Consider the following 141,915-nt stretch of genomic DNA (forward strand, 5'->3'; position numbering starts at 1 on the left):
CGGGGAGCTGATGGCTCCACGTGTTCCCGGGAGGCGAGATCGCTCAGCGCCGGCGCACAGCCGCGTGACTGACCACTGATGGATGCTGGAGAGAGGCGCCGAGCGAGACATGTGGAGGGACAATGGACGAGGGAATGGGAGAGGTGGTGGACAGTTGTCCGGGGGTGGAGAGAGAGAAGGGGAACATAGATATGGAGTAGGGAGAGAGGGGGTAGAGAGAGAGGGGGGGGGTAGAGAGAGGCGGTAGAGAGAGAGGGAAGGTGTAAGAAGAGCAGAGCGTGAAATCTATCGTGAAATCTTTCATTTTTACATCAAGCAAAGCATTAAAAACTAAATGATGAACGAAGCAAAGTGCCGACTACACCGAGCATCTTCTTGTTTCCTCTGATCGTCAAAAAAAAGAGGGAAAGAAAACCATGCGGACAGACACGGAGAACTCGAGACATGACGATGATGTATCTATGTAGCCAACCGTGCTAATCGAATATTTGATTCCAGAATATTTATTTATACTGGAGGAATCCGATGAGCTATAAAGCTCTTTTTCGCAAGTTGAATAATTTGCGGGTATTTTGTTGTTGTTCATTTGGAGTCAGATAGGGAGGAGAGATGGCTGTGACGGAAACGTCATTCACATAGACAGACGGGCAGACGGGGATGTGAGCGGGACAGCTCTAGAGAACTCGACACAGACGGAGGGGAGCGAACAATGAACGGCAATACGAGATGAGCGAAGGCAAGGTTAGAACGTGGGAGAAAAAAATATGATGCGTAGAGAGAGTGTGAGGCCTAGAGGCGATACAGAGAGACACACACAAAGACCCAGAGAGAGAGACACACGTAGATAGTCATCGGGAGACACAGAGAAAAGGGCAGATACACAGAGACAGAGAGAGAGACATACAGAGCGACGAAGATCGATAGATTGATCCGCGGGGACACACATAGCAACACAGGGAGACACAAAGTGACACATACAGCGATAGAGACACACAAAGAGACACGGATAGTAGTGACACAAAGAGACATAGAGAGAGACACACAGAGGCACACATGGCGACACACAGAGAGACACACAATGGGACACGCGCACAAGAGAGAAAGAGAGAGAGAGCTAGACAGACAGAGAGGAATTATGCCCAAAGCGACCAGCTGCAATCTCAGCGCGTCCAGCAAAGCCGCCAATAAAATCGATGGATCGGTCTCTGGCCTCTCCGCACGAGCAGGAGATCGGAAACACGAGTGGGGGGGGGGGGGGGAAGCGGAGAGAGAGAGAGAGGGAAGGGGTAAGAAGGAGGAGAGCAGAGCGTGAAATCTTTTGTGAAATCTTTCATTTAAACGGGGGCGGGGGGGGGGGGCACATAAAGCAAAGCATTGAAAAAAAACCGATATGATGAACGAAGCAAAGTGGCGACTACACCGAACATCTTCTTGTTTCCTCTGATCGTAAAAACACAAAGAGAGGCAGGGGGCCGGGGGAGGTGGGGGGCGGAGTTGGGGGGGGGGGTTTGGGGGCTCGGCCACCCAACCGGTGGAGTGCGAGAGACACGTGGCGCTGTTGCAAACAGGTCAACCCCCACGTTACCATCGATTTATCAAATCATTTATTTGCTCTCGTATATTCTCCCAATTACGCGGTGACTGTGTCATCGGCGTTCTGTCCCTGAGATGTTGGCGACGTTGGTTGCCATTGGGGGGAACTGTCGCGGCTAGCAGTGCACCACCCCGTGGCTCGCGACTGTAATTACACTGAATGAGAATCGGTTTTCACCTTTTTTTCTGGCAACAAAACAGTTGTGTTAAGATGTTAAAACACCAAACTGAAACCTTTTACGATAAATCATGTCCGCATTAACCACAATACTTGTGGTCAGAATGCAAACAAAAAACATACTCTGATAATGTATGCATTGTCTTTGTAAGTGATTGGTGCACACCAGAGACTAGGAAAACCTATTCTCATATTTTGGTACTGGCAAAGGAGGTCCCATGATGTAATTACACTACGTAACACATTTTCTTGTTCCTAGGTACTAAGTGTTATTTTTTAATTGCTTATGCCTAAAAAGTATAGAAAATGGCTATCATTCCCCACAAACTTTGCTTTTGTGACCAGGACTTAATGTGAACGAAAGACACAAATGCACACCACGTTTTCTCATTGAAAATAAGTAAATTTCAGAATATCACCGTCCTGGTCACAAAAGCAAAGTTTGTGGGGAAAAATAGTCCGTTTTCTGTACTTTTGAGGCATAAGCAATACCTACTATAATGAGCCAAGAATGTTTGCGTCCCGTGCGTGACGTCACTCCACATGAGGCCCACCCCCCGCGTGACGTCACTCACATGAGCCCCCCCCCCCCACAATTAATATTCATGAGTGGATGGATTTTTACACTAACGCAGAGGAAGGTCGAGCTTAATCAAATAATTTATTACGCAAAGTCGCTTCAAATATGACGCTTCTTTACAGAAAGTAACGCACACGATGTTGTGAAATTCCCTTCCTGCGAGCGTCGAGGGAGTGGCCATATACCCTGGCTCGCCAGGACAAAACAGCACATCAAGTAGACGAATCGCCATCCGTTTTCATCCGTAGGGGGGAGGGATACAGTGTTGCCCCCTTACGCGCGTGGGTTTTCTCTGGGTGCTCCGGTTTCCTCCCACTTGCATACACAATCATGCATTAGTTCAAAAGATATTAACAATATAGAGGGCGGCAATTATTGGTAACGTCGGCTCACCGCCTGGTTGCCTTCCAGCTCGTGTCTGTGGTTCCTGCTCAGCGATTGTGAGATAGAATTGTCACGAACGACGACGTCATATATAAAAAAAACTAAACGTTATATATGTTGTCGTTATCAGCCATGGCCAATCCGCTGCTGGATGAAGGCACCGCGATGTCTCACGAGCCTGTGATATAATTACTATTATAATCTACCTGGACCCAGCACACGCACTGATTCCCTTAGGTAGACATCCCTTCGGACGGGTTTCACCAGTCCTTGGCTGTCGCTCCGTCGTTTAACTCTGTTACACTCTGGTACACGGTGGAGAGATGTTAGCTAAGCAGCGACCTCCTGCATAACTCGCCTGGTATACAGGAGGTTGTGGCTTCGATCCCGACTCCGATGCCTGTATATTTGGAGTTCGCGTGTTCTCGCCGTGGTCGCGTGGATTTTTCCTCCGGTTTTGCCCTCCACTTTTATAAACATGCGTTTCGTATAATTCGGCTGCTGTATCCCCACGTATGATGATGTAAGCCAATTCGATGGGCTGTCGTGAGTGGCCAGGTCGCTTCTGAAAAAAATAATAATAGCTCAGTGGGCTTTTACGTGGCCAAATAAAATAGTTTCGTTCATAGTTTTGCCGCTGATGATGATAATGCACCTGACCCTGCTGAGAATGTTGATGATATTGACGCTGCTGATGTCCACGCTCCTAACAATGATTATACTGCTGACGCTGCTGCTGCTGATGCTGATAATGAACCTGGCCCTGCCGAGAATGTTGATGACACTGACGCTGCTGATGTTTAGGCTCTTGACAATAATTATACTGCTGACGCTGCTGTTGCTGATGATAATGCTGATGATGTTGTTTGTGCTGCATTAGGGGATGCGGAGAGGGAGGGCCCCGTGGTCCCGCTGCCATTAAGTCCCTGCCAGGTGAGGCGACGTGTGCGTCACTGGAGCCTGGAGACTCGACAGACATCCGTGGCAGTGGCAGCAGTGGCAAGGGCAGCGAAGCTCATTGTTGTACTGTACTTTATACTGCTCTCGCCCTCTGTGTTTTCCCGCCTTCGCCAAACAGCGCTGACCAGCGTGGCGAAGTATGGTCAAACAAACTCCGTAGCAGCGTGGGGAAGCCCTCATCCAGCAGTGGAATCACAAGCCTCGATTTGGGCTGGTGATGACGCCGATATTGTGAATGGCGATGTATATTTTCACCATTGTTATCATGGACAATGATCAGTCCACCGCTGGATGAAAGGCCTCTGCAATCCATTGCCATCTGTCACGTCGGTTCTGTATGTACGGCATGTTGAACTTCTTTCGCACCGTACGTAGCCAACCCTGCTAATCAGAAGTGCAGGACAGGGGAAGGGCAAACAAAAACTAATCATAAAGAAGTTTTAAATCTAGATGATTTGAAAGTGAATAGTTCCAGTGGCTTCCTAATATCGGAAGGAAGAGCGTTCCAGACGGCCGCAGATGCGCATCTGAAAGCGCGCGATGCGGTGACCACCGTCTTTGTTCGACGGCCAGTCAGAAGAGGCAACAATCCATCCAGCCTGCACCTGCACCCGAGCTGATTTCATCGCTCTATCTCCCGCGGTGGACGTCCTCTCTCTCTCTCGGGCGGGCTTCGCACCTTTAGCTGTCACTCCGTCGTTCGTCTCGACCGCCCGCCATCATCATCAACGTGATGCTTCTGCTGCTAATAACGATGTGGATGACATTGATGATGATTTTTTATAAATATTCTTGTACGTAAATGTATAATTCAGTGGCAATGCTACTCGCTGTTGATACTACTGATGCTGCAGATAATGACGTCGTAAAAATGCATCATTCCGCACGCAACGATTAATCGATTAACTCGCAAATTCCGGTGACATTCACACATTTTCAGCTCAATTTATGGACGGAACTTCCGAGAATGTCTAGCGGCTTACGGGAGTCACGTGGGAAAGGTCGGCTCTGAATGACGTCATAACCCAATAATCCCAGACCACCTGTCGTGTGCGTTATAGGCCCACGGGTGAGAGAGCCGCAGGTACAGAGATATGTCCTATTACGTAAGCACGGTTCATTTCACACGTAGAGCTTTCACAACCGAGATTACGATTTCACAATTTAGTTTATTCGGGTGTCAAATCGTTCCAATGTCAATTACTGCAATAACCCTCCACCACCCGACACAGCCTAACGAATCAAGTTGTCACGTTCGCAAATGTGCCGATTTGATTTCGGTTTTTTGTAGCAAATCGTTTTTTTTGTTATACGAGTGACATTTAAACGATCTGGTACTAAGTTGCAGACTGAACGGGGAGGAGGGGGGGGGGGGGTATATCAGGGTTATGAAAAAATCTAAGAATACCGGTGTGGTAAGATGTCCAAACACCAAATAAACAACTGCCACGAGCATGATGATGTGTGGTTAATGCAGACTTGGCGCCTCGCGATGAAAGTACCAGTTTGGTGTTTGAACATCTTCAACACCTCTCGTATTCTTGCCGGAAAGGGGAACAACGCATCTTCTCTTTTCATCATCTTGATGTCGGGGTGGGGGTGGGGGGAGAGTCCCATGGACAAATCAGGGTTGCTGAGCCACAGGGCCATTGAACGCCAAACGGCCAGCAATAAACAGCACCTGGGTGAATAACGGAGACGTTTAGGGGCTCTACCGATTGGACAAACGTGGCAGCAGGGTCGTGTTCATGAGTTCATAGCACAACTCGTAAAGAGCACCAAAAAGCCGTTTTAGTGATGATAAAATACACCTCCCATAATAGAGGTTTTTTGAGGGGGTTATATCGCGTAAATATAAATGTGTCGCTGAACCCGGCCACCACCCGACACAGCAAATTAGTGAGGTTTGTCACGTAAAACAAAGCACGCCAATTCGTGACTAGTACAGCACAACGGTGTGTTGGAGAGTAAAACCTACAACATTAAAAATTCGAGTACGACGTTTCGCCAGTAATTACAACCAGCATTATCAGGCGACGGCCAGATTAGTGGAGAAATAACACGCGCGTTGTCGCCTTGTGAATGCAGTGTGCGGCATGACTTAGCCGCTCACGGTTGAACAAATTCCCCACGAGACCCACGTCTAACAGCGGTCTTCTCCGCCTAAACTAACGTTTCAATAAACCTTTCCACTAACACGCTGCACGCACCGGATGGTTTGGTATGAACACATCCCACATGGCGTGGAGAGCATTCGAATCAAGCATGCGCATCTCTATGTAACGTGGAAGCCGCGTGAACGAAGACAAAGATCCCCCGTATAGCCTGACCAGGCTGTTGGGGCGAGTGCTGTTAGCGAGCGGCACCTATGAAGGTCGGCACACGAACACACGTGCGCGCATAAACAAACGAACGAAATGTGCCTTAAATAGATGATTTGGTGATGCTACTGCATTGGCAGTGCCGTATAAGCACAATTCACAATACAAGAAAACTCAACACACTCGTCAATAACACCGTGACCTTAAAGGGAAAAATATATAATAGGCCGAAAGGTCGCCTACTATATATTTTTTCCCCTTTAAGGCCACGGTATTATTGACAAATGTGTTGAGTTTTTGTTGTCTTAAATAGAGAGTCAGCAGCACTCTTCACGTCAAGCCACGTGTAGTTCACCAATCATCAGGCTCGTACGGCGCGTGACGACTTCGAGTTGCATTTTGACGGTGAAGAGTTGGTCACTGTGGGGACATGCTTGTCTACACGCACGCGGTAACATGACATGGAAAGTGTTTACCAATCATCGGGTGCATGCAGCGCGTAATTACTTAACGGAAATGGTCATTGTTGAGACCCACACTGTACGCTAACCCACACGGCTTCTTATTTGGTGATAGTACAGTGCTGGCAGTGTGCCATGAAGAAGGACCACTGCACGAAACGTCGCTTATTAAATACAGTATTGTGCTTTCCCTTTTAAGACGGCAGCGTTATTGACGAAAATGTTTAAGGATTTGTTGTTGTTCGTTAATTGTGCCTGTACACCACTGCCAACGCAGTAGCAACAGCGGCATAACCGAATAACGAGTTTAGTGGTTCAGTAAAATCAGAGCGAGGAAGCGTTTACCAATCATCGGGCTCGTGCGGTGCGTACCGTGAACTCATTTGTATTCGAAGTGAGAACACTGGGAGGGGGTGGCGAGTCGTATGGCCGTCGTGGTGCATGGGGGGGGGTCACACGAGAGGCGAAGTTCGGAATGCGTCGCGCGCTCAACGAACAGCGCTTGCTCTGATAGATCAAACAACGGAGTATACCACCGCGACAAAAAATGCACTTGGCGTCGTTAAAAGGAAAAGAGACTCGTCCGTCTAAATTAACCCCGAAACGTTGTTGCCGACTTACTGCCAACGCTGTTGCGATCGGCTACCGCGGGCCGCGCTGTCCGGAGTGAAAGGGGCCGCCCAGCGGCTGCTGGGGGAGGCCCCCGGGGCCGCCCAGCGGCTGCTGGGGGAGGCCCCCGGGGCCGCCCAGCGGCTGCTGGGGGAGGCCTCCGGGGCCGCCCAGCGGCTGCTGGGGGAGGCCCCGGGGACCGTTGTGGAGATGGAGGGGGCGGGGGGGGCTCTTTTAAAGCGAGGCGGCCCCGGGCTCTAAATTGGGGCCTTTGGCATCTATCCCCACAAACCCCTTTGGGGGTCCCCCGTGGCATGGAGTTCGTCGACAGTCGCGTTTACCGTACGCTACAGCCTACGATATGTAAGAGAGGTGGGGTTGCTTTTGGGGTTAGATCACGACAGCCAGAACTGTGGCTGTTGCCTGACGAGGTTAGTTGTAATTACCAACGAAACGTCACAGTTCTTGAATTGTAAATGTTTCAGGTTTACTCTCCAACACTCAACCGGTGTGCTGAACTAGTAACTAATTGGCACGTTCTGTTTACGTGAAAAACTTTGCTAATCAGCTGTGTCATGTTTTGGGCGGGTTTAACCACACGTTTATATTCTGCGCGATCTAACCCAAAAAAATACCCTCTAATTATGGATATTGGGTCGCGAAAACCTACGACGTGTTAAAGCCTACCACACATGACATGCAGACAGCTATTAGCTCAGTTCCTTGAGGTGACCAGTTCAATTCGTGGCCGATGTCCACTCGTCATTGTCATCGTAATCATCATTATCACTCAGATCACATTGCCTTAAATATGGAGTGTGCAGGCGGTGCAGCTGCACTGAGGCCCAAGGGACAGGAGGGGGCCACAGGTAGCATCGTGTTCGGAAGAGGCGGGGAAATTGGGCAGTGGCGAGTCCCATCACAATTTATTTCACCAGGGCCCATGCTCACCACGTGACACCACTGAAACCGAGGGTCGTAAACATGTGCTGTGCTGCTCGGTCCAAGGAAGTTAGACTGCAGCCCATTTAGCGTGAGTTCTGTGTGTGTGTGTGTTTAGACTGGTCCAGGCGTGGTTGCAGGCCACACACCCTGTCGCGTGCCATGCCGGCCTTCATAGGTGCTCGCCTACAGCACTTGCCCTCTATGCTATACGGGGGATCTGAGTTGTGTGTGTGTGTTTAGACTGGTCCAGGCGTGGTTGCAGGCCACACACCCTATCCCATGCCGAGCCGGCCTTCATAGGTGCTCGCCTACAGCACTTTCCCCTATCCTATACGAGGGATCTTTGTCTTTGTTCAATTTCCATCAACGGCCAGTAACGTAGACGCCTGTACATTTTTAGTTGGGTAAGCCGGGTGGCTCTGTAAGTGGGATGCATTCACTCAAATCTCGGTGGATGGTCGAATCAGTCAATCATCGTCCATCATCATCTCAGGTAGATAAAAGAAGTACCACTTTGTGTAAAGTCAGCCAGTGCGGTCATCCTATGCCTCCTGCCATGGCGATGTGGATGTTGCCACGATTGGATCAGAGTTGCCAACAGAATGTTGATGGCGAATGTTTGAATCACGCATTGTCAGTGAGCGTTCCTCCTTTTTGGTCTCATGCTGGAGAATGCTCAATCCCCGCCAATGAGTGATATGGAAAACCGACGAAAGAAGGTGCTTTTCCGTTGTGCCGTCAAGGTATGAATCTCCTCAGATCTTAAGCTAAGCGGGAATAAGCCTGGTTAGTACTCGGATGGAAGACTCCATGGGTGGGTGCTTCCTGGGGCTGCGGAGTGGCCAATCAGATGGTAGCACAGCGATGAATAATTGAATCCATCCGTGCAGAGCTTTCACTGTTTCCCAACATGTATTTGTGGTGGAGTTTCTCTGCTATACTCCTGCCACGATGCCAAACACTCACTCGTGGAAATCGGCCAAACATATCAACCCTGCAGGAGCCTCCTGAAAACGAGTCTTGAGACTTGGCGAGACTCAGCGAGGCTCTGCCATGTAAATGTAGGGGCAATGTTACGACTGACACGGTATGGGAGAGAGGCTCTCATCCAGCAGTGGGTTGACAACAAAGGGGCTGTAAATGACCATTGTGAGATCTTATCGCAAACATTGCCCGAACGCTTCACACAGAAGGCACGGGGATCTGCCCCGCTTCTCCGGCCAACCCTCCCGCCACAAAGTCCGACAGCTTCGCCACGTTATGCTGCTGCTGCTGATTCTGCTGCTGCTGCTCCTGATACTGCTGGTACCGATGCCGCTGCTGCTCCTGCTGCTGACGTTGCGAATTGGCTGAAAATGTGGACAGCGCCCCGAGTCGGGAACGCGTCCGGCTGGAACGGAAGAGGCTGCCTCCGTTGCATTCGTCGTCGTCGTCGTCTTCGTCGTCGTCTCTGTAGGGGAGGTGGACGAAGCCGCCGTCACTGCTGGCCTCCTGCTGCGAGGGGCTGCTGCTGCCGCCGCCGCTGCCGCCGTAGGGCTCGACGCGCGTGTTGAGCGAGCTGCTGGTGACGCCGCCGGTGCCACTGCCGCCGCTGCGGTGCACGTACGGGTGGCAGCCGGACACGAGCACGCCGCACGGGCCCGGCTCCACCGTCGCCGTGTCCGTGTCCGTGGCGCGGCCGCCGCCCCGTCCGCCGCCCATGACGACGTCCTTGCTGGGAAACGTCCTCTCTCCCCTGCAGGACGAGCTGGGGCCGCACGCCTGGTCCACCAGTTGGCGGCGCGGAGCCCTCGGCGAGAGGATGTACGCCGAGTTGGTGTCACGGTGCGACGACCTCCGCACGCCGATTCTGCCGCCTCCGCCGGCGCCGCCGCGGCCGCGGCCACCGCCGCCGACCGCGACTCCGACGGCGCGGCCCTGCAGCCGGGCCTTGGGGCGGCAGCAGCAGCAGAGGCAGCCGAGGGCCACGACGAGACGCAGGCAGCAGGAGACCCTCCTGCGCAGGCCGGGCCCGCTGCGCGAGTACAAGAAGGGGTTGAGCGCCGACTTGAAGAGGGCGAGGGCGGCGCCGCACAGCTCGAGGCGGCGGCGCCGCGAACTCTGCGGCACGGCCGCCTCCTCCTCACCGAGCGCGAGCGTCGCGCTCAGCGGAGCGCAGCAAACCAGCGCCGAGACGACGATGAGCACGCACGTGACGAGGGCGCGCGAGTCCTTGGAGGAGGAGAGGTTGAGATGCGCGGGGGCGGCGGCGGCGGCAGCGGGGGGCCTGGCGTGGCGAGCGTGAGTCGCGACCTGGAGCCGAATGAAGGCGCAAGTTGAAAAGGGAGCGGCCACATCCGGCATTCGCTCGCCACTCAAGCACTCACATTCACGCAAAATGTGAGTTGATTGCGAGCACCCCAAGCTGCATTGTTTTTATTCAAATTTACCGATTTTATCATCATCATCATCATCCATTGTCACCGGAGTGGATGATGGGAGCCTTCATGCGGCCCACTCTGTTCAGTGAGAAATTGCGACGAACGCCGTCGTCGATCCGGCGAGCGATGCATCGAAACGGGTTGCGCTGTGGTGAGCAGCAGCTCGAGTGCGAGCGATAGAAAATGCTCGCGTTGTAAAATGCTCGCTCAGCAGGTGAGAGAGAGCGAGAGAGCCCGCAACTGAGATTAACCAATCGCTCTCAGGTAAAAATCGTCTGGCAGGCCACCAGCACCAGTTTGAGAAGTACCGGGGAAGGGTGGGAGGGGTGCATTATGGGTTTGGCAGCAGGGGTACTGAGCCGAACTCCCCCCCCCCCTCCCCACAACTCCCCACCACCATCCTCCTGCCCCGCATTTCCCAGTGAGATTACCTTTAAAAACACATTATGTGTCCTAGGAGTTGTAGCCGAGGGGACCGATGATAATAATAATAATTTACGTTTGAAAGGCACATTTAATCCGTTAATCCCAATGATAATAACGACGGTCGCTGAGTTTAACTCACGAGGGGTGCGCGTTCCAATCCCCGGTTCGTCTTTAGCCGGCTCTCGCTCACTCTTTCTCGCTTTAGCCGATCCTCTTTGGCTACGGCGTCTCTCTCCAGCGAGCGACACATTGCTCACCATACCTGGCAGTAAGCGTCTATTGTACTCGGTGCCGATTCCGTTTTCGTCAGGACGGAACACGCGGTGACAAAAGTTTACCAAATGTTTGAGCGCACGCTCTTGCCCAGTTGCCCGCTGTGAAATGGCAGTGGAACTTAAGGGGGTCACGCAACACGCGTGTTCAGAAAAGTAGATCGCCGTGCGTGGGCTTCACTGCCCAACAAACTAATATTTCGAAGCTGACCAATATACTGCCATTATCCCAATAGGCCAGTATTATTCCAATAGGCCAGCATCATCCCAATCTACCATCATTGTCTCAATAGGCCATCATTGTCCCAATAGACCAGCATTGTCCCAATAGACCAGCATTGTCCCAATAGACCAGCATTATCCCAATAGACCAGCATTGTCCCAATAGGCCATCATTGTCCCAATAGACCAGCATTGTCCCAATAGTCCATCATTGTCCCAATAGGTCAGCATTGTCCCAATAGACCAGCATTGTCCCAATAGACCAGCATTGTCCCAATAGACCAGCATTGTCCCAATAGACCAGCATTGTCCCAATAGGCCAGCATTGTCCCAATAGGCCATCATTGTCCCAATAGACCAGCATTGTCCCAATAGGCCAGCATTGTCCCAATAGGCCAGCATTGTCCCAATAGGCCATCATTGTCCCAATAGGCCAGCATTGTCCCAATAGACCGGCATTGTCCCAATAGACCAGCATTGTCACAATAGGCCAGCATTGTCCCAATAGACCAGCATTGTCTCAATAGGCCAGCATTGTCCCAATAGACCAGCATTGTCCCAATAGACCAGCATTGTCCCAATAGACCAGCATTGTCCCAATAGGCCAGCATTGTCCCAATAGACCAGCATTGTCCCAATAGGCCAGCATTGTCCCAATAGACCAGCATTGTCCCAACAGACCGGCATTGTCCCAATAGACCAGCATTGTCCCAATAGACCAGCATTGTCCCAATAGGCCAGCATTGTCCCAATAGACCATCATTGTCCCAATAGACCAGCATTATCCCAATAGGCCATCATTGTCCCAATAGACCAGTATTGTCCCAATAGACCAGCATTGTCCCAATAGACCAGCATTGTCCCAATAGACCATCATTGTCCCAATAGGCCAGCATTGTCCCAATAGACCGACATTGTTCCAATAGACCAGTATTGTCCCAATAGACCAGCATTATCCCAATAGACCAGCATTGTCCCAATAGGCCAGCATTGTCCCAATAGGCCAGCATTGTCCCAATAGGCCAGCATTGTCCTAATAGACCAGCATTGTCCCAATAGACCAGTATTGTCCCAATAGACCAGCCTTGTCCCAATAGACCAGCATTGTCTCAATAGGCCAGCATTGTCCCAATAGACCAGTATTGTCCCAATAGACCAGCATTATCCCAATAGACCAGCATTGTCCCAATAGGCCAGCATTGTCCCAATAGGCCAGCATTGTCCCAATAGACCAGCATTGTCTCAATAGGTCAGCATTGTCCCAATAGACCAGTATTGTCCCAATAGACCAGCCTTGTCCCAATAGACCAGCATTGTCCCAATAGACCAGCATTGTCCCAATAGACCATCATTGTCCCAATAGGCCAGCATTGTCCCAATAGACCAGTATTGTCCCAATAGACCAGCATTGTCCCAATAGACCGACATTGTCCCAATAGACCAGTATTGTCCCAATAGACCAGCATTATCCCAATAGACCAGCATTGTCCCAATAGGCCAGCATTGTCCCAATAGGCCAGCATTGTCCCAATAGGCCAGCATTGTCCTAATAGACCAGCATTGTCCCAATAGACCAGTATTGTCCCAATAGACCAGCCTTGTCCCAATAGACCAGCATTGTCTCAATAGGCCAGCATTGTCCCAATAGACCAGTATTGTCCCAATAGACCAGCATTATCCCAATAGACCAGCATTGTCCCAATAGGCCAGCATTGTCCCAATAGGCCAGCATTGTCCCAATAGACCAGCATTGTCGCAATAGGTCAGCATTGTCCCAATAGACCAGTATTGTCCCAATAGACCAGCCTTGTCCCAATAGACCAGCATTGTCTCAATAGGCCAGCATTGTCCCAATAGACCAGTATTGTCCCAATAGACCAGCATTGTCCCAATAGACCAGCATTGTCCCAATAGGCCAGCATTGTCCCAATAGGCCATCATTGTCCCAATAGACCAACATTGTCTCAATAGACTAGCATTGTCTCAATAGGTCAGCATTGTCCCAATAGGCCAGCATTGTCCTAATACACCAGCATTGTCCCAATAGGCCAGCATTGTCCCAATAGACCAGCATTGTCCCAATAGAACAGCATTGTCCCAATAGCCCAGCATTGTCCCAATAGACCATCATTTTCCCAATAGACCAGCATTGTCTTAATAGACCATCATTGTCTCAATAGGTCAGCATTGTCTCAATAGGCCATCATTGTCTCAATAGGCCAGCATTGTCCCAATAGGCCGACATTATCCCAATAGGTCAGCATTGTCCCAATAGCCCAGCATTGTCCCAATAGACCATCATTGTCTCAATAGGTCAGCATTGTCCCAATAGGCCAGCATTGTCCTAATAGACCATCATTGTCCCAATAGGCCAGCATTGTCCCAATTGGCCAGCATTGTCCCAATAGACCAGCATTGTCCCAATAGACCAGCATTGTCCCAATAGGCCAGCATTGTCCCAATAGACCATCGTTGTCCCAATAGACCAGCATTGTCTTAATAGGCCATCATTGTCCCAATAGGCCAGCATTGTTCCAATAGACCAGCATTGTCCCAATAGACCAGCATTGTCCCAATAGACCAGCATTGTCCCAATAGACCAGCATTGTCCCAATAGACCAGCATTGTCCCAATAGGCCATCATTGTCCCAATAGACCAGTATTGTCCCAATAGACCAGCATTGTCCCAATAGACCAGCATTGTCCCAATAGACCATCATTGTCCCAATAGGCCAGCATTGTCCCAATTGACCAGTATTGTCCCAATAGACCAGCATTGTCCCAATAGACCGGCATTGTCCCAATAAACCGGCATTATCCCAATAGACCAGCATTGTCCCAATAGGCCAGCATTGTCCCAATAGGCCAGCATTGTCCTAATAGACCATCATTGTCCCAATAGGCCAGCATTGTCCCAATAGACTAGCATTGTCTCAATAGGTCAGCATTGTCCCAATAGACCAGTATTGTCCCAATAGACCAGCCTTTTCCCAATAGACCAGCATTGTCTCAATAGGCCAGCATTGTCCCAATAGACCAGTATTGTCCCAATAGACCAGCATTGTCCCAATAGACCGGCATTGTCCCAATAGAACGGCATTGTCCCAATAGACCAGCATTGTCCCAATAGGCCAGCATTGTCCCAATAGGCCATCATTGTCCCAATAGACCAACATTGTCTCAATAGACCAGCATTGTCTCAATAGGTCAGCATTGTCCCAATAGGCCAGCATTGTCCTAATAGACCATCATTGTCCCAATAGGCCAGCATTGTCCCAATTGGTCAGCATTGTCCCAATAGGCCAGCATTGTCCCAATAGACCGGCATTGTCCCAATAGGCCATCATTGTCCCAATAGACCAGTATTGTCCCAATAGACCAGCATTGTCCCAATAGACCAGCATTGTCCCAATAGACCATCATTGTCCCAATAGGCCAGCATTGTCCCAATTGACCAGTATTGTCCCAATAGACCGGCATTGTCCCAATAGACCGGCATTATCCCAATAGACCAGCATTGTCCCAATAGGCCAGCATTGTCCCCAATAGGCCAGCATTGTCCTAATAGACCATCGTTGTCCCAATAGGCCAGCATTGTCCCAATAGACTAGCATTGTCTCAATAGGTCAGCATTGTCCCAATAGACCAGTATTGTCCCAATAGACCAGCCTTGTCCCAATAGACCAGCATTGTCTCAATAGGCCTGCATTGTCCCAATAGACCAGTATTGTCCCAATAGACCAGCATTGTCCTAATAGACCGGCATTGTCCCAATAGACCGGCATTGTCCCAATAGACCAGCATTGTCCCAATAGGCCAGCATTGTCCCAATAGACCAGCATTGTCTCAATAGGTCAGCATTGTCCCAATAGACCAGTATTGTCCCAATAGACCAGCCTTGTCCCAATAGACCAGCATTGTCTCAATAGGCCTGCATTGTCCCAATAGACCAGTATTGTCCCAATAGACCAGCATTGTCCTAATAGACCGGCATTGTCCCAATAGACCGGCATTGTCCCAATAGACCAGCATTGTCCCAATAGGCCAGCATTGTCCCAATAGGCCATCATTGTCCCAATAGACCAGCCTTGTCCCAATAGACCAGCATTGTCTCAATAGGCCTGCATTGTCCCAATAGACCAGTATTGTCCCAATAGACCAGCATTGTCCTAATAGACCGGCATTGTCCCAATAGACCGGCATTGTCCCAATAGACCAGCATTATCCCAATAGGTCAGCATTGTCCCAATAGACCAGCATTGTCCCAATAGACCATCATTGTCTCAATAGGTCAGCATTGTCCCAATAGGCCAGCATTGTCCTAATAGACCATCATTGTCCCAATAGGCCAGCATTGTCCCAATTGGCCAGCATTGTCCCAATAGACCAGTATTGTCCCAATAGACCAGCATTGTCCCAATAGACCAGCATTGTCCCAATAGACCATCATTGTCCCAATAGGCCAGCATTGTCCCAATAGACCAGCATTGTCCTAATAGACCATCATTGTTCCAATAGGCCAGCATTGTCCCAATAGACTAGCATTGTCTCAATAGGTCAGCATTGTCCCAATAGACCAGTATTGTCCCAATAGACCAGCCTTGTCCCAATAGACCAGCATTGTCTCAATAGGCCTGCATTGTCCCAATAGACCAGTATTGTCCCAATAGACCAGCATTGTCCTAATAGACCGGCATTGTCCCAATAGACCGGCATTGTCCCAATAGACCAGCATTGTCCCAATAGGCCAGCATTGTCCCAATAGGCCATCATTGTCTCAATAGGCCAGCATTGTCCCAATAGACCAGCATTGTCCCAATAGTCCAGCATTGTCCCAATAGCCCACCATTGTCCCAATAGACCAACATTGTCTCAATAGGTCAGCATTGTCTCAATAGGCCATCATTGTCTCAATAGGCCAGCATTGTCCAATAGGCCGACATTATCCCAATAGGTCAGCATTGTCCCAATAGACCAGCATTGTCCCAATAGACCAGCTTTTTCCCCCAGTTGATGGTGCTGCAGCACTTCACCTGGTTGTTGCTTATGACAAGAGCGTTGGCCTGTGGCTGATGCTGAGAGTGCTGCTGCGGATGTTGAGGCTCCTGCTGATGATGACTCTGTTGCTGCTGCTGCTGATGTTGAGACTGATCCTCCGACCGTTGCTGCTGTTGATTCCCCTGCTGGTGCTGTTGGGACTGCTGCTGCTGATGTTGAGATTGATGCTCCGACCGCTGTGGCTGCTGCTGTTTATTCCGCTGCTGGTGCTGTTGGGACTGCTGCTGTTGCTGCTCCTGTTGAGATTGCTGCTGCTCAGACTGATGACGTTGAATCACTTGCTGCCGATGGTCATCGTGAAGCTCCTGCTGGTGTTCAAGTTGAGACTGCTGCTGCTGGTGAATCTGAAGCTGCTGCTGCTGGTGGTGACCAGATGGCGCCAGCCCCCGTGGCTGCACGCGTTGCCTGGGCACGTCCACCGTGATGATGGCGCATCGCCGAATCTTGGCCTTGCGCCGCAGCGCGTGCGCAATGAGGCTGTAGGACGCGACCACCAGGGCCAGACAGCCCCCGAACCCCACTGCGTACACCTGCGGCGCCACCTGCGTCCACGCGGCCGACACCGACGCCGTCTCTGCCGCCATCCAGTAGTGGCCCGGGATCGGTTTCGGGGTCGCGGCAGGGGCAGCCGGGGTCACGGTCGGGATGACGGTCGGCGTCGAGGCGGCCGCCAACGAGGAGGAGGCGCACAGGCGGACGCGCACGGCCGGTGAGCCGGCCATGGTGGAGAGCGCGGCCACCGTCAGCGCCAGCGTCCACAGGCCGAGCGAGAGGCAGAGGGCGGTGGGGAGGGACGGCGATGAGCGGCCCGGCTGGAGGCGGCCCAGCACCAGCCGCAGCCTCTGCACGGCGATGATGGCCACCGTCTGCAGGCTGAGCAGGGGGAGCGCCGAGCCCGCGACCGCGAAAGCCAAGCAAAGGGCCGCGGGGCCCTGGGCGGCCGCGCCTGCGGCGGCGGTGGCGGCGGCGATGGTGGTCGCCACGGCGGCGGCGGCGACGGCGGCGGCGGCGTCTTTGTTGTTCACGTTCACGATGATGTTGATGTCCTCGTCGTCGCTGGTCTTGTCACGACCGCCGCTGCTGTTGCCGCCGCTGTGGAGGCCACTGCCGTTGCTGCCACCGCCGCTGCCGTCGCCGTGGTTGTAGTTGTTGTAGCCGTTGGTTGTGGTGGTGGCCACGGTGACGGCGGTGGCCGTGGCGACGGAGGAGGATTCGTGCTCCTGCAGGAAAAGCACGAAAGCGAAGGTGGGCGCCAGCGCGCACGACACGAGCAGGTCGCAGAGCGCCAGGTTCACCAGCATCAGGTCCAGGCTGGAGCGCGCCTTGCGCAAGGCCGGGTCCAGGAAGGAAGCCAGCACAGCCACGTTGCCGTAGGTGCCCGCGCAGAACAACAGCGCCAGCAGCACGGAGCACACGCACAGTGTGGCCAGGCACTCCACCTCCACGGCTGTCAGTGGCTCGGCCACGGACGGCCTGGCGCCAGCAGTGGCGGTGGTGGTGTTGGCGCGCATGGTGCTACTGTCTTCGGTGGTGGTGTTGGACCAGGCCGTGGTGGTGGTGGTGGTGGTGCTGTCTTCGTCCATTTATGTAGAGGGGAAGATGGGCCCTGGTGTCGAGTGAAAGGTGGTTGGCGGTGGTGCTGGTGAAACGACGGAGCCTGAGTGGAAATCACAACAATAACATTGGGTAAAGATTCCGCCATGAAATGAACTAACTACTACTAGTTCAGCTATTTTTTTTTTACCAGATAAGGCCCACTGAGCTCTATAGATCTTCTTTGGTTCTTTCGGTAAAGTCACGTAGAATGAGAATAAAATAATAATATAATATAATAAAATAACACAATTAAATTCGCACGACGTTTCGGCCACAACACAAGTGGCCTTCTTCAGGTAAAAGGAACAAACCTGTCGGGACGACAGAGCTTTGAAGCTCTGTCGACCCGACAGGTTTGTTCCTTTATTTTATTATTTTATTATTTTATTCTCATTCTACGTGACTTTACCGAAAGAACCAAAGAAGATGAATCCTTGCAGTCACGAAAGCTTTAAATCTCTATAGCTCTTTTTCACAAATGGTAGCTCAACGAAGTGGCTTATCGCGTGGAAATTTACAGCCGCCAAATACTCTAAACGTATGGAAAATTACAGCCGCCAAATACTCTAAACGTATGTTGATTCTGAACGTGGAGAGAAAAACCGGAGCACCCGGAGAAAAATCCACACGACCACCATGGCGAGAACAAGCAAACTCCAAATATACAGGCGTCAGGGTCGAGATCGAACCCATGACCTCCTGGACACCAGGCGAGGTAAATAACATCTTGCCACCAAGAAATGTCTTCCTCAAGCCACTGCTAGCGGAAGGGCTTCCACGAGAGAGAGAGAGAGCCCTAGAGACTCCCTCGAAGAAGGTATTTGGTCTACTCTTCCACACTGGCCAAAAGGAGAAAACAATTGTAAGAGACGGGAATACCCACACTCAACCACATGCGACCTTGCCTGCCGATCGACTAGCTGTGGTTGTAGACATTTAGAAATGTGCAGCATTGTTTCAACTGCCGCGCCGGGAAACCGAACAGGGTGATCTCTGGATTTAAAGTCCAGTATTACTGACCATTACACCAAGACAGCATCCCCATTAATATAATCACGATAATAACAATAGTATTGTTGTTTGTAAATCGCGGAAATACAAAAAAACACGGTAAGATTCATCACCTACCCACTTACACCTACACCCAATGATGATTCGATCAATTATCACAATCCAGGGGTCGCCTTTCGATTCAATTAATAATCGATTATTTGTTTTGAGGTGTGGGGGGGGGTCTCGAATTTGCCAGCCTACTGCTTTATCTTACTGTGTAACGTATCGGGCACTGGTTTGTGAGCCACGCCCGGGAATCTAACTTAGGTAGTCAGGTTCATAGCACAGTGCGTAGACCCACCTTTGTTAAGTAAATGCACGGGTGCGTACGATGCCGGAGCAGATTGCGAAGCGGTTGTACAATTTGGACTACAATAGAGGTGGTGTGAATTCCGGGAAAGGAGAGAGAAATAATGTTAATGATCATCATCACCAACATCGAAATCAAAGTCATCATCAGCACTCATTCATTGGTTGTACACTGCCAGAAGGCCTCCCCACGTCTTTGCTATTAATCAACGAAATCATCAATGTAATCATCTTCAAGAACACCATCAGCAGCAGCAGCCACTGCCTCTCCACTGCTGGATGAATACCTTCACAGACCGTTGCCACCACCCCCCCTCCAATACAGGACCCGTTCAGATATTTCTCGTCACTGATGTTAACCATGCCAATGAATCGAACTCGTAGTCGCCGGGTTCGTAGCGCAATGCGTTAACCACTGCACCACCGCTCCCCACTTTTGTTCTGTTCGCGAGCACACGAAGCCCGGCAGGTCACACGACGGGGTGCGTGGCGAACGCTACGCCCGGCCGCCTTTGTCTCCCCAGTGCTGATATTTACACACCGCATCATTGATGGTCGAGTGGACCTCAGTCGTTAACGGTTATCGAACTCGGGTCGACGGGTTCGTAGTGCAGTGCCCTAACCACTAAACTACCGCTCCCCCTACATATCGGGGACACGTACCCACCCACGTACACGCACGTATCCGCGCGCAAAGAGGCACGGGGCGATACGCGCAGGAACAGCATTGACAGACGGAGGAGCACATGGATTAGAGGACATACGCCGGGCTAAAGACATCATTCAAACTGTCGCTAGAAGGGATGGTGGGCGGCTGATGGTCAAGAACGATGACGGAGGAGCAGCCAATGGCTGGAACGCGACGGAGAGGATCTCCGCCGAAGCGAGGATGGAGCCAGCAAAGCGGCGCGTTATGCCGACGCTGGGTGCATTTCTACATCGCGGGGGAGATGGTGGCGGCTTGGGAGGGAGGGTGGGGGTGGGGAGGTCTTCATCCAGCAGTGGATCCACCGTGGCTGACGATAAAGACGACGACACACAGACGCACGTACACACGTACACACGCATACGTACGGGCGGCCGTTCCCTCCGATTGTGCTCCTCATTACCCCAGGGTCGATCGGTTTGCTGGAGACCCGAGAGCCGAGAGGCTGTGAGCTGGGATGCCAGGGACTGGAAGCTGGCACCCACGAGCAAGGGGAGTTGAGAGCTGGGGCACTGCGAGCTGGGAGACGGAGCTGAGATCTGTAAGGGGGCGGCGGGGGGGTGGGGGGTGAGATGGGGAGACCCTGGCCCCAGCAGCTGGCCGTATCCTCCGCGCTGCGTTTTCTGTCTCCGCATCCGCTCCCGGTGTCTTCTTCACCCGTGCGTCGCGGCGTCTCCCTCCGGATGCGCGTGCATTGACGCCATAGTGATGTATGCGCGTGCGTGCGCGCGCGTGCGCGCGCGTCTGTGTAGGGGGTGTGTGTTGAGTGTGTGTCTGCGCGTGCGTGTGGGTGTTTGTAGGTCGACTCAGCCTCAAATGAGTACCTGGTGCGGTGCGTAAAAAAACATCGCCACTAGGGAGACAAAGGCGGCCGGGCGTGGTGCTGGCCACCCAGCCTCTCGTGTGCCGTTCCGGCCTTCGTAGGTGCTCGCTAACAGCACTTGCCCCAACAGTCTGCTCAGGCTATACGGGGGATCTTTGTCTTTGTGTGCGTGTTTGTAGGGGAGCGACAGCGTAGCGGTTGGCGCGCTGCGCTACGAACCCGGCAAACCCCAGTTCGATTCCGGCCCACGGCCAACACCGGTGACGATTATCTGAACCTGTCCTTGGCCTCCCCTAGGTCGACTCAGCCTCAAATGAGTACCTGGTGTGGTGTGTAAACATCGCCACTGGGGAGACAAAGGCGGTGTGGTGTTGGCCACCCACCCCCTCGTGTGCCGTGCCGGCCTTCGTAGGTGCTCGCTAAGTGCACTTGCCCCAACATCTTATAGAGGCTACGTGGGGGATCACCTCATGTCTTCCCTATCACGATAACAACAACAACAATATTAACAAAATAATGATCACCTCATCTCGTATATATAAAAAAAAATCATTGCCATCCTTAAACCGCTCTACCCTCCTCCCTGACTTACACCTTCTGAGCACTCCTTTAAACCAAAACTCTCCCCATCACCACCGCAACCATCACCATCGCACCACACAATCACTAACATTACCACCACCATCATCATCACCTTCACACACCCATCATCACCACCATCACACCATCATTACCATCACATCCATCACCATAATCACGCCGTCGCACCACCATTACCCATCACTACCACACGATCATAGAAGACAAAGATGTCCCCTACAGCCTACAGAGGCTGTTGGGGTAACTGCTATGAGCGAGCACCTATGAAGGCCGGTACGGTGCACGAGGGGGTTGGTGGCCAGCACCACGTCCGGCCGCCTTTGTCTCCCTAGTGGCGATGTTTACACAACGCACCAGGTACTCATTTGAAGGTGAGTCGACCTAGGGGTGGTCCAAGACCGGTTCAGATAATCGTCACAGCATCACCACCACCACTACCATCACACACGTTACCACCACCATCACACCAATCCACCACCACCATTACCATCACACCATCATCACCATCACCGCCACCATCATCACCACAACCATCACACACGTTACCACCACCATCACACCAATCCACCACCATTACCATCACACCACCATCACCAACACCATTCCCACCATCACACCATCATCACCACAACCATCACACCAGTTACCACCATCATCACCACCACCACACCATCACCATCATCACACCATCATCACCACAACCATCACACCAGTTACCACCATCATCACCACCACACCATCATCACACCATCATCACCACAACCATCACACCAGTTACCACCATCATCACCACCACACCATCACCATCATCACCACATCCATCACACCCGTTACCACCACCATTACACCCATCCACCACTACCATTACCATCACCACCATCACCGCCACCATCCTCACCATCACCACCATCATCATCACCATGACCATCACACCCATTAGCACCAACACCACCCCTCCACGCGCACAACCTCACCCTGGCCGTTGCCAAGGCGACCGTTGCCATGGACACGCAGGTTGCGTCACCCATCAGAGAGCAGCGGTGGTGATGACAGTGGCAAGAATGCACGCTATTTCGTAATGGCAATTATATCATTGTAAATAATAACGCTCATTATTTGATGCGAGAGAAATAATGAATCCTGTAATTATCACTTTAGTGTGAGGGAAAAAAAGGCTGGGCCAAATATTTATCTGCGATCCTTGCGAGGATTCGGTGAGAAGCGGTTTGCGGACGGGGGATGCTTTCATCCAGCAGTGGATTGACCATGGCTGTTGCTGATATTCACGTCGCGCAAACTGGTTGTGTATCCTGTATATGTGTGTGCGTGTGTCTATAGGGGCCGTCCATGAATGACGTCACGCACGGGGGGGGGGGTCAGACATTTGTGACGATGTGTGACGATGGGGGGGGGGTTTGAGAAATGTGACGTCACATCAAAAATGCGCAACTTTAAATAAATATAGACAACACGTTCTATTTAATTAAGTAGACTTTTTAATACATGTTTTCTCCCGCAACATCAGAGTGCAGCGCCACATTAAATACGCACTACAATGACAATAGTTTAAAGCGATTTGAAGCATGTTTTATATATTTTTTTGGAGGGGGGAGGGGGGGTAGAGCTTTGTGACGTCATATTTGAGGGGGGGGTGTGACTTTGTGTGACGCCGTGTGACGAAGGGGGGGGGGTCAAAAATTGTCCAAAATCGCGTGACGTCATTTATGGACGACCCCATATGTGTGCGTGTGTGTATGTGGAGAGCGGTAGTGTAGTGGTTAACCCGCTTCGCTAGGAACCTTGAGTTCGATTCCCGCTCATGGCCAACACCAGTGTGACGATTATCTGAACCTGTCCTGGGCATCCCCTAGGTCGACTCAGCCTCAAATGGGTACCTGGTGCGGTGTGTAGTAAACATCGCCACTGGGGAGACAAAGGCGACCGGACGTGTTGTTGGCCACCCACCCCCTCGTGTGCCGTTCCGGTCTTCATAGGTGCTCGCTAACAGCACTTGCCCCCAATAGACTGTTCAGGCTATACGGGGGATCTTTGTCTTTTGTTTGTAAGCATGTGGGGAGCGGTGGCGCCGTCGTTAGCGCTGCGCAGCGCTACGAACCCAGAGTTCTACGGGTTTGATTCCCGCTCACGACCAATAACAGTGACAAATATTTGAACCAGTTCTGGGCCTTTCCTAGGTCGACTCAGCCTCAAATGAGTGCTTGGTGCGGAGTGTAAACATCAGCACTGGCCCGGGCGTGGAGTTGGCCACCCACCCCTTCTTGAGCCGTTCCGACCTTAATAGGTGCTCGCTAACAGCACCGAGCGGTGGTGCTGTGGTTAACGCATTGCACTACGAACCCGGTGGCTACGAGTTCGATTCCTTAGGACGGCTAACATTAGTGGCGATAAATATATGAACGGGTCGTGTATTGGAGGGGGAGGGGGGGGCAACGGCCTGTGAAGGTATTCATCCAGCAGTGTAGAGGCAGTGGCTGCTGCTGCTGTTGCTACTGCTGATGATATTCTTGAAGATGATTTCGTTGATTAATAGCATAGGAGAGACGTCTATTGTTAATGAACAGAGGTGGGAGCCAAGAAGGACCACAGCCAGAAACGTTGGGCTATCCGACATTGGTACGTCTTAAGGCGGTGTTAATAACCGATGCGGGGAGGTTTCAATTGTTATTTTTTAAAATATTTCTTCTTGTGAATAACTTACGGTTCCTAATATCAGTGTAGAGTACTGTAATGATATCCTCAATGCGTTTGTGTCCATGAATGAGGTATGTGCACTCGGTGCTGTATGTGTATGAAAGAATAACTAAGTCAATTAAATTCTACTGCTGGACGAAAGCCTTCCGACGTTGTGTCAGTTTGTGGGGGGGGAGGGGGGTGTTTGACCATACTTCACCACGCCGGTCAGTGCGGCCTGGTAAAGAGAAAGTGGAGGGTACGCCGGGACAGGACCGCTTCAGATGATGCTAACCGTAGCGCCACCGCTCCGCCTATACTGCAGCGTGCAGTATACAAACCATCATTGCCGTCAATTCAATCCACCAACACTGGACGAGAAGTGGTCCGTGCACATTACACTCAGGCAGACGTGGGAGGACGGGATGAGATACAGCGATGGATATTATCAGGTCGCACTCATTTCCACGCCAAGTGCTTGGCCACAAATGAACCACAATACCGCTCCGATCTCGTGAAGGGGGCGGAGGGGGCATAAGCCATCATCGCGCGAACCCCGGTGGTCACCCCTCGCAGCAGCGACTTTTGGTTCGCCATCGAACGCAGACGGCGATCAACGCATCGCACGCTTTCCGATGCACTTGCATGCAGGCACAGCACCGTACGTAGGCAACCGTGCTAGCCGGAGGTGCGGCCGTCTGGAACGCTCTTGCGATATTAGGAAGCCACCGGTGCCCGTGCACTTTTAAATCTCGATTGAAAACTGATTTCCTAAGAACTGCTTTTTTTGTGTTTAGTTTTGCTGTCCTTTGCCCGCACCTCCGATTCGCAGGGGTGTCTACGCAGGGTGCGAAAGAAACTCAACATCATACATACAACGTGAGTTTGACATCTGCGTCCGGGTATCTCTCTCTCTCTCTCTCAAAATACACGAGCAATTCCAGTCAGTCTCAATTCAGAAAATCATGAAGGCCTCCCCATATCAAGCCTTTCGTGGTGTTTTTGACCATACTTCACCACGCTGATCGGGAGAAACAATGGCAGGGCCGGATCTGGCATCACTCGCCACTGATGTTCACCGTGCCTGGGAAACACACCTGGATCACCGGGTTCAGAGTGCAGTGCGCTAACCGCTGTGCCACCGCTTCACCCTCTTTGATTGGGCTCATAATTAATGAGGCGCGTCAAAGTCGCTCAGCCAGCACCGCCGAGAGCCTGGGTTTGAGTCTGGGACTCTGCGCGGGATGTAATGTCCCAGGGAGAGCAGGAGCGGAGTAGGGGAGTCGTTGAGTCTGCAGGGAGGGAGGAGGGGGGCTCATAATGTTTCAGTTCCCTGTGAGCCGTGCGGTTCTTGACTCGGGTGCAACCCAAACAAAACAAAAACATGAACAAGAAACATCTTAAAGTGACTACACGCAACAGAAAAACCCTGGAAAAAAACCAGCAAAGTCTTCCTGAAAAAAAAAACCGCATTTCAACGCTGTGTGCAAAAATCCCAGTGGGATGCAAGTCAAACAATAACAACCATAAGACAATGCAGATTAAATGTATCAGGTCAACTCTGTACTACACCAAACAAACATGGCCAGACCAAACCGTCCTCAAATCACCAAAATAAAGCCGCAAAAACAATGTAACAGTGATCATAGTAACCGGATTCAAATCCAACAACAAACGATATACGTAACATGTACGACCAAAATATAGGTATATAAAAAATATTGTGCAAAAAGACTGTGCTTGCCTTCCTCGGCGGGCACGCGGACACGTGGCGTCGCCATGGAGACTGTTCCCCTCCACGCATCATCTTGGTACCGAGGGGAGGGGGGGGAGAGAGGGTCCGTTTAATGATGGGCGTTGTCATGGAGATGGCGAGAGAGGCTGAGGAGGTGGTGAGGGAGGTGAGGAAATGGTGAGGGGGGCTGAGGAGATGGTGAGGGAGGTGAGGAGATGGTGAGGGGGGCTGAGGAGATGGTGAGGGAGGTGAGGAGATGGTGAGGGAGGCTGAGGAGATGGTGAGGGAGGTAAGGAGATGGTGAGGGAGGTGAGGAGATGGTGAGGGAGGTGAGGAGATGGTGAGGGAGGCTGAGGAGATGGTGAGGGAGGCTGAGGAGATGGTGAGGGGGCTGAGAAGATGGTGAGGGAGGTGAGGAGATGGTGAGGGGGGCTGAGGAGATGGCGAGAGAGGCTGAGGGGATGGTGAGGGAGGTGAGGAGATGGTGAGGGAGGTGAGATGGTAAGGGGGGCTGAGGAGATAGTGAGGGAGGCTGAGGAGATGGTGAGGGAGGTGAGGAGATGGTGAGGGGGGCTGAGGAGATGGTGAGCGGGGCTGAGGAGATGGTGAGGGAGGTGAGGAGATGGTGAGGGAGGCTGAGGAGATGGTGAGGGCGGTGAGGAGATGGTGAGGGAGGTGAGGAGATGGTGAGGGGGGCTGAGGAGATGGTGAGGGAGGTGAGGAGATAGTGAGGGAGGTGAGGAGATGGTGAGGGAGGTGAGGAGATGGTGAGGGAGGCTGAGGAGATGGTGAGGGGGGCTGAGAAGATAGTGAGGGAGGCTGAGGAGATGTGAGGGAGGTGAGGAGATGGTGAGGGAGGTGAGATGGTGAGAGGGGCTGAGGAGATAGTGAGGGAGGCTGAGGAGATGGTGAGGGAGGTGAGGAGATGGTGAGGGGGGCTGAGGAGATGGTGAGGTGGGCTGAGGAGATGGTGAGGGAGGTGAGGAGATGGTGAGGGAGGCTGTGGAGATGGTAAGGGGGGCTGAGGAGATGGTGAAGGAGGTGAGGAGATGGTGAGGGAGGTGAGGAGATGGTGAGGGAGGTGAGGAGATGGTGAGGGAGGCTGAGGAGATGGTGAGGGAGGTGAGGAGATGGTGAGGGGGGCTGAGGAAATGGTGAGGGGGGCTGAGGAGATGGTGAGGGGGGCTGAGGAGATGGTGAGGGGGGCTGAGGAGATGGTGAGGGAGGTGAGGAGATGGTGAGGGAGGTGAGGAGATGGTGAGGGGGGCTGAGGAGATGGTGAGGGGGGCTGAGGAGATGGTGAGGGGGGCTGAGGAGATGGTGAGGGGGGCTGAGAAGATGGTGAGGGAGGTGAGGAGATGGTGAGGGGGGGCTGAGGAGATGGTGAGGGGGGCTGAGGAGATGGTGAAGGGGGCTGAGGAGATGGTGATGGAGGTGAGGAGATGGTGAGGGGGGCTGAGGAGGTGGTGAGGGGGGCTGAGGAGATGGTGAGGGAGGTGAGGAGATGGTGAACGAGGCTAAGGAGGTGGTGAGGGGGGCTGAGGAGATGGTGAGGGAGGTGAGGAGATGGTGAGGGAAGCTGAGGAGTTGGTGAGGGGGGCTGTGGAGATGGTGAGGGAGGTGAGGAGATGGTGAGGGAGGTGAGGAGATGGTGAGGGAGGTGAGATGGTGAGGGGGGCTGAGGAGATGGTGAGGGAGGCTGAGGAGATGGTGAGGGAGGTGAGGAGATGGCGAGAGAGGCTGAGGAGATGGTGAGGGAGGTGAGGAGATGGTGAGGGAGGTGAGGAGATGGTGAGGGAGGCTGAGGAGATGGTGAGGTGGGCTGAGGAGATGGTGAGGGAGGCGAGGAGATGGTGAGGGAGGTGAGGAGATGGTGAGGGAGGTGAGGAGATGGTGAGGGAGGTGAGGAGATGTCGAGAGAGGCTGAGGAGATGGTGAGGGAGGTGAGGAGATGGTGAGGGGGCTGAGGAGATGGTGAGGGGGGCTGAGGAGATGGTGAGGGGGGTTAAGGAGATGGTGAGGGGGGCTGAGAAGATGGTGAGGGAGGTGAGGAGATGGTGAGGGGGGGCTGAGGAGATGGTGAAGGGGGCTGAGGAGATGGTGATGGAGGTGAGGAGATGGTGAGGGGGGCTGAGGAGGTGGTGAGGGGGGCTGAGGAGATGGTGAGGGAGGTGAGGAGATGGTGAGGGAGGCTGAGGAGGTTGTGAGGGGGGCTGAGGAGATGGTGAGGGAGGTGAGGAGATGGTGAGGGAGGTGAGGAGATGGTGAGGGACGTGAGGAGATGGTGAGGGAGGTGAGATGGTGAGGGGGGCTGAGGAGATGGTGAGGGAGGCTGAGGAGATGGTGAGGGAGGTGAGGAGATGGCGAGAGAGGCTGAGGAGATGGTGATGGAGGTGAGGAGATGGTAAAGGGGGCTGAGGAGATGGTGAGGGAGGTGAGGAGATGGTGAGGGAGGTGAGGAGATGGTGAGGGAGGCTGAGGAGATGGTGAGGGGGGCTGAGGAGATGGTGAGGGAGGCGAGGAGATGGTGAGGGAGGTGAAGAGATGGTGAGGGAGGTGAGGAGATGGTGAGGGAGGTGAGGAGATGGCGAGAGAGGCTGAGGAGATGGTGAGGGAGGTGAGGAGATGGTGAGGGGGGCTGAGGAGATGGTGAGGGAGGTGAGGAGATGGTGAGGGAGGTGAGGAGATGGTGAGGGAGGTGAGGAGATGGTGAGGGGGGCTGAGGAGATGGTGAGGGGTGTCTGAGGAGATGATGAGGGGGACTGAGGAGATAGTGAGGGAGGTGAGGAGATGGTGAGGGACGTGAGGAGATGGTGAGTGAGGTGAGGAGATGGTGAGGGAGGCTGAGGAGATGATGAGGGAGGTGAGGAGATGATGAGGGGGGCTGAGGAGATGGTGAGGGAGGCTGAGGAGATTGTGAGGGAGGCTGAGGAGATGGCGAGAGAGGCTGAGGAGATGGTGAGGGAGGTGAGGAGATGGTAAAGCGGGCTGAGGAGATGGTGAGGGAGGTGAGGAGATGGTGAGGGAGGTGAGGAGATGGTGAGGGAGGCTGAGGAGATGGTGAGGGGGGCTGAGGAGATGGTGAGGGAGGCGAGGAGATGGTGAGGAAGGTGAAGAGATGGTGAGGGAGGTGAGGAGATGGTGAGGGAGGTGAGGAGATGGCGAGAGAGGCTGAGGAGATGGTGAGGGAGGTGAGGAGATGGTGAGGGGGGCTGAGGAGATGGTGAGGGAGGTGAGGAGATGGTGAGGGAGGTGAGGAGATGGTGAGGGAGATGAGGAGATGGTGAGGGGGGCTGAGGAGATGGTGAGGGGTGTCTGAGGAGATGATGAGGGGGACTGAGGAGATAGTGAGGGAGGTGAGGAGATGATGAGGGAGGTGAGGAGATGGTGAGTGAGGTGAGGAGATGGTGAGGGAGGCTGAGGAGATGATGAGGGAGGTGAGGAGATGGTGAGGGGGGCTGAGGAGATGGTGAGGGAGGCTGAGGAGATTGTGAGGGAGGCTGAGGAGATGGTGAGGGAGGTGAGGAGATGGTGAGGGAGGTGAGGAGATGGTGAGGGAGGTGAGGAGATGGTGAGGGGGGCTGAGGAGATGGTGAGGGGGGCTGAGGAGATGGTGAGGGAGGTGAGGAGATGGTGAGGGGGGCTGAGGAGATGGTGAGGGAGGTGAGGAGATGGTGAGGGAGGTGAGGAGATGGTGAGGGGGGCTGAGGAGATGGCGAGGGAGGTGATGAGATGGTGAGGGAGGCTGAGGAGATGGTGAGGGAGGTGAGGAGATCGTGAGGGGGCTGAGGAGATGGTGAGGGAGGTGAGGAGATGGTGAGGGAGGTGAGGAGATGGTGAGGGAGGTGAGGAGATGGTGAGGGAGGTGAGGAGATGGTGAGGGGGGTGAGGAGATGGTGAGGAGGGCTGAGGAGATGGTGAGGGGGGCTGAGGAGATGGTGAGGGGGGCTGAGGAGATGGTGAGGGGGGCTGAGGAGAAGGTGAGGGGGACTGAGGAGATGGTGAGGGAGGTGAGGAGATGGTGAGGGGGGTTGAGGCGATGGTGAGGGAGGCTAAGGAGATGGTGAGGGGGGCTGAGGAGATGGTGAGGGGGGCTAAGGAGATGGTGAGGGAGGCTGAAGAGATGGTGAGGGAGGTGAAGAGATGGTGAGGGAGGTGAGGAGATGGTGAGGGAGGTGAGGAGATGGCGAGAGAGGCTGAGGAGATGGTGAGGGAGGTGAGGAGATGGTGAGGGGGGCTGAGGAGATGGTGAGGGAGGTGAGGAGATGGTGAGGGAGGTGAGGAGATGGTGAGGGAGGTGAGGAGATGGTGAGGGGGGCTGAGGAGATGGTGAGGGGTGTCTGAGGAGATGATGAGGGGGACTGAGGAGATAGTGAGGGAGGTGAGGAGATGATGAGGGAGGTGAGGAGATGGTGAGTGAGGTGAGGAGATGGTGAGGGAGGCTGAGGAGATGATGAGGGAGGTGAGGAGATGGTGAGGGGGGCTGAGGAGATGGTGAGGGAGGCTGAGGAGATTGTGAGGGAGGCTGAGGAGATGGTGAGGGAGGTGAGGAGATGGTGAGGGAGGTGAGGAGATGGTGAGGGAGGTGAGGAGATGGTGAGGGGGGCTGAGGAGATGGTGAGGGGGGCTGAGGAGATGGTGAGGGAGGTGAGGAGATGGTGAGGGGGGCTGAGGAGATGGTGAGGGAGGTGAGGAGATGGTGAGGGAGGTGAGGAGATGGTGAGGGGGGCTGAGGAGATGGCGAGGGAGGTGATGAGATGGTGAGGGAGGCTGAGGAGATGGTGAGGGAGGTGAGGAGATCGTGAGGGGGCTGAGGAGATGGTGAGGGAGGTGAGGAGATGGTGAGGGAGGTGAGGAGATGGTGAGGGAGGTGAGGAGATGGTGAGGGAGGTGAGGAGATGGTGAGGGGGGTGAGGAGATGGTGAGGAGGGCTGAGGAGATGGTGAGGGGGGCTGAGGAGATGGTGAGGGGGGCTGAGGAGATGGTGAGGGAGGCTGAGGAGATGGTGAGGGGGGCTGAGGAGATGGTGAGGGGGGCTGAGGAGAAGGTGAGGGGGACTGAGGAGATGGTGAGGGAGGTGAGGAGATGGTGAGGGGGGTTGAGGCGATGGTGAGGGAGGCTAAGGAGATGGTGAGGGGGGCTGAGGAGATGGTGAGGGGGGCTAAGGAGATGGTGAGGGAGGCTGAAGAGATGGTGAGGGAGGTGAGGAGATGGCGAGAGAGGCTGAGGAGATGGTGAGGGGGGCTGAGGAGATGGTGAGGGAGGGGAGATGGTGAGAGAGGCTGGGGAGTTGGCTATGGAGGTGAGGAGATGGTGAGGGAAGAGGGATAGTGAGTGAGTCAAGGAAATGGTGAGGGAGAGGAGATGGTGAGGGAGGTGAGGAGATGGTGAGGGAGGTGAGGAGATGGTGAGGGGGGCTGAGGAGATGGTGAGGGGGGCTGAAGAGATGGTGAGGGAGGTGAGGAGATGGTGAGGGGGGCTGAGGAGATGGTGAGGGAGGTGAGGAGATGGCGAAGGAGGTGATGAGATGGTGAGGGAGGCTGAGGAGATGGTGAGGGAGGTGAGGAGATGGTGAGGGGGGCTGAGGAGATGGTGAGGGAGGCTGAGGAGATGGTGAGAGAGGTGAGGAGATGGTGAGGGGGGCTGAGGAGATGGTGAGGGGGGCTGAGGAGATGGTGAGGGAGGCGAGGAGATGGTGAGGGGGGCTGAGGAGATGGTGAGGGAGGCTGAGGAGATGGTGAGAGAGGTGAGGAGATGGTGAGGGAGGTGAGGAGATGGTGAGGGAGGTGAGGAGATGGTGAGGGAGGTGATGAGATGGTGAGGGAGGGGAGATGGTGAAGGAGGTGATGAGATGGTGAGGGAGGTGAGGAGATGGTGAGGGGGGCTGAGGAGATGGTGAGGGAGGTGATGAGATGGTGAGGGAGGCTGGGGGGATGGTGAGGGAGGTGAGGAGATGGTGAGGGGGGCTGAGGAGATGGTAAGGGAGGTGAGGAGATGGTGAGGGAGGCTGGGGGGATGGTAAGGGAGGTGAGGAGATCCTGAGAAAGGTACTGTATAGAGGGAGGCAATAGAACGAGCATCCACCATAAAGATGCATCATCATCACCCACATCGTCACCATCTTCGCTTAGGCGTGCGCCTTGTGCGTAAGGCGACCTCTGCTGCTTCTAGAACTCCGGGGTGGGTGCCCATCGCAGAGAGTGAACGTTGTTGCATTTACAAACACTGACTCGTCGTCCGCCAGCGCCTCGTAGTCGAGCTATAAATACTGCAACGCGTAACGTGGCGGAGAGGGAGTGGAGAGGGAGAGGAAGGGAAGAGGGGAGAGAGAGAGAGCAGAGATGGATTTGAGATCGGGAGGGAAGAGAGGGAGAAGAGACGAGTGAGGTGGGAAGAGAAAGAGTGGGCTAGGTGAGAGAGAGAGAGGTGGGACAGTGATGGATGAGAGACGTGAGTGAGTAGAGAGAGTAGAGAGGATGGAGAGATGATCATGGAGGAGAGCGTGGGAACATATCGGTGGCAGGGAAGGGGGGTAAGGAAGTGCGGAGAAGTGAGAAGGAGAAAGCCGAGAGGGGAGTGGGAGAGGCCAGAGGAGGAGATGTGCAGTGGAGGGGTGAGGCAACAGAGGGAGAGAGATAAAATAAGAGATACGGGAGAGAGAGACATGGAGTATGGAGAAGAGAGGGGGTAGAGAGAGAGAGGGAAGGGTAAGGAGAGCAGAGCGAGAAATATTTTGTTAAATCTTTCATTTAAAAGCGGGGGGGGGGGGGGGGGGGGTTACATAAAGCAAAGCATTGAAAAAAACGGAAAAAAACGAAATGATGAACGAAGCAAAGTGCCGATTCCACCGAGCATCTTCTTGTTTCCTCTGATCTTCAAAAAAACAGAGAGAGAGAGAGTGGGAGGGGGGGAGCGCGGAGACGCAGGGAGAGGAGAGGTAAAGCGATGAGACGGAGTGTAGAGAGAGAGGAAGAGAGAGAGAGAGACGGAGTGTAGAGAGAGAGACGGACTGTAGAGAGAGAGAGACGGAGTGTAGAGAGAGAGGAAGAGAGAGAGAACGAGCGCATTGCTGGCGCAGGGTGCGTCAGCCGTGGCTGGAGACAGAGCGAGAGGGATAAAACGAGGAGTGCCGCCGATCATCATCATCATCACCCTCCTCTTGTGCCCCTCGTCATCTCCCACATCATCAGCTGCTGCTTCGTCGTCGTCGTCAGCTCCCCGCTCCTCCCATCGCACGTCCCCACCCACCAGCGCGAATATGAGCAAGCGATTGGTGTCCGTGGATTATGAAGTATTCGGACGGGTTCAAGGTAAAACTGATTATTTATGTTGTTGTTTTTGCCACTTGTGCCGAAGAGTTGTGATCGCGTCGATATAATGGCATCGATTCATTTTCCCGGGAATTCTCCCGTGGGATTTCCCCCCTTGCGACAGCCGCCCGTCGGCGGGGGCCATCGACCCAGACGCGGCCTCGAGGGACGAGGCCGTCCGACCTCGGTGTGCACTTTTGCGCAGCCACGGGTTTGAGGTTAAATGATAACTTCAGTCATCATCATCATCATCGTGATAATAATCATCATCATCATCATTGTCGTCATTAAGATGAGCTTCAGCACCGTCATCATCATCAACATGATCAGCAAAACAAACATCACCACACGCACAAACTTCAGCAACAAACGTTAATCAATAACACCGTGTGGCCTTAAACGAATAAAAACATATATTAAAGGCGATGGCCCTTCATTGCACAAGAGGGCCATTGCACGAAACGTCTCCAGCTGCATATTGTTTTCCTTTGAAGGCCACAGTGTTCTCATTGACGAATGTGGTGAGGTTTTTTTTTGTATTAATTGTGCTCTGCACCACTGCCCACTCAGCAGTACTGCCGCTGCATCATTGCACGGACATTAACGATCAGCATTTAAAACGCAATCAACCCCAGCAGCAGTGGCCTTAAAGCACGCACGTTTAGCCATGCTAGACCCTGATTAGCTCTCGTCAGATATCGGAGGCTAAGCTGGATTTGAACCTGGTTAATGCAGTACTGGGATGGGGGAGTGCATGGGAATAATCGCTGTTGTAAGCTTTAGGCTGGTAGGTGTCCTCAAAGGATGGAACCAAGGCAATGTATTTAAATACATCTGTGCAGAGCTTTGAATGTCAAGCCGTAGTGTGCATGGTGGGATTATCCCATGATAGTACTCTGGTATTCGCTCACACGAAGCCAAAACACTCGAAATGAAGATTAATTGTCCAAACATCCCAATGTGGCAGGACCCTCTTGACAACGTATCTTGAGACTCGGGTGAAGCTTTCCTGGGTTATTCATCGTTACAGTATGAATCATCATCAACAGCAGCAGCAGCAGCATGATCGGCATCATCCACAGCGTTGTCATCGTTAACAAACATCGCACCCTTCAATCGTTCGGGAAAGCCTCACGGTGTCTCAAGACAAATTTTAGGCGGGTCCTTCGTCATCGAGCTCCGCAAGGCCAACACAATTATTTAACAAAATTAAAACCCGAATTTTTGTTGTCATATTTCGTGCCGGAGGGACACGCGAGTATCCGGAGAAAACCTCACTCAAAACGAGGGGCCACCACCACCGCCGCCGTCTGCATGGTGACCCACGTCTGGGTGCTCGTGAACAAGGGAAGAGGGGGGTAGTCAGGGTGGTGGTGGCGGGGGGGGGTCGAGCTATTTCGGGTTGGTTAGACCTGCAATGGCCCTTAGCCGCGGGGTTTTGTATTTATAGACGGACCAGTGGCGGTGGTGCTGTTGGGCCAGATCTGTCCAAGCGAGTAGGCACCTCGTGCAGGGCGTCCATACTAACGTGGAATGTCCACCTCTGGATATGGAGGAAGTAACACGCGGCGTAAGCGAATGATGTGGTGATGCTGCCGCTGCTGCTGCTATGTTGGTTGGGAAGTGATGCGCAGGCAACAATTAACGCAACAAAATCAACACATTCGTCAATAATACTGTGGCCTTAAACGGGAAAACATATATACACCGTAAGCGACGTTTTGGGCAATGGCCCTTCTTCATGGCATATTAAAAATAACCATTATCCGAAGAAGCGCCATTGCACCGCTGGATGAGGGCCTCCCCAACGCCATGCGGGTTGTGCGGGAGGAGGGGGGCGGGTTATTTGACCATACTTCACCGCGCTGGTCAGTGCGGGTTTGGTAAAGGGCGGGAAGCAATAATATACTGTAAGTGGGAGCACAGACAGTACGATACATCAATGGATTTTTGTCTCGATGCCCTCTGATTCCCACCACGTAGAAACTCCCCCCCCCACCCCTCGCATCAGCCTGGCGCAGTGCACCGGTGGTAGTATTGTATTTTGTGACTTTTTTCGCACCGTACGTAGCCAAGGGCGCGAATCAGAGGTGCGGCATTAGACTCGCGCTGTGATTATGTAAGAATCACCGCTGATGCTGTAGTGCAGTCGTAGCTTGACCTCAGCAAAGGTGCGGATTGAGCTTACGGCGCGTGCGTCGATGGGTGCTTGCTGACGTCATTGTGTCTGTGTCTTCCCCGACAGGAGTGTGCTTCAGATCGGTGAGTTGGTTGTTCATTTCTTACCAAGGCCGTAATTATAATATACATTGGCTGGGGGGGGGGGACACACACATTCCCCCCCCCCATATTCAAATGTCCCCCCCCCAATATATTGCTATAAAAGTTTGCTATGCTATGTAAATAAAAACAATTTGCTAAACCTTGGCCACAATATCTGGACTTGTCTTCATGTAAATCAATGCATAAATGTATGTTTATATGATTGTGGTTATGGTTGTACTTTATTAATCCCTAATCTCTGCCATTACATACTATGAAACAAGAAATGGTAAAAAAAAAGTAAAAACAGAGTCATGTAATACAATATATTATTAGACATTGTAAAAAATAGTAAATGTTTTTATATTTTAGGCAGGAAATTAGTTTTCAAATTTAGATATTTTTCTGGGTTGGGACCACCAGACACCCTGGAAGATTTGGTCCCCTCCAATGTTGACTCCATGGCTACGGCCTTGTCCCTTACACTCTCACGCGCGCGCCCGTGTGCGGAAAGTACGGGGAGCGGTGGCGCGGCGGTTAGCGCTACGCTGCGCTACGAACCCGGCTACCCGAGCTCGATTCCCGTTCTCGGCCAACACCGGTGGCGATTATCTGAACCGGCGCTGGGCCACACCCTAGGTCAAACTCTCAAATGTTTACCTGGTGTAATAGGGTAAACGTTTCCACGAGGGAGACAAAGGCGGCCGGGCGCGTTGCTGGCCACCCCATCCCCTTGCGTACCATGGTCGGCCTTCATAGGTGCTCGCTCACAGCACTTGCCCCAACAGTCTCTATACGGGGGGGGGGATCTTTGTCTGTACAACACGTGTGGTCTCCGCGTCTCCACGTGGCCGGTGTTTTGCCGCACACCCCCACCCCCATGTGCCCGCGCAGTACACGGAGGAGCAGGCGAGGAAGCTTGGGCTGGTGGGGTGGGTGAAGAACACCCCGGCGGGCACCGTGGTGGGACAGGTGCAGGGCCCCGAAGACAAGCTGCAGGCCATGTGAGTTTCGCGCCCCACCTCCCCCCCATTGCGAGTAGTTGCAGCCCGTTTGCTGGTAATAATTTGTCGACGAGTATATATTTTAAAAATATCTCTTCGGGAGTACTGGAGGAGAGCGAGACGCGTGGGCTTAGTAGTCACGGCCATAGCGAGAGGTGGTTGTTGTTACTCGATGTGTGAATGACACCGAGGGCAAACACTAGTTTTTTGGTAGCCCCGCCGATTGTTGAACTTCTTTAGCACCGGATGTGGCCCACCGTGCTTATCGGAGGTGCGGGGGAAGGTCAATCTAAACACAAAAAAGTAGTTTTAAAGAAATGAGTTTGAAATATAGGTTTGAAAGCGTTGTGCGATTATGATTACAGTAATGTTCTGTCGCGGTAATCGTGTTGGTGCTACGTGGTCAGTAGAGGGCAGTCCAGAAAAAATACCATTGTACTGCAGTTCGATGTTCCCGCGTCTACGCTCGCAAGCCTGAACAAACCTGCACTGCCCAGTTGTGGTGAAGAATGGTCTTAATTGCCCTCACGATCAGCAATGACCGTGGATTGGCGCGCAGAGGCTGCGAATAATTTAAATGACAAAACCTAACGGTGACCAATGTATGTACGCAGGAAGAGCTGGCTAAGCAACGTGGGCAGCCCCAGCTGTCACATAAAGCGCACCGTCTTCAGCAACGAGGGGGAAATCACAGCGCAGGACTTCAAGAGCTTCACCACGCGCTACTAGACGCCAGCCAGCGAGGAGGTGGGCGTTTGGCGGGGCTGGTGGGAGAGACGGGGAGGGATATACCTCTGCAAAGGGGAAGCTGGAGGAGGGCATCGAGGTGGCGAGTTCGGCAAGGGTGAAAGTCCACACGTGGTGTAATCTAATCGAGGTGTGCAGGGGTGTTGGGCAGACATCTTTCGCGGAAAATGACTACTCGAATTCTCACGCGGGAAATTCAGTTCAGCCACCCAAGTAGTGAAATTATTAAGAACGCGGGATATGGAGAGGATTTAAGAAACTTGCACCGTTTCAAATGCCCAGTGTGGAACGGCAAACTTTTTACTGCAAGTTCAATGTACCTATTATGACTACCACAGCGAGTCTTTTGTGGAAATAAGACATCGCACCCACTCTCTTACGTACGTTTAGTATAACCCATCAACAGGGTCGCAGTGCCACAATGCTGGTGTACCATTGGTGTCCTCCAGCCAGGCAGTTGCTTTCGTAAGCAGCTGTTTGGAGCACTCCTTCCGATATTAGGAAGCCACTGGAGCTATGCACTTTAAAATCTAGTGAAAACACATTTCTTTTAAACTTTTTGTGTGTAGTTTGTCCTTCCCACCGCACCTCCGATTAGCACGGTTGGGTATATACGGTGCGTCCCCCTATGCAACGGTTGGATGTGCGGCAGAATAGCGAATGGTTTTGCTTTCAGTCTCATTTTACAAACTGCATTGCCCATGTGATGGAAGCGCATGCATGCTTACGTTTGGTAAAAACAAATGTGAAGAGACCGAATTCCAATTTTAACTTCAGGTCTACCTTGTATAATAAAGAGACAGCGTCGTCTCAAAAGGGCTCTCGCCTGGTTAAATGATTCGAGCGAATGATAATTATTACGTGCAGCTGCATTCGATGCAGGCAGCCGAGATGCTTAATTATAATTATGTATCCCTTTGCGACAGAAACGATGCCAAGCTTGCTTGTTAATAAAAGTGGCTTACACAACGGTGTCAGGTTTCAGGATTGTTGATTTGTATAAAAATTTTCCATTTCAGAATTCAGCATTCGTGAACAATGAGTTATTTTGTCAATTTACTGCTGGATGAAGGCCTCCTACATGTCATTTCACAGGGTTTGTTTGACCATACTTTTGCCAAGCTGGTCAGCGAGAGTTTGTTGATGGCAGCTGTAGCTAGGAATCCAAACCCAGTTTGGCAGATTCACAGCGCAGTGCAAAACCCACGACTAAGCCACTGCCAGCTACCCCATGGATAATTAACCTTCACTAAATCTGTCGGCAATTGTAGGTAAAATGAAAACATGTTCAAAAAGCAGCAGAAAACGGTCAAGTTTATTTGTATGAAATGAACATGAAGCTTTTAGTCATCTGAGTGTACAATGCATTGTTTTGTACAAAGTTCTTGCTGATGTGTTTTGGCAGAGCTAAGAATGAACTCTTGAGACGATGGGGATGAGATTACGCTTGAATTCCAACATCATCTGTGATCTCCGATCTATATAAATAACGGCAATTGCATACAACATTAATTCACTCAAGCAACAGCCATTTGAACAAGCACAAAGTTGGTCCATCGGATAGATGAACGATAACCACGTTTCAGATGTCGAGATTTAACAAGCTGGGAAAGCAGTTGTGATGTTTTGTTTTATCGGAATGGTTAAATTCCACAGAACTGGGCTTTGAGTCTACATCTGCAGATGTGGTGAGCCTCACTTTATCGAGGCCATGATGCTTGCAACACCTGGAACAAATAAAAAAACACACGCGCACGCAGTGGCATCATTGCAACGCAGCTTTAGACGTAAAAAGTCTTAACCACATGTTTTGCTTAACCAATGGGATTAGATCCAGTTGTGTGGATATCATTATTAGATGTTAGTGCTGAATATATTTTTTTCCCTTCAATTTGAAGACGCCCCATGATACGTATTTACACGAGAGGCAAACGTTGTATACGCCCTGCAAAGAGCTTGTCGCTTTTCATTTTAAAGAGTTGTTTTAGTCAGCCATTCCAAATTGAGTGAAAATCAAATATAATGCGAGTTTATTTATTGTGCTGTCATTGGTGACTTGCTGAGACCATCAACACACGACACTTGGGAACCCAGTTTAATCACCATCGACTCAATCCCTGATTTAAATTCCAGACCTCAGCGGTGCTGCCTCAGCATATTTCAGAGTATAAGCCCCCCGAGCCACCTCCTATCATGTTAGCGCCTTTATCAGCTGGCCGGATTTCTCTGACAACAAGAACCTCTTTTGTGGAAGAAGGCTCCAGCTGCCGACGTTCAGACATCGCCCTATGAACTCACTCTCAAAATCGATCTTCTCCACGATGTTCTTGGGCTTCACCGTCTCCTCCTGGTTCGCGATGTAGATGGTCCCTGGCTCTCCCTCGTTCCAGCCATACTTGCTCATCCACACATTGAGTTGGCCGTCTGTGCGGGAGTGTGAGAGTGCACGAGTGTACGTGTGCGCGCGTGGTGGAGCGAGGAGGTGGCGGCGGAGACAGTCAGCTCAGATGTGGGCGTACTCTAGCACTCTATTAGCGAGGCTAAGATGCTCGCGGTAGTAGTGGAATGAATATCGTTTGCCGGCCATTTTAAAGCGGCAAGCCTCACGTGGCCGCGGGCCATATGAAATAAAGTCACAGGCTGCATGCGGCCCATGGTGCCGTAGGTTCCATCCACCCCTGCGTTAATTTCTGTCATGAAACATGAAAGAGATTCTCCACCCATACGGTTCACCACCTGGGTCGATGTGAACAATGAGTGAGTAGGGAGACCTCGTGAAAACCTAACCCCGTACCTGTGAGTCCGCCGAGCATGTCCGAGAGCAATCGCTTGCCGATGCGCTGGTACGTGATCCCCACCACGTGGCAGATGACTGCAGGACACGCGCAGCGAGACAACAGAGTTCACAAGGGCCAGCCACTGGCCAGCACCAGCATATACTGGCTATACGTACCAGAGTTCCAGCGCTTTCGAGGCAAGGGTTGGTGGATCACGCAGATAATAATGAAACCCCTACCCCTACTGCGCCTTGCCATTTCCAGAAGGAATTACAGCGAGCAGATTTTTGACCCATCCGTGTAGACCTTGATTGTTCCTGTGTGAGACTTCAATGGGCACTCTGGTTTCCTCCCACATACCAAACGTGCCCTTCAAAAGGAATTGGCCGAACATCTCAATGCAGGATCCTGTTTAAAGTCTTCAAACTGAACGAGGCTTGGATTAATAAATGGTGTTAATTATACAATACATATTTCCATAAGTTGCTTACAATGTGTCATCAAGTCACTCCAGACCACATTTCAGTTTATTAAGATTCAGTGTAATGCTGAAGGCTTTGAGAGCCAAACTGGAGCAACTTAACGACGTTCCTAAGAGTTGCAGGAGAAACATCACAAACCATCCTAAATAGCTGCCTTGTTTAAGTCATCACACAAAGAAGGTGTGTGCCAATGTGTTTTAATACGCACATTTCCTTATGGAGTCTTCAAATCCGGTTATTCCATCGACCAGTGTTTCGTCCAGTTCCGTCTTCGGGGGAACAAGTAGGAAGGCATTTGCGGCACAAATCGTGACACACAAACGTAGCGTGTAGTATTAATGAGACTGAGAATACGATAGCATCCAATTGCTGGAGAAGTAAGTAACCACAGGTGTACCGATGCATCGATTAATATCGACAATTAAACTCACGAGCCATGAATCTCGCACATTTTAAAAAGTTTTTGTTGTAATGTATTCACATGGCTGCTATGTTCAACACAATGTAAATTATTCTGAATCACAACAAAACATAGGCAGTAAAGTGTTCCAACTCTCATCATTAGCCATGATCTATGCTCAGCTGGATAAAGGCTGTGACCGCTTCTCAGTCTTGTGATGCAACAATCTATCTAGCGCAGAGGTCGGCAACCAAAATAGCAACCAGCAATTTTTTTTCCGAATTCGGTAAAAAAATCTCGAACATTACAAGAGCCGCAATGCACGTGAACACGAGACGGTGCTCCTTATCAAATAACGTCCTTAAAGAGCCGCATGCGGCTCCGAAGACAGGTTGCCGACCCCTGATCGAGCGCCTACACGCGAGCCGATTTCATTGCTCACACTGGGTGACACACCCTTGGAGAGCGGTCCACCTCAACTCACCCAAAAGTTCTGAAAGCGGCAGGTCTCCAGGAGCTCTCCAAGAAGCAGGATCCTTCCCAGCTGCTTATCTTCCAACTGCTTCACCTCGGTCAAGGCTCAATCGCAGCAGCAGCGTCCATTAAGTTGTCCTCAACTTTATCCCAACTGTCCTAACAGCGTCATGTCATGAGACGAACTCTCAGAGAGCTGCACCCTTCGAGTTAGAGAACTGATCACCGAAGCGGATATTCCTGGATTACCTCAGAGATTCATTCCTTCAAGGTGACCTCTGTTCCACAAAGAGGCAGGACTTTGACACGCCACCATCGATAATGTTTATCGCATGACAGTGAAACAGATATTTTTAATTCTTAGAAATTGTTTTTTTTTAATTAAGTTAAAATGTTTTTTGTGAGGTCATTGTTAACCGGGTTGAAACCTTCAACCTAACTATCCTTGATAATCTACTTTATTCACAGGAGGCGGAAACTAGGATTTAAACCCAGAACCCCAGCCACCTGGTCCTCACTGTTAGTACAATCACTATGGATACCAGCTGCCAGTGATAAAACTGTATTCTCACTTGAAGCGATTCAACGGTCTTAGCCCGGTCACACAATGTGACGTGCTTCTCTGCCGCTTCCATCTCAAACGTGAGCACTGCTCTCCCGTGACGTCAATCCACCCGGCACATCCACCTCGACAAGGATACATGGACCTGGTCGATGAGGCACTTGCAGAGCGTAAAGTCGGTGTGCGGGAGGTTGGTGAGTGCCTTCAGCAGGATCTGCGCTGTCACGGACGTCTGGAAGTAGGCCGGGTTGAACTGGTACCTGCAGTGCATGCGGGGACATGCGGGCACGCGTGGCGTTGTCACGTTAACCGTCCGCACGGTAAATTCGCGGAGCCAAAACGGAGGCTGCCATCTCTCCGCAAGGCTGCCCATCAGTCCAGTTACGGTGATCCATTTCACAGGGGTGAGAAACTTGTTAATTAACATTTGGCACACCATAGAATGAGTGTGTTTATTTCAGGCATCAAGTGATGAACAGATTCAAGTTAAATTGAGTACGCTCATGATGCATGCATCGCATTGTGCAAGGGAATCAATTATTTATAAAGTATGCATGTTATTATATTCCATTAGATTTTAACAAACTTGGAGTTCTCATGTATTCAAATTAAACATACATTTTAAACCATACAAACAGGCTTCGAACCCAAACTGCAACCTGTCCCTAGCCCGACCACTAATCCAAATGATCTAACTCCTAACAGCTCTCCTCCTAGTCCTGACACTAACCCAAACCCTGGGTTACACAGATCACACGTCTGTTCACAGTGCAGTGCGAGGAGCTACTCACAGTTTCAGAACCGCCAAGTTAGCCTCCAGGTCGTAGGCGTTCTCCTGCGCCTGTGTCTCCACGTACCGCTCCAGCGTTCCCAGGTTCTCTGGGTTGTACCTGCCCCAGGATACACCACACAGAAAGATTCACCGTGGTGTTTTTTTGTGGAGTGTTGGGGCAAGCGTTATCAGCGAGCACCTATTAAGAGAACACGGCATGCACAGGCACACCAACCAACGTCATGCACACGAACATGCAAGGTCATTTTTTGTCAATCCACTGCGGGTTGAGGGCCTCAACACCGTGCGGGTCGTTGTGGTTGAATAATTGACCAAACGTCATCACGCAGGTCATTGCGGGTTGGTTTAGGCGGGGAGCACAGACGTTGGAATGCGGTACTGTACAACATATATAGAGCTGCACGTGTACACGTGAAGAGTGTGAATACGTGTGGTTTTACTTATCCCATGGGAATATGGAATTTCCACCGCCGAATCAGGGATGTAAAATGTAAATGAGTGCCCCCTTGTGTCGAACATAACTGGTGTTAATTTAAGTAAGGAATACGTGTACACAGTGTAGCTTTATGCGCATAATCAACCAAATGTGCGCTTGTGACGCTATCTAATCCAACGCTCGGTGTACGCGGTGCTGTGACGTGTGGACATTCCACATAACTATGGCGGGTACCATACCCTACATAATTACAGTACCACCGTTGATTTCCCAACACAAAAGTGGTGCAACCTCTTCGGACGGCGCCAATTTCACCTACACCCTGATGATCACAGCAATCACCATCGGCCGTTATCAATCCACTGCTGGATGAAGGCCTTCCCAAAGCAGCCATATAGCTGCGACGCAACATTTAAAGAGATGCAACCGGTCCGTGGAGAAGCTCGCAGCCAAGCACGTGCCGAGAAAAGGCCGGGCGCGTCATGCCCAACTACACGAAAGCCGAAATCACATCGCGGACAGAATTTGGTTGGGGCGGTGGTTGTACAGGCGGTGGCGTGATAATGGAAACAAAAATGCACCAGTTCACGCTCTTCATTGACCCACTGCCGAAGGCCTCACAGCCACACAACGCGAACAGCCCCACGCGTCGCAGCCAAACGTGCAGAACACCACGCGCAAGAAGCCCGCGCTCATTTAACGGGGTCGGAAATAGCAAACCACCAACCACACGAACGCGCTCCCGGTGCCCTCTCGTCGCGGCGAGCGCCGCCGAGGTATCGGTCGCCTGAAACCACGCTGCCGCCATGATAACGCCACCAGAAAGAAGGCCCGAATCAAAACCTCGGGGCCACCCACTTCACTCGCAACCCTACGGCGCCGCCGGTGTCTCCACAGCCCCAGCGACTAGGCCCGGCTCTCCCCGTGCGCGTCTCCCCGCGGCGGGGCGGCGGGGCGGCGGGGCGGCGGGGGCGGCTTACGGACCGGTCGATGCCCCTCAGCAGCACCGTCACGTTGGCACGCATCTGCTCGAAGGCCGCCGCCATGATTGACCCCCTCCGTCTCCTCCCCCGCCCCCTCTCCCCCGCCCCCCGGAGGGGGAGGGGCGGGGGAGGAGGAAGCCCCGCCCCTCTTACCCACAGGTTCCAGATTCCCCAACGCGGATAGGCGCGCCCGGCGCCATTCCCCCACTCCCCCGTTGCTCCCCGATTGGCCGACGGCGAGACGCGCGCGCGCGATTGGTGCCGATGTAGGGAGACGGCCGAAGCCACCAATCGTGTGCCTCGAATGTAACCACCATGGGGGGTGGGGGGGGAGTGCCCACGTGCCTTCTCCAACGCCTATTAACTGTATAGTACAGTATATCTCTCTCTCTCTGGCCTCAATGCATTACTCATAGAATGAGCCAAGAATGTGTCCAGCGCGTGACGTCACTCCACATGAGCCCCCCCCTCATTAATAATCATGAGCGGGTGACGTCACTCCACATGCCGCACCCCTCCCCAACAACCATGAGGGGGTGACGTCACCCCACAAGCCCCACACCTCCCCAATAACCATTAACGGGTGACGTCACTCCACATGGGGCAACCACGCCCCCACATTAATAATCATGAGCTGAACAATTTTTCTATTGAATATTTCAGACTTACTGCAATATACACCCGTCCTTGGACGGGCACACAAGCTAGTTTCATATAAAGAGCCATTGCCAGGAAAGTGTACCTATTTATTTTTTATAAGGAAGCCTTTTGTGACGAATGCGTTGAGTTTGTTTCTTTATCTCGGGGAGAGGTCCTCTATAGCATTGGCTACCTCTGCTGATGAGACACCGCATATCAAAACCGATCCTGAATGTCCTCGCGGTAAAAAAAACCATGACTAGGAATCTTGGTTCTGCCGATGAGACGCTCACCGAATGTTGAAACTGACCCAGAGTTTGCTTGTGTTGAAGCGGTGCTGTTGAAATTGTCCATTCCCAGACGGCCGTCTGGCTGATGCGGGGGTTCACATATGGGAAGGTTCGGCTTTATTTTTTAAAATATCTTTATCAAAATACATCACATGGAAAATACCGTAGAAATGGAACATCGCGTTTGCAATCGTGTGCAGGGGTAATTCAAATACTGGTCTGGAAAGTCGATATTCTTAGCTGACGGCCTAAAACATTAATTTCTATGTGGATACCGCAGTAGAGTTCTGCATATACTTTCTTGTACCCATAATGTTCCACAATGCATGTTTTGTATTTTCTTCCATTCAACAGGGCACCATAGTTTATGTGGAGTTCTCTTGGCAGTAACATCTGGTTATACAACAGCATTTGTTCAATAATCCTGACTCTGCTGATGAGACCCAGAAGATCTAAACCCGTGTAGAGCTCACTCGCTCAAACGAATTCCGTTTGGCGATATTGGTTTGGAAAGTCAATAAATCAGCTGACGGGCTAAAATAAATCGAAGTAAAAACACATTTAGAGCGGCATTCTTGAGGATATTGAAGAGTGTGGAGCTTCAGCCCCCGACCCGGGAGAGCGCTGCGCTGCCTCTGGTCGACGCAACTTCAATGGGCGGAGCTGTTTACTTTGCTGCCCGCTGATTCGAAACACCACCAGCTAAAATGCCACTCATGACTTCTGAAAATTAGAGCATCAATCGACGACAACAATAATACATAATTGCAAAATCGATAAATAACGCGTTCGTTTTTTCCAGAAAATATTTAAGTATGCTGATACATTTTAACCCCCCCCCCCATTAAGACTCCGAATCAGGTGTCAGGGCGAATAAAAAGCCACGTCCCCCACGCGCGGCCCCGCCGCTCCCGCTTTGCCAACTAGCAATGGCCGCGCCCTGCACCCGCCACGCCGCTCTCGCGCTGGGCCTGAGGTCGCTGCTTCTCTGCGCTCGCCGCGACCCCCGCGGGGCCCGCCTCGGCTGGGGCGGCGTGCGGGGCGGCGCGGGCCTCGGCGCAGGCCTCGGCTCGGCTCCCGGGAGCAGCCGGCGACGCTGGGCGCACAACAGCGCGTGGAGCGCAAGCGGCGTCAGGGGCCAGGCCGAGGTGGCGCTCGGAACTCGGTTTGTGATGCTGCTGCTGTCACGGGCTGTTGTCACGGGCTGCTGTCATGCCTGCTGCTGCTGTTGTTGCTGCTCGTGTTGATGTTGGTGCTACCCACGGGTGCTGTCGCTGTTTGCGTTGTTACTTGTGCTGCTGTCACTTCTGCTGCTGCTTGTACTGCTGCTACTACCGCTGTTTTCACATCTCTTGCTCTGTTGCTGCTATCTGCTGTTACTGCATATGATGCTGCGTAGCTTTCTCTCACTGCTTCTACTCTCGCCGCTTGTGCAGTGGTTCCTCGTTATTTTTGCTGCTCCTGTTTTTGTATCTCTCGTACTGCTATTGCTGTAGATATCCCTGTCAAAGCGACTGTTGCTTCTACTATTGATACTGCTTTTGCTGTTGCTGCTTCTGTTGGTGTTGTCCCCACTTCTCATGATCCTCCCCTGTCCTTCCATCCTCTTTCCTCACTGCACCGCGACAGTCGAAAATGTGATGTCTCAGATGGGGACCTCTGTTGCTGACCAGCAAGCTTCTATTTAAAGCTTTCGTGACTGCAAGGATTCATCTTCTTTGGTTCAGCAAGCTTCTGTTTGTGATCAGCAGTCGTGCCTTTTGTGTTTTTAATTCAGTCCGACATCAGCGATGTTGCCTGTCATTTCTGGTCACAGGAAGCTTAAGATTTCTACGGGGAAGTTGGCGAGGTTCGCAGATGGATGCGCTATCGTGCAGGTAAAATCTCAATGCCGCCTCTGTCGCCACAAAGAACCGCGCGCGCGCACAAGAGAACGGCACGGAATGAACTGCGTGCCCAATAGAGTGGCAGTGTTCTTCTGTTGTTATCCACGTGTTGAACGTTGCGTTTCTGCGTTCCCTCTGGTGTGTAGCTTGGGGAAACGGCGGTGATGGTGACGGCTGTCAGCAAGGCCAAGGCGGCCTCAGTGCAGTTCATGCCGCTGGTGGTGAGTGTCGTATTCGAATAAATGTACATATACTGTACATGTATATAGCCAAATGTGCCAATCCACTACTGGATTGTCATGCGGTTCATGGGGATGATTTGACCATAATTCACAGTGCTGGTCAGGCGCATAGCGTCGGTATTGGAAGCGGAGAAGTATAAAAAAAAATATTTGCAGTGCCTTCTGCTGCTCACAATGTAGTAACTCGATTGATAATCTGGTTGCATATACTGTAGTGGTCACCTATCCTATCACGATTCATGCTCACCTCATTAGCTTCTAAGATCTGACAAGATCGAGCACATAGGAGATGGTTTGGTCATAGGCACGCCTCTCCATTATTTGTTCATTATGGACTTGTTTAAAACTCTTGACACAGCTATTGCTTTTAATAATTCCAGTTGAATTCATTTTACAAGCCGAAGCATTGCTTAGCTATCAAGACTCCATTTTGGAAGGTTCTTGATTGATGATACATTTTTCAACATTGTTGAGATCGGTATTAGTGTAACAGTGCATTGCTTCATCATTAAAATATATCCTTACACTTGCGACACATGCGTCGAATCATTTATTCCCCTACCAATGTATAATCTGATTTCATAAACATTAATCTGTTCTCCTGCGGTGCAGGTCGACTACAGGCAGAAGGCTGCGGCTGCTGGGAGAATACCCACAAACCACCTCCGGCGAGAGCTCGGGACCACGGACTTGGAGATCCTGACGAGCCGAGTCATCGGTATGACAGCCAGGCCCAGCACCTTGCTGTGCCGGTCCTCAGTGACCACTGACAGTGGCGACAAGTCATGTTGTATATACAGAAACCCTTTTATCCGTGGCTATACTATCTGTGATTCCTGTTATTCGTGACAGCTGTCGGGTTCGTGAAAACACCTATTATCTGCGGGCCCTTATTCTTTCTTCGACTTGTTCCATAAGTTTTAGTGGAACGTCATTATATTACCCGCGCTTTTAAGAGCGGTAGCGCGAGTCCTCACGTCTACACCTTCCCATAACTGAGGTACAAGCAGAGCTGTCCCTCGGGTATGGCGAATCTGGGTGATTTCTGCGGGGGGGGGGGGGGGGACAGCGCTTCGACGTCGCGGTGTCTGATGTAATACTTGCGGTTTATTTTGGGGGGGGAGGGGGGGACCCACAGAGTGTTGCTATTTTTTTTCCCGGGCATATTGTTTGAATACTTTACAGACCTTTGTCAATCCACTGCTGGATGAAGGCCTCCCCTAAAATAAACAAATCAAACTGGAACGTTATAAGCAAGACCAGTTTGTTACTGTCTTTATTTCTAATTGTGTGTTTGTTGTCGCGGTGTTGCAGATCGGTCCATCAGGCCTCTCTTCCCGGCTGGATATTTTTACGACACGCAGGTGTGTGCGGAATCGGTGGCAAGAAAATCTGTCACGTGTGCACCTTGTGTGCACTCATAGGTAACTTCAGTTGTAATTTTGTGACGTCATCTTCAGGGGCTGTTCTCTGACATAGGGCGATGCACTTCTCGCTGCAATGGTTCCAAGTGGACATGTATTCCTCTTGACTTAAAGCTTTCGTGACTACAGGAATACATATTCTATGGGTCTTTCGTTAAAGCCACGTTAATAGAAAAATAAAACAAAAATATCACGACGTTTCGATCGCAGCACAAGCAATCGTCTTCAGGTGAAAAAATACAGCTGTATTTTTTTTTCTATTTACGTGGCTTTACCGAAAGACCCATAGAATATGTATTCTTCTCACAACGTGACACCGACAGCACGATTTGAATATAATTGGGGAAAAAATAAAGATAGGATATTTTTGGGAACTGTTCCTGCATCGTGTGTCTCCATTTCCCTTACTTCAGGTTATTTGCAACCTCCTGTCGGTGGACGGGGTTAATGACCCCGAAGTTCTCGCCATCAATGGAGGTAAATCCATCCTCTTGAGATTTACGCTCAAGCCATCCCTTGATTATTCTACAAAGACCATCATTTTTACGAGACGTGAAGGGGTCAAGGTGCTTGTGGCGGAAGGGCCTTTATGAGAGGGAGCCCTAGAAGATAGCCTCTCTAGAATGTATTTTAGCCTACTCTTCAACGCTGGCCAGTCGACGAACAATGCTAGATTTTCCCCAGAAAAAAATTAACTCGCTGAGTGCCAAAGCTCTTATAAGTGGATTCCGTGTTGAAATATCAGGTCAATTTCATTTTGTGAGTGTTTGGCTTCATTTGAGAGGAAACTGGAGTACCTGGAGAAAATATAATCCTGCATAAGAGGAGATGTCACTCAAAGCTGTTCATAGCTAGCTTAAATCCATTGCTCTGCTGTGATTTCATGGCCACCTGTTATTAATTTGTGTGAATGCTGATTAAAAAAAATGTACTCCTTTAAAGTTATGTTGAAAGTGTTAATGCATTAGCTCTGTCTGTTAGTCAATATCTCTGTAATGGGGGGAGGGGGGTGGGGGTCACATGTAAATATGATCCAATAATATGATCCAAATGTGACGAAAACTGGTGTATCGAGTTGTGTTGCTATTAGAGACTCTTCCTATAGAAAACCACAATCCAGTTGAAGCGTTATCCGAGCTCCGTTGTCTTTACGCAGCCTACGAACGTTCTTTTTTTTGCACGCCTGGCACAAGCGCTACCATTATTAACGCTAATTAAACACTCCCAAGGACCGACGCATGTTGTAATGCTTTAAAGTGTGTGCATATGCATGATTTTTCTTCCTCGTTCAACTTATTTACAATAGCTTTTGTCTCTTTGTCTTACAGCGTCAGCAGCGTTGGCACTCTCTGACATCCCGTGGGACGGACCCGTGGGTAAGTAAACTGGAATCGGCTCGGATCCGTCAAACACTGGGAAGTGGGATTTTCTTGAAAGGCAATGAGTCGCTTGGGTCAAGTTTTATACCAGCAGCACAATTACTGCGAGCAGCTTGTGGCAACCTTTTAGAGCATTTGCGTAGAGTGATGGCATTCTGCCTATCTGCTGAAAACAGAATTGTTTAAACTGTGTTTGAATACCAGTTTTATCCTTGCCAGAAATCCATGTGGACAATAGTCATCATTGTCTGCTGCTGCGTTGTGCCAACTCAGGTATTTCCGTAAGATGTTTGGCCTCTCACCAAATTATTCAGAATGCACCCGATCCCATCAGATCTCAAACGCCCAGGCAACTACCGTGAACATCGCCTATGAATGGCTGTTGTGGAGGTTACGTTATGGTCATCGGAGGGCAGTGCAGTAATAAAAAATGTTATACTGTACTTCTATGCCCCTGCATCTATGCTCCCCGCCTTCAACTCACCCTGACCAGCGTGGGTGAAGTACGGTCAAATAATCTCCATGACCGGCATAGCATGGGGAGGTCCTCCTCCAGCGAGCGGTAGATTGACAACAGAGCACCGCGTGTATAGAGTGAGGCATTACTGCACGTGCTCCCCCATTGCCCCCCCCCCAGGTGCGGTGCGCGTGGGCATCGTGAACGGAGACGTGGTCATCAACCCGACGCGGCGCGAGCTCACCCAGAGCTCACTCAACATGATCGTCACGGGTGCGGCCAGCAGCTCTGTGGGTGAGTCCTGTGCAGCTCGTTGCGTTAGACACCAGCTCAGCGTGGCTCCCTCTGACTCTGCTTAACACTGTGGCTCAGCGGGATTGGAGTATTTGACCGCTGATATACATTTCCACAAGATGAGACACTTTGTTGAGCTGTCATTTGTGGCCAGGTCGCTTCTGAAAAAGATCTATTGCTCAGTGGGCCTTACCTGTAGGTTTTCACGGCCACCACAACCGCGGTCTTCGGTGCTCGGCTACGTCTTCTTTGGTTCTTTCGGTAAAGTCACGTAGAATGAGAATAAAATAATACAAAAATAAAATAACACAATAAAATTCTCACGACGTTTCGGCCACAACACAAGTGGCCTTCTTCAGGTGAAAGGAACAGACCTGTCGGGACGACAGAGCTACGTGTTGAGCATTTCTTCTCGCAAGATTTTGCCAGGTGCCACAGCTGGGCACCTTCAACTCCCGAAGTTGCCCGTTGTGGGGCATTGGCGAACAGCACATTTAGATCACCCTGATTGGCTGTGGCTTCCCATTGCTCGGCTCAACTCTCGGCAGCCTCGGGGGTGACTGCGCGTTTCTCGGTGCAGTGATGCTGGAGGCCGCGGGCGAGGACGTCCTGCAGCAAGACCTGTGCCACGCCATCAAGGTCGGCGTGAAGCACACCACACAGGTGGTGCTCGCCATCCAGCAACTGGCACGACAGTACGGGCGCGCCAAGCGCACGCCGCAGAAGCTATGGGTGCCTCGCGCCGACATGGTGGAGAGGGCCAGGCAGTGAGTGACACCACCATCGTCGCCACTGCTGCCACCACTGCCTCTTTCTCTCCGGCACCATCCGGCTCGTTGGCACCGCAGTCGCGATCGCTCATACCGGTTTGGCTGCCGTCGTTTCATAATTGCTCGTGCCAGCACGGCTGTGTTGAGTGTTGTTTAATTTGGGTTTTTCCGGATCGCAGGTTGGCATCAAAGGAGGTTTACGCGATATTCACAGACTACACCCACGACAAGGTGAGTGCTATCGTTGTCATGTTATTGATAATGCGATATTTTTTTTTAAGTATAAAAATATAAAAAAAATGCTTCATTATATTGTGTTCAATATTTCTAAAAAGTTACGTGACCATTAAATAAATTGTATTTATTTAATAATATTATGACATTAAAGAGTGCTAAAGTAAGGTTAAATCACTACCATGGCCCACAAGGTGTGGGCAGACCCTTAACCAGCAGTGGACTGGCAAAAGGGCTTTGCATGGACATGTTATTGCATTTAAATATAACAGTGCATTTCTTTTTTTAATGTAAACAAATCATGAACATTAAACATTCGTTCCATTTAAAAAAAGGGGCAAAGATAATGCCAAATTATCCAGATCATCACTACTGGGTTATAGATGCATTACATTGATTCAATTTATTAACCCTATATATATGGAACAATTTGCAAACACCCTAAAAGCTGAGAGTAAAATCATCAGCCACGCCCAACAAGAACCACAACTGGCACAGGGCAGCCTGGAAAAAAAACCTTGATCTGGATCAGCTCCGCTGGACAGGAATTGGCCGCCGTTTGACGTCGTGACATGTGCGCGCTGGGTTTGTTCAGATCTCGAGAGACGAGGCCATCAACGAGCTCCGCCTGGAGACCGAGGAGCAGCTGCGCGGTGAGAAAACGGTGACGGGAGTCGACGTCACGGTCGCCGTGACGCCCGCCGCACCGACGACGATGGCCACGCCGGCTAACACGGCGGTGGGGGTAACCCCCACAGGCCCGCGAGCTAGACGCTGGCCGCAGCTTCGTTTCATACGGCCCGTGGGATACAAAGAGGCCTCCTGCTTCGAAACGGCCCAGAGTCGATAATTATCGACTTTTATAATTATCGAACAATGCAGGCATCTTAGGCGGCACTAATCGGGTGCTAGAAGGGGGAATATTTTCGACCTGTCCCCCACGCGTGCTTCTAATTTTACCGCGCTCACGTTTCTTTCTTAGGGCCGCTGGAAGTATTCATGTGTTCATGTGTAGTCCGGCTCAGGTACATGGTGGGTTACGTTGATTAATTAACTGAGAAACAGGGACAGAGTATCGACCAAGCCGGGCACATAGCTCGACTGGTGTTGCAATAAGTTTTAATTTTTCTCGGTCACTTGCATTATTCCAGCTACAGATGCGTGCTCGCCCAAGGGGCTTTCACTTCCCCGTGTGTTACGTAAGCGTTTTCGTTATTTTTTTTACAGCGTCGTTCACGGATGCTGAGCAGTATGACATCATCGAGGCCTTCAACGTGATCACCAAGGAGGTTTTCCGAGGACTTATTCTCAACGAATACAAGAGGTGACTTGCTGGACTACGAAGTTTTGTTTTGCATAAAAATCTCATTCATTCATCTGTCCGTTCTGACACCTATTCATGAACCGTCATTCATCCTTCCGTTCTTTCCGTCATTCCTCACGTGTAATTGTTGTCATCGTAACCATCACCGTCACCGTTCGCTCTTGCTCTGCCACCTTCACTTTTACAGATGCACGTGTACTAAACAACAGGAACTTGCCGTGCGAGACGGAAACATGCGTTGAATATAAACCACTCGACGTACATTCTGTAACACTAGTTTAATGCAAAAAATTAGTCGGAGTATTATCATATGCAATGTGTATTCAAGTAAAATAGGGAAAAGCCATATCTATGAACCTTCACGAATAAATGGGTTTCCAGCTTAGTTTCAAAGGGATTAAGGGGGGGAGCGGTGATGCAGTAGTTAGCGCACCGAGCTGCAAACCCAGCGGCCAGAGTTTGTTTGATTTGAGACCATGGCTATCGTCAGTGGTGAGTGATATCGTAACTGGTCCTGACCTATACTTTTCCAGCATGGGAAAGTATGGTCAACAGAGGGCTATACAGCTACATACAAGGTTGTACTGTACTTTTTGTACTCCCATTATCTATTCCTCCCCGCCTTCATCAACCCGCACTAACCAGCGTGGTGAAGTATGGTCAAATAAACCCCCGTTACCCTCACAGTGTGGGGACGCTTTCATCTAGCAGTGGATTCACAATGGGCCGTACGTATAGGTTTGCAATACCAACAAAGCAATCGGCAGTAAGCGTAACTTTCCATTTAGAGCCTTGAGACTCGGTCACGACCGTGCAGAAATCGCCATCATTATCACCCTCGGTCAGCCCACTGCTGCAGAGGAAGGCCTCTCCCAATCCTAAGCCGAAGAACTATCATCGAGAGCGGTGGAGTAAGGGTGCACAACGGGGCCCGACTGCGTTGCGGTTCGGAATGTTTTTTTGTGGCCGGCGCGGGGCCCCTGACTAACGACGGGTGCCGGGCGGCGCAGGTGCGACGGTCGCGAGCTGTCGGCCCTGCGCGACATCGCGTGCGAGGTCGACCTCTACCGGCCCCTGCACGGCTCGGCGCTGTTCCAGCGCGGCCAGACGCAGGTGCACGCACGCGCACGCACGCACACGCACGCGCACGCACACGCACGCGCACGCCCACTCGGAATCGGATCAGAATCAGAATTTTTATTTATACTGAGGAATCCGATGAGCTTTAAAGCTCTGTTTTTACAGATGTCCAGTAGGTGGCGAGTCAGAAAGTTACAACAACAAACAGTACAAACACACGATAGGCGTGCAAAGTATAGGAAAGGTAGGCAAATCACGCGCACACAAAAACGTTTCATTTTACCAGGTAAGACTCACTGAGCTGTTAACTTTTTTTTTCAGAAGCGACCTGGCCACAAATGCTGGCCTAACGAAATGGATTATCGCGTGTAAATGTATAGTCGCCAAATAATCTAAACACTCGTGTGTCTGTTCCACATACAGATTCAAACAAATATAAAGTTCCCCCCCATACCATCAACAGACTGCTGCGGCAAGTACTGTTAGCAAGCTTATAGAAAAAGGGCACGGTGCACGAGGGGGTTGTGTGGGTAACACTACGCCCGGCCGCCATCATCTGCCCAGTGGTGCTGTTTACGCACAGCACCAGGTCCTCATTTAAGGCTGAGTCAACCTAGGGAAGGCCCCAGGACTGGTGCAGATATTCGTCACTGATGTTGGCCTTGAGAGGGAATCGAACTCGGGCCGCCGGGTTCGTAGCTCGGTGCTCTAACCACTGCACTATCGTTCCCCACATGGGACACACACATACAGGGGCGCACGTACTCTTGCACATGGACTCACACACTCGCACAATCACACAATGCAGACTTCCGCACACATGCACACGCGCACATAATGCAGGCCACGTGTGCACATGAACACACACACACGCAGATATCTCCACGCGATGCAGACGTACGTACACAAGCACACGTGCACACATTGGAGACACGTGCACGTACGCGGAGACACGTGCACATATGCCTTTGTGTGCAAAGATACACTTGATATCCTCTCCAGCCCACATTGTTTTCCTTTGTTCAGTCTGGTTTAGTTTGATTTATTATGTAACCTGGCAGTGGCAGGTTACATAATAGTCCCGCACATTTTTTTAAAGGTTGTGAGTTAAAATTCTGGACTGGTTATTGGCTTGGGGCCCCATCACTCCTTTGGGGGGGGGGGGTGCCAATCCGCTTGTTGAGTGGCTATGATTTTTTTGCCGCCAATTCAGAGCAGCGCCCCCCCCCCCCCAGTGGAGGTGAGCACGGCCCAAATGTTCGTTAGGGCCAGAGGAAGGTGGTATGGACGCATTTTGAGTAGAATTCCCACGTCGAATGGGCCATTAACTTTGGTGCAGCAAATTGCTGAGGGTAATGAGCGAGAGTCGCATTTTGTTATATCGGCTGAAACGCTTCTCTGCTGGCAATCCGCGTCATTACTGGTGGTTACCGTCGACGCATTAGCCAGTGTGTGAATCGGGCCTGGTGGAGGAGGGGTGGTGGTTGTGGAGGCGGTTTCAGTCGTTGTGTGAAGACATGAAACAAAAATCATCGTTGTGTTGTCTTGTCTTGTTGAACTTGTGTGTATTTTTTTGTCTTCTTCTTAAACGTCTTATTGCAATTGTGCTGTCCGCCATTCTGTCACGGAGACGAGGAAGCGTCCATTCAGAAGTGTTGCCGAGTGGCACGTCACCTCGTGAATTGGCCCGCAGAAGGAAATATCACAGAGTGACTTCTGGGAAGGCCCCTTCAAGTGACTCTTTGTTACCCACAACTCTGAGGCGTCGCTGCGATTATCCGCAAGCCCCACTACGGATAAATGTGCATCGCACGACAGTCAAACGGACACTTAAAAATAATCGGACATCTGGAATTTAGCCCAAACAATTGTGATAAAGCGAATTTCATGTGTGTGTGTTTTTTACGCAGTAATTTGTGACCGAGCTGAGACCACGAACTCGCTGCTCTTGGCAATACGGTTTAATCACGGGTGGCAGAAGCCAGGATGCCGAACCCAGACTTTCGGTGTTGCCAGCTCGATGTTCTCTCCGCGGAGCCGCCCGGCCACCTCTCACCCTTCCGTTTGTCGTCGTGCCGACCGCGCGCAGGTTCTGTGCTCGGTGACATTCGACTCCATGGAGTCGGCGCTCAAAACCAACCGCATCGCTGCGCTCGGCAGGTGGGAGATATCGCCGCGAAGTTTGATTCGAGACTAAAACAAAGATCCCCCGTAATAGCCTTAAATAGACTGTTGGGGCAAGTGCTGTTAGTGAGTAGTACCTATGAAGGTCAGAACGGCACACGAGGGGGTGGGTGTCCAGCACCACACCCGGCCGCCTTTATCTCCCTAGTGGCGATGTTTAAACACGGTACCAGCTAATCATTTGAGGCTGAGTCGACCTAGGGGAAGCCCAGGACTGGTTTAGATAATCGTCACTGGTGTCGACCGTGAGTGGGAACCGAACTCATGTTGCCAGGTTCGTAGCGCAGCGCGCTAACCGCTACACTACTGCTGTCATACACGTGTCGCCTTGCTTGTAACTATTATATAATTGTCATAACGTGATTTACAAATGGTAATTACTGATGAAGGGTGAAGCAGTGGTGTAATGGTCGGCGTACTGCTGGGCATGGACCTGTCACCCGGAGTTCAATTCCTGGCCACGGCTAACATCGGTGGCAAGCGATATCTGAACCCGTCCTGGTCCCTGTTACGATAACCCGCACTGACCAGAGATGGAGAAGTATAGTCGAAAAACCCCCATGGCGGACACAGTGTGGGGGAGGTCTTCATCCGGCCGTGGATTGAGAGAGCCGTACATTATTGTTTTTATTCTAATTATCACCGTTCAATTAAGCTGTCGATTTGTCTTTTGTGTTCCAGCGGGGTGAAGGATAGAAACTTCATGCTTCATTACGAGGTGCGTATTCATTTAATTCATACAAAACTGACTGCAATCACTAAACTCGTACAATTGATCAGACACTTTTTTGTATCATGCCATGAGAGTTTACCAAAAGGCCAGGTTTGAGGTTTACCTGATGCATGTTCGTACAACTAACCCTACACAACAACAAGTTCTGTGGCATCTAAATGTGACTGCATCTCAAGACATGCAGATCCATCCCTTTTGTCAATGGGGTCAAAGCAGATTGAGTACAAATCGTCTGGTCTCCCCCGGAGGCATGGATCACTAAGAAATAGTCAACGTTAAACTAATGGTCAATACGTCTGCTATCATAAACATGGTGGTATGCAGCCCAACCACAGTGCTGAGATATTAACTACCTCACCTGGTATCCAGGAAGACGCGGGTCAATCCCGACCCTGACGACTGCTGTATATTTGGAGTTTGCGTGTTTTCCCCATGGTGGCGTGGATTTTTCTCCGTGTCCTCCAGTTTTTTCCTCAACATTTAGAAAGATGCGTTTAAGATTATTTGGCTGCTATAAATTTCGACATAATAAGCCACTTCGTTGAGCTATCATTTGTGGCCAGGTCACTTCGAAAAAAGAGCGAAATTGCTCAGTGGGCCTTACCTGGTAAAATTAAATAATTGTTTAATTTAATATCACCCCAGTCTGTCCGTGTCAATCACTGGGAACATTTTTCCGCACTCGGCACACCGCATCCAGTATGCCTCTCGCTATGGCTACGGTTTTTAGACGTGTGTGCCTATTCGGTCTACCAGCCAGCCGGATAATTGTCAGTGGGATATTAAGCCCTGCTGATATCAATACAAACATTAAGCAGCTCGCGTTAAACGGTTTGCAACGATCGCCACCTTCTGGAGAGAGCTACGTGGCATTTGTTTACGCTTAACCGTGTCTCTCCCGGCAGTTCCCTCCGTACGCCACCAACGAGATCGGCCGAGTGAGCGGACTGAACCGGAGAGAGCTGGGCCACGGTGCGCCAACACGGCAGCCAGAGTCATACCCACAGCAGTCACAACAACAACAACAGTTATCAGCCTTGGTAGTATTAATAACAGCAGCAAGAGCAACAACAACAGCAGGAGTAAATAGCAACACCAGCAACACCAACGTAATAGTAATACCAGCAGTAGTAACAACAGTCGTTGTAGCAATATCGGTAGCAGTGTTGTCAAAAGCAGTAACAGCAGTTGAAGCAGCAGGAACAGAAGCAATAGTAGCAGCAGCAGCATTAACAACAGCCATGACAGCAGTAGCAGCAGGAGTGGTATCAACTGCAGTAGCAGGAGTAGCAGTTAGCAGCAGTATGGGTGGCAGTAGCAGTAACAACAGCAGCAGTAGTAGGAGCAGCAGCAGTGATGTATGTATCTTGAACCTCTTTAGCACCATACGTAGCCAACGGTGCTAATCGGAGGTGTGAGGGAAGGACAACAAACTAAACACAAAAAGCAGTTCTTAAGAAATTAGTTTAAAAAAAAAGCAGCAGGAGTATCAGCAGCAGCAGGGGCAGCAGTAATAGCAGCAGCAGTAGTAGCAGGAGCAGTAATAGCAATAGTCACAACATCAACCATAACAATGGCAGCAAGTCGTGGCAGTCACAGCAGCAGGAACAGTTGCATCAATGATAGCAACTTCAGCAGTGGAAGCATTTGTAGTTGCAACAGCAGCAATAGTAGCAGTCCAGTCATACAGCCACGCCCAGATCTACCATCAGATAAATGCGCACGCGCAGAGAGCGCCTTGTGAAATGGCATCGCCAAGTGGTGAGGGTTTGCCCTTTGACCCCGTGCGGCTCGTTGGTTCCAGGCGCGCTGGCGGAGAAGGGCCTGCGGCCCGTCATCCCCAAGGACTTCCCCTTCACCATCCGTGTCACGTCCGACGTGTTGGAGTCCAATGGTGAGGGGAGGGAACTGCGTGACATGGGCAACCCCCCCCCCACCTTCCACCCTGGTGGTCCCTGTACTAGCGAGAACACGAATGGCCACTTTTTCTCCACTGTCGTTTGTTTAAAAATTAGATTCTAATTTTTTGCCCACGTAAAGATCTGACCACATTTTTATGTCGATAAAAAGCCTTCCACCACCCCACACACGGCCAAGCAAATTGGTTTTGTGAGAGTTTGGTTGCGTATTTAAATCTGCTAACTTTGGTTGTGAGAATTTTTTCTTCATGTTATCGGTGTGCTCAAACAATAACCATTGGCACGTTGAATGCTTGCGGACGTGGTGTTTTAATATTGTTTGGCTATGTGGTGGAGAGGGTCCTATGACTCAAATTTGATCAGATCGTTCGACCTCTGAGCCACTGGCACACCTCCGTTGTGTCCATTTGGCAACGTGTGTTGACGTTTATTTCTAACGCCCGCTGCTCCTCTGCTTGTCCCGTCCAGGCTCGTCCTCCATGGCGTCCGTGTGCGGAGGAAGTCTCGCTCTGATGGACGCTGGTGAGCTTGGGATAGGAGAGTTGCCCATCGGTACCCCCCCTGGTCATTGATAAAACCAGTACCACTTTGTTGGAAGTCAGCAGTAATCATCATTCTATGGACACTTGTGCTTGCCTTTAAAAAAAAAAATTCACCACTGGGCTTAGGAACCGCCAAAGGAGATGAGCGCCACCACTCCTCACTAATTTGAGTTGGCACTGTCGGACTTAACAGTGACCGGTTGATATTTATTTTGGTGTGTAACCATTCACCCCTTCCCTGGCGATTTTTCCCATTTCCATGATTCACGATTGTGATTCGATTCCAGTCAGCATAATTTTTGTTCCATTTTTCTAAAATCTCGTTTGCGTCGTCTCTTCACTCACTTAAATGTACCATGACCATATCTTTTCTATACCATTTGCATAAATTATAAGCCATGGATTCCCACACCTTACGATTGGGTGGCGTGTAAATCACGAGCATAAGGATCGATAGGTCGATGGGTCGCTGCTTGCCGAGTTATTGATTTCCCGTATTTTATTTCTTTCTCATTTCGTTTCCCCCATATCGGCATCGCTGTTCCTTGGCCACGTTTTCTCTCGGTTCGGCGCCGGACCGTACCATGCCTCTTGTCTTGCCACGCCAGGCGTGCCGATCTCTAGCGCTGTGGCGGGCGTGGCCGTGGGTCTGGTGGCGAAGACGGACCCAGAGAATCCGCGGGATATCTCGGACTACCGCCTCCTCACCGACATCCTGGTGAGCCCTGTGCGCTCCCCCCACTGCCCCCCGCCCTGCCCTACCCGACCCTGTGCCCCCTGTCCTCGTGACTCTGTGCCACCCCGTGCCCTCCCGACCCCATGCCTTTCGACATCTTCGGGCCTCCAGATGACGGCGCTTTGTCGCACCCGGTCGCAATTTTGTATGTTGAACTTCTTTTGCACTGCGCTTAGCCAGCAATGCTAATCGGAGGTGCGGGGGAAGGACAACAAACATAACACAAAAAGCACTTCTAAAGAAATGAGCTTTCAATCAAGATGATTTAAAAGTGCACGGCTCCCAGTGGCTTCCTAATATCGGAAGGAAGAGCATTCCAGATGGCCTCCTGATCGGCTAATTCATCCCTTTCCTTGCCGAATGCTTTCTACACCCATTGATTGCAATGTGGCTGTGTGTGTTGATGGGCGCTGTCACTCGCAGGGCATTGAGGATTACTTTGGGGACATGGACTTCAAGCTCGCGGGAACCAAGAAGGGAATCACGGCCCTGCAGGTGAGACCAGTGCACCTGCTCGACTGCCTGCCCGCACACCTTTACACTCACCATGCACACTAATTTACCCATACACACACACGCATAACCACCTGAACACAATCCACAAGCATGCACATTTGCCCTATATGTAATATTTGCCCTAAATGTAATCATTGCATATGATTTACAACATGACGTGTTGTGAATTTCACTGCATTGTTACATGCCTGCTGTGCATGCCCTCTGCTTGTCTATCGCCGTGTTCAGGCTGACATTAAGCTGCCAGGAATACCCTTGAAGGTGGTGATGGAAGCCATCCAGCAAGCCACGGGTAAGGGGGCTAGCCATCCTGTTCGCACAGCCATTACACCGCCGGCACTCCCACTAGCCTGTCGCCACCCTTCCAGCTTGTGATCGTGATTCATTGCTAGCACTGTACTCATGCATGAGTTTGGTGATGAAAGTATTGCGGTACTGATTTTTCAATCAACCATTTTGTTGTATGTGCACAGCACTTTATCGATGCCTCTGTTAATCCACTGTTGGATGGGACTTTCCCATGCTGTGGGGGATCGGGGGTTATATTGGAACATGTTGGGCAGTGGGGGGTTGGTCAAGGCACGGAGCATAGAAGTGTAGTGCAACAAAGCCTATTAAAGCTGTACTACATTGTGGTTGCCCATCCACATAATATCTATGCTCCATCCTGCTAAGCTTCAGAGATTCGTTAAGATCGGGTGCATTCTGGAAAATTTCATTAAAGGCCAATGCCCCTTTTGTTAAGTTATAAATAAAGCTCATATCTGTGTGTGTATGTGTGTGTGTGTGCGTCTTCCCTATGTATTATATATGTACCCATTTGTGGGGCAGTGGCAAAGTCGGAGATTCTGCAAATCATGAACAACACCATCGCCAAGCCCAGGCCCAACCGCAAAGAGAGTGGCCCCATTGTCGGTAAGGTCCCAGCGTCGGCTGTCAACATCGCTTTGTGCCACGCAAACATTTATGTAAATCCGGATTTCAGCCAGTCGATTTGCTGCAATACCCACACGTGTGGGATACGTCACATGATGCGAGCGCGCACGTGAGACTAATGTTCCTGTTGTTAGGGAGGGTGCACTGTTTGAGGCTCGATAAGTGTTCACTGCTTTGGGATGATGGTAAACGCCTCGGATTGGAATGACCGAGACAGACTGAACATTATCAGGCCATCACGTTGTGCGTCTTCAATCGCCACGGTTAAAAGATGCCCCTTGTATAATCATTAGTGCCGCACCCTCATGGACCATTAAAAATAAATGATAATTGTAATAAGTCACTACCCATTATCAGTCCAAGGCTGAATGAGAAGGGCCACCCCATGCTGTGTCAGTTAGGGAGGTTTGACCATACTTAGAGGGGGGTCAGTGTCAGTTGGTCAGGGGTGGATATCGGACCGGTTTGCATATTCGCCATAGATATTAATATCGTGCCTGGGAATCAAACTCGGGTTCCTGGGTTCAGAGTGAAGTACGCCAACCACTGCACCGCTCAAATATTTTACATTAATCTTTGTTTCAGACACAATCCAGGTCCCCTTGTCCAAGAGGTCGAGGTTCGTGGGGCCCGGTGGGTACAACCTAAACAGACTGCAGGCCGAGACGGGTGAGTTGCCCCATCTTTGGAGGGCAGGGTGGCGCAGTGGCGATACTTGTGCCTCACAGCATGAATGGTGTGGGTTTGATTTCCCACTCGGTTTAGAGGGCACCTCTCTGTATGGAGCTTGTCTCTTCTCACCCTGTTTACATCAGTTTTCTCTGAGTTTTGTGGTTTCCTCACGTAGCTACAAAAAAAACTTTGTAAATGGTATTATTGGCCAAACATCCCAGTTCTGAAGAGTTACCGACAAATTACTCAAATTGCATTACACATAGTAACATTGCCTCCTTCTGAAAATAAGTCTTGAGATTCAGATTTTCCTGGGTGAATAAGTGTAATGATAATAATTTTAAATTACAGATGTTTGTTCAGCCACTGCTGGATGGGCCCGCCCACACCATTCGGGTCGCGGGCAATGTTTGACCGTCCTTCACCACGCTGGCCGATGGGCATTGGTGAAGGTGGGGGAGCACAGTCCTGGGAAGATAGAAGTTCAGTTCATCAATGGATTTTTCTGCATTGGCCTTCGTTGCCCATCATGAGCCTTCACATGTTTGTATGTAGAACTTCTTTCTCACCGTACGTAGCCAATTGCGGGGGAAGAAACCTTAGTTGCCTACCATGTAGGCACCCAAGGCTCTTTAACAACCTGCTTGTGCATGGTGGAACACCCATCTAAACATGACCCGGGCTAAACCCTCCCTGCTTAGCTTCAGAGATCTGACGAACTCGGCGATTCTTTATATCTCCCACATTTTAATGGGAGCTTGGTGAACGAGGCTAAAGCGAGCGGCTGGGGGGGTGGGGGTCTCCGTGTCCTGCGCGCGACTGCGTTGAGCAGGCGTCACCATCAGCCAGCTGGACGAGGAGTCGTACTCCGTGTTCGCGCCCACGCCTGACGCCATGAACGAAGCACGCGAGTTCATCGACAACATCTGCAAGGACGACGTGAGCTCTCGCCGCGTCGGGAGCGACGGAGTTCTTTGCGGTCGTAAATTTGCGGACTTGCCTTGCCATTGGTGCATAACATTGACTTGCCACCCCCCCCCCCACTCACCCCTGTTGCAATCTTTCAGTGAATTGTTGCGATTCGACATCTTGATGATTTCAGAACTTTGTTGTCTTTGGTGTACTATAGCCATGTGACATTTTGTCCACAATCGCAATTTGATTGTGGCGATTTGACGTCAGTCGCAATGGTAAATTAAGAACATGCGTTTGCATCGATGTGTAATAGTTGTGACATCTCCCCTCTCACCGTTTTTCGATAAATTGACACAGGCCGATTATATATTTATTTAATTACTGCGATGTTTCTATTTCAGAGCTTGTGGAATCTCTATTGGCTGCAGGGTTTACGTGACCCAATCGTTTATAACCTATACAAATTGCTAAGTAATTGATTCTCGCAATTCGGTTCAATGGATCGTGAGTGTCCAGGAATTGAACTCGAGTGCCGCCGGGTTCATGGCGCAACGTGCCACCGCCCCACCCAGTAAACTGTATCGCACTGCACGTGACTCATGTCCGGAGGAGTACTGGGTTAGAACAAGGGGTCGGAAATCTTTCAAAGAAGAGGCGCCATTTTTTTGTCTTTGCCCAAATAGTTTGGGAGCCGCATCACACGCAGAGCTACTTGTACACAAACACAGCAGCATGTATACAGCAGAGGACAAACAAATTTGGGCTTAAACAGAATAGGTGATGGAATAAACTGTCTATTTCGTTTTTGACCCCCTTAGTTATTCTTTAACAAAAGAATTACATTTTGTCATCAAGAAGACATTCCATCATGACCCATTCCCTGTCATATTTAATAAATTGCTAATTATCTTTGCATTAAATTATGTTTAAGAATAAAAAAACGACTGCCTGCAAGGGGGCAGCCTAAGATCCGCAAGGGGGGGGCAGCCAAAGATCCGCCGCATGCGAATCCGCCGCCACAGGTTCCCGACCCCTGGCTTATACCGTGGCACAGAAATTGCTTAATGATCGATAACGGTCTCCAGAAACCGACGATGAGCCGTGTGCGACGATGGAGTGAGGTGCTTGTTTTGTCGCTGCTCGCAGGTCTCAATCTCGTGGCTCACAGTTTTCGATTCTTCCCGCAGCAGGAGCAGCGGCTGGAGTTTGGTGCCGTCTACACGGCGACCATCGCGGAGATCAGGTGCTTTGCTCCCGTGGCCGTGGTCGACGTGGTGGATAGAATCGGCGCTGAATTGAGTGGTAGTTGAACCCTGACTGGATAAAATGAGTTTATTTTGAACGCTCGATTGCTGATCTGCACATTTTTGCGTTAGTTCAGAGGACGGAAAATAGACAGTTGTTGTTAGTTTGGATACATTTTATCGTCAGACGAGCTCATAACTTTCCAGGAACATCTGGATCAAACATAGAATTCTAGTAATTATCTGTTGAAAGGTCAACGATAGCCTTTTACAAAACCTTAATACATTAATTATTAGTGCTAATACTAGTTAAACATACACATTCAACTTAGTACTGTGGGAAAATATTTTTTTTATGAAGTGTTAAGGTACAGGTGAAAGCTATTTAAATTCATAGCTAACAACATACAATGAAATTTGCGTTGGCCAAACATCCCAACGTAGCAGGAACCCTCCTTTGAAAACGAGTCTTTGGATTGGGTAAATAAGTAAGTTACTTTAGTGACCAATTAACAAATGTAATTTTACGTTTAAATTCTGATGTAGAAGGAATAGTTATGAAAATATAAAATAGTTGGAATATTATTCCATTTTTGAGGTGCATCATGGCAGAAAGAACACTTCCCAAATGTTGTATTTACTCTTGGAACATAAGTAAACATCCAGTACGAACATTCGTGCTCGTTTGGCACTGTTTTTCCGATCGTAGCCTGACCATTGTTCTCTTCCACTCTCATCGTCACAGGGATTCCGGTGTGATGGTGAAACTGTACCCCAACATGACTCCCGTGCTTCTGCACAACTCCCAGCTTGATCAGAGACGGGTGCGTTCAGCGATCATTGCGTACAAATGTATTGTTTTTACACCGTTAATATATTTTTTGCATTTTACCAAATGGCCAATGGGCGCATTGGACCAGGTCGATGCGTGGATGGGTGAGTGACGTTCAGGGCTTACCAGCTGTGTGGGGGTTGCGAGGTGATCAGAAATTGGCAGTGTCGCGTGTCACTCGCTTGCGTGCATGGATTGTCTTCGTGCACTCCGGTTTCCTCTCACGTAATTCCAATCAATATCACAATGGAGGCAGGACCAGCCAGAATTAAATAATCGCGAGACCCAGTGAGTCTTTGCAGAGCAAATGTACGTCGTTATTATTATTAACTATTACGAACGTCTTGGACCGTGGCAGGAAGTGAATTGTGGTGCTCGACTTTGTCGGTGAAAGTTGGTGTTATTATTGTGCACTGCGCATGTGTGTTTGCAGATACAGCATCCCAGTGCGCTCAACCTTGAGGTGGGACAGCAACTTCAGGTGAGCCCTGCTCTCCCCTTGTCTTGGCACTCTAGTTTCCTCTGACGTGAAGCCAAACGCTCTTTAATAATTAATTGGCCAAACTTCCTGGTGCAGGACCTTCCTAAATAATTTTTTTGAGATTAAGCGAGGATTTCAAGGAGACATATAGGGGTCCCATTGTTCTCAGCCAGCAGTGTAAATGGGTTCACCACCATCAATCGGCAGTGTGATGGGGTAAATTGTGGGTACTCCCATTTCTTCAAAGCCCTCAGGCCAGCGTGGAAGAGTCAGCCAAAATACCCTCCAGAGGGACAATCTAGAGCTCCCTCTAGACAAGGCCCTTCTGCCATCAGTGGCATGAGCAAGACATTGCAGATTTGCACCTTTTATGTTTTAATGAAGCTTCAAACTCATGTTGGAGAGCCCTCGACATACAGCCTCGGGGTGTATCTACAAAAGCAGTTGGATTTTTGGGTTGCATCTTCTAGTGAGTGCGGCTCTTCCAATGGTAATGCCACCGTAAAACCCTGACCCTGTCTCGCATTCCGGCAGGTGAAATACTTTGGGAGGGACCCAACGGACGGCCGCATGCGTCTCTCACGCAAGGTGCTCATGGCGATGGGCTCCCAATCTCCCGCGAAGACGCTCGAAGACCGCCAGCCCATCTCCATGACCGGAGACAGGCCCCTGGCCATGCAGGCTGACAAGTAGCGCTGCCGAACCCCCCCCCCCCCCCCCGCGCTGCGGTGTTACATCATGGGACTGGTGGCCAAATGTGGTCACAGCAGCATAATTGAAACCTCATGTTGCTCTTGCTTGTCAAACTCATCCGCCTGGAGTCCACTCTTCTGTCGCCGCTGGACATGTGGGCATCAACCTTCGTCCTCGGCCGTCTCTGTCACAAAAAAATCTTCTGCATGAATATCTGATTTCTACAGCAGATTCAGCCTGGAGTAAAAATATTGTTTTATTCATCGCGCACGTAATGGACTTATCCCCAGTCAAGAATGTTGGGACTGCTGGGGTGAGAATGATTGTTTCCTACCAAGTTGAGTGATTTCTTGGTTCGGTGTGGACTTGCGAAGGTGATTGTAAAACCTGTTGTGGCCTCTGACATGGTTTGAGCACTGAGGGTGTCCGTTCCCGCACATCAGAATCAGAATCTTTATTGAGACTGGAGCAATCTGATGAGCTATGAAGCTCTTTTTCACATGTCCAGTATGTCCACATACTTTGTTTGGTCAAGAAAATAATATGGGTTAACGTTATTGTTGCCGGTGGTCGTGTTAACTTGTCGCTCAGTATTTTAATATAGAATATACTCTGTACATATATCAACTGAAATTACAAAGGAATGTGAATGAAATTGTTATATATCAACAGCTTGCGGGGTTTGTGTGAATGTGTGTTTATTAAAGATATTCTTGGTTATTTCACAACTTGGATTTGAGGCTGAAAGCTTGTATGTGGTAGTTATGTTTGCGATTCAACTACGTGAGATTTGTGTAGCAGTGTACATTTAAAGCTTCCAGTTGAAGCATTATTGAGTGAACCGCACATTGTTTTATAGTTGCTTTGTGCATTTTGATAATGGTCTTGGTTGCCTGATAAATGGTTTATGTGGCAGTCTTCACTTGTTTGTTGCTGTACGGGAAGAACCAATAAATTAATGTCGCACTTGTTCCCATCTGAACTATAAAATCCGTGAATTTATTTGCACGGTAAGAGATACTCTAATATGTTATAGACTGCACATCGATTTATAGTTACATAATGTGTACTGATTCGTAATTGTTCATATACCAAACGTGTATTTTTAAATGTCACGGTACAAATCTTTATTGTTAAACTACCACATTGCTAATGTTGCAAATTTTTGTCACGTTTCTGCTGTCAAGGCACATTGGTCTGAAATGTTAACTTGTTTTGGAGATTTCAGTTATGAAACGGTGTTAGTAATTAGATTAAATCAGGGTGTACCATAGAGCACTGTGGGGGGAGAATTTTGTGTACACTGCTGTTGTGGATGAGGTGTTGCGACATTTTTTTCAAAAGTGGTCAGCACTGGAATAAAACAATTATTCATAATGTTTGCGACATGTTCAGTACAATTGTTGCTATTCTTATCAGTGCTGTATTTTACACATGATGGACCAATTAATCGGGATATATCTTCTTTAACTGGAAAAAATTATGATTCTATCTTGTGTTCAAGCCATCCCAGCTGTAATCTGGTTCAAAGTGAGCTCCTTGAATGAAAAAAAAACCACTGACCACACCAATAAACCCCAATCACTCAGACCAAGAGGAACACCCCAAAACCCATTTCACTCAATATTCCTCAGGCACCGCAAGGGCCACGCTGATGACCAACCTAAACCGCTCCACCCAAATGACACTGACAACCTCAACAATGTTAAGCCACACGGACCACACTGGTCAGAGAATACCCTAGCAACTCGGTACATCAACCAGCCACAGGAGCTTATAAGCCTGGAACTGGCTAATCCACGAGATTGCCTATATCAAGGGATGTGAGAGATGGAATTCAATATGTTTGATATTTACTACCAGTTTCCACTTGCTGAAAAGGTAGAATCGGCATTAATGCCATGAGAACGTGAGAAACACGCTGAATGAATCTGAGGCCCAGATGCATGACTTGTGAACTTTGCACTGTAACCACACCAGCCAGTCAAGGCCACACTGGTCACCCTAACCACTTAATGTTTGTTCCATAGAACATCACACGTCTCTCATCTTCTCTTTTACATCTTTTTTTTTGCAGCAGGGCCGCATTTCCGGACCCTTTGAGACGGGTTACAAAATGTACTGGTGGCCACATACCGCATGGTGCTAACGCGCGGTGCTAACGCGCGGTGCTAACGCGCGGTGCTAACGCGCGGTGCTAACGCGCGGTGCTAACGCGCGGTGCTAACGCGCGGTGCTAACGCGCGGTGCTAACGCGCGGTGCTAACGCGCGGTGCTAACGCGCGGTGCTAACGCGCGGTGCTAACGCGCGGTGCTAACGCGCGGTGCTAACGCGCGGTGCTAACGCGCGGTGCTAACGCGCGGTGCTAACGCGCGGTGTTAACGCGCGGTGCTAACGCACGGTGCTAACGCACGGTGCTAACGCGGTCACTTCGCTCGTGGCTGGCTGTACTGTGTGGAGTGTTGGATTTAGAATCATGTGAGCGCGCCAGGAGTACCCGTGTCTGCCTCTGCTGCCAGGGAGCAAGTGCAGATATATTTTTTGCTGTCTCAAATACAAAAGTTATAAAATCCACTTCTTATTTATCGAGCTTCACTTATAAACTGCCCGTGAGCGACATGTTGATTGCGGGCCTAATTGAGAAACATTTCCAGGAAGGTGTTTTTTTTTTGCAACCAGCCTGAGGGATGACATCAGACACTCCAGTCATCTGTGCATCCCATTTAGTTTAGTCACCCAAAGTCACTAAGCCCACACCGTATCCCTCATTCACCACATTCACCCCCAGACATTTTTCTCAACTTCTGAAGGCTTTAAAGTTGTCAAACGAACCTCGAAAAGTGGCTGGATGTTGCTCGTTACACCTGAAGTCAAAAACACTTGTCAACACACAGTATGAAACATAGTAACCTCACACAGAATCCTAAATGCATAGCCATGCACGCTACTAAATGTGCACGCCCTCTTGTTTCAGAAATGTGCGGTACCGTATTTGTCACCACGAGTTTTAAAAACAACTTCGTCGTGAGGTAAACCCATAAATCTCGCCAAAAAACTCCCTCCCTTCCGTGACCTTTTTCAAATTCCTTCATGAACATTGTGGTGAACCAACTCCTCGCGAGGTGGGGCGCTATATATTTTTGTGTTGCCTGCGGGTGTTACTTGAACTGTGCGTGGTTTGAGTGTTGCTATCCTCCGATGCGTTTGCTATTCAGCGTCTGCAGTGTTTACGGGTTATTTGCCGTCACTTTGTTTTTCACGTACGGTGCGAAAGAAGTTCAACATACAGTGCACACATACACAAAGGTCCTCGCGCGGCTCACCCTTATAAAGCAGCTTAAGGTCTGAATATTTCTCACCCACGCGAAAACAAATAAATCACACACACATACAGCGACAAAATCTTGAAGTTGGCAATACTGGGGCCCCAATCATTCTCAGTGCAGGGGGGGGTGGTGGTGGTGGGGCGGCTCCATTTGCCTACCCCAAACCCCCTTGCCCCCCGTTAACCACCCAGTTGTGCCCCCCCTTAGCCACCCCATTGTGCCCCCCTGCTGACCACCCCGTCGTGCCCCCCCCATTGACTAACCCCGTCGTGCCCCCCCCGTTGACTAACCCCGTCGTGCCCCCCCCCCGTTGACCAACCCCGTCGTGCCCCCCCGTTGACCAACCCCGTCGTGCCCCCCCCCCCCCGTTGACCAACTCCGTCGTGCCCCCCCTCCCCTCCCAGTTGACCAACCCCGTCGTGCCCCCCCTCCCCGTTGACTAACCCCGTCGTGCCCCCCCCCGTTGACCAACCCCGTCGTGCCCCCCCTCCCCTCCCAGTTGACCAACCCCGTCGTGCCCCCCCTCCCCGTTGACCAACCCCATCGTGCACCCCACGTCGTTGGCCACCAGCGGGCCGGCAGTTTGAATGTCCCGCCAACTCGCCCCTGCCGCCGGGGCCGGGAAACCCCGCGGGGTGGGGGGGGGGCAGGCCGTGATGAAGCGGCCGAGGCCGAGGCGCCAAGATGGCGGCGCGACCGTGGTGAGCGGCCCGGGGTCGTCTTCGTCGTTTTGGCCCTCACGTCCGAGCGCGAACGACAAGCGGACCGACGACAGCGGTTGCCGTCGCGACGAGCGACGAGACGAGAAGGCGACGCCATGGACACGAGGAGGCGTGTGAAGCTGTACACGCTGAACGAGGACCGGCAGTGGGACGACCGGGGCACGGGCCACGTCTCCTCGAGTTACGTGGAGCGGCTCAAGGGGATGTCCCTGCTCGTTCGCGCTGAATCAGACGGTATTTGTTGTTTTCATTGAAGATTGATTTGTTTTGCGCAGAGTGTTGCTGCTCGCGGGCGAAACATTACTATTATTTTTTTAAATATCCGAGGTCTTTTGTTAGAATGCGAGAGCCCCTCCTGTTCTCGCCTGGCGCGGCCGCCGGGAACCCGAGTGTGGGCCTCCCGCGGTGCCGCTAGCTGAGGGTCGTTGTGTGCGTGATAGCGGTAGGCCGCGGGCGGTTTTGTGAAAATATTTTTATTATTTTCCGTGTTTATCGCGGCGGTGTTGAACAATGTGTCATGTTGATATGAAAGCCGAGGCTATGGTGTCTGCGTCTTCTGATAATGTCGCAGGAGTTGTAAGCCGTGTGTTGATCGGTCCGTGATTATATTAAGAGTATTGATAACCATTCGTGTTGTATTGTTTCAAAATGCATTGCTGCAAAAGTGTTTACTCGTGTGGTTGATTGCATAAACCACCTACATTTGATCGTAGTTTGCCATTTTAATTAGTGTAAGTTGAGAAGGGTTAGGTCACTTAAGGTACCTTATGCAACCGTCCACTGGTCCCCTGGCGCTTGGTGAAATTGTGTCATTTGTGCCGTGTACTACTTACTGCCTTGTTAACTTATTACCATCATTACTGTTCTAATCAACGATCGCCTCATGTTAAATATTTTCAGGTTCCGTGCTTCTAGAGTCCAAGATTCAGCAGGATACGGCTTACCAAAAACAACAGGTGGGAATATGCTGCGTTTTTTGTGTAAAAAAAAAATCAGAGGTAGATGAACGGGTAGTTTGTCCGGTACATTTCAGTTTATGAGCCGAGTCATTGACTGTAATAAGTACCTTTTAATCCGTGTACCAGCCGATAAAGTATACGCGTTTTGTCAAGGCTCACTTTGAATTTCCAGACAATTGTGTTCGCTTGACTGAATTGGCTGTACCGCGAAATTTAGTACATAATGTGCATTCAAAAAAATAGAAGACTACGAAATTCTATTTTAAACAGAGTACAATACATTAGCCACCAACAATTTTTTAGTCGGCCTACAGAAAAAGCAGAGGTTCTTCACCGGCTGTCACCGTATAAAATGTATTGATAATAGTCTGGGAATTATGTTTACAAATTGGGTGTACAGTTACCTGCGTCTAAATGCAAGCACTCTCAAGATGCTGTACAAAACAGACTACACATCGGTGGGTTTTCTTTGTTTTTGTTGTCAGTACTTGGGGGGGCGGGGGGGTTGATATGCTTGCGACATTACCGTGCCTCTTTGCCACCAAAACGAAAGTCGGATTTCGGACTTTGTGCACGACTGCTAAACCTAGTTAGCCCAGCAAGATGGAACTTGTGTCGAGGGGAGGGGGGAAAGAAGTGTTTTTAATGGCCTGAAAAATACCCTGAACAACAACTATGGTTGATTTCAGGAAACACCTCAAATGACATGTAAGTGTTTAGGCTTAAGCATTATATATAATGTAAATATTTTCATTGAAGAGTTTTTATGCCACTGGTTAGAAACTCACATTTAATCTCCCTCGTCAAGTCACACTGCAATGAAATGCATCATGTAATGCTGCATTTAATACAGGTCACATGTAATCCTTGGTTTTATTGAACATTAAACAATGCTGCATTTATGCCTCTCATTTTGACTCGTATTCAAGGATGGCTTGAAAAGGAACTCCATATCTAACAAAAGAACAGTCTCATTTATCAATACAGTACATTCACACTTTTGGGTTAAAAATAAAGGATCATGATGTTTGACTGTCATCCACATGACATCGCCTCATTTCATGGTGGGCAAGTGGCTTCAAATATTGTTTTTTCACCGCTCAGGTTTGGTGGAAGATTGGTATATCTTTTTTCTTGTTGGCTTCCAAGAAATACCTGCCATTCGTTTCAGGTTCCATCTTCTACCCTGTTGGTTTCTCATCAGCATAACGTTTCATTGCATTGAGACTTGACTGTCACTGACCATTTCTACTTTTCAAAAAAAGTATTTTGTATTTGTAAATGCTTTCCTTATAGTTACTTAATACTACCTAACATTTTCCTTTGTGTAGCATTAACATTTTTTCAGGAATAGAATGTAATTTTTTGCAGTCTAGTAAATTTAAAGCAGGACCTCTTTTGGTTGGGGACAATGAGTAGCCAAACGATTATGGCATTTAAAATGTATGACGTTGAGGTCCTTTTTATGGAAGTCGTGGAATAAGCTGTCACCTGCTTCCACATGTGAAGCAAAGCTTAAAATAACCACAGCTTGGAAAGTTTTTCTCTCAAGACAAAATAGATAATGGAATGTCCAGTATTCGGCATGGCCTGACAGTTTGTATGCTGTTCCTGTCATCTCCATAAACTGCCTGTCATGTGTGCCACAAAACAGATATAGATGATAGCACATTATTTTTTGCTGTTTAGTGTGTCAAAACACATGTACTTGTTGATTTAAGGAAAATAAGATGGAGTTTGGTTATTTTTTTGCAACATGTTTTCTTGATCAACATAATTAACCAATTTCCGTGTTCTCATTTCCGGTTACATTCGTGATGTTTCGGCGATCTCTGCCACTGTAGGACACGCTCATAGTTTGGTCGGAGGCGGACAACGTCGATTTGGCCCTGAGCTTCCAGGAAAAAGCTGGGTGTGACGAGATTTGGGAGAAAATCTGTGAGGTATGACACTGCAAAATGAGTAAATGTGTTGAATGTGATGTCTCGAGTTTTTTTAATTTGTTTTTATGTTAATTGTGTGGCTGTTCGAACGTGGGTTTGCAATATTTTTTTTTACTTGCAAGCAGAATGTCCTGCAAAGATTGCAAGTGATGATTATCAGTAGCACATTTACAACAGTAAACAAAACAGTAGCAATTTATAATTTTAAATAGTGTACAATCTGGATATAAGCACACTCTTTGGGTGGAAGTCATTGTATGCTTATATACACAGTAGTGTGCTTGTATTATAAGTTTGCCTTCCCTCCCACCAGTTTAATGTAAGGATGTGTTTCTTATCTCATAACCGTGTTCACGTTAGGTTTGCTTATATCCAGCTTCTATTGCACGAATAATATTAACGTTCAAATATAATGTTTAATTACTCTAATTAAGTGCAAGTGACATCCACATGAACAGCAGTGGTTCTCAGCAAAACGCAATTAAAGTTTCTCAACGGTGCACTGCATACACAGATGTAATGTCTACATCCGCTTGTATATGGGACCTCGAGAAGGCCCGTCGGGAAGGTCTACGCAGAAGAACTGCCGAGGAAGGCCGACCCGTGGGTCTTGAGCGCCGCATGTCGGCCACCACAGGTTCAAGGCAAGGACCCGTCGGTGGACATCACGCAGGACGTGGGCGAGGAGGAGTCTGAGGAGGAGCGCCTGGAAGATGTTCCGGAGCCCGCTGTGACGTCGGCGTGCGTGGACCTGCCGCCATGCGAGCTGGGCCGGCTGGGCGAGCTCGCTGCGCTCGTTACCTCCATCCTGCCGTCGCCTATACGGCGCGAGCGGCTCGCTACCGCCATTGAGGTGAGGTCTCTCTCTCTCTCTGGCACCCGCCCAGCTGCAGCCCTCTAAGTTCCATAGATTAGGATTTTCTCTTTTTAATCTGTCGGGTCATGTTGTGAAACGGGCTTTTCAGTAGCACGCACGGGTTCAGTTGGACCCAAGATTACCTGATTTAGGGTTTATGAAGACCCAACCTAAATGACCAGTAGCTCTTGTAGATATGTAATGCACCTAATATGCGTGTGTTCTTGGCTGTCTGACATATTTAAGCTTTGTTGAGGAAGGAAAATGTAAAAACCATACTCTAGCACTCTGTCGTATTGCACTGCCAGCACTGCTTTGGCATTCTATTGAAATGTGTGTTGAAATGATTTCACACACATCACTGAAATATTACATACTCTTTGGTTCTTTCGGATTATTATGAATTTCTGCAGTCACGAAAGCTTCAACTCAAGATTAAAATATTACAATGATGCGCTTGACTATTAATGAGGCTACAAACTAGTGTTGGACATACATATCAGGTATTTATCTACCTTATAATGGCACATTGTTTTCAGTTGTGGCTTCATCTGGCTTCAAACAAAGTGAGTCTTGATTCAAATAGGTGTTTGGCAGCGCTTATCTCAATTGGTGGACTTTCGTCTGTGGCGGAAATTCCTCATTCCTTTCATGGGTGGTCTGTCTGTCCAAAAGACTAGCACTGTCTTTCTTTATTGCTTGTTTATAATTCTAATCATTGGGTTTAGTTTCTTCCCATGGTGGTATACCACCAGTCCTTTAGAAGCAAGATTTGGTGGATCACATTGATTTTTTAATTCTCAAAGGCAATGGACTACCAGGTAGCCAGAATATGGCATGACAACTGTATTTTGTGAACACTTAGGTGTTGACCCTTAACTGTTGCATGGTCGTATGCCAGAAATTGCCTGGACATGTCATATTCATCCCACATTCAATACACTCCTTGAAAAGGAATTGTGCCAACTTCCCAATACAGGACCCTCCCAAAAAATATGGTTGAATTTCGATGTGGATTGTATGCAAGCATTATAATGTAAATAAATGGTACCTTTATCATGTATATGCTTTTTCATTTGGTATTTTGTTTAGTTATGTTTGTATGTTCTGGCAACACTGACCTTCACCCACACTGATAAAAGAGGGTGCTGCTCGAGAAAGATCTTTGCATTTGTGGGCCAGTGAGTGTAGTGTGATGGCAGTAGAGAGCCCACTTGCCTCTGGCCACGACGAATATTTTTTAAAGAGCTACTTAATCCTGTGGATCTACCTTTCTTGAAGGACCTTCCATAGCGCCATAATAAGGTGGCATTGGTTAAACGCCTCATCGGCAGGAGGTCCTCGGTTCCTTTTGGTCTGGCGAACACCGCAGGTTTGAGGCCCAGATGGTGGAGGAGACTTGTAAAGGGCTAGATAGCCCGCTACTGTTGTCACTTGTGCCTTTTCATGGAGTCCAATAATGGGGTGGTGGTTTGGGTAAACTCCTTCCTGTACTCTCGATGTCCAGGTTTGGAAGAGGTCATTTTGGTTAATAGGATCCTTTACATAATTTGGCAGTACTATTGCCAAATCGTGATTGATTGTGAAATGTATGCATGTTGAACTTGTTTCACATAATACGTAGCCAACCGTGCTAAATTTGCCTTTTAATACTTTAGTTATCAATTGAGCACCATTATTTAATTCAGACTTTTCATTTAATTAATTTCCTTTTATTTTCGTGAATATTGATGTGGCAAATCATGATTTGTAAATACGCCAGAGTTTATCTTGTGGTAGTGAAATATAAACTTGTAGGATTATACCTGTGAGATCCTTGAAGCTGAGTTTAATAATGAAATAAAAAACCCAATTAAATATTTTCTGTTACTTGCGTTAATGAACAGTTCTTTACTTGAATTCAACAGTTAACTGTAACCTGGCAATTTTTAGGCAAGCATTACTAAAATTATAAAGTTTCTTATTATTTTTGGTGTACGCAACCACAGTCATTAGCCATAATAAATACATGCTCCTATGTCATAAGAATGTCTAGTTTTCACCACTTGTTCAGGGATTGTAAACGAGATCTGAGCATTACCCAATGAATTTTCCAGACTTTGACAGTTTGCAGGAGGGACAGTTATGTTCTCTAAGCCATCATCCCGTGGTTAGATACAAGGTGGTGATAAATCGGTTGTTATTCATAGCGTTGTACATGAGTATTCCCATGTCCGTGTCGCCTCTGTAGAAACAAGGCTACGTGAAGAAGCTGCTGGAGCTGTTCAGCGTGTGCGAGGACTTGGAGAACACTGAGGGCCTGCACCACCTGCACGAGATCGTGCGCGGCCTCTTCCTGCTCAACAAGACGCCGCTCTTCGAGGTGATGTTCTCCGACGACTGCATCATGGACGTAGTCGGCTGCCTGGAGTTCGACCCGTCCCTCTCGCACCCACGGAGGCACCGCGAGTTCCTCACCAAGATCGCAAAGTTCAAGGAGGTGCGTGTCCTTGGATCTGCCAAATCGTCTATCGAGCCTTCCCCCCCCCACCCCCGTTCTCCATCATCTCCCTGACGATCACATGGCAGTCTTCCCGTCTGATCGTTATGCGATAAACATGAAGCTGATGAGTTACAATAACATAGGCATTGGTCTTGGAGAGTTATGTAACAATTCAACTGTCGTACACCATAAATTGTATTAATTGTTATGATGCAGTCATGATTTGATTCAATAATTGATTGTTTTGTCTCGTTTATAATGTCTATTTTGTATTTGTTTGATTGTTTCCTGTATTGTTTGTGTTTTTTAATTTTTTTCTCCTTTCCTAACGGTTCTCATTTGTTCTGTCTTGTTTCCACCGTTGGCCTTTACGTATCATGCCAATTTTTTATGTTGCAGCTTAACATAAATGCAATACAATATACATAAAGCGTATATCATTTTCTTACGCATGCGATTCGATGAATGTATTATGAGCAAAAGAGTACATTTTATCGCTCAACCGGTAACTTGGTTAATGCCTAGTCTTGAATGTAATCCCACACTTTGAAGGTAAGGCGAATGGATAGATAAATATGTTATTAAATATCACATGTGCTCGATACTCCAAATTGACAGGCGTAGTATTGCATTTAATGTACAGTCAAACCTTGGATTGCGAGCATAATTCGTTCCGGAAACGTGTTTGTAATCCAAAGCACTCGTATATCAAAGCACTCGTATATCAGTTGTGATCACGTGACGCTCGGCAGACAAAGCGTATACGTGCTACTCGTATTGCAAGACCTCGCTCGTTTATCAAATTAATATTTATTTAAAAATTTTGCTCGTCTTGCAAAACATGCGCAGACCAAGTCACTCGCAATCCAAGGTTCCTGTAATGTATGTTGTGTGGTCTATGTAATATGTATTGTACGCGTGTTACAATTCTTTCTCTGCAGCCTTTCCTCCCTTCTCATGTCTACTCCTTCTCCTCACATCTCATAGTAACACAGAACCCTCCACACTATCATGAGGTTCTAGGTAAATGTGTAGTAAGCATGTTATTGTTCACCTACCCACCTCACGATGTGAGGAATTGTCATGCTTTGGGGGTCACAATTCTGAAAAACATTCTTCTCTTGTGTACGGTCTCATTTGTATTGAGTTGTCTTGTTCCATGTTGCTAGAAGGTAACATATAATTGTATTAATATGCATAAATAGTGATAGCTGCTGACACACATGATTTAATGCTTGTAGCTTATTTATCGACGAGTCGATTGATTGCCTAATAAGTTGCTATACTCTTATAAAGTGGGTTTTTACAGCCGTGACTTTTTTTTGATGATCGAATACTCCGAGTTCCTAATATTGAACGCGAGTTAAAAACGAAAGCCGTGCGTGCCACGTTGTCGCGTGTGCAGGTGATTCCGATCAGGGATCCAGAGTTGAGGCAGAAGATCCATCAGACGTACCGGGTGCAGTACATTCAGGACGTGGTGCTGCCCACCCCTTCCATCTTTGAGGAGAACATGCTCTCCACGCTGAGCTCCTTCATTTTCTTCAACAAGGTGGAGATCGTCGGCATGCTGCAGGTACATTTCGGCATCCTTGTGTCGTCTATCGTCTTTATTTGTAACGGCACCTTCCGCGGCGCACGTGTAAAATCGCGATCGTTTCAAATGCAAGGGCTGTGAGTGTAAGTCTAAATTTAAAGCAACGCTAAATTCGGGAAGCGCACGTTAGATCAGCAAATGGGTAACCTCCCTTGCAGCGTACAGGAACCACCTATACGAATTATTGTTTTTTTATTTCCGATATAGAGCAGCAATTAGATGTTCAAACTGAGGTTGGTTAGCCATTGAATGGTGTCATCCTGAGCATTGTTTTGAGTCCTGCCAGAATTTGTGCTTTATGCTTTTTCACGATGTCCTAATAAAAAAATAATGCTGAAGAATATTAGTTCAGTATTGCGTTTTGAACACTAAAACTCTCCTACCACTGCCTTTAGAGATATATTTTGGTTTTGTGTTCTATGTTGTTAATGATGCTTGGATTTTTTGTTACTCGTGTGGGGTGTCAATGTCCAAACTCTTTTAATGCCTTGAGGCACTATGTAAGTCAATGATGATCATCAAGATGATGATTGTGATATACGATCAAAGTGACAAATACAAATTGATAATGACATCACCGTTTGCAGGAGGATGAGAAGTTCCTAACGGAGCTCTTTGCTCAACTCACCGACACTGAGACGGAGGACGACAAGAGACGGGAGCTGGTGAGTTCACCTTTTAAGAACTAACAACTTTATTATTGGTTTCCGATCATGATTATTTGTTGTTGTTGCCCTAACGACTGGTCACGGGTTCGTTTTATATATATAACATTGTACATTTTGTCCGTTTTTTGTAACAGGTTAATTTCCTGAAGGAGTTCTGTGCCTTCTCGCAAACGCTTCAACCACAGAACAGGGACTCGTTTTTTAAGACGCTGGCAAACCTGGGCGTCCTCTCTGCACTGGAAGTCATCTTGGTAAACACGACCGCATTGCAACAGAAGCACGGCTTGTCCAACGCCATGGAAACACGGCACTTTATAATGGATTTAAAGAACCAGTTTTCATTCGCTTTTGTGATGAATAGACCCAAAGTCGATTGAGTGGTCAGATTGCAGTGCACTGGTTAACATTTTGCATTCCCACAGCTGAGCAGTAATTACCAAGTATGCAGTCTAAGCTAATGTGGATATTAAATAACCACAAGACAACTGTTCACTGGTTTTCTATAAGTAAAAAGTAACTCCACTTATTTAAATCAATATTTAGATTTTTATTTGTACAATTAGAGTAAATTACCATTTTACAAAACATAATTTGACTTCTTTAACAAAAGCGACTGGTACTGGGTACTCTGACTTGCGTATTGTTTTTGCAGTGGCCTTCTGATTCTAACTGTTCATAACTGGACAGTTTTTTCACATACAGCTAATTTTCAATTGAATCCTGTTACCGCATTCCAAAGCGCAATTATTCAACAAAATAGGGAGTACGTAGAAAAGATTTGTCTTCCCGTTTTGGAAATATCTTTTTTATCCTATCGATTTTCCAAACAGCTTGTGTGGTGTTAAGCGACACCTAATTTGAATAAACACGTAAATTGCAAACGAGGCCATAAAAGCGCATGGGACGTTCCGACGCGCTTGTGAATTCCGCACGTGCCCGAGCGGTACGGACTCGTTTGTGTGCGTGCGCTCGTTGCGACACGGCCGCCGTGCTGCAGGGCTCGGAGGATCCGGACGTTCGGAACGTGGCGACAGACATCTTCTCGTACATCGTGGAGTACAGCCCGTCCATGGTGCGCGAGTTCGTCATGCAGGAGGCGCAGCAGAATGACGACGTGAGTCCATACACGCCGTGTTTTGATCCGGCGATTTTGGGTTTTTTTTTTTTTTACACGGCGGCCGTACGTACATCGAGTCGCGTGTCTGAGGATGGGTTTCTATAGATTTTTTTATCAATCTACTGTTGGATGATGACCTCGCCACGCGGTGACGGTCGTGGGCGTTCTTTGACCGTTTGTCATCATCACTAGTCTGTGAGGGTGAATGAAGGGGGGACCAGGACTAGTTCTGATATCACTGATGTCATTTGCCACTGATGTCAGCCTTGGCTGGCAATCGAACTTGGGCCGTTGGGTTCATAGCACAGTGCGCTAAGCACTATGCCACCACTCCAAAAAAATGTATTACTTTCCAATAATATGCATTATTAATAATATATTTACTAGCATAGGTTATCAGATTTTTCGCTGAAAAAAGTTTATTTATGAAGGGTAACTGTCTAAATTATAGCAACTCACTGAATTATAGTGGGATGAATCATTACACTTCTAACAGATATTGTGCATGACCTACAGGCATGACACTATATATAATTAATGTTTGCAAACTATGTGATAATGTAACATTTATATTAATGAAACACGACTACGATTTAAACAGACAAATAAAGAAACAAAATCTTGATTTGAAGCTTTCGGTAAAGTCAGCAGTTCCACTGTTGACTTTACCAGTTTCACTGCTGGATTATTTTTTTCCATCTGAGGATGACCGCTTGTGTTGCGATTGAATCGTCTTGATATATATTTTTAGTTTTGTCTTATTTTATTTTTCTACCTACGTGACTTTACCGAAGGAACCAAAGAGTAAAGAAACGAAACTGCAATTGAATCCAAACCTCAAAATAGTGACGGCTTGTTGACTCATGAAGGGGCTGGGGAGGGTGGGACGTGAGTAATTGTATCGTTTGCGAGAATCCCCTGACCTGTTTTGCTTGGTGTGTGTGTGGGTACTTCAGGATATCCTGCTCATTAACCTGCTGATAGAGCAGATGATCTGCGACTCAGACCCGGAGCTGGGTGGCGCCGTGCAGCTCATGGGGCTCCTGAGGGTGCTCGTCGACCCGGAGAACATGATGGCGACGGCCAACGTGAGGGCAGCAACGCCGGCACGCACGACACACGCCGCATACAGCAAACGTGAAATATAGCGTACGCACGATTTACACAAAACGCTCCCGGATGCGGAGCACACCACCATTCGCACCGTGGGCATCCCCCACGCACTCTGCGGGCACACCACACCGTGCACACGATAAGCGAGCGTCTGTCCACACCAAACGCTCCACACACCTTCACCACATGGACCATGCGTGGAAATCACCGTGCACACTACACACGGCACGCACCGCGTACATGGAATTTGCCGTACACGCCTTACGGACCGCACACACTGCGCACGTGGAATGTGTATGACACGCTATGTGTAGCACACCCGCAGAGTGCACCACAAACAAGGAACACGCCCCTACATACACTAACGCTGACACCTATGTGCACCACTCACTCCCCAAACGGAACGCAGCGCAAGTGCGCAGTGCATCGTACACGCATTGTGCACCACACACTTAAGGCAACACACCAAACATAGGCTACACCATGCACACACTTTCACTGCACATATTACATGCATGGCATGTTCTGTACACACCGCATGTACCTCACAGATGCATATACATGTTCCAGCATTCATCCTAAACGTTTGCTGCCTAAATGTATGTATGTTGAACTTCTTTCGCACCGTGCGTAGCCAACCGTGCATGATCACTTACGGGTAATTGTGTGCACATAATGTATATCCATGTATGTAGTAGCAAGCACCCACAAGCTTATTGGGTGATTGTACACGTATGTACGGTATCTTTTTTCAAATACGTTTTTATTCTTTGCTTTTGTAAAGTGCTCTGAGACGTTGCATTTAAGCTTGAAATAAAGCAAAATCTTAATCCTATTTACTTCCATTATCTACGCCACATGTATTTTTTTTATCATTGGGCGCTTTAAGCAAAGCTGGATTAACGTAAATTTTGCTGAATATTACTGAATTTATTGCTTGCATTTCACTTACAAAAGATAAGGAAACAATTGAACTGGTCGTAATCTCGAGGCATCAGGCATATGGTGGTAGTCTCTTGTGAATACGTGATGTTGGAGTTAATGGAACTGGTGGAAATTGTACGTTTTTCTTTAGAAGACGGAGAAAACGGAATTCCTCAGCTTCTTCTACAGGCGATGCATGCACATCCTTTCAGCGCCACTGCTTGCCAACACGACAGAGAACAGTCTCTGCAAAGGTGAACAATCAGGAAATCATAACGCTCATCCACCATCATGAAACATCGATCATCAACTGTCATGTAGAAGCAGCTGTGACAACAAATATGTTTAATAGCACGTTTCATATACATTCAATCGTTTAAAAAAATAGCAGGAGCTGTAACTCATCTGTTTGGTTCATGAGGAGAGGGGTCTGCGCAGAACTCTCCCGCTTGTTATACATATTTTTGTTAAAAGACTGTTTATCACTAACTTGGCGTTTTTTATTAGTAATCCGGCAATAATTTGGTGAAATCGGTGACCGTTTTAGCCAGTAACATTCAATAATTTTCTCTATCTTTGAGGAACACGTAATTAACTGTCTAATTAACATTTCAAACAATTAGTATTGGTGTTTGGAGCCGTTGTATATATTGCGAACCAATGAGCTCAATCCTCAGGTTTTTTTTTCAATGTGTAAAAGTAGAGGTGGCCAGATGGCTCAAGACATCAGAGAGTTGAGCTGACAACGCCGATGTTTGGTTCGAATCCTGGCAGTTACCTATGGGTAAACCACAATTCTCTCGGAAAGTGAGTTGATGTTCTCTGATCGGTCACCACTGACTAAACAAAAAACTAATCGAATTAAATTAGGTTCCGCATTCCATCTCTGACAATTAAAAACATATCTTTGAGTCACATGACCAGAGGTCACTTAAAGGGATCTCAGAAGTAGCTCTGTTATATCCGCTTCCATGGAACATTCCCTGACATGCTGTGCGAGATTCCTAATGGATCATTCGTGTCATGCCACAACACTGAAGGATAAAATTGGGTTAGGAATTTTTTTAAAAAGCATACAATCAACTCCAAACAAAGTAGCCACCGAATAAACGACCGCCCTTGTTTCAGACGACTTCCAAACAGCACAGCTCCTGGCGCTCATCCTGGAACTGCTAACGTTCTGCGTGGAGCACCACACCTATCACATCAAGAACTACATCCTCACCAAGGACCTCCTGCGCAAAGTGCTCGTGCTGACCACCTCCCGGCATGCCTTCCTCACCCTCAGTGAGTGACAGGGACCGTCGCTGCTCTCGTTTTACGTTTGCGTATACAATCTACTTTCTACTTTTCAACTAAATTTCAATGATTTTGCCTATAGGGGCGCACAGAGGAATGTGATGAATGTTCGTAATTAATAAGCTATGCATTTTCACACCATCTGGTGTCGCGTGTAGTTTCAAATTGATGTTCATTTTTTGTTTAGCGTTGGTTTATAATCCCATCCAGACTAAGCTGCTGGGCTTGTGCATGAGAACAGCTATTTTTAGAGCATCATACTTGGTTATTAAACGAAGATGCATCCCATTTAAAATACTCTCTTAAATGTACCCAATATATAGTTCCTGGGTTGCCTGAAACAATTTGGAAGCTTTGTTAATCAAGAAAAAAGACAAGTTATGAGCAAGCGCCCCACCAAAGTGCGCTCTGGTGACATTGCATTGACATTCAATTGTGTGGGAGTAACATCATTCGTGTTTAAACTCTAGTCATCTTTAACCTTATGTAATTGTCGACTGAAGTGCATGTGATTAAATGACCTCGAATATGCTTCAGCTTGTCAGACCTCTGAAGCAAAGTGGGTATGAGCCTGAATAGTACTTGAATGGTTGACCACCATGCATGACAGGTGCTATAGGCTTTAGACTGGGGGACTGCTGAAGGCAGTATAGCAAAATCCATTGTTGCATACTCACATTACTCACTTCTAAGTCGCCACCTTCAACCTATACCGACCATCAAGGTAAAGTATGGTCAAATAATTTCCACCACCCATACGGTGTGGGATGGCCATCATCCAGCAGTGTATTGCCAAAAGGGCTGCGTACGTACAAATTGTAAGGTCTAACAGTAGGGAGAAAAACCATGCCATGATGCTGCTGCAGATTTGAAAGGTGTCCCATCACCATCGTTAGCATGATCACCTGACAATAATCCCTTCCCAGGTGCACTGCGCTTCATGAGGAGGATCGTGGGCATGAAGGACGAGTTCTACAACCGCTACATCCTTCGGGGAAACCTCTTTGAGCCCGTCATCAAGGTGTTCATGAGCAACGGCCCCCGCTACAACCTGCTCAACTCTGCCATCATCGAGATCTTCGAGTTCATCCGAGTGGTGAGAGAGAGACGGGCGAAACTATTGTAATTGTGGTTATCGGCATCATGCACACCTCGGGTGAATTATAATTACAATTACAGCAGCATTGTTAACCGAAATTACAATTCCACTGTGAATACAATCTGTTATAAATGACACGGTTACAATAGTAGTTCCGAAATATCGCGTCATGTCAGGAGGTGAAGATTCTATTCGGAACTCTACTGCTTGCAGTTCATCACCCTGTGTCGGAGAACAGAACCCGGAAGATGACATCGCAGAGCTTTTCTGAAGTCATTTCATTAGACCTCAAACTAAATTTGGGGCACACCTTTTAACACCCTTCAAAGATTATTCTTCACATTTTCAATTAAACCAAACGTTTGAGTGAGAACTGGAATAGACCAAATTAAGTGGAAAATCAAATTTAATGTGATGAGTTTTTTTTTGTGGCGTCAAGGTTGACCAGGCCAAAATCGTCAACTTGCAAAAAGTTGACAATCTGATATAATTGCAAACGACTTGAAATCTAAATTCATACCCAGGTTCTTGGCAGTGCCGCATCAGTGCTCGGATCCCTGTGCAGCCCAGCTCTGTGTATTGGCTGGCTCTCTAACCTGAAAATTGTGCTGTTAGGAGAACATCAAGTCGCTTACGGTGCACGTGGTGGAGAACTTCTGCAAGGCGCTGGAAGACGTGGACTACGTGCAGACGTTCCGTGCCCTGAAGCTTTGCTATGAGCAGGAGCGCGGGCGGCATACGAGCCAGAAGCTCTCCGGCAGGTGAGCTCGCTGCGATGCGACCAAATTGTTGATTATACGGGATGATGTGTTTGTTTACGGTGTCTGTTGGCAGATGATTGATTTACTGATCTGGCAGCGTTCGATTAGTAGGCAATACATGCATCTGGTCATGGGTATAAGAATACATTGTGATTTGTGCATAATTGTATACCATTTTTTCCCTCTTTGGGCAAATTGCGTGATTGCCCAAGACCAAAAAATAGAGACCTTACATACGAGACGAAATATGAAACATTGCAGGCAGGTCAAATGATATATTACAGTTGACGGAGCACAGCATGGTTCAGGTGAAATGATGAAAATGTAATGCACGCTGCAGACTAGACGGTGCAAAACAGTATAAATTAGACAAAACTTCGTTACACGAATCCATTTCATGGTGTTTGATGCATCTCATGTAATTAATTTCACAATCTCTCAATTCAAAGCATCGGAGCGTCGATATTCCGCAACGGTGCCGGGGCACGTGACCCTCGTGCTCTGGACGACTCGGACGAGCTGTGGAACGGCGAGGCAGAGAGCGAGGAGGGGGAAGAGGGTGAGGCGGTCGTCCCCCACTCCAAACAGGCGGGGACAGAGCACGACAAAGAGGAGAGCTTAACCGACACCAAAGAAGGTGCCACCGCTGCGCCCGGCTGCCCTTTCCCTGCCACGTGTGGCATGCAAGCCTTTGTCGGCCTGTTACACAGCTGGCCCATTGTCCACTCCTGCCATTGTAGTGTCATGATTTGCATCCATTTCATTATTACCAAACCACATTCGCCTGCTGTGATGTGGATATTAAAGACCCAGTGGTGTAATTCGCAAGTGTAGGCCATTGTGTTTTTCCTACATTAAATGTCAGCACGCACGTCGTAATCCCTCGCCCCTGGCACTTGTCGCTATATGCAGAGAATCCTAAGCTTTTGCAGGAACTCTTTCGGGGTCCTCAGGCAGACATCCAAATGAGTTTAAATGTTACATTGGAAAAAGTTACGCAGAAAGTCATAGCAACCGTCCCACCGAACTCGAGTTAACCAAGACTCCCTTTCTGAGGAATTCTTAGTTTGAATGGAATTTCAAGGTGGTTGATGTGTACATGAAATGAGATTACTAATTTAATTAATTTGGTTCTGAAGTTATTTTTGGCGGCATTCAAAAGGGGCTTGGTTATAAAACATTTTGCCAGCAAAATGCATTTTGTTAAAAATAAAGCATTAACTTTTGTTGGTTTGGGTAAGTATGAAAGGCAGTCCATAACACAATTCTTGTACACCTCAGGGTGCATGTATTACAACTCTGAAGTTTCAGTAATAAGATATCTTTTTTTAACCCTTAAATAATGTCGTCGTTGTGGAGTTACTCCGGTGTGTTTATACTATATCCGTGATTGTGGCTTCACTACAATGCTGCCGACAGGTTTTTAAGTCTTTTCACAATACTTACGCTTTAAGCTCATCCAACACACCATTACACGCACCACATAGGTACATATCTCTTCGAGATAATCTCCATAATTGTTACATCCTATCATGAATGCAAATTGCCTTTTTGCTTTGTTAGTTACATTTATTTATCGATGTCCATCCAGCAGAATGCTTAGAAAAAGATACGCTGTTACCTTGCAAAGAGGACGCCGACAGCCCTGAGCCAGAGAGCAAGTCCCCCAAAGGCCGCAACTCCCCCGAGGAGGAGGATGCCCCCATGCCCGAATGCAGCAGTGGCACCGGTGACGACGCCACAGCGCACGCCGCGGTCTACACGGACAGCCCCGGGAGCGGCAGCAACAGCAGTGGCAACAGCAGCAGCAGCAGCAGCGGCAACAGCAGCGGCAACAGCAGCGACGGTGGCGGGAGCCCCGAGTCCCCGCTGTCGTGCGCTCAGGCAACGTCGCCCAACGAATCGCTCTCCCCGGACTCAACCACAGGACCCGACGGCACGAGCGTGGAGGCGATCGGAGGCAGTGTCGGCGTCGCCATCCCCGCCACCGCCGCCACCAAGGCAAGTCGGCCCGCGCGGCGTGCAGACTGAGACAACCCCGAGGGTCTCTCTTCGTAATTAATTATACCTGCTCCCAGATTGGTTGCTGGCAGACGAAATTAGTTTTGTTTTCTTATATATATTTCTTTTTTCAACCAGTTATTCTTCAGTTTTGCTATATGCCTCGCGTGATGAGATGAAGAAGTGCAAGTTGATGGTCTCGTAGAGAGCTGTGTGTCAAAAAAAAGGCATGCAAATGATTCACACTCCTCCCCTCCCCTTTCCACAGCAGTGTGATGAATTGTCAAGATTTTGGAGTCATGGTTCAATTCAAGAATAGTTTGTCCCTTTTTGACCATCTTTTTATTGTTTCTTGTTTTTTGTACAGTTTTTATTATATAGCTTGTATACATTTTAAATTGCCGATTTTCAGGTACCTTTCTGTGCATGTATAGAGAGCAAAATACATTTTAACGTACGAATTGACCCTTGAATCACTTGCAGCTGTTCACCATTTCCGTGAACGTTTTTGCCTCCTCTCGCCCCGCCCCCCCCTCCCCCGTTGGTGTCCGACCGTAATCGTGGCGCAGGGAAGTCTCGGGCTCGTGGACTACCCGGATGACGAGGACGAGGAGGACGAGGAGGAAGACGACAAAGAGGGGGAGGCAATGGAAGAATCGGTTGCAAAACGGCCTCGTTTGGAGCCATAACGGCGGTTGCGCCCTGCGGCAACTTTCCACAACCGACAGGAGGCAGGAACTCCAGGATTTAGTGTGCTCGGCAGCATCCAGTGCAAGTGAGATCGACGTTTTAAAGAAATTACAAAAGAAGAAACGAAGAAATAAAGCAAAACAAAAAAAACCTGTCACCTTCCCTACCAGCATCAGCGGAAAAATACACTTTAAATTAAAGAAAACGGAAGGAGGGGCAGGGTGCGTTTGCAGCACTGCAGTCACTTTTTGCATTGACCAGCAGCTGTTCTGTGTTGCAAGTCAAGTGCCAATTTCTGCTTGAAGCGCTGACAAGACAGATCTTGTGTGCGTTTTTTTTGTGTGCGATGATCTCCGAACACTATACTCAGGGTGATAAGCACGGTTCCTGTGAAGCATGTTTGATGCCAGTCCCAGCTCTTGGTGCGTAGTAAACTTTCTACTCAAATGAAAACTATTCATCTTGCGGATGCGTCACAAGGGTTGCGTATTTAAACAGTGTCCCTTTTAATGACAAAATTCCAAATTGATTTAATTGAAGGATTTAAATGATGGGGGGGGGGGAGGGTTAGGTTTGGGTAGGGGCAGCTTTTTTATTCACTCACTTTTATTAAATTTTAATCAATAATCCTTCATTTTAAAATACTGTAAAAGTTTAGCATAAAAACCACTGCTGGCCCTGGTGTCTTGTGTGTTCGGGACCAATTTTACTATTTGTTGTGCAGATTACGTGTTAAAATTAGTGATCAGTAGCAGTTGGTTCACTTGACAGACTTTAAAACTTCCTGCCCATTTCTGCAACAAATTTTGGAAACTGTCTCTATCCGTTGCATAATGCATAAATCTTCGTGAACCTCATTTAAGAAAAAATGTCACCAGTTGTGATCTCTCTGAAAGCCCTACAATCAGTCCCTATAATATGTATTTAAAGGAACATTTTGAACACTTTTGATATGCATGCCCTGTTGCGCTTGAAGGTCGGTCACAATGCGACTATCTTTTGCCACTTGTTATCGTTTCGCAAAACTGGTCTTGTCACGATCCAGTTTTGAGAACCCAATCCATGGGAGCCACCTGTTCCTGACGCAGCTTCAAGTGTTTTCCCTTCTTTGTTGGCAGTTGAGCGTCAAGTTTTGCTCGTGATTGCCGATCGATGGAATTGGTGCGACTTAGATTGGGTTAGAATTGCATCACATTACCGGTATTTGTAAAGCAAAATTTGAAATAAAGGCTATTTTCAGAGAGACACCAACTTGCAGTCATTTCATTGAGAGACTGATTTTTATGATCAGCTCAAGAGGTGCTATTGACTTATGTTGAATGCGTGATTGCAGTGAATGCCCTAAGACCGGTGAAATGTCACAAACGAGAAAAGACCGCTGAGAAACTCCCACAACTAATTAGTCATCAGAATCTTTTACGAACCTGGTTAGGACAAATACATTTTTCTACACATTTATTTTTAAAACTGAAACTGCTGGCTGCACTTGGTCAACTAAATTTTGTACATCCTTACAGAAACAGTGTTTTTAGTTTTGATTTAAAGCTTTCGTGACTGCAGGGATTCATATTCTTGGTTCTTTTGGGAAAGTCACCACTTAGAAGGGAAACAATAAAATAAAAAATATATATTTTTGTTAAAATAATACAAATATATAAAAATATATTTTTATTAAAATATATAAAAATATATTTTTATTAAAATAATAAAAATATCTTTTTATTATTTTATTGTTTCCCTTCTACGTGACTTTACCGAAAGAACCAAGAATATAGTGTTTTTAGTATCGACGGTGGCATGTAATATACAAACCCTTTATTCACACAGTTAAGGCAATCCTTGCAATCAAATCAAACATGAAATGTACAGATCCACAACACTGCAAGTGTTAGGATTATTAATATTATTTTATAAATGTATGTACATTGTACAAAATTGATTGCCTTCGAAGTTCTGTTTAAAATGTTTTTTTTTTGTCCAAGTTGCGTGGAAAACTTCACCCCAATTGCTCCAAGAACCGTCTGTTTTGAGTTGCAAGTCATTTGATCCCAGTGGTGCATAATGTTCGCTTTTATTTCCAATGCAGATTTTGCCGTTGATTTCGTGATCAGTCAATATACATCCCAAAAAAAGAAAAAAAAATAGCGGTTTTTTGATTGGTGTGGCTTTGTGTTTTTAATAATACTTTTTTCTACATGTGTTGAACATGCTTGGGACTGAAAAAAGTAGCTGATTGTTTTAAATTAATTCCATGTAGTTTGTACCAAGAATAACATGTAAAATAACCAGCATACAGTCATAACAATGTATAGTTTTATTTCTGCGAGCGTTTAAAAATAATGTAATAGTGCAGTTATTTGTAGAATGAAGTGTTTTGTGTTCACTGTCGCAGTGAAGAAATTTAAAAGAAAGAATTATACGATCGGCTTTTGTCCTGTTTTAAAAATTTCCATTTGCCCATTGCCACAATAAAACTCAAGTTTCAGTCGGTGTGTGAAATGGTTTTCATTGAGCCTTGATGGCTTTCAAGAAGCCTTTGATAACTTAATTTTGTCAATGATATACCAAGAACAGAGTCCTCTTGGACTTGTGGTGGCCATAATGAGTTTTTGTAAGTTTGCGTCTTTTTTAACTTCACGTAATACCGCTGTGCATTGTTGTGGGCAACAAACAACATTAATTTTCTTGCTGTGGTTTTCACACCTGATGATGATTGCTTGTGTCGTTGCTTGTGTTGAGAATTTCATTGTTTTATATTTTTTATTGTTTTATATTTTTATTTTATTGTTTCCCTTCTACGTGACTTTACCGAAAGAACCAAGAATATGAATCCCTGCAGTCACGAAAGCTTTAAATACAAACAACATTCGGTTGAATTTTTAGGTCCCACTCTTTGGCAATGGTGCACAATCGGAGACCATCAACATCTCACCGTCATTGACAAAGCACTGTCTTATATTTAAAAAAAGGCAGAAAGGCAAAAAAAGTGAATGAGCTTACCTTTTGAGCACTGGCTTGGTTTCTCATACAAGAGATACCCATATCCAAAAATGTTATCCTGATGCAGTATGATGTATTTATACAGCACTGTTGATAACGAATGTAGCAAGAGTTTGTGCCTGTGCACCACTGCCAATGTGATATCGGGTTAATTTAGCCATTTCTCCGCTAAATCGGAGCCCCGTGGTTTTTGGTGAATGACAAGGCTCAGGAAAAGTTAACACTTGGCCAGGGTTTGGCTGATTAACCCAATGCTAATGTAAGACATTGGTCCAAGAGGGCCATTGCTTCATGGCCTTAGGTATTAACGTATATTGACACAGACCAATTTCTACGATTACTTAAGTAAAATTTCATGTCGGTATTTTCTATTGTTTGGTGAATGAATTACATTCTATGGTTTGCGTTTTCTAATAATATGATTTGGGCAAATGTATTTTGTATTCTGACCAAGCTTAAGTTAAAACAAGTCAAACGATAAGGAACTTTGATGGCAGTATTCTGGTATTTTCATTATGAGACCTCCTTTGCCAGTAACAAAATATAGTAATAGGTTTTACCCTTTTAACTGGCACAAAAACTGACACCTTTATTCAAGGCATCATGTTTGCAATAACCACAACACAAGCAGTCAAAATGCAAACAAAAGAGACAACTGATAATATGCACTGTCCTTGAATTTGATTGGTCACATCCGAGACGGCTTTTCTTAGAGCCTAGTCTCCACTGGTATTGGACCAGAAGACGCCAAAAGGCGTACAACTCAAAAATAGCGCACTATCAGAGTTGAGGGCTCGGGGTGAGCATTTACATTATGAGACCTCCTTTGCCAGTAACAAGATATAGTAATAGATTTTACCCTTTTAACTGGCACAAAAACTGACACCTTTGTTTGCATTTTGACTGCTTGTGTTGTGGTTATTGCAAACATGATGCCTTGAATAAAGGCATCATGTTAAAAGGGTAAAACCTATTACTATATCTTGTTACTGGCAAAGGAGGTCTCATAATGTAAATGCTCACTCCGAGCCCTCAATACTCTGATAGTGCGCTGTTTTTGAGTTGTACGCATTTTGGCGTCTTCTAGTCCAACACCAGTGGAGACTAGGCTCTAAGAAAAGCCGTCTTGGGTGTGGACCAATCAAATTCAAGGACAGTGCATATTATTATCAGAGTTGTCTCTTTTGTTTGCATTTTGACTGCTTGTGTTGTGGTTATTGCAAACATGATGCCTTGAATAAAGGTGTCAGTTTTTGTGCCAGTTATAAGGGTAAAACCTATTACTATGGTATTTTCATGTTTTCTCATATATAGTTATGCGCTTCATTAATTTACTTAGTGTGGCTTTCCCGGGTCCTGCTTTGTTTTTTTTATTTTAAGGTGTTTTCGGACGACTAATGTATTTATATATGTGGGAGGAAACCCAAGCATCCGGAGAAACCCCGTGCGCGTGAGGGGACAACGCTCTATCCCCGTACAGATGGAAACAGTGATTAGTCCACTTGCTGTACTGTCTTCTGGCGACTCAGGGTAATGCACATTGGCGCCCACGGGAAGGGATTTTCACATAATTTGTGTGAAAAACTAAATCTAAAAATTATTCAAGTTCAGGAGTCAAATCATTATACGTCAACGAGGCCATCATCAGACATCAACAAACCGACTGCCAATTACCAAATCTAAGCAAGGTTGAGCCTGGATAGTGCTTTGGATGAACGTGTTGTCAGGTGTTGTCTGCTACTGATAGGCTACCTATGTATGTTGAACTTATTTCGCACCGAAAGTAGCCAACCGTGCTTAATCGGAGGTGCAAAGGAAAGTCAGCTAAGGGGGAAGTGCAGCAGAATCCATTATGCCGTAATTAGATGCTCCCGCCTTCTCCAGCCCTCACTGACCTGCGTGATGGATGTATGGTCAACTAACCCCCACGACCCCGCACCACGTCGGGTGGCACGATGGCGAGATGTTAACTACCTCGCCTGGTGTCCATAAGTCGTGAGTTCGATCACGACCTTGGCCTGTTGTTTATTTGGAGTTTGCATGTCTCTCCCTGTGGTCGCGTGGATTTTACTCCGGGGTTTTTCCACCCACGTTTATAACCAGCATGCGTTCAGACTATTTGGCTGCGGTCAATTTCCACGCGATGACAAGCCACTTTATTGAGCTATCATTATTGACCGCCAGGTTACTTCTGAAAAATATTTATAAAGCTCAGAGGGCTTTACGTGGTAAAATAAAAACATGTTTAGTTTTAGTTTCGTCGTGCAAAGGGAGACCCCTCGTCCAGCGATAGAGATGCACCAAATGGCTGGGGTACAGCGAACTACAATAGGCGTCTAGATAGGCAGTTGTTGATGTGTCCGCCAGTGGGCAATGTTGACCATATAACAACATACTTTTTAAAACGTTAAATTTAAATGAGATCCAAAATATCGAAACAGAAAATCTTAGATTTTAGAAAAGTTAGACGATTAATTATTGTGTGAAAATATAAAATTATTCGGCAGAAACTTTTATTAACCTAACAGCATTAATCAATCACACAGCCTTAAAAGGAAAGCATACACAGTACAGTAAAACATTATAGACTGATGGAATAATGCGTTTAAAAGAAGCCAATTGGTATGTCTGTAAAAGTATTATAATCTACATTTTGATTTAAAGCTTTCGTGACTGCAGTAATTCATATTCTTAGTTCTTTCGGTAAAGTCAAGTTGAAGGGAAACAACAAAATAATCAAATATATATAAAACAATAAAAATTCTCACGACGTTTCGACCATAACACAAACGGTCGTCTTCAGGTGTGTTGGTTTGCATACATTTTTTATGCAAACCAACACACCTAAATTTTTTATGCAAACCAACACACATGAAGACGACCGTTTGTGTTATGGTCGAAACGTGAGAATTTTTATTGTTTTATATATATTTTATTATTTTGTTGTTTCCCTTCAACGTGACTTTACCGAAAGGACTAAGAATATAGTATTATAATCTACCTACAATTTACAGACACTTGCAATTGACAATTACATGTCCCACTAAATGTTGTTATATACAGTACTTCTTAAAGTAAAAGCTAATGAAATTTCAAAAGTACTGTATACAATTGGGTTCACTGCATTTTAATCAAAGCAAAAACGCAAAATCATAAACATTTAAAGTCATCCAGCCACTGCTGCATGAAAGCCTCCCCCTAGCCGATCACGTGACGATGTAAATTATAATGCACCCAATCATCTCCCGCTTTCTTAAATCACTAAATAGATTAAACATTCAGCACCAACATTACGATTCACGTAACAAAATGTAACATTTACTTTCACACGCTCACCAAGAAGCTGACAAAAATTCCAAATTATAACAATTTGAAAAGTATTTTAACAAAAAAGTGTTATTCCATTTAAGAAGCTTTAAGGACCCCAATTGGAACGCTCATGTTTTCTATTTTAGCGTATGACAATATACAGTATTCATATTCTATTCTTGTGTATGATGGCAGCAATGTGTTCATCATAAGCTCTGCACTCCTATCGTTCTTTTGTTACGCTGTTTCTTGTTGTAACTCTCTGACCCGCCCCTTACTGGACATCTGTCAACAAGAGCTTCACAGCTCGTCGGATTTATCCAGGATAAATAAAGATTCTGAGCTGAATGTCAATATTTAGGTCTGCCGGCCACTACGAAAGGACTTAAGGAGTAATATAGTTCGTATAGTTTTGATTTGAGTCGTCATCCTCCGTTGAAAGAGCCATAGTCTGTTGATTTGAAGCTTTCGTGACTGCAGGAATCCATACTCGTTGGTTCTTTCGGTAAAGTCAGCAGTTCCACTGTTGACTTTACCAGTTTCACTGCTGGATTATTTTTTTTCCATGTGAGGATGACCGCTTGTGTTGCAATTGAATCGTCGTTCTTTCGGTCAAGTCACGTAGAAAATAATAATAATAATAGATCTACCTACGTGACTTTACAGAAATAACCAAAGAGTATAGCCATAGTGTGGTTCATATTTGTTTTGCTGAGTTGTGCAATATTCTTGAATAGAACTATATCCTCGTTCCCTGCAATATTGACGTTTTTTTGTTGTCTTTGTTGTTATGCTCACCGCACTACGGATTCCCCCTTGTAAAAATAACCGGGCAACTGGCTAAACGGGATCATCCGTGTAACAAATAAAATAACACGTATAATCAGTGGCCCGGGTAACGACGTTTCAGCTCAGGGCGGGGGGGGGGGTGCAGCAGTCGGTCAAGTGCCCCCCAATATTAGATTTGTCTCGCACGGTGGCACCTAGATGCTATATTACAACATCTTGGACTCCTCTTGGCTAATCACGTCGTTACGCTCACGGTCTCGAACACTGCAAACCGCCTTTTAAATAATTGTTGTTGTTCTTTTACGCTTTTGTTGGAAACTAATATCGTAGCTTTGGCCACGGGGGGGAGGGAGGGCAAGGCACCCCCCTGCCTGCCCCACGTTAGTCACGCTACTGCATCGAGTAACAACACCAATACCCGCTCTTCGCCACGAAGTCACGGTGACGCCTATGGTGCCAGGCCAGGTGCACTTCGAGGCCACGTGAAGTGTCAAAGTCTTGCTGCTGGCAAGGAGGTCATGGGACGGAGACCCAGCAGGCGCCATCGGTTGACCGACCGAAATGACTGGCAGATGCGACCAGCTGTAACCCCCCCTTATGTGCCAACTTTGCTGTATTTTATCCGCCCGGCGCTCCGCTCGTCGTTGTTGTGAGCGTTGTTGTTGGAGGGTGACTGCCTTCCAACTGCCCAGTAGTAGCGTCCTTCACGAGACTCCTCAATATAGGGGCCAATTTTGACACTGCTGTCAACCCCTTACCAGTGCCTACCTTATTCCAAACAAATTCAGACCTTATTGGTCACCCCGTGCTCTTATAAATCTCAATGTTCATCCTACAAAGTCCCCATCACAAGGAAAAAACGCAAACAAATATACCCATTTTTTCTGCCCGTATTAAAACGGCTGTACGCCGTATGGACCTGAAAAATAAATTTATTTGTACAAGTGTAATGACAGGGTGCCACCTGCCGGCCTGAAGGGGTAATCGCGGTTATGGGTATATTACGTAATGCCTAATTATGAGGGGGGCGTATCTGGGGTAAAGGTGAAAGGCGGAGTCAGTCGAAGCTCCGGGAACCTGCTTGAAGGTTCTGGAAGTGGGCGTGACCGGAGGCGGGGCTTGGCCGCGCCGGGGTGTATATAAGGGGGACCGAACCAGAGGTTCGGTGCTGTTGCGGGTCCTGGCTGCGTCGCTGCTCGCCATCATCGCTCTCCGTCGTTCGACCACGTGGCCGATCTTCTGCAAGGCTCTCATCGTCGCTGCGCTAGTCGGACAGCTGCGTAGTTGTACGCCGACGATGGAGTTGTGTGATAGGGTCGGCGATGTGTAGCTGCGTTACATAAATGTATGGGCCAGTGTGTTCCTAATAAATAAGAAGCCTTCTACACGACGTGTCTCGGAAGCCGCTCACTACACAAGAATACGGGTTTAAAAACCGTGTGGTTTGACATGTTTATGGGTTACCAGTCACCGGCAAGTCCACGATACCGTATATTTAAACACACTTATATGGCCCATATAGTATTCATATTACCATAAGCGAGAATCCCATAGTGGGGGGTGGGTGGTAGGTGGGTGGGGGGGTGGTGGGTGGGAGGTGGGTGGGGAGGTGGGGGGGGGTGGTTGGTGGGTAGGGGTGGTGGGGTGGTAGGTGGGTGGGGGTGGTGGTGGGGGGGTGGTAGGTGGGTGGGGGTGGTGGTGGGTGGGAGGTGGGGGGGCGGGTCTTATACCAACGGGCCACGTCAATCATCCCTGGCGTCACCGCCCCTCGGGAGCTTCCCACCCACGGGGTCCCCGCTCCGCCCTCTCCCACACACCAGCGGTGCCTGCGCGCCTAAGCAACTCGCCCGCGGGCTGCTGATGTGGTTTGGTTTTGTTCTTCTTGTAGCCCCCCTACCCACCCACCCACCTAAGTCTCGTCGATAACTTAACCGAAATAAATCGCTCGTTCTCCCGCAGTAGGCGGTGGCAGTGACGACCTCGCCCCCCACCCCCCCTTGTGAAAGGGTGAAGCCTCGGGACACGAAGGCGGGCGGGCTGGGTAGTCGCGGTGGTGGTGGGTGGGTGGTGATCACGCGTTTTCTCATTCGATTCGTTGATAGCGAGAGCGAGACGAGTGATTCAAATGGGAATTTGAATAGCGAACCGCCCGCCCTGGGGCCCCCATTGTGCACCTAACGGTGCCGCAGCCGCCGTCCGCGCCGGCGAGTTCGGGGTGGGAGACGCGGGGCGCGCGGGGTCGAGAGCCTCCGTCCGACGGTGGTTTAAGATGTGCTGGTGAAGATGACGGCGGCGGCGGTGGTGGTGGTGGTGAGGAGGAGCGATATTTGGTAGTTCGTTGTTGGGAGAGAAGAGGAAGAGAGACGGGGAAAAGGGAGCGATGGAGGCCGAGGGTGGATCGTCTGCAATGGAGGAATTCATGGGGACACCGCTCGCCACATGGGTGAGTAGTAGTTGTAGTTCGTGGGCTCCCCCATCGATTGTACGCACGTATGGTTAAGACGTTAGGGCACGTAGGTTTAATGCGGTGATGTTTTCACGGTGAATTTTTTTGCGGCTGTAAGTGCTATGTGGCGTGTGTGTGTGGTGTAGGGGGTACTGTGCCGTGCATCAGTTGCCATGGACGCGTGTCCTGCTCGCTCTACATCGTGGTAGTCGTGTTAACAATCGGAGTTATAACAGTCGTGTACGCCATGTTACACGTATTATTTTTTTCTATTTTAATGTTTTACAGTGCGCGTCAAAATGCATGGTGAATACATCGTAGAAGCGACGAGTCGTACGGAGCGCTGCGACTTGTCGTGCATCAGTTGCCAGGGACGCGTTGCACTGCTCATTATGCACAATATATTTCGATACAAATCACGGGTAATAACAATCGTGTGTGTGTGTACACACACGGTTGTGCAGTAATGTTTGGCAGTGCAAATAAATGCAACGTGCGATGCTATATACATTAAGTGATGTGCCGTGTATCGGTTGCCATGGATACGCCGTACACCGCTCCACACGACATTTACACCAATTAATAATAATCACGCGTGGTAATAATAATTGTCATGTATGCACGAATGTAATGCGCAACATAATGCGGTGTCGCATAAAGTACACGGCTGTCGTGTTGTGTACGATCTGTTGCTATGACTGCGTCAACTGCACAGTCCACATACACGGTACAGTACACAGCACGTGTAAATCGAACGCACACAATCTTTTCATGGCCATCGTGACGGACTCTATATCGCGATTTAAAGTCATTGATCGCACTTTAGTTGATTTCACCGCGGTGCACTAAACGCAATGGTCGCTTGTAAACGTGTCGTCATTTATACAGCTGTCACCCGACACCGAATACTGTACCCAGTATGTACAGACTCAAAAGAGGGGCGATCATCGAGCAGTGGATTGGCTATACAGTACGGTGCACACGAGTCAAACGTGATGCAGCTGCCGATGCAACAGCAGTAGCCGACGTTTCAGCGATCGCGTCTGGCCACATTGTGTTGTTGACGAACGTGTGGTGGAGAGTGGGTTTTATGTTTTCCGTGTCTTTATTTAGTGTCAACAGCGGGTAACGATGACAAGGGTCTCAGACACGTGGCCGTTCACAAATAAAACCGGAACGGAAGAGAAATCCGCAAAGTAAAATGTATAATACAACAAGACGCTGTTTATTTGTAATTACATCAACGCAATGCACATTTCCCCTATACGCTTTTACATACACACCGTATACATAAGTACTGCATTTTATAATCTGTGTATGAACCCAATATTTGCACAAATGGCTTGCCCGTATACAATATTACGCAATATACAGTTCACCCAATTCACATTTAAACACGAAAACAACAATTATTCGGTACAATATATTGTGATTCGAATATTATTTAAATATATGTGTATGTCATAAATATCTCCTCCTGTGTTATACATTGTTTCTGGATGATATACAGGGACTCTGTGCTTGGATCACGTTGCTATGGACACAAACCTTGCGTGCACACTGAGCTGTACACCACCACGCCTTGATACACTCTCTACCGTATACACAGCGCACCTAACGTACAAATAAAGCGTGGAATAACATTAACGTTCAAGACAAAATCTACTGCTGGTCGAAGGCATCTTCACACTGTGGCAGTCCATGGGGGAGGGGGGGGAGGTTACATGACCATACTTCCCCACGCTTGGCCAGTGCTGGTTATTGATAGCGACACAGGAGGTTTTGGGCAAAGACCAGATCAGATATTATTTCTCGCCACTGATGTTAGCCGTAGCCAGGAATCGAACAGGGGTTGGCTTGGTTCAGAGCACGAATGTGATGCATTGTTGAACTTCTTTCGCACCGTACGTAGCCAACCGTGATAATCGCATATAGTGTACAACTTATAATGAATGCCTTACACTGCACAAACACGTATACTTTTTTTCATAATCGATGTATGTGTGTGTATATCAAATTGAAGGTATAGATCCATTTGTCAATTCACGACTGGGTTGAAGGCCCTCAACCCCACTGTATCGGCCGTTGAGGTTTGACCGGTTCAGAAATCACTCGCCACTGATGTTGACCGTCGCCGGGAGTCCAACCGAGATGACCGTGTGCGGGGCGGCGGAGTGCGTTGACCACTGTGCCTTCACCAACCCCTGCCTATTTATTCCATAAAAATGTTCGTGTGGAAATGCACTTGAATATACATCTCTTAATATACTTGGTACGTAATGTCACGCATTAGTTGCTATATCACACAGCCCTATATCAGTCGCTACGGACGCACGCGTTGCGTCTCGTAAAATGCAAGTAGACGCATTTTAAGAGTCCTGTTATATTACACGGAAGTGGGGTTGGCAATGCACGGGGCGATTCATTTACAGATACACCACTCAAACAACACGTGCAAAAATGACGTCAAAAAACATTCAATTTCCATGGGTCTAACACGTCTGTCCACCAATCTCAATTCACTCATTAAATCTCCTAGCTCCGCTCTCCTCTGCAAGACAGACAGGGAGCTCATCGCTTCCATGGTATTCAATCGAGGCTTGCATAGACACGGGTGCGGTGTACAGATACAATGGATCACCCTGCCCCTATTAGCAAAACCCTACACGCCAACAACAGCAGCCGCGGTGCGGCACTACGCCTTCTAACGGATCCTTTTTTGTTCCGTCCCTTTCGTCGCCGCTGTCTCTCTGTTTTGAATGGGAACCAGGTCAGGACGTTCTCCCCAAAAAACGAGGCGGCGGCGGAGGAGGACACTTTGGCGGAGTACACCAAGCTGGTGGACGGCGTGTTCCTCAACGACATCATGCAGCAAATGTGAGTCTCATCCTCCCCCCCCACCACCCCCACCGTGCGGGAGGCGAGAGGGGCGGCGGGCGGCCAAATGTGTTGGCAACCGACCGTTGCCGGGGTCAGAGGTCACCACCAAGGGGGCACTGCATGGACCCCTGTGCTGGCGGGAGGGCGGACGGGTGGGGGTGGTTGGCAAGATGGCCCCGCTGGCCGTAAAGATGTACTTAACGGCTCTTAATGGCCGCACCAGGGCAACTCGTTTTATTAGTCGTCTCCAGACCCCGTTCAGGCCAGGAGGGATGGAGCCGCAGCGTTTAAGTGAGTCCTGGCAAAATCATTGTCCTGCCAGAATGTTTCCCGACACAGTAGCTTCTCCTATGTTTATATTCTTAGCGTACACTACCGTACACCATCATCGTAAAACGAGAATAGATTTTAAAAAATTGAATCGTGACCCTGAATCACGACGGAGAGAATCGTTGCACCCCTTGTAACATTGCACAATGAATAACAAGTTACGTATACGTATATATGTTGAATTTTTTTCGCACCGTACGTAACCAACCATGCTAATCCGAGGTGTGGGGGGAAGGACAACAAACTAAACACAAAAAGCAGTTCTAAAGAAATGAGTTTTCAATCTAGATTTAAAAGTGCATAACTCCAATGGCTTCCTAATATCGGAAGGAAGAGCATTCCAGACAGCTGCAGAAGCGCATCTGAAAGCGCGCAATGGTTAGTTAAAAGCCACTGAGGATGACCGGAGTTTGCTTGATGTTTTATTCCCCTTGACGAGATGAAATGAAGAACAACATATTGGATTGGAGCCTTCCCATGCCGTGCAGTTCACGGGAGTTATTTGAGCATATTCCACCATGCAAATCAACGCGGGGTTGGTGAAGGCGGGGAGCACAGACTATGCCCTACACCGCTCCCAGTGTTGTGTTATGAGTTTATAATCACTCATACAAACACGTACAGTGCAGTCACAAAAGAAATGTGTATCTTTATGGGTTTCCATTTGGTTAAATGGAGCTCATTACCGTCATCATAGTTATCGTCTCATTCAAAGACGCATGATTGAGGAACGGACTGGAAGTCGCTGAGTCAATTGCGCTGTACGGTTTGACGTGGCGCTGTGCTCAGTAGTTTATGCAAAGCTCATTTTGGCTGCTGACCGTCCCTCGGGCAGTATCATGTGATGTGCCACTTTCAATCCGTCCAGCGCATGCCGGCCATGAATCCCTGCGCGTGTAATAGTTGTGTAATTGTTTGCTCCCATGACGATTTGATGATAGTGATTATCACAATTCAGGTTGACGATTAAATCCAGAGATCGAGTGTGATTATTTTACGTTGTTGTTGCCGCCGTTGCTGCTATCGCCGTGCACGTAGAATCTCTCGTGGCCGCAGGGGTCACGTGAACCCATTGACCTACAATGCATACGAATTGCAAATGATTGTTCGTCACGAGCGTGATTGGATGCAAGTGTCGTGAGTGTTGAGGATTGATTCTAATAGATGAATCAGCTAATCGATGTGTGCCCAGAATGTAAGCAACTGAGAAGATGCTCTGCACCCCATGCCCTGCAACAATTTAGAAGTGCACACGTGTAAAGTTCGCAAAAAAAAACGCCCATTGAGTTGGTTGGCAAGTGTCAACTTCATGGGTGTCTGTCATTATACTGATAAAGCCACTGGCAAGACAAAAATGGAACAACTGAAAGTTGTTCAAAAACAGCACGGAGAAACGCACGATTGGAAGCAGAAAGAGGAACTCATGGATCAGCAGACTAGACAACTCATTGTGATGACTGTTTTGGAAAATTGGCTCGCTTGGAACACATCGCAACAAGGGGGGTATGGGGGGAATGTTGGCTGATGGATGAGACCGGTGAAAGAAGGAACACACCTGAGAGGATAGCCACCGTGGAAATGGATCGACAGGGATCATATGAGGTGCAGGAGGAGAGGCATCGATCGTGACGGCGTTGGGGAGAGGCATTCATCCAGCAGTGGGTACACCACGACTGATGGCGATCGTGAATTATTGTTTCCTTTAAAGAAATACCTTGCATTTGTTAAACACGGATTTACCATGAAACGAAAATGGAAGGCAGTGTTGTTGCAGTGAGATACACAATGCCCTGTCGTAACAGCAGTGAGTGGCTGTGGCTACAGCCGCTGAAAAGGTGCGGCTGCTGCCGCCGCCGACAGCTCGCTGTGATGCCGCTTTTACAGCCATGAGTGCACATAAAAGAAAAAAGTGTATGCCCGTTTTGCCCTCGGTTTCAACTATTTTCACGACGTGATGGAGGGATTCATCCGGCAGTGGGTAAAACACGGGTCTACCATCAATCGTAAATGAAGGTGGTGTCGTTACAGTTAGATACACAATGCCCTGCCATAACAAAATTTTATTGAGCTGCTTCGCTCCTCACCACTGCCTCCTGGCCGGTGGAGGAAGTGGCAGCAGCGAGTTGCTGTGCCCACAACCACCGAAAAGGTGTGGCTGCTCCTGCCGCCGACACGTGGCGGTGATGCCGCTTTTACAGGCGAGGTAGCACGTAAAGAGAAGAGTAAACGCCCGTTTTGCCCTCGGTTTTCAGCTATTTTCACGGCATTCCTTTCTTGAGAGATGTCACCGGTTTACAGGGACAGGAGGGAGAGACTGAGGGGGGAGAGGTGGAAGGAAGGGAGGATGCGGTGGAAAGAGATGTCAGGATCAGTGGATGCCGACCAGAGTAGAGGCACTCAATGTGAATACTGTACGTGGAGAGAGAACATGTGAGCAGCCGACCCCAGGCAATAATGAGACGTTTTGGCTTAGAAGAAGAATTTATTGTGTGTGTAACGCCTCGTGCATTGTTGCACTTCATTTCTTTAGAACAGGTTTTTTTGTGTTTAGTTTGTTGTTATTCCCCTGCACCCTCCAATTTCCGATTAGCAAGGTTGGCTACGTACGGCGGGAATGAAGTTCAACATACGTACCTCGTGTTTTATACCTTTTAACTGTTGTAGGGGCTCTAACCTGCTTCTAATCAGGTGAACCAAATGTATATGTGCAGAATATGGACGGACTGCCACGTACAGTACAGATAGGGGTTTGATGATTCACCAATACCACTGTGATGCTTTGAATTGTCACAATTGTGGGGGGGGGGGGGTCGTGATTAGATTTGCGAATAGATTTTTTTTTGCCCTTGTAGTTGCATGTATAATCTACTGTGGTGTGGAGCCTACAGAATCTACCGTGATACGAACCTCCAGGATTTACAAGTGGTGCGAGTCTAAAAATGCATATATTATCAAATGTAGCGCTATGAACGTATACAATCTCTAGTCATGTTTACAGTGGTATGCATCTATTGAATATGTGTTCTAAATATATAATAACGATGACTTAAAACATTTTGTCAGTCAAATGCTTAGACGAAAGCCTCCCCATGTTGTGTTTGACCATGGGAGTTGTATCGCCATATTTCACTGCACCGATCGGTGTGGGTTAGTGCCGGTACGGTTCAGATATCGCTCCTAACTGACGTGAGCTGTGGCTGGGAATCGAACTCAAGTTGCCGTTTGTGCGCTGCGCTCACCACTGCACATCACCTCCATGCACTACTACTGATATAAATATTCAGAACGTATTGAGGTATAAAAACTGTAAAGACGCAGTACGAGTGTATGATTGTTACTTATACGTGCGGTGATTCGTTGCACATGTCGTAAATAGTGAGGATAAAATGTGACGGCTAAATCGTGGGGGTAGTTACATCCATAAGTACTGCACATAACCGGGGTATGCGAGTCAGCATTATCCCCGCGAATGCTGGCCGACCAAAAAACGAAGCAAAATTGCCTTTATTTTCTCCCATCCCATCCTGAAGCCGCAAGCCGTGTTACTTATCGTAAGCCGTAAACGTACACGTGCACCGCTTTGTGCTTTATAGGCGCAGCGTTTGTGTGAAGAGTGATGCATGGCCGTCCGTACACGTTTTGAACGTCGTATCAAGACGTGATGCATTAGAAAGGCTCGATAACTGCCGGGGTGCCGTTTGCAAACCGGCGTGGGTGGTGGTGGGGGTTTTTTTTATCAGCTGACAGGCAGCACAGGAAAAGCTGACGGATGATAATGGGAGTGAGGTGGGGGGCAGGGGGGGGGGGTGCCTGCCAGGTGAAACGCACTTGGCACGAGGCCGCGGCCGGTCCGCAGTGGCGGAGGTTGGGCGAGAGACGTTTTTGTGGCAGCAAGTGCTGGCTGTGACATCATCCGGCTTGTGCAGTGCGCACATCCACAAACGGGGTCGCAGGTGTATGGCAGCTAATAGCGCAATGGTGGTGACTCATGCTAGCCACAGCCGCACGGTGGTATAGAGCGGTGGGTAAATAATTAATAAATGTGTGTGTGCGTGTGTGTGTATATACAGCTGTTTAGTCAATCCCCTGCTGGTGGTCCACGGGCCCGTGCAGGTATTTCACTCTTGTCGGTACCGCCTGGGGTGGGTTTTGACAGCCGGCCACGCTCTCCTATCTTGTCTTCTGTCGTGTACGGTACGTGGCAGGTACCGGGAAAAACGCCCCCCCCCCCCCACTCGGCATAACAACCATTAGGTCGTCACCGTGGCACACGCCGCAAAGCATGCCGAGTTTGGCGGTCGGGGCAGGTGGTTGGGGGAAGAGGCAGTGGAGAGGTTCTGTAAAAATAATTATCAGAGAAAAATCGGGATGTAATCTTCTGCAGTTTTACGGGGGGGTGGGGGGGGGGCGCGGTGGGGGTCTTGTATAAATCGTTGCCGCCGCCCCCCTTATAACATTTTCCGCCGCCGTCTGCAAAAGCGCGGAGTCGTTGCCGTCGGTTTGTTTTCGTTTGGCGAGCGCCCGGGATGTAAGCCAATCCTCGGGCCATACGCGAGCAGCAGATGGCTCGGGGAGCTGGGCTCAGTGGGCCTGGTGGTGCCCTTTGTGTTGGGTTTTTGGGCCACGGCAGGGCCGGAGATATCACGTTGCTCGCGGCCTCGTGCACTCTCGCCCGCACGATCGCCCGTTTTTCCCATGACCCGCCGTACAACGATGCCGCGTCGTTAGTCTCGGAGGGCCATTACTGATGAGTTTAACAATCGATCGTATGGTTCATCATAAGAACAACTATAATAATAACAATGCAAAATAATTTACAGCCTCTTTGCCAATCCACCACCGGATGAAGCCATCCCCATGCTGTTTACCCATATTTCACCGCACCGGTCAGAACGAGCCAGGTGAAATATGAGCGCCCAGGACCTGTTCGGATATCACTCACCACTGATGTTCAAATGTGCACTCTTTTAAAATCACGAAAAGTTGATGAAGCTCATTATCTGGGGATCAACATTTTAATCTGCTCTTGCTTAGGAGAGGATTGGGGGGTGGCTGGGCTTGGAGTAAAAGTGCCCTGTGTACACCTTCATAAAATGTCCGTAATGTTTAACAATTCCTTCGGTTGTAAGACGATCAGACCCACTGTAGCAATCTGCATTGAAAACGGCGTGAAAGGCAAAACGGGCGTTAATTAAATTATTCAAGGATGTGAAGTCATCGCCTTACACTCTACGGGACCGAGGTTCTGGAGGCGTCTACAATTTCAGTAGTGGCACTGTCATATGTTTTTTTTTAACTGGATAGCACTTAGATCAATGCATGTTGGTGACTTTGTCACAACAATTATAATGCTGTCTCTGTTTAACCAGGAAGGCCTCACTGAGCCTCAAGATACTTACTCAGGATGGTCCCGCTTGGGGGATGCGTGGCCGATTGCAATTAGATTATTTTTTGTTATACGAAAGGAGAAAATGCTAACTCTGCACGAAGAAGGCATACATTTACCGCGTAGGTTTCTGCCGTTGTGCGCTCTGGCTCTCTCACCACGTGTTGTTTGGAACGACATCCGACGTTTCGCTCCGCGTCCTGAGAACTCCTTCGGCAACCGAAATGTGTGGAGCGAAACGGCGTGACACTTTTGCCAAACAACAGCCCAAAAAACTCATCGGAGAGTTGTGAAGCAGCTTAAACCTACTTTCTATACTTTCTCCAACGGGCATTTCATTACTGTGCAAGCCTGCCCCTAGGCCACTAGAATAAAGACATGCCACTTAGCCATTACTTTATCATATTGGCGCAAGACAGTGGAAACAAATAACAAAATGAGCAGTGTACACCTACGGGCTATGTGCCCATGGATTGCGATGATGATGACTTGGCCATTAACAGGCCAGTTTTCTCCAGTGACTCGGTTGTTACTGGCGGACGTCCCCATCTACTTCTGTTGCACATTAGAGAGAGTTTGAAAATGAACGGTCGTTGGCCCACTGGAATTTTTTGGTGAAAATGATAAATTACAGCCGTGGTGGCGGCTGCCGCGAATTTGGATGTCGTAACATTCCAAAGTGTGTGTGCGTAACTGCCCGTGAATGCATTTTTATCGCCCCTTCTTGTGGGACTGTTTTCGCAGGTTCTCCTTCCGATATTAGAAAGCCACTGGAACTATGCACTTTTAAATCTATATTGAAAACTCATTTCTTTGAAACTGCATTTTGTGTTTCGTTTGTTGTCCTTTCTCCCCCCCCCCGCACCTCCGATTAGCACTGTTGGTTACGTATGGTGCGAAATAAATGCAACGTATATACGTACACGTCACATGTTATTCATTGTACAATGTTATTCGGGGTGCAACGATTCGCCCCGTCGCGATTCAGGGTCACGATTAATTTTTTCAAAATCTATTCTCGTTTTACGATGATGGTGCACGGTAGAGCCCCTAGTGTACATGCAGAATATAAACATACGAGCAGCTACTGTGTCGGGAAACATTCTGGCAGGACAATGATTTTGCCAGGGTTCACTTTTACGCTGCGATTTAGCACTGTTGGCTACGGACGGTGCGAAAGAAGTTCAACATACATGCATACATACGCCACACGTGCAGAACACTCATTAACGGAATTGCCCAAACATGTGGCCGTGCAGGACCCTGCTGGAAAAGCCTGGAAATTCGGCGAGGTTTTTATGCACAAGTCAGTGGCAGTTATATAACCACATATGTGCATCGGCTTAGTGGCTATGAGATTGCTGTACAACACGTGGGTTTGTTATAAACCCATCTGTGTGGACTCATGAGTATCATCACCTCACTTGTGTGGATCTCTTCTGGGTTTCTTTAGTTTCCTTGCACATCCAAAACAGAAACCGCTCTTCCCAAAGGAATTAATTGGTCAGATATTTAAATACAGGACCATCTTGAAAGGGCGCCTTGAGACTCAGAGAGCCTTGCCTTGGGAAATGCATACCATTGTCATAATATTATTACATCTCAGGATTGCAAGAGATGACAACAACTTCGGGGAGAGGCCTTTGTCCAGAAGTGGATTTACCATGACTTACGGCATACACACCAACGGTGTGCATTTTCAGTCGGGGATTACACAATGTCCTGTACGTGTGGATAATCGTTTGTGCGGTCGCTGTGTTTACTGCAGTGTGGCTGAGCCGCATTGTCCCGAAATTCTTTAGTGTCAAGAGCCGCACGTTTTAAAGTTTTATGAATTCTCAACTTTGGTCACATCCCCTTTCTGGCCGCGCCGTTGCTGAGCGCTAGGAATGCAAATCGCATCGGCACGAAACACCCCGCGGCTCCAACCTGGAGCGATTTGCTTTAGTGTTTTGATAGAAGGTTTTTCTCCGGCTTGCTTTTTTTTTGCTTGTTGGCAGAAGTCCTCCGAGAGCGGTCGTTATATCCATGGAAATGTGGAATTTCAAACGCGCGGCCGTTGGGGGGGGGGGGCTCTGCCAACATGTTCAAGTCGTTTTTTTTTTATTTTGCGAGAGAGAGCGGGAAACTTTGGTTAAAGTTTATTAATGGCCACCCGTCTTTTGTTATGGATGCGTCACCAGCAATAATGTAAATCGGTTAACGACGCGATGAAGAAGAGCGTTTGTTTGCACTGATTTACCGCGTGCTGCCATTTCAAATCGCGGTGGTGACGGCGGTGGCGGTGACTGCTTTCACAGAGCGAGAGCCATAGATTTTACGTGTGCCCGCCGTTCAGTGAAGGTCCGATTGCTTTTAACGTCACTGTGAGTCTCTCCCTTGTCCAGGCGCTCAGCTCCCGGCCTGACCCCGGCAGGGCTTCCATCATGCTTGGGCAGTGACATCACTGCGTGGTGCATAGGTAGTCACGGGGTGTGTGGGGGGGGGAACGTGATGCGCGTGGCGAAGTATAATGAGTTTAACAGCCTCGTGACCGCCGGAGAGAACCACCGAATGGCGAGCAATTGCGCTCGCTGTCTTTGGCCAAGCGTGCGTGCCAACATGTTCGCGCTTGCTCTTGACACCGCAAAGCAATGCTGCGAACGTTTCACGAGTGTGAGGCTTAGCTGTAATTGACACAAATATGGCATTTGTCCCACTCGTGTGGAGTCTGCCTTGCTGGTCCTCTTTTTACACTCAGTTCTGCACACGGCCATCATGTATGTATGTATGTTGAACTTCTTTTGCACTGCACATAGCCAACCGTACTCATCGGAGGTACGGCGGAGGGACAACAAACTAAACACAAAAAGCAGTTCTTTAGAAATGAGGTTTGAATCATCTCCACGTCCTCTACATCCTGACTCACCGGAAGGAACCGTGTACCGTATGTCTAGGCCTGACTCTCCATCTCCACTCATGTACATTCATGATCATCAACTTTCTTGATTCGATCTGGCTTTCCTCTTATTACCACATGTCCTAGCCATCTGAATTGAGAGGGGGATGGTTGTCATCTGGTAGGAAGCCAGCTACAGTGAGGGAAAAAAGTATTTGATCCCCTGCTGATTTTGTACGTTTGCCCACTGACAAAGAAATGATCAGTCTATAATTTTAATGGTAGGTTTATTTGAACAGTGAGAGACAGAATAACAACAACAAAAATCCAGAAAACGCATGTCAAAAATGTTATAAATTGATTTGCATTTTAATGAGGGAAATAAGTATTTGACCCCTCTGCAAAACATGACTTAGTACTTGGTGGCAAAACCCTTGTTGGCAATCATAGAGGTCAGACGTTTCTTGTAGTTGGCCACCAAGTTTGCACACATCTCAGGAGGGATTTTGTCCCACTCCCCTTTGCAGATCTTCTCCAAGTCATTAAGGTTTCGAGGCTGACGTTTGGCAACTCGAACCTTCAGCTCCCTCCACAGATTTTCTATGGGATTAAGGTCTGGAGACTGGCTAGGCCACTCCAGGACCTTAATGTGCTTCTTCTTGAGCCACTCCTTTGTTGCCATGGCCGTGTGTTTTGGGTCATTGTCATGCTGGAATACCCATCCACGACCCATTTTCAATGCCCTGGCTGAGGGAAGGAGGTTCTCACCCAAGATTTGACGGTACATGGTCCTGTCCATCATCCCTTTGATGCGGTGAAGTTGTCCTGTCCCCTTAGCAGAAAAACACCCCCAAAGCATAATGTTTCTACCTCCATGTTTGACGGTGGGGATGGTGTACTTGGGGTCATAGGCAGCATTCCTCCTCCAAACACGGCGAGTTGAGTTGATGCCAAAGAGCTCCATATTGGTCTCATCTGACCACAACACTTTCACCCAGTTGTCCTCTGAATCATTCAGATGTTCATTGGCAAACTTCAGACGGGCGTGTATATGTGCTTTCTTGAGCAGGGGGACCTTGCGGGCGCTGCAGGATTTCAGTCCTTCACGGCGTAGTGTGTTACCAATTGTTTTCTTGGAGACTATGGTCCCAGCTGCCTTGAGATCATTGACAAGATCTTCCCGTGTACTTCAGGGCTGATTCCTCACCGTTCTCATGATCAATGCAACTCCACGAGGTGAGATCTTGTATGGAGCCCCAGGCCGAGGGAGATGGACAGTTCTTTTGTGTTTCTTCCATTTGCGAATAATCACACCAACTGTTGTCACCTTCTCACCAAGCTGCTTGGCAATGGTGTTGTAGCCCATTCCAGCCTTGTGTAGATCTACAATCTTGTCCCTGACATCCTTGGAGAGCTCTTTGGTCTTGGCCATGGTGGAGAGTTTGTAATCTGATTGATTGCTTCTGTGGACAGGTGTCTTTTATACAGGTAACAAGCTGAGATTAGGAGAACTCCCGTTAAGAGTGACACCTGGGAGCCAGAAATCTTTCTGATTGAGAGGGGGTCAAATACTTATTTCCCTCATTAAAATGCAAATCAATTTATAACATTTTTGACATGCGTTTTTCTGGATTTTTGTGTTATTCTGTCTCTCTGTTCAAATAAACATACCATTAAAATTATAGACTGATCATTTCTTTGTCAGTAGGCAAATGTACAAAATCAGCAGGGGATCAAATACTTTTTTCCCTCACTGTATAAAACTACCACTATACTATTATTACTGGTCCAATCATGTATAGTGTGATACAGTACAATCTGGATTGATATGGCATCGCATCTAAAAGCAAACGCATCTCAATGCGTTGTGTAGAATTGAAGAGGGCATGCATGTCGTGGGGAAAGGAGGAATGTTTATTTTATAGAGAGACAGTCATAAGCAGAGGTGAATCGGAAAGTGTTGTGTCTTGACTTCAGAATCAGAATATTTCTTTATAGTGGAGGAATCCGAAGAGCTATGAAGCCCCTTTTCACAGATGTCCGGACTTGAACAGGGACAAGGAGTCCACGGCATGGACGGGTCAGTGGGAGTGAATTGTAGGGGAAAAGGAGTGACCTCCCACAAAGCAAAGGCATCTGTTGGAGTAGAGAGCATGTAAAAAATGCCACAAGCAGAAAATATGAAGTGGGCTAATGTGTGTAGTAATGGCCCTTCTACAGAGTAGAGTTAAAGCTGGGCGACCTCGGGAAAAAAACATCTTTACTACTCTTTGTCACCCCTATAGATGTGTGATATTTCCCTGTGTTTTTGTTCTATAACATGCACTGCAGCAGAAAATCCTGCCCACACATTTTTGTGTGTGTGGAATATGAAACCTAAAAATAGAAAGCGGGCACTTTGGTTTTTGCAAATGCACCCTTGCAAATCGGCACCACTGGAGCGTGCTGCACTCTGGCAGCCACTGATCCGGAAGATAATCGCATCGTTAACGTCAAGCTCCCAGCCTCACACCTCTGATTAGGAAGGTTGGCTACGTACGGCGTGTACATGCATACAACATGTCTTTGCCTGGGGCTCAGCGAAACTTCAAAAACCACGGAGAGATACGAAATCCGTAGACGGTCCGGCCATCCTCGTTTGAATATCTGGGGGGACCCAACAACGATACAAAAATAAATTCCGTGGCAAGCGATGATTTACCCGTCAGCCGGGGAACTGTGTTGTGAAGGTCTCCATGGGTAATTCAGCTGAATATCATGGCTGGCGTTTCATTTTCGGCACCCGACAGGATCGGAAGCTTTTGTTCGCCATGGCGACGGCGTGGCATGCGCAAATTGCCATTCTCAAACGTTGACTGATGGCGTAATTGCAGTGGGCGAAATGACTGGAGAGGAGCTGGGCCACATTGTCAAGCCGCTTTTTGTACGCCCACCGAGCGGAACGAAGAAGCAGGGCAGTGTGTTTTAATTAAATAAGTCACGTGAGGTAAATATTAATAACAATGGTGGTGGTAATGACAGCAGCAATGTTGTCATTGCTGTGCAGCCAGGGCCATCCATAGGTGGGTGCGGGGCCGGGAACAAATCACACCGTGCGGGTCCCACGACGCCTTCCAACTAAACCGGAAGTATTACATCTGACACCGTGACATAAAAGCATGGGGCCCCTCAAACCGCGGGGCCCAGGGAAGTCACCCCGATTCGCCGCACCCTTGGGACAGCTCTGCGTGCAGCGTTGTCGCACGGCTGTGCTGTAGTGAGACATGGTGGACACCTTTGTAAAGCGGCAGTGGAACAAAAACTCGCCGGTGGATAAATGTGTACTCTGTGGGGAAAAAAAGTGGAGCCCTGCGATTGCTCGCTATCTCCACCGCTGGTGGAAGGGCCTCCGCTAGAGGGAGCTATCTAGAGCCACTCCCGAGAGGGTAGTTTGACCCTCACTTCCACGCTGAATAACTGCTGTGGTGTCCTTGTTTATACTGTTGGGTGGACAGAAGTCGGGGAGGGGGGGTGGTGAGGATGGGGGTGGGTGTGGTGAGGAACGGGGTGGCGGTGGTGAGGATGGAGGTGGGGGGTGGTGAGCAGGGAGATGACAACACTTATTGAGACACCGTAATGAGACGAGAGAGCTCGGGCAAGAGAACAGCGGAGAGGGAGACGGAAGAAGAGAGCGTCTAGATAAAGTTTTGAAGCGGTTCGGTTCACAAGGACGCACCGTGCGCGCTCGCATTACAGGAAATAAGGGACGGGAAGAGATGGAGACGAGGCACTTGTCGGCCACCCCGGTTCGGGGACCACGCGTGGCGGAGAGATGTGGCAAATGAGAGCGGCAAGCGCACGGTCGAGGTCGACGTGCCGACGATTGGGAGGTTTGGCGCCGACGTTGAGCGGCGGCGCCGCGAGTTCGTTCGGGTGTTGCCCTCCTGAAGGTGTCGTCCTCCAGAGAGGACGTTAGATTGTAGAAGGCGATCCGTGACACAACGGCCGCTCAGCCAGGTGGTGTCCCGGGGCCTGTCTTGTCAGACGTCGAGTTTGAAGCCCCCGTTAATGAGAGACCGGACATGGCGCTCACGTTGAGGGGTGCCCTGTCAGTGTCATTTGCGGTGGCGTCGTATTAAAAAGTGTTGATTGAAAAAAAACGCCACTCGCGCGGGGTGGGTGGGGGAAGTATGGTCAAACAAATCCCCCCTAAAGCCTTAATCCAGCAGCAGTTTGACAAAGGGGCTGTAAGTTATTGTAACGGAAAGATACATAATTTATTGTTTAAACCCACATGCAATGTAACTGGTATTGGTCAAACATCCCTACGCTAATAGGATACCTGAAAATGATCTAATTGAGATTGCACTCGGCTACTTTGCCCGCAACTGGTAGAACTTGGCAGGACCCTTCTGACAGAGCCTTGAGGCCTTTCCTGGGTAAACGAGCGCCGTAGCAATAACAACAGTCGGGCGACGTTTTGGATAATGGCCCTTTGTGAGAGCAGGGAGAGAAAGGACAGAGAGATTGCCTGACTTTATAGTTGATGATCGTACTTTATACCGTGGGACCCTCTCTCTCTCTCCTGGCAGCGATGCCACTGTGCCGTTTGCCGCGTTATTGTTTGGGGTTTTGCCTTGTCTTAACGAAGGCACGCTTCCCTTACGCTCGTTGGCGAGTCTACCGGGCCGGCTCGTGAGCGTGCGTGCTACGCCAATCGATCGTTCGTTTGCATCCTTTATTCACGGCCAGGTGACATCCCTTCGAGGATTTTGTATCCTGGCTCTGTAAGAGACACGCCCGTGCTGCGTGACACAGCAGGGCACGGCCATCGCAGTATCGGTTGCGGTCTTCATTTTCGCAGGGACCAGTGGCGATAAGGAATACATTAGTGAGTCAGTAGTCAGGATAAATGCTGCTGCTGCTGGTGCTGATTATAATAATAGCAAACAGCTCGTAATGACGATGAATGCTGATAATAATATTTAACACAAAAAGATTGAAGCATTATGTGCCTTATTCTGGTTCTCGGCAGCATTTTTTTTTTCACCACAGTGAACATCTCGGTCCTTAACGAAAAACAAACCATGCACACAATGCAGCCGGTATTGGCCAAGCATCCCCAAACGCCAAAACACTACCTGGAATTTACCCAAATTAGGATAACGCGCAACAGCTACACATCGCACTCCTAACTGCAAATACTTGGCAGGACCCTCTTGCAAAAAAAGTTTTCTTGAGGCTGTTCATGTTTAAACATGCGGAAGCGTCACTATTGAAAAATAATCAAACCTCGTCGTGCGTTCTAATGGACGCAGAGCTGTGGTTCGGGACGATGCGGTAGCGCCGCTTGAGAGACAGCGGCGTGGAGGGGGGGGCGCAGGGTGGCTCTGCAGGCCTGGTGTTTCGGATGCTGTTGTGCATTTGCAAAGGCCCGCTTCATGTGTGCCGTGTCTCGCGTCACGCGACGTCGCTCCCCCACCCAATTAATCGAGAATGGACCCACAACGTTGACGTTTGCGCATCTGCTGGACGCGGGGTTTTAATTAATTATATCATACTTCCACGGTCACTCGCAGGACAGGCTCCACATTAGACCTAATTAAAACTGACCCGCCGCGCTGCAGACGGATGGCCCCAATTAGCCGTGGCCGCCACGGGTTAGAGGTCGCAGCCCGGAGAAGCCGGGAGGTTGTAAAACCATGAGCCCAGAACAGATATTTGACTTGTTGCCAATAACCGTGGGTCACGTGATAACCATTTGATATGAGTGGGATGTCAAGGAATTCACTCGGCCATATAAAAACGTCGGTACGACTGAAGATAGTACCAATTTTTGCTCTGGTCCATGGACTATTGTCAGTCACTCGTGTTGCAGCATGTTCTGAAACTTGGAGCCAGATTCCAACGTTATTCACCTTGGCGAATAACCACAGCCGTTGGTGATGGAAACATCGGCGCACTTTATCCAAAAATTGGGAAGAAAATGGACATTCACCAGCACGCGAATCGGGTCACGGTAGCAGCACTGTAAAAAAAAAATGTATAATGATGATTATGATGATGATTTTAATACAATTTATTTACGTCGAAGAGCCTCACTGAGTCGCAAGATAAGTTTTCAGGAGGTTCCTGCATTGGAATGCGTGGCCAGTACCCTCGGTGAATGTCTGGGACGTGAGAGGCAAACCGAAGAAACCGGAAAAAAGAAAATCCTCACCACGTCAATGCGGGGCCAACAACTATCGCTGCCATCTCCCGGCCACCTCGCAACATATGGCAAGCCCTGGTGGTCACCCATCCGAGTACTAATCCAGCTCAGCCCTGCTCAGCTTCCCAGATTGGGTGCATTTAGAGTGATTTGGTCAGAGGCTTGACTCCTCTGAGCCGCTCGTTTCACCAGAATCACCTCCAGCGCGGTGACTTACGACAAACCCTATAGATTTCATCGACCTGACAGCGCGGGCGGCGATATTCGGGTGCACTCCGGTTGAACGAGCACTCGCTCCCTCCCGTTGTTCTAATGGACACGGAGATGTGATTCACGCCGAGGTTGCAAGCGCAGCTTGGGAGGTGCGGAAGCACTGCTTGGGAGGCAGCGGCGGGGAGGGGTGCAGGGGGTGTCCTCGCAGGCCTGGTGTTTCAAAGCGTGCCTGTGCGCAACCAATAAAGAGTTCCATTATTGTGGTCGGCACTGGAGCCAGTGGGAGTCGTGCCTATGATCTCCGTGGGGCTCCCCGGGGCAGAGCAAGCGGTGTGACACACAATACGGCTGGCCCCACAAAGCCGCGGTTTGTCCGACTCGGCCGCCCGATTCGAGGCATGGCGTTATTAATTTAACCGATTTAGCAGCGGTGGAAGGTTTTAAAAACGGGCCTTATCCTTTGAGATGGGGGGGGGGGCTTGAAAGAGTTGTGATTGTCTGTCTGCCTTCCAGAATACCCACAACTCTTGCTGTCACCCTCCCTCCTCCCCCCACCTCAACTGCAGTTTTATCTGTAATCGGTCAGGACGTTGGCATTTTTAGCGACGTCTGGGCATCGATTGCCGAATATTACGTTCGTGGTGTTCTCTGCCAGCGGCGGTTTTTCTAATCATTCCACCCCAAGTCGTTGCCGGGAAACGATGACCGCTGCGCTGGATGCTGCTGTGCTTCGAGACAACAACATAATATTACGCATCGATTTTATTTCCGGGCGTGTGTAGCCGGTGAGCTTCTCTCAAGTCCCTAATGAGGAGCAGCAGCAATCAAGCGAATGAGTGAGTGAGCGGGTGAGGGGAGAGCAGCAGACTAGCTGCCCCTTCCCCACCCCCCCCCCTTCAGCAAAACTGCAGAGGTTTGCAAAGTCCGGTCCCAGCAAAGAAGCCCGCGGTGCATCCCCCACGTCTGCCCCGGCGTGGTGCGGATTTTTCTCGCTTGCAACTCAAACCTATTTTCTCTCGCTAGCAGCTCTACTCCATCACATTTCCTGTAACTAGGGACACCGCTATAGATAGATGGTCGCCGTTGTGACCCCGAGGTGTGGGAGGGATCTTCGGATTATCGGAGAGGCATCTCGCTCGCTAAAAGTGCGTCGCGCGGGAGGTGCCGCGCCCCGACTCGAGCGCTATTTGTACGGGGCGGCAGCAGCACAGCCACTGCCGCCACCCCCCGCCCGCCCCCCCTGCCATCTCATGCCCAATTTGTGCGGTTTGTTTTGTGGAGAGCCCGGCTTGGCTCTGTGCAGGGACGGATGTCTGCTGGGGCGTGTAATGGAGTGCGTGCGTACAGTGCCGCCTGTCTTGCGGTTGCTGCACTGCCGTAGACACGTGATGCAAGGATGGGGCTGTAGTCTCTCCTGAGCGTAGAGAAAGTGTGGTGCTGTTGCTGCTCTCAAATGCCGAGGTTTAAGCGGCACCGCGTTTGCGAGCTAACGCTGACGCAGCTCCGCGCTTCCGAGGAGCCGTGTTCAATTCCCTGTCACGGTAGTTGATAAGAGACAAGAGGCCCCATGTCATCATTCCCCGCACCAGAGTCCATACCAACCACCCCTACTCCACTGGTGATGATGCCTTCGTCGGTGGATATATATTGTTTGATCTCGTTATTTACGCATTGAATCGTGTGTGAAAGAGTCAATGCGTGTTGACGTACGTTGCACACAGTGGGCTCACGTGAACCCCCGAAGCCGCTGTGGAGCCGACCGCACGTCCACTGCAGTGTTAAGTAAAGAATAGATTCTGGAATCGAATCGCCACGGTTGAATTTCGATGAATCAGAGTTTTTCGTGATTGGGGGTGCTAGGGGGGGGGTCAGAGTTAGATCGTCACGCCCCCTACTTTACGTACACGTGTATCCAGATATTTAAAAAATGCGAATGCTGCTGTAAGTCCACTGCATGCAAGTCACCTGTACATAAAGCAGTCCCCCTCCTTAACCGGCTTCCATTCCTCTCTTAAAGCCTCACATCTTCTCTATTGCCCATTCTCTACCCTCCCCTCGCCCCTCCACTCCTTCCCGTCCCTCCCCTACCCTTTCGTGATCCCCATAAGCACCCCTCTATCGCTGTCACTCATTCCTCAGTCCTCGCACTCCTCTGCCATCTAAATTATTTTCTTCCACTGTTTTTCAAACTATGCCAAGCGCCTTGAGTGAAGGTGCTCTATACATATATAATATTACATTAGATTGTTGGATTGCTTGCAGGCAGTGAGGTAAAGTGTTGGTGCACGTCTTACTTCCTTCCTCTATTTCTGGCCGGCGTGGAAAAGTCGACGCTGAGTGGCACCCACAGAGGGAAGTCTTGGTGTGGAGCGGAGTGGAATAAATACGAGCTCTATGTGCCCCAGCTGACCTTTCCTTTTTTTCCACTTGGTTATGTGGGTGCCACAGTGGCTAGGAGATATTAACTACCTCGCTTGGTTTACAGGAGGTCGAGGTTTTGATCCCGACCCTGACGCCTGCTGTACATTTGGAATTTTCATGTCTCTCTCTCTCTCCCCCTGGCCGCGTGGATTTTTCTCCTGGTCTTCCGGTTATTCCCTCCATATTTAGAAAAATGGTTTTAGAGTATTTGCCTGCCATAAATGCCCATGTGATGATGAGCAACTGCGTTTAGCTATCATTTGTGGGCAGGTAGCTTCTGAAAAAGAGCTGTATAGCTCCGTGGGCCTGACCTGGTAAGTAAAAAAAATGTGAATAGTTCAAATAGTTTTGTAGTTGACGTATATATGATTAATTTTCACGAAGAGTTTGAGTGCCCCAGAAAGCTTAGCGCCTCCTGCGCCTCTTCTCCTCCGCCACTGCATGCACTGTGCCGCATTCTGTGCGAGGAAGGGTGTAGGATTACACGCATTCGACCAGACTGATATTAATCGATGTTTTCAATTCACCGCATCCTCCTGCTCAGCCATTTGTGGTTGCTAATTCATCTTAATTCTAGAAATGCTCTCCCATTAGATTATCACGTAAAGAGTGCACGCACTGTATGCCTCTCGACGTACGTGCAAAAGAGATTGCGATTTGAGATTAATTAGCGTTGCTAATATCGCTCCCTCTTTAAGCGAAACATTTGGGAGCGAAATTACAAAAGCTCGCTTGCAATCCACGCCTACCAATTTTATTAACTTTATTGCGACTGTTAGCGACTGCCACGGCCGCCACGATGCTGTTGGGGGTGTTGCCCCCGGCGATTGTGGTGACCCTGGGCTGAATTACCAAGCCGGTCGCTGCCACCGCCACCCGCCACGAGCAGGGCTTCCCGCCCGGGTGGAGGTGTGGCAGTGACGACAGCAGCGAGGGAAAATGTAGATGTGCAAGATTGCGTATCGGGGAGCGCACGCGGAGATGGCGGTGGCTAATCGGGGACGGCACAAGCACGCACTGCCTTCCTTCCCTCCCCCATCCTGCCGTTAAGTTCCATGTGCCTCTATTTCCTGGGTGGCCCGCAGTCACGATGCCCAGTATGCGGGCACGAGGGACATAACGACTCGTCGATTCATGCTTTGAATTGGGGTAATAAGATCCTGGGTTTGATTCCTGACTTGGGCACCTCTGTGTATGTTCTCCCCTTGTTCTGCATGGATTTCCTCTGGGTTCTCATGGTCTTTTCCCATATCCAAAGAAACAACCAAAGATAGAATTTTAACTAGCATTTGCCAAATATCCCAATGCTGAAAAATGACTTGAAAATTACTCAATTGGGATCACACAGCAGCATAAAAACATTTGGCAGGCTCCTGCTGGAAAAGTTTTAGGTATCAGGTTTTCCTGGGTAAACGAGCACAATAATAATGAAATGAACCCTTGCGATTCGTGCGTTGAATAGTGCATGTAAGAATTAAATATTTTCATGATATAGGGTCGCGATACCATTCAAGAATCAATGTTTTATCAGCTGTAGCCAAATTGCAGCTCCTCTCGTGGCCATTGGGGCAACGGGAACCCATGAAATCCAACAATACGGTTTGAAAAATAGCAATATTTTCATATATTTGCTGTCCAGCGCTCGTGCCACGCGTTTCAGAATCGGAATTTACAGACGCGTTCTTTTTACTACTACCACTTCTTTTATAGGTTCATTTGCAGATTTCCGTAAATTCTTATGTCTCTTCCAAAATATGTGGCCAGTCTTTTGGAGTCGGCCTAAATTCCCTGTGGAGGGGCTCTCTCCAACTCCCTCTCGCGGAGGGCCCCGGCCTCCAGTTAATGGCGCGAGCAGGAAATTAGCAAAAAAGTTTAGACTCCGCAGATGATACCACGCACGAAGAGAAATCCGTCACTTGACTGTCCCGTGCCTCGTCAAAAAATGATAAGTAATGTTGATCCTTCGCCGTGTATCCATAAGTACAATTTGGAATGTGCAATTTTATTGAGGGACTACCGTGTGTTGTCTTGCTATGGTCTGGGACTGTTGTTGTTTTGCTGCCTTGCCCAAGCTTGCATTTATTTTGATTTAAGGCTTTCGTGACTGCAGTGATTCATATTCTTGGTTCTTTCGGTAAAGTCACGTTGAAGGGAAACAATAAAATAATAAAATATATATAAAACAATAAAATTTTCGCGACGTTTCGACTGCAACACAAGCAGTCATCATCAGGTGTGAAAACCAATGGCAAGAACATTTGAAAGAAGTGGTGGGTTTTATTTATTTATTTTTAAACGTTAGCGCCACGGAGAGCGATTTGACAGTTTATTTAGAAGGACGAGTCCATCTATGTTCGGAAAAGAGGAGGGGGGAGACGAAAAATTAATGTATGCTGTCTGAAAGCCACTGTAAGCGTGAACAATCAATTAAGATTCGAAATGGTTTATCAAATCCTTCCAATGATTGCTAAGCCAGAATCCATCTTCTCGGTTGAAATTGTCTCTGTGCTTGTATATGTGGATAGCCTCATGAACGAATCTCTCATGGTAGCCAGATGGCTTGCAAAGAACCTCTGTCTTGGAGAAGTCAATTTCATGTGAGCCTACTGAATTATAACAGTGATCTGCCACGGCCGAGGTGTTGGTCCTACCGTGTTTAAGGTCTGCTTTGTGTTCACGAATGCGGTCCGAGACATTTATTGTTGAAAAATTGGCAGCAATTTATATACATTTGAAATTTTTACTTTTATACTCGATTATGTTTTTTAAATGTATTTATTATTAGTGACTTGTTTACCTTTCCTATATTTTGCACCCATATCATTTTCTGACCCGCCCCTACTTGGCATCTGTGAAAAAGAGCTTCATAGCTCATCGTATTTCTCCAGTATAACAAAAAAAATTCTGATTCTCGTCGTCATCGACGCCGATCGCGGCGATCGCTGTGATGATGTCGATGACGACGACGACGATTATGATGATGGCGGTGGTGGTTCTTACTGAGCGCGTCGGTGCTGGCAGCAATCGGCGGTGCCAGGAAATCTCATCGAAACGCAGGCACCCCTCGGCACAATCATCCCCGGGGGATTCAGCGTCTCGGCCACTGGGAACGGCCGCTATGCTCGCCGGGAAACTTAAACAGTTGCCGCAGACGCCTCATCCCCAGAGGGATGGCTCGTGGGGTCAGGGGGGCCGCCCGGCACAGCTGTGTGCCGGGTTCACGGTTCCCCAAATTGGCGGTGGCCACCACGCATTTCACCGCAATAGCAGAAGCGTTGCGTTTTTATGTGCGTTATGGAAAATTATTATTACTAGCTTGTGTGCCCGTCCAAGGACGGGTGTATATTGCAGTAAATGCGAAATATTCAATAGAAAAATTGTTCAGCTCGTGATTATTAATGAGGGGGGTTGCCCCATGTGGAGTGACGTCACCCCCTCATGGTTATTGTGGAGGGGTGCGGCATGTGGAGTGACGTCACCCGCTCATGATTATTCATAAGGTGAGGGGTGCAGTATGCGGAGCGCGCGACCTTCTTGTGCGTTCGTGTAAATTTCCAGGCAGGCATGAATATTAATAAAGTGGGGGGGGGGGGGGGCTCTTTTGCAGTGACGTCACGCACGGATGTAGCACTGTGCTGCTTATATTTATTTTTTACCGTCACTTTCTGTAAAGAAACGTCATTTGAATCGACTTTGCATAATACATCATTTTAATCAGCTCGACCTTTCTCTGCGTTCGTGTAAAAATCCACCCACTGATTAATATTAATGAGGAGGGTGGGCCTCATGTGGAGTGACGTCACGCGGGGGGTGGGCCTCGTATGGTGACGTAACACGCGGGACACACACACATTCTTGGATTATTATAGTAGTAATTATTGGTAGGTTAAACATTTTCAAATCGCCCCCATCCACCCCACTCTCCCATGCTCTTTTGAAAGCTGAATTAAGCAGGCTTTAGCCTGGATAGTCTTTGAATGGGTGACCGCAGCGCACACCAACTTGCCATATGTCGCTGTGGGGTGGGGGGGTTGTAGTAGGGCAGAAAATTCCGTTGTACAGCACTTTGTATGCTTCTATGTTCCCTGCCTCCACTAGCCCGCATATCGTAATTACCCTTAAATTCTAAACTTTCGTAAAAACAGCTTTGTATGGAATCCTGCATTTGCACAGCTGTTTGTAAACATCTGTGCGTAATGCATTCTTATGCACGTGTCACGTGTGCCTCTGTGTGTGCGTTGTATGGAGTGTGTGGGGAGGCCCTCATCCAGCAGTGGATCGACAATCGGCCATACGCGTGGATGGATGGATGATTGTGTCGCCAGTGCTGTGATGCGACGGTCCTGTTGTCACTTCTCTGCCCCCCCCCCCCCCCCCCTCATTTTCGCGACAGAGACCCGAGGCCGGACGACCACCGCGTGAACGCGAACGTGAACGGCGACGTGAACGTTCGGATTGAGAACCTCAGTGTCCTCGTTCGTCACATCAAGGCCTACTACCAGGTGAAGGAGCTTTCCCCAGTATTGCCGGGCGACGGCGTACACTGTATTTTAATAAGGCGTGCTATTATTCTAAGCGTTCGCGACCAAATCGCTCGGGACATACCCTGGTCTCATCGGATGTCAAAAGCTAAAAGCTGGGTTGAGTAGGGATTGTGTAGTGACATCGCTGGATGTCAACAGGCTGTGGGTGCAGTACCGGCCCTAGAGGGGCACGGCGTGCAGTGTAGCGACATCGCCGGATACCACAATGGTGTGGGTGTAGTACCGGCTTTAGAGGGGCCCGGTGTGCGCTGAATAATAGCGCTAGATGGCACCACGCTTTAAGTGCAGTGCCGACCCTACAGGACAGGGTGTGTGGGTGCCGACCGAAGGATGAGGTTGTGTGATGCCATGGCACTCTGGTTGTCCCGGGAGGACACGTGACCTGTTAAGTTGACAAAGGGGTCCCAAGAGGGAGCTGGGAGGGAGGGGGGTCACGTGATTGCGACCCAGATCCTTCCCGAGGATTCTGGAAGGTGGATGTGGCCAAGGGCGGAGCCGGCCATGCTACAGAGAGTATGTCGGGTCCTGAGAGGGACCGGGGTTGTTGTTCATCCTGGAAGAAACCCTTCGTCTACGTTCTCCGTTCAATGAGTCTCCAACACGTAGATCCGGGCCAAAGTCGTTGGTCCCGGTCCGTAGTAGCAGTTATGTTGTGACTAGTGTAGTTAGCCTGGTGGTCACCACCCGGCTAACTACACCAGTCACGTTGTAACTAGTGTAGTAACTAGTGTAGTAACTAGTGTAGTAACTAGTGTAGTTGGCCTGGTGGTGACCACCATAGGTTGTTATTCTGTTAAGGGGAAAAGTTACCCCGTGTTTTGGAACTGAATAAATGTGTTGCCTTCAAGTCTACGTATGCGACTCAGTGGAAGCCATTACACTTGCATGGGCAACCATCATGCGTGAAAGCAAGGTGTTGCAGGCTGCAGCAGAGGGCAGTGCAGCAAACATCCATTGTTGTGTCGTACTGTCCTCCAACGTCTATGCGCCTTCCTTCACCACCTCCACGCCGAGCGGGTGGTTAAGTGTGGTCAAATTCAGATCTTTTTTTAGCGGTGGATTGACAAAGAGGTCCTTACGTGTACGTTACAGCGACGTATCAACCCTTGTGAAGGCCTTGAGCCTATGTACAGATAATCTTCCACATCACAGAATATCATGGCTCACCCATTCCCATTGAAGGCATGAGCTGTAAATGTTGTTTTTACTGCAGTGTTTATTGGGGAGCGGTATTCCGTAACTGTTTTGGACCCTGTGTCTTTCCTTGGCCTGGACCCATTTCCAGGAGAATTACTGCAGGCGTTACATTTCTGTGCGGTGAAATCTGCATCCAATTAATCCGATTAACCGTGCCGCACACACGTGCGCCGCATCAAACAGGAAAACTCGAGATGGCATCTGAAGGCCTAGCGGAAGAGGAGTTCTCGTGACTCCATCGTTTGAGAAAATAAGAAGAAAGGAGTGTTTAAATCAATTGCCAGGCTTGGCCAAAAAGAGCCTCGCTGTTTAATTTGTTACTCAGTTTCCTGGGGCAGGCCATTGAAATGCAGAGTGCGAACCAAAGGAGTACAAATAACAAACGCTGAGCAAACCGAAATCTCTGGCGTGAATGGGCGATGGCTTTAATGCTCACTGGAAGCGCGTTCTGTTCATCGTTGGAGCATTTGCCGCACTTGAGGACATCGGCTCGTAACTCTGGAGGTCATTCAAGGTGTCTCTGGTTCATTAACCACGCACGTTCCGTCAAAACTCGGCACGCAAATTGACAACTGCGGCCAATTTGTGTGCATAAGTAAGGTTGCGCTCAGAGAAACTGTGGTCGGTGTTCTAAAATTTCCCCGCATTTGTCCCCCGGACAGTATAAATGTATACACTCCAGTCGATCAGCAGGTCACGTGCATCGAGATCAAATATATGTACTCCCACCTCTTCCAAGACCGCCTGGCCAGCATGGAAGAGTAGACCAAATGCCCTCTAGAGCGGTTCTGTAGAGCTCTCCCCCTGACTCGAAGCCCTTCCACCCACGCACAGTTGGAGCGAGTAAAATTTCACGGCTGCACGCTTCACCACCACCTTTTTTTTTAAAACCAGAAGCAACTGTCCAATGCCTTTGTCCCCCCATGGGGGAGAGAGGGAGAATCCCCCGGAGAGCCGTGGTTGCTACGGGGGGTTTGCAGCGGGGACGGAAGCCATCGCTTGACAGCGGAACCGTTTTTCAGACTCAATCCAAAAAAAACGCCACCGCCGTTCGTTGTGTGTGAATTTTGCTCTCTTTGTGTGGGTGCGGTTTTTAACGGGTAGGCTTTCGCGACCAATATCCTTAATATAGATTTTTTTTTGGGTTAGATCGCGTCGGTTATTTGTAAGTAAAATATATATATTTACGCGATCTACCCCAAAAAACCTTATATTATGCGTTTTTAAGGTTTTTTTTTTTTACTTACAAACAACCAACGCCGTCTTTTTGTTTGAACGGACGGTTCATGGGAACTGTACGACGATGAAATCTAAATTTCACTGTTGACGGTAGTGGAGAAGAACCCGCTCGGAAACGCGTTCCCGGGAGCGTCGACGTTTTATAAATGCGAATTCTGTTTTTGGGGGAAAAAAATCTGCAGTTTGTTTTTACCAAACTGGGTCTTCGTCCGTCGGGTCTACAGTTTCCTTTTTAATCACGAGACCTGGTAACGGAGAAGCTACCCTCGTCGTTGAAAGGCGTGCCCCACTTTTGTCATAAACGGTACCAAGAATTCCTCTGGCGTGTTGTGTCCGTCAGGCTCCACCGGAGCCGCTGACAAACACGAGCGGCGAATCGCGGTGGTTTTCTAAGTGCTCTGATTTCACGCTTCCCCCACCCCGCCCCTCCCTCCTCCCCGTCCACATGGAGTCCTCGCTCGGGGAGATGTGTTTGAACGAGCAGAGGCCGCCCGCCACTCTGCGCTCAAAACGCGATCCAAAACGCGATCGCTCATGTGACGTTGTTCCAGTCGTTGTTGTTGGGGGTGGGCGGTAGGGGAGCTAGGAGTGTGTGGCTACCGATTGTTTTGACTAAACGCAACACGTATTTTGCTCACTCCAACAACCAGAACTTATTTTTTTGCGAATTATGCAGTCAACCTCAATGGGAGGTCACTCCTTCTCTGCTGCTGCCTCCAGTCTCGGAAAACATTTCTCCCTTGCTGTCTGTGCTGCCGACTGCCTGCCTCTTTTTAAGTCCAGGCTGAAGGCCTTCTTCTCTGCATAAGAATTTATCTCATCTGTGAAGCATCTTCCATTCCACTTTAGCACACATATAGGAGGTTTTGTGATATCCAAGACCAAAGCACCCTGAATGTGCCATCATATGTCAAAAGCTAACCAGGGGTTGTTCCCGGTTCGTACTTGGATGGGAGACCGCCTGCATATTCCAGGTATCATAAGGGGGCAGGACGTGACAGTAAGGCAATGGAACCCAGGAAATGCACGTACATTCAAGGGAACAGCTGTTAACAATTCCCCCGTCACTGGTGATTTAAAGCGCATAATAGTTTATCAATGCGTCTGTTAAAATGTATTCCTATGTGCACGGCAACACGCTTTGCACCTTGCGTGTAAGTTGAGGTTAATTCCAACATGTGGAGATCACGCAAACCGTTCCTGTTTGACGAACGGGGCAACTCGACAAAGATCAAACCAGAAACGAGAACAACGCAACCCCGACTCGCGACGATTCATAACATCGTGAGGAAAGGTGAATACTTTACACGCTGTCCAGCCATTTGCTGGACAGTGTGCGTGAGAGTCTCTCACACACACACAAGATTAATTCCCACACCTCGGAGCTTGTGAAGTACGTGTATATCGGCCCCAACTGAACTTTCTTGGCCTCATTAGGCGAGCCAACGGGAGCGAAATCTGATTTCTGCGTTGCGGTCTTTTTCTTTTTGCGAGCACCCTTTATCTGATCCAGATGAGCTGCTTTGTTGAGGCAGACAGCAGCACCCATTGTGTTCGTCTGGATTGCGTTCTCCCTCCGGTCTCCCTAACCCAATTTAGCGAGCGTCCGGGCGAGGGTCCGGGCGAGTATCGAGCAAACGCCCCCCCCCCTCCCCCACTCGGTTTATTATTTTGTACAGCGATCACTGCCGCCGTGACCCCGGTGGTCCCGGGGCCTACAGTAAAAACAACAGCGAGCAGAAATGTACACGCTTAGGATCACACACTAGTGTTTGCCGGAGAGGCCGACTCTTGATCCGATGCTCGGAGGAGGGTTGGGGGGGTAACACTTGTGTGTGTACAGCGTGCCTCTAAAGACCTTTTGATGGCAAGGTTTTCATAGCAAAACCCTTTCATTCGCCCCTCTTCTCTTCTCTTCTCAAACCCTTGTTCACTTTTGACGAGCAAATGCTGCCCTTTAGTCTCCAACTCGAAAGAAGAAAGATGGGAGGAGGAGGAGGAATGAAAGAGGACAAAAAAAATCAGTCGTTGAACAATCCGAAACACACACACACATTCAACAAAAACCTTGAGCGTTTCCTGTAAGTGCTAATTACGATGGACAGCTGGCGCGGCGTGCTGACTGACGTGCTGTCGGACAGGAAAGAAACCAGGGTTGTGGAATAGTTCGAAAATACAATTCCTGGGAGCTGCTGGAGGTGATTGGCACAAGCGACACGCTGCTCACTCACAGCCAGATGGCTGCTCGTAGACTGCTCACTGGCTGCTCAAAAGCTGAAGTTCTCTTTTGTATGAACCCCACTGGGCTTTGAGTCTCGGAGCAACAGGAGTATAAACGTGTTTGCACGTCGTGATGAAACGAAATCGCCATGTTTCACACTGAGCCCTTTGTCAAAAGCTGGCCGGGGCGGTGTTTGGGGGCAAAGCGGCCGATTTTCAGTCGGAAGGTCGTGGGTTCAAATACAGGTCATGGGGCGGGGGGGGGGGGATCGACCCACCGCGCCATCATGTCTCTTAAAATAACAATAATTTACGTCTCTGTGTCAACCAACTGCTGGATGAAGGCCTCCCCATGCTGTGTCATTCGTGATGGGCAGTGACAGGGTTGTTTGAAGAGGTTGGAAAGGTGGCCAGAAATTGGATCGGCTATAACGCGCCACTGATTTTAGCCATGGTCTGGAATTGAACTCGTGTCTACGAGGTGTATAAAGTGAGCACTGCCCTGTGGCTTGGAAGCAGTAGCTTGCGCTGCAGAAAAAACCTGGCAGGAGATACATTCTGCACACACAGGAAAATAAAGCTCAATGTGCCGAGCGCGACAAAACAGTCATATTGTGCGAGGGGCGGCATGAATTATTAACGACAGTATTGATGATGAGGTATGCTCGTTAAATAATTCATCAGCGGAGCGGTGTCTTTGACGATTCCGATTCTCAGTTCCGCCACCTACCCCACCCCCACCCCCCCACCCAGTTATGATCGATCTGTGCGACGTTGCCGTGTGCTTTTGTCTTAATGGAGAGGCATCCTGCGATAATTAATTATCCCCCTGTGCAATTCTCGCAGGGCCGGCCAGCTCGTTTATGCTGTCGCTCACGACGAGCCCCACCTGAAGAAAGCCATTTGGCCGAAACATCGCGACATTCCCGTAAAATAAATACTTTGCGGTATGTCCAGTGAACCTGTTATTCATTGTGCGCACTTACGGGGGCTTCAACGGCCGGCCTGGGTCACGATTCAATGTACCCGAATCCGTTTATACGCGTACCAAATGTCGGTACAGCACGTCCGGCATCGCGATGCCGGTATCGGGGAAACCTGCTCATAGTCGCTAGTGCTGGTTTTGTGCATGTTGGATAGGGTGCCTTTGCGTATCGCCCAGCACTGCTGCTGCGCTGGCTACACCTGTATACCGGCCTGCGTGCGTGTGCGTGCGTGTTTGTGTGTTTTGAAACTGAATCACGCGCGTGGTGTTATGGTTTTCCGCGCACTCTCCCTGTGGGCCGTTGCCAAGCAGTGCGGAGCATGGTTTGCGAGTTTCGCAACAAAGCACCACGACAATCGGGGGGGGGGGGGGGGGTCGCGTTTGGGGTCGCAGGCTTGCGTGTCTCGCCGGCCTCGTCCGTCCCATCGCAGCGGCGACCTCTCCTCAGGATCGTGGGCCTCGTGCCTTCATGGGGCGCTGCGGCGGCGAGATGTTAATTAGCACGCTTGGTATACAGGAGGTCGTGGGTTCCATCCTGACCCTTGACGCCTGCTGCTGTATATTTTGAGTTTGCGTGTTGTCTCCGTGGTCGTGTGGATTTTTCTCCGGGTCCTCTGGTTTTTCCTTCCACATTTAGAAGATGCGTTTTGGAGTATTTTGGCTGCTGTAAATTTCCACGTGATAAGCCACTTAATTGAGCTCTTATTTGTGGCCAGGTCGCTTCTGACCAAGAGCTGTATAGCTCAGTGGGCCTTACCTGGTAAAATAAAAAAAGTAGTTTCTATAGGTTAATCTTCCCAGCGCGGCAGTCCCTTAATAAACACGCAGAACAATCACGCAATTCTGGAGCCCGCAGAGACAATTTAAGTAATAATAATACTAAAACACTATTTTGTTTAGCAGCCGCATACTGGGCATTCCATTTAAGAGAAACGTTTCGTGGCTTAGTGAAGCCACTGAGGTTTGTTTACCTTTAATAATAATAATAGCGCTTTCTGCCGGAGAGACTCGCCCGAGTGTCGAGTGCCCGAGACTCACAATAATACCTGGGCTGTGTTTTGCTTGCTACAGCGCCTTGGACAAATTCTCTTTTCATTCCAGCGCTTAGCACAAGGGGGTTTTTGCCGCCAGCGTTATGATAACCTCTCTGGCAAAACCAGCAGCATCATTGCCGTGCGCATAACTGTTCGACGAATTGCCATATTTCAGGCCGATAATGATGTTCATGTTATTTTTTCCCCTTTCTCTTACATGCGTCATTTATAGTGTTAGGAATCAATAGAATCTGCAGTGGTACAAACGTACATCTGGCCATTTGGTCAATCCACTGCTGAATAAGGGCCCTACCCTACCGTGCAGGTCTCATGGGTTGTTTGACCTTCACTGGTCGGCGTGGGTTGGTGAAGGGGAGGGAAGAGCAGGATCGGTTCTGATAGAGCTCGCCACTCATGTTATAGCCATGACTGACAATCAAACTTTGGTGGCCGGGTTGACGGCGCAGTTTTTGCTCACCATTGTGCCACACCGTTCCACCCCTTTATTTTAATAGAGGCAACGTTTCAGTGTCTGAACGGGTCTATGTATCTAATCTGCTGGTTATGTAAAGGATATTACTATCTATTACTCTTTGACTATACTTCACCACGCTGGTCAGCACTCGTTGGAGGAGGGTAGCGAGGGAGCTGTCAGCTTTCAGCTGTGGCTGATGTTAGTGGCAGCCGCAACTGACGCTCGGGGACCAGGTTTGTGGAATTCCGCTATGGGTCTGGTCAGAGGGATTCTTAGCGGAATGCACAAACCACTGCGCCACCGCTCTAAGCCGCAGCGAATCATGAATCTCCGAACGGCAGGACCCTCCCGAGGAACCGTCCTGGCTCATTAAAATAACGAGCCGCGACGGCACCCATCTTACGTGGCCCACGTTATCCGTGCCGAGTTGAACTTGGCCGTCACGCAGAGGAGGAGGCCTTGAGAGCCACACCCACCGCGCCCAGCCGGGAGGTTAAATGGCACCCATCTCCCTGCACCTCCCAAACAGAACATGTGGGAGGCAGCCATGCTTGTTACTTTTTACAGAGTTGTGTAGTGGTGTGCGTATGCCTGTGTGGGAGCGGGCGATGCATTGTGCTACACGAACCGGTAACCCGAGTTCGATTCCCGCTCACGGCCAACACCAGTGACGATTATCTGAATCGGTCCCGGGCTTCCCCTAGATCGACTCAGCCTCAAATGAGTACCTGGTGCGATGGGTAAATGTCGCCACTAGGGAGACAAAGGCGGCCGGGCGTAGTGTTGGCTACCCACCCCCTCGTGTGCCATGCCGGCCTTCATAGGTGCTCACTAACGGCACTTGTCCCAACAGTCTTTTCAGGCTTTACGGGAGATCTTTGTATTTGTGTGAATTGATTGTGTGGAGCGGACAGTGCATTGTGCTACACGACCCAATGACCAGAGTTCGAGACGCGGCCACGGATAACCTTGGTGACGAAGTGGTATCCGGGACACGTCCTGGAACTTCCCCAGGTCAACTCGGCTTAGGGGAAGAGTGGGGTGGCCGTGCGTGATGCTGGCCTCACCACCTCCTTGTGCTCTGTCAAAAGTGATTACCATCTCAAAAACGAGCGTTGAGGTGGTATTGGTGCTCATCTGTTCACAGCCCTGAGCCAGCGGTAGAAACTCCACATTGCTGTGGTGAGGCCGAGTCTATCCAAGTGGCAACCGCTATTGACTTTCCCACACAAAGTGGAACGTATTTTACCGACCCTAGAGTGATGATGGTTTGGCATCGATAACCCCCAGCCAGGATTTGAAATCGCAATGTTTCTGATTGCAAGCCGCCCGCTCAAGCGGTGTGTACTCCCGGCTGGTGACTTGTGTTCTGTGCCAGCTTTAATAGGAGCTTGCCCCACAGCACTGGCAATGTCAGCGGCTGCATGGGAGACTTATGTCTTTGTGTGTAAATGTATCTTTGGGAGCGGTAGTGCAGCGGTTAGCACGCTCCGCTACGGACCTGGCGACCTGAGTGCGAATCCCGTTCATGGCCCTGGGCCTCCCTGAGGTCGACGCAGCCTCTCATGAGCACATACCTGGTGCGGTGTGTAAACATCGCCACTAGGGAGACAAAGGTGACCGGGCGAGGTGTTGGCCAACCACCCCCTCGTGTGCCATGCCGGTCTTCATAGGTGCTCGCTAACAACACTCGCCCCAACAGGTCTGTTAAGGTTTAATGGAGGATCTTTATATTTTGTCTTGTAGCTTAGTGTTTAGCGCACTACGCTACCAATCTGGTTATCCGAGTTCGATTCCTGGTGAATATTTGAACCGGTCCTGTGCCTCCCCTAGGTTGACTCGGCCTCAAATGACTACCTGGTGTGGTGCGTAAACACGAGCACTCTGACACGTTCTTGGCTGCCACGTCAATATTCTTAACCATTGGTCACCGATCCTGCTCGCGACACCGCTTCCTGTTGTCGAGCGCTGATAATTAATCACCGCGCGCGGTTCGCCACCGCTCGGTCCCCGCTCTGCAAACAAACAAGGACAGCACTCTGTCGGAAATGTTGGTAGTCGGACACACGGGTGGTGCAGGAAATGGTCCAGACCAGGAAGGAAGATTTAAAAAAAAAACATTAATTCAAAAAGAGGGAGAGTTACAAAAAGGCTCAGAGATCGCGCTGCTCCTTTGTGTGGCTGCTTGTAAACAAGCATCACAGCAAGGGGAGACCGGAGTTTCATTCCTCTCCGTGGAATCTCTCTCCTCCTCCTCCTTGCCGCCATGCCACTGGCTACCCGCCCGTTCTCCGGATTAGCCTCCCCTCCCAGGATCACAGGCACAGAGCGACGCTAATCCAGGAGCTGTGTGAGCGAGCAAGCCCAGCGAGCCGGTGCGGTGTCCCCAGCGTCACAGATGATTAGCTCTGGAAATGAGGGGTGTCATGATTGCCTCAACACCCCATCCGCCCGATTCCATCAGTTGTTGCGATTCAGTCCAAGAGGAAAAGATCTTCCCCAAAGTGGTTGTGGATGGTCGCGCTTTGAGTGGCTGCAGGGGTGACATCAGCCCATGACATAAATTGTAAACAAATCTACAAAAACGTCGATTCTTACTCGATTCAACGCGTGTATCTCGTGAGCTTAAGCATCGATATGAATCGAGGTGTCCCTGCTGTGAGCGTTTCCTTTGTCACTGATATTTGGCATCACAACATGAGAATGTTCCTTGTGCTGGCCTTTGTCAATCCATTGCTCGAGGACCTCTTCATACATTACGGTCCATGGGGAGTTGCATGGCCATAGTTCACCACCCTGGTCGGTGCGGGTTGGTGAAGGCAGGGTGCATAGAAGTACAGTGCAACAGTGGATTTTGCTTCACTACTCTCTGCTGCCCGTAACGTAGCACCCGCAGCATGGGGCTCCGCCGAGTCCATCCCCTGAGTTTTAATTTGTCTTGCCAGTTTCTTTTTTTTTAAACACTCGTGTGAACAGGACAATTAACTCGAGCGCTGCCGCCACGGCATTCCTGTGCAGCTATAAATATCGCGGGGGCGCCCAGAGCTCTCAAAAGCCTGGTCTTTTGGCAGCGCGCTCGGCCCTGAAGCTTGCTCGGAGCCCCGGCAGCAGCGACGGGGAAAACAATCGGCCCGAAAGAAACGGATGACGGGTAGAGTGAGAAAGTAATGAAGGAACCGCGGTCGCCGCGCTTGTGGCTGAAGGAGGTGACCTCTGGCAGAGAGGGGCAATCGCAGAGCTCTTCATCTCACTACTTGCCGAGTCTTTGCAGTGGACTAGGGGTGTGAGTACTGTCTATACACCCCCGCCACCTAGTGATGTGATGAATTGTTCTGATTCCGGGTAGTGATTCAATGAAAGAATCGTTTGTGTTTTCCCCTGACCAAGAACTGCATCAAGGTCGAAATGTTTTTGTTTCCAAAGCCGTTCATTGATGCTGCCACACCACTGCCACTGCCACCGCACCTCGTCGCCAACGCTCCCTACCCTCCACCAGATAAGCGCAGCTGCTGCAAAGTAGACGCGCGGCGACCTCCAAGATCTGCCCTGACAGTATCCCACCATCTGATTTCATTTCTTCTTCTTCATCTCTGGATTCCGGTGACCGATTACCCACGATAAAGCACGGCAGGAGAGCCCAACTGAGAGTTTCCAGTCTCAGATATCCGTTATGTGTGTGTGCGAATGTTCTGTAGCGGGAGACGGAGAGAGAAACATTAGTAAGTATAGAAACAATAGTGGTTTCTGTTTTTCGAGTGTTCCGTGCGAATGGTAGCGCTTCTAGTGGCCCCAGGGGTCACCTGAACCTGGTGCGCAACATACGAATTGAAAAAACTATTGAGACATGCGATTTGATGCACGTGTCGTGAGATTGAGAGTCGATATTCGTCAGTGAGTTGTTGATTCGTTAGACACACTACAGTTTACTGCTCATGCAGTCTCACAGTTATTGATACGGCAATTAAATTACATTATTCACCCCACGATAAATATATCCGTATACATTTGTATAGCTAATTACAGTGTTTATGCATGGGCGGTGCAATGGTGAGCGAACTGAGCTTTGAACTTGGCAACCAGAATTCGCTTCCCGGCCACGGCTAACATCGGTGGTAAGTGAGGTCCGAACCATTGCTCGGTCCCCCACCCACCCACCTACCTTCACCAGCCTGCCATTGTCACCATCTTGGGTTGAAGTATGACCAACGTGGCATGTTGAGGATTTCTTCCAGCAGGTGGATTAACATGTGTCTGTAGTAACGTAATACCATACAAAGTAACGCAACGTTTTTGGGGCGGGGGTGGGGGAGTATTTTTAAGCGCCGAGCGTGTGCCGCCCGTGGGTTGATGCCCGCGGACGCCCTTTGACCCCCTTGTTGCTGTGTGTGTTTTTTTTAGGACACCCTGCAGCAGCTGATAATCATGATGCCACCCCACGTGCTGACCCTGGCTCGCGACCCCTTCTCCGGTACGGCCTCCGCTGCTCTCCCACCGTCCCACTCCATACATGTGCACGCGCGACCCTTTTGCGCAATCCACTGCTGGACGTATGTATGCATGTTGAACTTCTTTCGCACGTAGCCAACCACGCCAATCGGAGGTGAATGTGGGCCTCCCTCCAACCCACGCCGTGCGGCTCGTGGGGGGTTATTTGAGGATATTCATCACGTTGGCCGTTTTCGGGTTGGTGAAGGCGCGGTACATAGAAGTGCAGTACAACAGTGGATTTTGCTACACTGCCCTCTGATGCCCCAAAACGTGTTTTTAGTTCTCATAAATGTAAACAGTATATCCATCATTTACATTTTTTCAAGTTAGTAGAAATTGGTTAGAGATGTGGACTGATAAAGTCAGTAAAGATTTAACAAAAAAAAACAGATTTCCTTGCAATAAATTACAACAGGATCGCTATAAAGATGGCGTTAAATGTGGCGGCGGGTGCACGCCTATTCCAGCTCGCTCGCGTGCAAATCTAATTTTAATGTTAAGAGCAGAAGCCGTAAAAAAAACTGTCGCAAATATTTAATCGTTTAAAACCCCACGGCGCCGTAAACTACACCATATGGTTTCGCCTCTCTATGCAGTCGACGTTAGGGTGTTCTCCGCTCGTTTGCATTGTGGTTTTCTGTGGCCACTCTACCAACGTGAAAAAAATATTTCAAAGGGAACTAGCCCAATATCTCGAAGTCGAATGTATCATTCCCGCGCGCTCTCCCTCTCTCTGCGACACATTTCCGCGGCTTTTGAAATATAAACGGCGACGGGGGGGGGGGGTGGTGGGGGCGGTGGTGGGATCCTCATGTGATTTGGATCCCCGGGGCCGCTATTGAACGTCGGGCCACCGGCCGCCGGAGAGATTAAAAAATATAAAAATCCAGCACCTCGAGCCGTCCGCGCGTGTGCCGGCGTGACCTTCACGCGAGTGGCTGCGCGTCTGTAGCCCCACTCCCCATCCCCCCCCGTCTGCCCCACATTTCTCCGTTTAACCCTTTTCTGGCAGCGTGGCCCGGTTGCCACGGGGGCCTTGAGAGGCATCGATCACGTGGCCGCTGGGTTGCAAGGTAACCTCTGTCAGTTGGTTTGATTGAAGATGGAAGATCAATGCTGCTGAATAGAGAGAGACAAGGGAGACTGGTCTCTCGGTTGTCTTTGTCACGACGAAAGACTCGGCATAGCTCACTGATTAGCGCGCGACAATGCACCGATTCGTCTATTTAAGAGGATTGCCTATGTTCAGAATACTCACGTTGAATCGGGCCCGTGAGAATTTATTATTTACAATGGGTGGAATTTGGACGATCGTGCCATGTTTAAAAATCAGACAGGGGAACAACAAGAATGATTACAAACGATATTAGAAAAAAAACAGGAGAATAATGATTCAGTTCTTGAGTCGCATTGCAGCCCTGAATCGTGAGGGGGGGAATTGTTACCTGCTTTGACTCACCGATGAGTCCTTATGAAGACGAAACATTCCGTCTCCCCGGTGCAGTGAACCACCTATTATCCTTCCCTGGAAAGTGTGTCGGCCTAAAAAAATCACTGATGCAGTCTTCAGACATCGGAATCGGAATATTTTTTTATACTGGGGGAATCCAAGCAGCCATAAAGCTATTTTTCAACGAATGTCCAGTAGGGGCAGGTCAGGACGTTACTACAACAAATAGTACAAAAACCTGATAGGAGTACAAAGTATAGAAAAGGTAAACAAATCACTTTGTAAAAATATATAAAGCCCACTGAGCTATTAGCTTATTTTTCAGAAGCGCAAGTGATAACTCAGCAAAGTGGCTTATCATGTGGACATTAATAGCAGCAAAATAATCTAAATGCATGTTTCTAAATTGCTGTCAAAAGATTATACTTTTTTCCCCCACTTTCTAGGCAAGGAATGGTTGTTGCATCAATTGTGTTCAATGTTTGTCTTATTTGAACCGGGCAGCAAAGGGTTTGCTTTTGACCGCTACAGCAACACAGTCAGATGACTGAATTAAACTCAAATCAGTGCTCGCGAGCAGAGCTCAGCAAATCCCAAAGTGCTTTTCAAATTAAATTTTGTTTCCGATGTCGGCAGCAGCAGCAGCAGCGGCGTGGCAGAACGGCCGCCTGCCTGCCCGCCCTTCGTATTTAATCCTGCACGTGCCTGCCGACCTTTAGCAACAGATGGCACGGCGGTCAATATTCGCCATCGTGCGGACGAATATTGCGATCAAGAAATCCCTTTCGCAGGACGCGTAAATGAGCGATGCTTTTTGTGACGTGCGGCAAAGCGTACCTTTTATTTAACGGCACGACGTAATTATGAGTTTTCCAAAAATTCACACTTGACCTGTTTTTTTTGCCGCTGCAATTGCAACCACGGTAACGAACGACCCTAAATATCGTTGGCGGTGCGGTTGCTCGTGTTTACGATAAGTGCACGGGGATGGGGCTTGAAATTAAACCGAACAGCTGGGCTGTAACGCACAACCTGAGACCACTGAAATTAATTTTCTTGTGCCACCGCTCTACCTGGTGGCGCAAGAAGTGGTTAGCGCACTGTGCTATGAAACCCAGTGAAAGCCAGTAGGCCGGTGGACTAAAACATATTTATACCTGGAGACGGCACTGAGTCCTGCTCGTTATTTGTTTTTACATCTGTGCGGTTTTTGTCGTGGAGAACAAAAGTCACGTTGTTTGTCAAGAAAAGTAAATGGGCTTGGGCAGGACACGTCACGCGAAGAGATGATCGCCGGTGGTCGAGACTAACTGCAGAGTGGAAGTCAAAGGAGTGAGACGCTCAAGTGAACGTCGACCGGAGAGATGGAGTGATGACGTCCGCTTGGGCGAAGGAGCTTAGCTCTGTTATTTAAAGCTTTCGTGACTGCAGGGATTCATATTCTTGGCTCTTTCGGTAAAGTCACTTTACCGAAAGAACCAAGAATAGGAGCTTAGCTCTGTGTTATTTAAAGCTTTCGTAACTGCAGGGATTCATATTCTTGGCTCTTTCGGTAAAGTCACTTTACCAAAAGAACCAAGAATAGGAGCTTAGCTCTGTTATTTGCATTGCAAGAGAAAGAGAGGAGATGGTGACGGCCTTCATCCAGTCTTGGAAAGATGATAGATTATGATTATGACGATGATGAGTATTTATCACAGAACTCTTCTCATAATTCATTTATATTCTAAGGTCGCACTCCTTACACACAAAGTGCTTGCCACAAGTGAACCACAATACCATTCTGATCTCGTCAAGGAGCATCAACCATCACGCCAACTCTGGTCATCCTCGCAGCGGCTTTTTGCTGGCCATCAAACAAAGACGGTCACTGCATCGTGCGCTTTCAGATGCCCTCCTGCGGCCGTCTGGAATGCTCATCCCTCCAATATTAGGACGGCACTGGATGTCTGCACTTTTAAATCTAGATTGCAAATTTATTTCTTGAACTCCTTTTTGTGTTTAGTTGGTTGTCCTTCCCCCGCACCTTCGATTAGCACGGGGTTGGATACGTACTGTGCGAAAGAAGGTCAACATACATAATTATGGTCTCTCGTCCAGAATCCTAAAAATTACTTGACAAATGAATCATATTATGGAAATGAAAGCAGTTGTATTGAATTGCTGTAGATCTGGCTCGTTTTCAAAGAGGCGTTCGCGCCGCGCTCACCCCGTCCTCGCTCGTTCGCCATCAAGCGGGCGGGCGGACGGCTCCGCTACTTGCGCCTTGTTTGCGCGCGAGCACTTTCGGAAAGTGGTTCTGTCATGTCGCATTTCGCTCATCGGCTAATGTAGGCCATTTTACAGACACGACTGCCGCAGTGGCCGCACCCACCACCGACATCACCGACATCACCGCCATCGCCGCCGCTGCCGTTGTCGTGCGTTTTAATCCGGCTCGGCACGCCAGAGCGGTGGCGCATGCTCGCGAGTTGGCGTGAGAGCCGCGTTTGCCGACGGGGAGAGAGACGGAGGGAGAGAGAGAATCGCCGTCCTCTGCAGATATGCAGATTTTCCCGAATGCAATGAAGCAACGGTCCTTGCAAAATTCATCTCGGAAGCAGGATGATAACGAATGAGCAAATTAAAAACCGTTGGGATGGAGCGGCCGTGGTGTAGGAATTATCGCTCCGCGCTACGATGAAGCCGCCAACCCGAGTTTGATTCCCAGCCACAGCTGACGTCAGTGACGAATGATGTTGTACCCTGGGTTGTTAATGAGAAACAAACTGAATTGTTTGCTCAAGTGCATCATCATGACACCGTACTGCTGTCACGTGCGCACATTTTAATACATCGTCATCGCGGTGATATCACAAGATTTGTATAATGGCATGGCTGACTTAATTTATACATTTTTCTAGTTGATGAGGTTTTACAGAATTGTAAAGCCTCATTTGTATCTCCTAAACAGCCCTCTATTTCGTGGGTTGCTTCTTCGGTTTGCATGAAATCTTTAAGAGCGCTGTGTGTGTGTGTGACCTTTTAGTCGTCGAGCGGTTTTCAACGCGGCTAGTGGACTCGAGTGATGCCTGGCCCCGAGAAGGAGGGGCAGTGTTCACTCATCGCAGGGGTTGTCCCAGTTTCCGAGGCCGTGTTGACAGCGCAAATGCCCGAAAGGGGGTGGGGGTGGGAGGGGTGTGGGGCGGGGGGATCCTCAGACCTACTTTCCCAACGCAATTCACCCCCTGACCTTGTATCATCCGCCGACGATCGTCAACAGTCTGTCTGCCGTTCCATCGTAGATATTGATTTTCAGAAACAGATGCTGGTCCACCTGTCAAACCTGTATGCGTCTAAGGATGAGTCGATTCACCGCCAATCAATGCATTTTGTATTCCCAAGAAGCTCCACAATACTCCTATTGCATTGTGTGCGAGGGAATGCAAGCATGGCACGTGCAGCGGGATCATGTGACCCTTGCAGCCACGGGAGGTCACCACATTCAGCGCAGTGCGTAGATAATCAGTTCTGGAATTTGAGTCGTGACAATGTACTTGTGGAATTGCTGATGCTTGGGCGTTTGGGGGGCGGGGACGTGGGGTTAGAGTTGAAATGTCACACCCTCTTACTCGCCAGACACTGCGCCGAGTCGCATGTGTGAGAAGCTACTTTTGTGTGAGAAGTTAGTAGCATCTGTGTGTGAGAAGCTAGTAGCGTCTGTGCGAGAAGCTACGTCCATGTGAGAAACTAGTAGTGTCTGTGTGAGAAGCTACGTCTGTGTGAGAAGCTAGTTGCGTCTGCGAGAAGCTTCGCCTGTGTGAGAATCTACGTTTGTTGATTCGTATGAACCGTGTGCGACGTCATCTCGTCCATGCAAGCTTGAAGCCTAACATCATTCATGGCGCTTAAATAACTCCCGTGGTGGGGGGGCGGGAACGCGTCGTTGTCGGATGTCGTGAAGAGAATCTGTCCGCGTGCATGATTTTTATTCCTCGTGCTTTTCTTCTTCTTCAGAGAAGAGCATTCTGGAGCTGAAGAAGTTGCTGCTGCTCATTCTGGGCTGCGCAGTGCAGGTGAGGATCCGGTGCACGCCGCCCATGCCGTGCGCTCTCGGTCGCGATCGTCCCTTCCTCGATTTTCTTTCAACAAACTCTCGCGGATCCAATCAGGCCGCCTCGCGGTTGATGTGTTGATGTTTTGTCGTTGACGTGCTGTTGTTGACGTGTCGTTGACGTGTCGTCCGCGTGAAGTGTGAGAAAAAGGAGAAGCACATCGAGAAAATTAAGGAACTGGATATCAACACCCAGGCGGCGATCGTCGCACACATCAAAGAGGTGAGACTGCACGCTGAGGACTATTCCTGTCCGGATTATTCCGTTCGTGGCAGACGATGACTATAATGATCAATCAATCTTTGTTGATTGATTTACAACAATAATAATTTACGGCCCTTTAAAACCCCCTCCTGAACGAAGGCCTCGCCCACACCGTATCACGCTTGGGAGGTTGTTTGACCATACTTCACCTTGTTGGTCAGTGGCGGGTTGGTAAAGGGACCGACCAGGACCCTTAAATTCAAACATCACTCACCACCGATGCCAGCCGTGGCCAGGAATAAAACTCAGGTCCTCTCTGCTCACTGCGTATTGCGCTAACCACTTTTTTGTGAGCTTAAGAATCGATACGAATCGTTGAATTGTTGCACCGGATGGGTGTTGTGGTGTAGGCCGGGCCACGCACCACCACTTCTCTCCACCCCCCTTCCCTCTTTTTCCCTCTCTCTCTCTCTGCGTTTATTCATCCTCGGGCTGCACTTAGCGCGACGATGACGGGGCCCCGTAATTGCCTCCTCGGCCCTCCGCTGACTCGAGGGCACTTTCAGGGCTTATTTTTTTTAGTTCTAATGCCGGTTGTCTGCCTCGTGCGGCACAAAGCTTGGCGCGCCGCTTTGCATGGTGGGTTTTTTCTTCCTCCTCCTACCTCCCTTGGTGTGGCGCTGCGGTAAATGTCGGAAAAATGCCGACGGTGCCTGAGCATGGCGCCCCCGGCGCTTGCATTATGCATGCAGCCGAGCCCTCGCGGTTTTTCCTTGCCATTGTTTGTTTCATTCGTTAACCTAACAACAACAATATTAATTAATAATAATGAAATGCGATTGCCTTTTGGCAATGCTCTATTGGATGAAGGCCTTCTCATGCCGTGTTGGTCATGTGGATTTGTTTTGACCATACTTCACCACGATAATTATTGCGGGTTGGTGAAGGGGGAACCAAGGACCGATGCCGATATCAATCGCTATTGATGTTCACCGTGGCTGAGAATCGAAGTCTAGTTCCCGGGCCACCTTTGTCTTCCCTGTGCTGATGGCTAAACACCATACCAGTTACTCATTTGAGGCCGAGTCGACCGAAGGGAGGCCCAGGACAAGTTTCAGATATTTGCCACTGAACAGGAATCGAACACTGGTCCGCTGGATCCGTAGAGCAGAGCACTAACCACTGCGGCACTGCTCCCCACATACAATAAAGATAAAGATCCCCCGTATAGCCTTAAGCGACTTTTAGGGAAAGTAATGTTAGCGAGCACCTATGAAGGCCGGCACAGCACACGATGGGGTAGGTGGCCAGCACCACATCCGGACGCCTTTGTCTCCCTATTGGCGATGTTTTCACATCGCACGAGGTACTCATTTGAGGCTGAGTCAGCCTAGGGGAGGCCTAGGACCGGTTCAGATAACCATCACTGGTGTTGGCCGTGAGCGGGAATCGAACTCTGGTCGCCAGGTTCGTAGCGCAGCACGCTAACTGCTACACTACCGCTCCCTACATACCAATACCCGTCATACGCCACTAAGTGACGGTGACGTCACCACGGCGCCTGTACCCGGCCAGCCCCCACATACACACACATACAAATACAAAGAACCCCCATATAGCCTGAACAGACTGTTGGGGCAAGTGCTGTTAGCGAGCACCTTCACACACACACACACACGTGCGCACACCAACACGTATGCGGGGGCGGGGGGGTGGGCGATCTTCCGCCACCGCAGGTCACGCAGAGCCAGGAGAACATCCTGGACATGCAGTGGATGCATGTGACGGAGGTGGTGCCCGAGGATCTGTACACGCTGACGCACGGCATGGTCTACAACCTGCGCCGGCTCGTCGACGAGCGCGACAAGTTCTCGCAGGTGATGGCCGCGGAGAGAAGGGGGGGCTAGTGCTGGGGTATGGAGGGGGGCGGGCCGGAGAGGAGCCAACTGAGACCGGAGTTCACGGGATCACTGTTCAGGTCATTTCTTTGG

At 49.0% G+C, this 141,915-nt stretch overlaps 6 protein-coding genes across 16 annotated transcripts in view; 4 read left to right on the top strand and 2 right to left on the bottom strand.

The window, feature by feature from the left end:
* Positions 1–2,413: 2,413 nt before the first annotated feature.
* LOC116947836 (uncharacterized) lies at positions 2,414–32,706 on the bottom strand. 3 transcript variants are annotated; one of them, XM_076071084.1, is made up of 4 exons: positions 32,053–32,706; positions 20,497–26,014; positions 16,405–18,086; positions 2,414–10,323 (listed from the first exon to the last, which is right to left on the bottom strand). In XM_076071084.1, the coding sequence occupies exons 3-4, from the start codon at positions 18,010–18,012 to the stop codon at positions 9,214–9,216; spliced, it is 2,718 nt and encodes a 905-aa protein (XP_075927199.1). In that variant the 5' UTR covers positions 18,013–18,086; positions 20,497–26,014; positions 32,053–32,706; the 3' UTR covers positions 2,414–9,213. The 3 variants fall into 3 exon arrangements, with proteins under 3 accessions (XP_075927199.1, XP_075927198.1, XP_032819920.2); XM_076071083.1 differs by having other exon boundaries at positions 20,462–26,014; XM_032964029.2 differs by lacking the exons at positions 20,497–26,014; positions 32,053–32,706 and adding an exon at positions 19,380–20,082.
* Positions 32,707–32,728: 22 nt separating this feature from the next.
* ACYP2 (acylphosphatase 2) lies at positions 32,729–38,234 on the top strand. Its single transcript, XM_032964032.2, has 4 exons — positions 32,729–33,252; positions 35,498–35,514; positions 36,409–36,518; positions 37,133–38,234. Exons 1-4 carry the CDS (start codon positions 33,201–33,203, stop codon positions 37,245–37,247), a joined length of 294 nt encoding a protein of 97 aa, XP_032819923.1. The 5' UTR covers positions 32,729–33,200; the 3' UTR covers positions 37,248–38,234.
* A 327-nt stretch (positions 38,235–38,561) lies between these two features.
* EIF3K (eukaryotic translation initiation factor 3 subunit K) lies at positions 38,562–45,509 on the bottom strand. 4 transcript variants are annotated; one of them, XM_076071085.1, is made up of 10 exons: positions 45,409–45,509; positions 45,105–45,179; positions 42,752–42,850; positions 42,100–42,220; positions 41,409–41,486; positions 40,733–40,793; positions 40,060–40,137; positions 39,564–39,689; positions 38,965–38,992; positions 38,562–38,743 (listed from the first exon to the last, which is right to left on the bottom strand). In XM_076071085.1, exons 1-10 carry the CDS (start codon positions 45,492–45,494, stop codon positions 38,707–38,709), a joined length of 789 nt encoding a protein of 262 aa, XP_075927200.1. In that variant the 5' UTR covers positions 45,495–45,509; the 3' UTR covers positions 38,562–38,706. The 4 variants fall into 4 exon arrangements, with proteins under 4 accessions (XP_075927200.1, XP_075927201.1, XP_032819921.1 ...); XM_076071086.1 differs by having other exon boundaries at positions 45,105–45,183; positions 45,409–45,427; XM_032964030.2 differs by lacking the exons at positions 45,105–45,179; positions 45,409–45,509 and adding an exon at positions 44,174–44,288.
* A 485-nt stretch (positions 45,510–45,994) lies between these two features.
* On the top strand, positions 45,995–67,975 carry PNPT1 (polyribonucleotide nucleotidyltransferase 1). The gene is made up of 28 exons (XM_032964033.2): positions 45,995–46,266; positions 46,918–46,978; positions 47,134–47,208; positions 47,842–47,947; positions 48,544–48,593; positions 49,067–49,130; positions 49,982–50,029; positions 50,670–50,783; positions 51,364–51,550; positions 51,733–51,784; positions 52,383–52,440; positions 53,015–53,111; positions 54,122–54,224; positions 56,281–56,351; positions 57,057–57,093; positions 58,014–58,080; positions 58,913–59,002; positions 59,496–59,549; positions 60,178–60,287; positions 60,729–60,800; positions 61,050–61,113; positions 61,653–61,736; positions 62,343–62,426; positions 63,262–63,368; positions 64,532–64,587; positions 65,334–65,412; positions 65,854–65,901; positions 66,436–67,975. The coding sequence occupies exons 1-28, from the start codon at positions 46,031–46,033 to the stop codon at positions 66,592–66,594; spliced, it is 2,433 nt and encodes an 810-aa protein (XP_032819924.2). The 5' UTR covers positions 45,995–46,030; the 3' UTR covers positions 66,595–67,975.
* Positions 67,976–70,555: 2,580 nt separating this feature from the next.
* LOC116947841 (serine/threonine-protein phosphatase 4 regulatory subunit 3-like) lies at positions 70,556–90,637 on the top strand. 3 transcript variants are annotated; one of them, XM_032964035.2, is made up of 17 exons: positions 70,556–70,877; positions 71,544–71,599; positions 73,447–73,545; positions 74,183–74,398; positions 76,632–76,880; positions 78,289–78,459; positions 79,068–79,145; positions 79,283–79,399; positions 80,146–80,262; positions 81,222–81,353; positions 82,454–82,556; positions 83,431–83,589; positions 84,528–84,697; positions 85,316–85,461; positions 85,911–86,098; positions 87,053–87,462; positions 88,032–90,637. In XM_032964035.2, the coding sequence occupies exons 1-17, from the start codon at positions 70,739–70,741 to the stop codon at positions 88,149–88,151; spliced, it is 2,670 nt and encodes an 889-aa protein (XP_032819926.1). In that variant the 5' UTR covers positions 70,556–70,738; the 3' UTR covers positions 88,152–90,637. The 3 variants fall into 3 exon arrangements, with proteins under 3 accessions (XP_032819926.1, XP_032819927.1, XP_032819928.1); XM_032964036.2 differs by having other exon boundaries at positions 87,056–87,462; XM_032964037.2 differs by having other exon boundaries at positions 82,457–82,556.
* Positions 90,638–97,031: 6,394 nt separating this feature from the next.
* The window catches only part of LOC116947842 (girdin-like), a 74,895-nt gene continuing 30,011 nt past the window's right edge, over positions 97,032–141,915 (top strand). For 3 of the 4 annotated variants that reach the window (XM_076071087.1, XM_076071090.1, XM_076071089.1), the window contains exons 1-7: positions 97,032–97,693; positions 100,467–100,573; positions 122,388–122,496; positions 134,087–134,156; positions 139,623–139,681; positions 139,859–139,942; positions 141,661–141,801. In XM_076071087.1, coding sequence (XP_075927202.1) covers positions 97,631–97,693; positions 100,467–100,573; positions 122,388–122,496; positions 134,087–134,156; positions 139,623–139,681; positions 139,859–139,942; positions 141,661–141,801 — 633 coding nt within the window. In that variant the 5' untranslated portion in view covers positions 97,032–97,630. The remainder of the gene's footprint in view (positions 97,694–100,466; positions 100,574–122,387; positions 122,497–134,086; positions 134,157–139,622; positions 139,682–139,858; positions 139,943–141,660; positions 141,802–141,915) is intronic. The other variant, XM_076071088.1, reaches the window with a different exon arrangement.

The sequence above is a fragment of the Petromyzon marinus genome, chromosome 31 (genome assembly GCF_048934315.1).
Source record: "Petromyzon marinus isolate PM22_M1 ecotype Great Lakes invasive population chromosome 31, UKy_Petmar_22M1.pri1.0, whole genome shotgun sequence".
Taxonomy (NCBI): Eukaryota; Metazoa; Chordata; class Hyperoartia; order Petromyzontiformes; family Petromyzontidae; genus Petromyzon; species Petromyzon marinus.

What these genes read in the sequence shown, in the direction of transcription:
- LOC116947836 (XM_076071084.1), bottom strand. Translation starts at nt 18,012, where the DNA reads ATGGACGAAGACAGCACCACCACCACCACCACCACGGCCTGGTCCAAC. An exon ending in TTGTCATAAGCAACAACCAG is followed by an intron (nt 10,324 to 16,404) that starts GTGAAGTGCTGC and finishes ATTCGGCTCCAG; the next exon opens with GTCGCGACTCACGCTCGCCA.
- ACYP2 (XM_032964032.2), top strand. Translation starts at nt 33,201, where the DNA reads ATGAGCAAGCGATTGGTGTCCGTGGATTATGAAGTATTCGGACGGGTT. An exon ending in GAAGACAAGCTGCAGGCCAT is followed by an intron (nt 36,519 to 37,132) that starts GTGAGTTTCGCG and finishes GTATGTACGCAG; the next exon opens with GAAGAGCTGGCTAAGCAACG.
- EIF3K (XM_076071085.1), bottom strand. Translation starts at nt 45,494, where the DNA reads ATGTTACTGCCAAGAGAACTCCACATAAACTATGGTGCCCTGTTGAAT. An exon ending in GCCGCTTTCAGAACTTTTGG is followed by an intron (nt 40,794 to 41,408) that starts GTGAGTTGAGGT and finishes GTTCCCCCGAAG; the next exon opens with ACGGAACTGGACGAAACACT. An exon ending in CATGCTCGGCGGACTCACAG is followed by an intron (nt 39,690 to 40,059) that starts GTACGGGGTTAG and finishes ACTCCCGCACAG; the next exon opens with ACGGCCAACTCAATGTGTGG.
- PNPT1 (XM_032964033.2), top strand. Translation starts at nt 46,031, where the DNA reads ATGGCCGCGCCCTGCACCCGCCACGCCGCTCTCGCGCTGGGCCTGAGG. An exon ending in ATGGATGCGCTATCGTGCAG is followed by an intron (nt 46,979 to 47,133) that starts GTAAAATCTCAA and finishes TCTGGTGTGTAG; the next exon opens with CTTGGGGAAACGGCGGTGAT. An exon ending in CAGACTACACCCACGACAAG is followed by an intron (nt 51,785 to 52,382) that starts GTGAGTGCTATC and finishes GGGTTTGTTCAG; the next exon opens with ATCTCGAGAGACGAGGCCAT.
- LOC116947841 (XM_032964035.2), top strand. Translation starts at nt 70,739, where the DNA reads ATGGACACGAGGAGGCGTGTGAAGCTGTACACGCTGAACGAGGACCGG. An exon ending in ACGACAAGAGACGGGAGCTG is followed by an intron (nt 79,146 to 79,282) that starts GTGAGTTCACCT and finishes TTTTTGTAACAG; the next exon opens with GTTAATTTCCTGAAGGAGTT. An exon ending in GCATGCCTTCCTCACCCTCA is followed by an intron (nt 83,590 to 84,527) that starts GTGAGTGACAGG and finishes ATCCCTTCCCAG; the next exon opens with GTGCACTGCGCTTCATGAGG.